Consider the following 144,179-nt stretch of genomic DNA (forward strand, 5'->3'; position numbering starts at 1 on the left):
CTCATTCTAAAAAAAAACTAACTCAGTTCTGATCTGAATAACTTCTGTCATATTTCCAACATCCCCACGCTGGCGAAACTTTTAGAAAAGTGTGTGCAATCTCAACTCTGTGCTCACATTGAGAAATTCCAACTGCTGGAACACCATCAATCAGGCTTTCGGAGAGGCCACAGCACAGAATCGGCACTCACTCACATCTTGGATGACATTTTAAAGTTGCTAGCCCAAATTGAATCCTGCCTCCACATTCTCCTTGACCTATCTTCTGCCTTCGACACTGTTAACCACAGCAAATTACTTTCCACGCTAGAACAACGGATGGGTCTATTGCAATGGTTCTCTTCCTTTCTCCACAACAGATCTCAAAGAGTCAAAGTGAATCAATCCCTAACCCAGCCGTCTACAGTCTTGATGGGGATTCCACAAGGGTACACCCGTTCTCCCAAACTCTTCAATCTATTCATGGAACCTTAAGCTAATGCCCTGAACTCAGCGAACATTCTCTTTCACATGTACGCAGATGACACTGAATTTTATTTGAATTTCATCTCACTCAACTCCATCTTGATGAACACCGAAAACTGGCTCACTAAAAACTACCTCATGCTCAACACCTCCAAAACAGAATTCCTACTCATTGCTCCCCCTAACCATGCCCCCAAGATTGACCTCTGGATGCATCAGCTTTAACTGCTCCCCCCACATTATCGAGTCTGCTAAATCTCTAGGGATCACCCTAGACAGACACCTGAACATGCAGAAACATATTAGCAATGCAACCAAGGGTGCTAAACACCAGAGGAGGCTACTAAGGAATCTGAAACCATTCCTCCCGCAGGAAGACTTCAAATGGGTGGTTCAAGCTTTAGTATTGCCAAGGCTTGACTACTGCAGTTCCACTCTTTGCGGTCTCCGCAAACAAAGCTTGGTTCCACTTATGGCTTCCATTAATGCTGCAGCCAGATTGATTACTGGTACAAAAAGAAATGATCCCATATCCCCAGCCTTAATATCTCTAAACTGGTTACCTTATGAAGCTAGAATACAACTAAAGATCGCTAACTTGACTCACAAAGCACTGCACTTCAAGACCCCCATCTATCTGGCTCACAAACTTGAATTATCAAGGGGGGGCCGTCCGTCTCGAAGTGCAAATTCACTGCTCCTGAAACCTCAAATCCTCTACAAAAAGAGAACGAGTAGCAGAGCATTCTCGGGCATGGCCCGAAGATTTGGAATTCCCTTCCACCGGAAGTTTGTTGAATCCCATCCCCCGCTTCCTTCAAAAAAGAAGTGAAAAAAATCCTAAAGCTGAAATTCCTGCCATAAATTCCTGGTTCAGCTCCCTCAATACTGGTCTCTTCTCCGATGCTATGACTGTCCAGTACACAGTTACACTTCTGGCTTTAACAGTGTGAACAGGCCACTCCAGAACTTTGTATGTTATTTATGGAATGTCTCTCTCCCATTACCTGTTCGCTATCTTTTACATTTGTGTAATCCGGTGTTTAATAGGGGTGGCAGGCTATAATCCTACTGGTACTGTATACATTGCCTACTCTTCTCTATTATTGGATCTGTACGGTCTTGGTTTTAAATGCTCTGAATCATGTTGTTGTCATGCTCTCGTCTTGAACCTATTGGTAACGTTTGTCTTGAACCTATTTGTAACGTTTGTGCTTGTCATACTTTATTATCCTACCTACCTCAACTGTGAAGCACTCTGATACCCTCCTGGGTCTTGTTCACCCTATGCAAAACTTTATAAATAAATAAATAAATGTCTGGTCTCTTCCCGTTCCTCCAGGAAACCATGGGTCTCACAAAATGGAGACCAGTGTCTTCTATGTATTGTGTCTTCACAAACGCACACATACTCCTAAGCACACACACATTTAGACATGTGCAGTCTCCTATGTACTGTACCTCTTCCCGGGCACACATCCAGCCTAGCACACACATACAAAATCATGCGCTATCTCCTAGTGCCGTACTTACCGGCAAGTGCACACTCATCCTAGCACACACATGCAGCTGCTCACACTATTTCTCCTGCAATGTACCATCTCCAGGCACATGTACATCCTCGCATGAACGTGCATACGCAACTGCTCTGGCTATTTCTCCTGCACTGTACCATCTCTTAGGCACATGTAATTGTAGTGCTAGAGGGTCTCTTATGGTCTGACACCGCGTGATGACCTTTGACTACCATCATTTTAAATGATTTTGGTGTTTTACTTTACCCTAGCATGAATGTACGACGTCCTGCATTTGCCTTGTTTCTCTTGAAGGTTTCTTTCTTGTAATCTTGCAGTCTTACTGTGGAAGCTGTCACACAATAGGACAGCCTTTCCAAGAATAAAACGTGTGGAATGTCCTTTTTGGTCTTGAAGTGCAGTGTTATGAGCAGTGGTGCACAAATGTGCATCATGTTGTACATTGAGAGATGAAGTATGTGATGCTATAAGCAGTAGTGCACAAATGTGCATCGTGTTGTACATTGAGAGATGAAGTATGTGATGCTATAGGCAGTGGTGCACAAATGTGCATTGTTTGGGAAGTATAATGAAGTTCTTACTATTGGCTTTGACATGGCCTCATGTCATCCTGAGTTCTGACTCTGCCTTGCAGGAGCTTTTCTGCGTGCACAGGCAGGCCCCCAGAGTGTTATCAAGTTGTTTGGGTTAATCATGTTCAAGGTTGTTTTGTGAGAGATTGTTTAATGTACCCTGGAAGGCGTTCGTAAGCTTTGTTAAGATAAAGGCTGGAACATGTAAGAATGTAGAGGGAATATGGAAACTCCTTTTGCCCTGGAATGCTTGCATGGAAACTGGCCAGTTCCAGTAAGTTTCCTTGGAGCAGAGGCAAAGACACCCGAACCTTCTAGTGTTTTGAGACTAGAAAGCTGAGGCTTGTTGACTTAGAAACAGGGATTTTGGAATCTAAATGGGGACGGACGCGTCAACTTCGGTACAGCGTAACCCTGCTTGCTGAGGCTCTTATCCCCGGCTGTAAATCCCCCAGTCTGGAGTGGGCTAAGATGCAGATGCAGTGTTTGCCCCAGGTGAAGTGTTGAGTTTTTATTATTGCCATTGTGATATGTGGCCAGTGGCTATGATCATTTGAGATGTTTTCTTTGTGATGTGTGAGTGAGTCAGAGTGCACATCCAAAGTAATCATTTGATATTTTAGTGTATATATCTTTCTGATTTCTTGCAGGGCGTCCAGTATTATTATTCATGCACCTATCTGTTGCATTTACCAAGTGTGTTATTATTGCTTGCATATATATATATATATTTTTTTTTCATAAAGACACATATGTCATCAGCAGAAGATTGCGGTCGCGTGAGTTATAGTTGCCTGCACTAACTATAACGGGGGAATTTCATTGGTTTTTTATCAGTAAAATTTCCGCTAACTATAACATGTCTGAAACCTATGGTTTTTTCAGTGAATTTGCAAGGTTTTTTAAATGCTAATTCCTAACTATAACGTGTGTGAAACCTATGGTTTTTTCAGTGAATTTGTACGGTTTTTTAAATGCTAAGTTACTTTACGCCATTCGTGGCGTGCGCACCCACTTAACGCAGTTCCTTCGCGCACCGTGCGCACATGGAGGACATATTATGCGCTTCCTTGTGATAGGTAATCTGTTGAAATTTTTGGGGGAAATGCTGTGCTCTTATATGCCATGCACAAATGGTGGACTTCGGCCACCATTTGCACACGGGGTGGAGAGAGTGTGGATTTTTTTTTTTTTAATTTTTTTACCGTACGCGTACGGTAAGCGTACGGTAAGCGTAATCAGCGAAATTTTCGAAAAATAAAAAATTAACGTTTTTTGCCTTGGGGGATCTTTGAAGACTCAACTAACATGGTTATGTGCATGGGCGCTGTCTAAACAGCCCCTTTATATGTTTTTGGCATTTGTTTATCAGCTCCCCCCTCAGAGTGCGAGAGAGAAAATGGCAGCCGCCGCTTCCTGGTTTCGACTGATTCGAATGTTTACTAAGATCTAAGGGCCAATCAGAATCGCGCTCGCGCACGCCACCGTATGCGTACGGTAAGCGCACCGTAAGTGCACCGTAAGCTGGCTCAGATATATATATTGATTTAAAGGCTATTTTCTCAGAATCTACTGAACAGATTTACACCAAACCTACAAAAGGCACTTCCTTGACCTGAGGACTACCTCTCTGCCAAATTTCAAGTAATTCTGTTCAGCCGTTCGGGCTGTAGCTGTGTCTAAAGGTCCTATGGAAAAATGCATGGGAAAAACGCGTTTTGGGACCCCCCTTTTATCTCAGCCCCCGCTTGACGAATCCCCCCGAGACTTTCAGGGTAGGAGCGGAGCGTAGCGCCCCACCTATTTTGAAAAATTCGCAAGGATTCGTCGACCGGCGCAAAAGTTATTCAAAATAGAATGTTGCGGATTTCCTATGGAAACGTGGTCCTAACTATAACTACCTACTGGCGACCGCCAGTAGGTAATGTATGTATATATATATGTATGTATGTATGTAAACCAACAAAAAGCTCTTGCGCTTCGGAAGGTCACTCACGTCATCCCCGCAATTCAGCTTGTTGGCCTCTCACAGCTTGCACTCCCCTTCTCCAGTCATTGTCATGATTCCCGACGCGTTTCGAGGCCACTCCGCCTCTTCATCAAAGGGACAACTGAAGAAGCACACAGGAAACTCTCCTCCGTTTTCATCATTTTTTATTGATTGAAAACACCGCCCTCAATGGGCGTGGCCCGTCATTTTCACCATCAAGCAAGATGGTACATGTAGTCCATGAGGTTAGTTGAAACACTCCCTTAAGTAGGTTGCATGCTTCTGAGTTTTCATTTAAAGTCCTTTTATTAACCTTTAGTAGGAAGGGAGAATCGGTGCAGTTAAGTTGTACAATTATATCGTAACGTCGTACCACAAAACGAAGATCAGTTCTCCATTAAGGCATCTCTGCTTCACAGTATTGTACCTGTGAGCAGAGCGGTGCTCCTCCCCACGGCCAAGGGCAGCCGTGTAATATGTTCACGAACAAAAAGCTCTTGCGCTTCAGAAGGTCACTCACGTCATCCCCGCAATCCAACTTGTTGGCCTCTCACAGCTTGCACTCTCCTTCTCCAGTCATTGTCATGATTCCCGACGCGTTTCGAGTCTATACTTGCTTCTTTATTCAGACCCCATGAAGAGGAGGCGGAGTGGCCTCGAAACGCGTTGGGACATGGTAACAATTGCCGGAGCATGGATAATGGGGCTGTGAAAAGGCCAAAAGCCGGATGGCAGGAATATCGAGTGTGCCCTTCGAAAGCGCAGGAGCTTTTTGTTGATTCAGATACCCTACACGGCTGCCCTTGGCCCTACGGAGGAGCACCATTTCCGGTTGTGTAGGAAGATGCTGCAACGCGGAGAGGCTGTGGCAAAGCACTTGTCTTTGCTGCTCGGTTCAATGTTTCATCATAATGAAGACAGCTCTGTATCCCAGACTCCCTCCTACTAAAGGATTATAATATGCGGACAATAATTTAAGGAAGCATGTAACCTACTTAAGGAATATTGTGATACTTACCCCACGAACTACGATTACCATCATGCTTGATGGAAAAGTTGATAAGCGATGCCCACTGAGGGCGGTGTTACTCAAATAAAATAATTGAGTGCAGGGGTGAGTCTATACTTGCTTCCTTATTCAGACCCCATGAAGAGGAGGCGGAGTGGCCTCGAAACGCATCGGGACATGGTAACAATTGCCGGAGCATGGATAACGGGGCTGTGAAGAGGCCAAAAGCTGGATGGCAGGAATATCGAGTGTGCCCTTCGAAAGCGCAAGAGCTTTTTGTTGATTCAGATACCCTACACGGCTGCCCTTGGCCGTACGGAGGAGCACCATTTACGGTTGTGGAGGAAGATGCTGCAACGCGGAGAGGCTGTGGCAAAGCACATGTCTTCGCTGCTCGGTTCGATGTTCCATCATAATGAAGACAGCTCTGTATCCCAGACTCCCTCCTACTAAAGCATTATAATATGCAGACAATAATTTAAGGAAGCATGTAACCTACTTAAGGAATATTGTGATACTTACCCCACGGACTACGATTACCATCATGCTTGATGGAACAGTTGATAAGCCACGCCCACTGAGGGCGGTGTTACTCAAATAAAATAATTGAGTGCAGGGGTGAGTCTATACTTGCTTCCTTATTCAGACCCCATGAAGAGGAGGCGGAGTGGCCTCGAAACGCGTCGGGGCATGGTAACAATTGCCGGAGCATGGATAACGGGGCTGTGAAGAGGCCAAAAGGATGGCAGGAATATTGAGTGTGCCCTTCGAAAGCGCAAGAGCTTTTGTTGATTCGTATGTATGTATGTATATATATATATATATGTATATATACATATGTATATATTCCGCAGGACACACGTATCTTACAAAGAACGTGAGACAGGCCACACCAACTGTGCTTAATTCATTCCTTTATTCCAGGCAAGAACAGGCATGACGCGTTTCAACTCTAGACGAGTCTTAATCATATGCAGGCTTCAAAATGGTGGGATCGCCAGCTTTTAAAAGTACGTGACTTTAAACATTGAAAAAGGACTTGTACTCCCAAGTTTGATTTAAAGCAGCAGTTAGTATTTAAATTCGGCAGGTTTACTTTGCTCGGAGATGAAAAGTACACATTTTCCGTTTTGTAGTTCAAAGATAAATACCTCACAAAAATAAAGTATTGTCACAAACACTGTCATTCATCTCTGAAAGATTCGTTGATTTTCTCTCTCTTTTCGTTTCTTGATGTAGACACTCCTACTATAACCAAAATGCACTTCTCCTGCTGCTTTTCACCCACTCGGAATTCAATGCAGTTTATAGCAGAAATTCAACTTGCCTTCTATGCGCACTCCTGTATATATAGCGCCTTCAGAGGAGTAGTTCCATATTGTGGTCATATCAGGAGGGCACATTGTAAAAACCAGTCTATTCCGCTACCACCAATTTTTCAGTTTGTTAATTGCCTTCCCAACAAAAAGCTTGAAAGCACACAGTGCGCATGGATCTCCCTCTCGCAAACCCTGGCTGTCGTACTGGCCATCTCCCAAGTAGCGGTGGGCCTTTCACAGGGCCCTACCATCCATCCTTCGTGAATGTTCAATATTTCCAGCCGGTGGGCTCTCCAATGTGGATCCGATCCAATGCAAGTAAGTTTCTGACAATAGGAGAGCCTCATCCTCTCGGGTCGGGGCCTGTTACAGGTGTGTCAGACACCTCACATATTCCGCAGGACACACGTATCTTACAAAGAACGTGAGACAGGCCACACCAACTGTGCTTAATTCATTCCTTTATTCCAGGCAAGAACAGGCATGATGCGTTTCAACTCTAGACGAGTCTTAATCATATGCAGGCTTCAAAATGGTGGGATCGCCAGCTTTTAAAAGTACGTGACTTTAAACATTGAAAAAGGACTTGTACTCCCAAGTTTGATTTAAAGCAGCAGTTAGTAGTTAAATTCGGCAGGTTTACTTTGCATATATGTATGTATGTATATATATATATATATATTTTTTTTTTCAATGAAAAAACCATAGGTTTCAGGGACGTTATAGTTAGAAATTAACATTTAAAAAACCTTAGAAATTCACTGACAATGTCATGAGTGATGTAATATGTGACGTCATCAGCAGTGCATTGTGGGAGCGGAGTTATAGTTAGCTCTTCTAACTATAACGTTCGAATTTCTCTGGTTTTGTACGAGTGAAATGTCCAACTAAATATAACGTCCCTGAAACCTATGGTTTTTTCAGTGAATTTCTAAGGTTTTTTTAAATGCTAATTTCTAACTATAACGTCCCTGAAACATATGGTTTTTTCAGTGAATTTCAAAGTTTTTTTAAATGCTAATTTCCAATTATAATGTTCATTAAAGCTATAGTTTTTTCAGTGATTTTAGATTATCATTCCATTCTCAACCTGGTGAAAACAGCCGATATCGCCAGTTTTCCAGCAATAGCTTCCACCCCAAAAATCGCCACAAATGAGAGCAACAACTAACGCTAATTTGCAGAGTAGGCGTTCCTGTGCAAAAATAACACGAAAACACCACTTCCCGATATTTTCAACGAGCAGCCAAATCTGCGGTGTGATCCAAAAACAGGCGATAAGTTGCGTTAGCAGTAGGAATGTAACATCTGCCTTTTACTGGTGTAAAGTAGGACGACTACCTACAGTGTGAAAGGGAGCCCAGCCCAGAATCACATCTGAAGACCAACACATGTCATAGAGCTACTGATCATGCACCTCCAACACCCAAGAAGGCCACAAAACCCACTGCCACCACCCTCAGGACCTCCCCCCAGACCACCCCCCCTACTACCACCGAGGCAGCGCACAACAGGACAGCGGACCGTCCAAAAACGGCATGGCCCCTCAGCCACACAATAGCTGCATGTTGCGAGATTTGCCAACCAAACATGTGTGAAGGACGTAAGTCACCCACCAATAATAATGCACACAATACCAAGTGTAGCGGGGATGTGCTGGACAGACCTCACTATGCAGAGCACAAACCTCTCCATGTGTACATATACTGCTGGTGCTTGTAGTGTTGTGGACAGTGGACGCAACCATGTTACCTCAGGCAGTGGGGAAGATCTCGGTCATGTACCTGTGTCGCCGTCCTCTGTAAGCGGAAGCGCAGTAGGCTGGTCCAACGTATGCCACTCCAGCGTAGAAGTGTGAATAAATAGGCCGGGGCTCTGGGCGTGGTTCACTTGTGTGAAGGCCAGCGCATCTGCCAGAGCGGCATCCCTCACCCTGCCACGTGGCTGCCGCCATGACCGTGGGCCTCCTCGACACAGGTCCCCTGCGAACACAGAAGCACAGCACCGCAGAGTTATGTCTGTACAGACTACTGCCTTCGATCTACACTGCGGACAGCAGGGCTCACAATTCAGATGGAGTCGTGATTGCAGATGACGCAGTCCAGTAGGCAAGACACATTGCTCCCAGTGCAGCCCGCCCAGACCACGCATCATCGCAGGCTGCGTACACGCTAAGCACCAGAGGTACTACTAACTCAGTGCACCACAAGTCACCACCACGTGGCCTTACTGAGGCAGAATTCATTAGACAAAAGACATTGCTACCTGTGCGACCAGCCCGGACCACCATCATCGCAATGTGCACACACGCTGAGTGCTTCAGGTGCCATTAACTCACTGCACCATAAGTCATCACCACGTACCCTTATTAAGGCAGAATTCATTAGACAAAAGACATTGCTACCAGTGCAGCCCGCCTGGACCACGCATCATCGCAGGCTCCGTACACGCTGAATGCTTCTGATGCCACTAACTGTGCAGCTCAAGTCAACACCACGTGGCTGTCTGTCCTTGCTGGCCGCTGCCTCCGGCCTACACTGCGGTTAGAAGGGCTCACAATTCAAATTCATCTTGATTCATTCATTTCAGAGTCCAGTAGGCAACTAACTATAACGTCCCTGAAACCTACATATTTCGACAATGTAGTCCATACATATTTAATCTTTTGTTCCATATGCCCACACTGTGGTCAGCAGAGCTCACAATGTACATTGAGACATGATTTATTAATTGCAGACAGAATCGTACTCTATGTCCTCGGATTTTGTCAAGAGGAAGTGACAAAAAGCATTCCTCGATGTCTGTGCTGACTACTGCCTTCGATCTACATTGCGGACAGCAGGGCTCACAATTCAGATTGAGTTGTGATTGCAGATGACGCAGTCCAGTAGGCAACAGACTATGCTACCAGTGCGGCCCTCCCGGACCATGCGTCTTCGCTAGCTGTGCACATGCGGAATGCTTCTGATGCCCCTACCTCAGTGCACCACAACTCCTCATGGACCCTTTATGATAGAATCTTTTGTGTATGATTTCAGATCTGCTGCCCATACCTCAGTGTACCACAAGTCATGAACCCTTTATGATAGAATCTTTTGTGTATTATTTCACATCTGGTGCCCCTACCTTAGTGCAGCACAAGTCATGGACCCTTTATGATTGAATCTCTGTGTGTGATCAGATGATTACTGTTGTAGTTGTTGCCAGCACCAACCATTCCCTGAGGGCTGGCTTACACTCACCTCACACACATCCAGCACAGACATCACTGGACATGCGACCCTGGTAATAAAAAGGGTCCGAGCGCACATGCCCGTACCCAGTTCCTCTATCTATCTATCTATCTATCTATCTATCTATCTATCTATCTATCTATCTATCTATCTATCTATCTATCTATCTATCTATCTATCTATCTATCTATCTATCTATCTATCTATCTATCTATCTATCTATCTATCTATCTATCTATCTATCTATCTATCTATCTATCTATCTATCTATCTATCTAACTGTGTCTGTGTGTTCATTATGTATGCATGATGCTGCCCCTGGGCCCTACCACATTACATTCTGCTGTGGACAGCACTCGCAACCATGTTACCTCTGGCAGTGGGGAACACTTTGGTTATGTAACTTTGTCTCGGTCATTTTATAAGTACATAGGTAGAGACTGTATCATTAGAGTACTGCAAGGAGAGTGTATAGTGAATTTATAAGTGCTTCAGAATTGGCGGAGTGATTGGATAAGTACATATGTTGGTGGAGCCTATCCCCCGAGCACGAGCTTGACTCTAATTGGCTGCCCTCCATGTGCCAAAATTGGAAATTTGGGCTTTGCATGGCCCTGTATTGCTACAGCTGCAACACTCCACTGAATGTGCAATAAACATTCATATCCACACAGATATGTCATGTGCACGATCTTTCATGTGTGGAAGTATGGATGAATGTAGGGTCAGTGATTTCCCCTACCTTCCATGTTGGCCATGTTTTGGGTCACAGGGTGACAGATTGGCGCTTGCGGCCCAGGTGGCGGCAGCACTACAACAGGGACACCTGCATCAATTGATTCCTCATACCGCCCAGGACGGAACCACGCCCAGAGCTCTGGAGTCATCGTTCACAGCGTCACGCAGGAATGGCATATGCCAGGCCAGCCCACTCCGCTTACGCATACCGGGAGGGACAACAACGCTACATGGCCCAGATTTTCATTGTAGTGATCTGCTGCTCACAGTTGTCAGTACGCCACAGCCACTCCGTGACGGCTGGTTTACACCCACACCACACTCATCAAGCACAGGGGTCACAGGACACGTGACCCTGCCAATAAAAAGGACCGGGCGCACCTGCTGCATGCCATTTCCATTTCAGACTTGGTGGCACCGGATGCACTGCGACCAGCACACCGCCACGGGATGGTGACTTTCGGTGTACTGAGGTAGGGGCACTGTAAGTGGTGAGCAGGTGTACAGCCTGCGATGATGCCCCGTCCCGGGTGTTCAGACAGGTCAGGTTTTGTGTGCCCTGCTGGACCACAGTTTAGGCATGTGCCTTCGAACAGCGGGGCCTACCGCCACGTGGCGTGGCCTCACTGGTCACAGAATTAGTGACACCGCAAGGGCTGAGCGGGTGTGCAACCTGCGATGATGGTGGGTGCACTGGTATGTCCTCTACCATGGTAAAATCAAGACGCAGCACCAAATGTGAGACCTGGTGGCCTGCAGAGCGAGGCTGCATGATATGCAGGGTGCCCTGTCTGCGGGCCGCGGGCTTGGGGCTTGCAGGGCATGTGGTAGGCCCTCTTTTCTACACGCAGGTTGCGAAAGGTGAGCAGAGAGGCTTGTTTGCGCAGCGGCGGGCAGTCACCTCCGGGCAGTGGGAGTGGATGGGGTGCAGCAGCCTGGGTGCGCAGCAGCGGGCAGACACCTCTGGGCAGTGGAAGTGGATGGGGTGCAGCAGCCTGGGTGCGCAGTGGTGGGCAGACACCTCTGGGCAGCAGAAATGGGTGGGGTGCAGCAGCCTGGATGCACAAAGGCGGGACAGCGAATAGGCGTGCGCAGTCGTATGTACTCTGCCATTACTGATTCTGTACTATGTTTCAGATGAGTGAGCTTGAGGGCTCCACTATGTCCCAGCACATGGTTGGAGACACACCGGTGGCGGAAAGGTGAGCTGTGAGGGTTTTGTCCACAGTGTGGGCACTCACTGTCCCTCTCCATCTCTTCCTTTCTCTCCCTCACACTCTTTCTCTCTCTCTTCCTTTCTCTCACACTGTTTCTCTCTTTCTCTCTCGCTTCCTCTCTCTCACTCTTTCTCTCTTTCTATCTGTCTTCCTTTCACCCTTTCTTTCTTTCTCTCTCGCTCTTCCTCTCTCTCACTCTTTCTCTCTCTCTCTCCTTTGATGGACGCATGACGCACAATCTTATCTTGCTTTTTGTCTAGCAGGCTGTGATTCACAGATTGACGACCCCCCCCACACGGACCTCCCACCATGAGGCGATGACTTCAGTTCCACTGAGTTAGTGCCACCGGAGGTGAACGCGTGTGTAGCCTGCGATGATGCATGGCCATCCTGGCAATCAACACCCACTCTGAATTGTGAGCTCGGCTTGACTGCATGTACGCAACGGCTGAAGAGGTTGCTTCGGCACATGGTGGACCCTCTTACACACACGCCGGTGGCGGAAGGTGAGCAGAGAGGCTTGTTTCTGCAGCAGCGGGCAGTCACCTCTGGGCGGTGGGAGTGGATAGTGTGCAGCAGCCTGGGTGCACAAGAGCGGGCAGACACCTCCAAGCAGTGGGAATGGATGGGGTGCAGCAGCCTGGGTGCACAGAAGTGGGGAGACACCTCTCAGCAGTAGGAGTGGATGGGGTGCAGCAGTCTGGGTGCGCAGGAATGGGCAGTCACCTCCGGGCACTGGGAGTGGATGGGGTGCAGCAGTCTGGGTACACAGCAGCGGGCAGACACCTCTGGGAGTGGATGGGGTACTGCAGCCTGGGTGTGCAGAGGCGAGCAGACAGCTCTGGGTGGCAGGAGTCGATGGGGTGCAGCAGCCTGAGTGCACAGGGCGGACAGACACCTCTGGGCGGCGGGAGTCGATGGGGTGCAGCAGCCTGGGTGCGCAGGGGTGAAAGAGAGAATTACGCATGTGCAGTTGTATGTATTCTGCCATTACTGATTCTATACTAGGTTTCAGATGACTAAACTTGAGGGCTGCACTATGTCCCGGCACGTGGTTGGAGACACACCGGTGGCAGAAAGGTGAGCTGTGAGGATTTTCTCACAGTGTCAACACTCACTCTCACTCTCCATCTCTTCCTTTCTATCACTCACACTCTTTCTCTCTCTCTCTCTCTCTCTCTCTCTCTCTCTTCCTCACTCTCTATCTCTTCCTTTCTCTCTCTCACACTCTTTCTCTCTTTCTCTGTCTCGTCCTCTCTCTCTCTCATTCTTTCTTTCTCTCTCTCTCTCTTCCTCTCTGTCTCACTCTTTCTCTCTCCCTCTTCCTCTCACACTGTTTCTCTCTTTCTCTCTCTCTTCCTTTGATGGATGCATGACGCACAATCTTATCTTACTTTTTGTCTTGCAGGCTGTGATTCTCAACTTGTCGAGGGATGACACCCCATGCCTTTACCTACTTTTATTTTGTTGTTTTGTTTAAATAAAATGTTTTATATGTAAATCCATAGATGACTGAGATTCTTTTTTGTCCAACCTCACATGCATCTTCTTTATTCTAATTGTGCAACATCAGCCAATTTGTTACGTTTCAGATTTCCTAAGGTTGCTGTCACAGAGTGGGGGTGAGGGTGGGATGGCGGACAAGGGGCTGGTGGCAGGGCATGTCGGAGCAGTGTTGGGTGTCTGAGCTGCATGATCGTTGGCTCCATTGCATCTGTTGTCATTCAGGTGTGGCTCTGGGCTGGGCTCCCTTTCATGTTGCAGGTTGTAGTCCAACTGTACACCAGCTCAGAGCAGGTGTAAACATCCTGCTACTAAGCCACCTTATTGCCTGTTTTGTGATCTCTTCGACGATCTTTCTGGTGGTTGAGAAACTTGCAAAGTGATGTGTTCGCTGCTTTTTGCACGGAAACGCCTACTCTACATCTTATTAGCAATATTTGCCGGGGTCAACCGTGACAATGCTTTTTGAGGCTGTTATTGCTGCTAAACTGGTGATATGGGCTATTTGCTCCAGCTTGTGAATGTTGCGTTAAATTTATCACAATTTTGGTTGCGATAAAGTGCCGTTAACTCGGCAATGTGTCCTTCAGAATATACCCCTCGGTGTTTGAAAGACTTAAGAAGTACTCGAGTGCTGCGATGAGAGCCGCGCACCCATCGCTTTCACACAGGAGCCCGCGCTGAGAGCAGCGCTAGGCTCGTGACTCCATTTAAAAACGCACAAAAAAAAAACCACTTTCACTAATTTACATTCGCCTTGGGGACCCCATCCCCCGAAGCATGTTCATTATTAAAAAAAAAAAAAAAAATTAAAAGAGGGCCGCGTCGGCCCCCCTCCCATGGCCAATTCCGGCCAGAGGACCCCATCCTCCGGGGCCTGGCCTCACTGCTGGGGACCGTGGGGGGAGCCCCAATGCCCCCACAGCACCGCCAGCTCCCCGCGTCCTGCGGGAGCCGGCATTGCTTTTCCACATGGGGAGCTGCTGACATGCAGCTCCCCGTGTGGAAACGCAATCAGCTTTGGATTTTGGAAGGGAGAGCAGGTTTCCCTGCTCTCGCTTACAAAATCCAAAGCAAGTTTGCTATGACAGGACGGGAGCCGCCCTGTCATAGCAAACAGCAATGTCCCGGGGGTGGGCATTCTGGGACACTGCAGGAGCCGGCCCTGGGGAATGGCGGTCTCCATGGCCATCACGGGCTCCAGGAGGAGGGCCGTGTGCCCCCCTTCCAACATGAGTGAAGCCCGGGGAGGTGGTGGTTCCCGGGTCTGCGGGGGCCCCAGCGGGCCCCCACTATTATTTTTTAAGAAATGCCCCCGGGACCTAGCCCACCCGGGGGCCTCATTAAAATAAAACGCGGGAACCCGCGCTTCATTGTTTTTAATCAATTTCGGCGGAATTCGCGACCCCAGCGCGTATTGCGCCAAAATGTAAAAGAAAAATGCTTTTTGGGGCTCTGGAGGTCCTTCTGGGACCCCCTGAGCAGGCCTAGGGGTCAGGGTTTTTCTACCCTGCCCCTTCTCTTGTTTTATATCTTTGTTTCTCTGTTTTCTGGTGACTCGCTTCTACCGAGTCACAAGATGGCTGCCAAAACTTCCTGGTTTGGTGTGTTGACAGCCAATTAGAATGAAGCTCGTGGTCATGGCAGCCAATTAGAATGAAGCTCGTGGTTGGGAGGGGTCGAGACTCCACCGCTGCCACAGATATAGAAGCTTTTATTTTTTTAATTTCTCAGCAACTACTGAACAGATTTACACCATTTAAAAAAAGGTCACTTCCTGAACCAAGCACTGCCTTTTTGCCAAATTTGGGGTAATTCTGTTCAGCAGTTTCGGCTGTAGCCTTGCCCAAAGATTCCTAAGGGAAATTGAATTTTTGACTCTTATTTTTTGAATTTCTCAAAAACTACTGAACGGATTTAAACCATTAAAAAAAAAAGGTCGCTTTCTTAACCAAGCGCTACCTTTTTGCCAAACTTGGGGTAATTCCGTTCAGCAGTTCGGGCTGTAGCCCGTCTCAAAATTTCCTATGGAAATTAACATGAAGAAAACGATTTTTGAGACCCCCCCCTTTTTTCTCACTTGACGAATCACCCTCAAACTTTCAGGATAGGAGCTGACCTGGATAGACTTTTTGTTTGGAGAATTTCACGAAGATTCATCAAACAACGCCAAAGTTATTAGCAAATCAAAAAATGCTTTTCCTATGGAAACTAGGTTCTAACTATAACTACCTACTGGCAACTGGTAATCTGGGAAAGCCTTTCTGTCTAAATTAAACCCTAAGCTTTATTCTAAAAAGATAGTCTTTGCATTTTGTGAAGTGAAACTCCTTTCTAGGTGTTGTTGTGTTTTATGTCTTCTGCCTCGTCATGTTTAGGCCATCGTGTGGGGGTGGTATTTTGAGCAGGCAAGGCAAGACAGTCATTCTCACACTGCACACAACCCAATGCTGGTCAAAGGTCGAGTTAAGTACATAGCAGCAGAATTTTATCAGGGTAAGTCAGGAGGCACCACTCTAATGAAACAGGTAAAATGAACCTGTTCACGTTACTGATCACTAAAAAGACAGTATGCTATCACCACTGCGCTCATGCTACTTAGCTTCAGGTGAACGCACTAACCTTACACCTCCTAAGGGCAACTCTTTGGGCTTCCCTCCCAGTTTAAGTAAACCACAGTCCATGAGACAGGCCTAGGTCATAACTCACATGCATGATCCGTGTTCACTAATGACCAAAAATAATTTCCAAGGATTCAGATATCACCGCAGGTGGGGCACTCAAGGCCGAGGTACTCGCCTGTCGACATGCAAGGGACTTTTCCGTCCCAACACTTATGATGTGGAGGTAGGTACCCCATCTAGAGGGGAGTTTACAGTCACAGAAAAAACAATGTTAGGCGTTGAAGACAGTAATAAGGTAAATAAACTTAGTTCCTGTAAATAGAAAGGCTTCCCACCTGTGTCTGGGATTGTGCACTACCTGAGGCTGGGACTGCATTTTGCTGGGTCATTTATGAAGAATGTCTTGCACAAAAAAGATGTTATCACCACTTGCTAGTTCGAATGCAGGGATACAGTAGATCTGCAAAAGAACCAATAACTCCCACAGGAGTACTTACTCACAGATCAGTTACCATACAGAATGAAATGGCACACTGCAGCCATGATGTGGCCGATGGCTTTGTTCAGTACAGAAAAGTAAAAAGTCTCCAAGCTTGTGGAACTTGCGTCTGACTAAAATACAAAAGTCAAAGCAGGCAGAGACATTGTGGAGAAGCAGGAGTAAAGGGTTCAGAATTTACCACTAGAGGCCCATTGTTACTAACCAGACGAAGAGACGTTGAGGGCACAGGATACAAGGAAATAAGTATATACAATTATAACCTCCTGAAGTTTAATGCTGGTGCTTCATATTATGATTATGTTCACTTTTTTGAGAAATCCTGTGAATAAGCAAAGATTAAAGATTTTTTACCATGTTAGATAGTAGGCATGTGTCATTATTATTTTATCATATTGGTCAAGCACTTAACATAGACGTGGGTTATTGTTATGTCGGGCTGACATCCCTTTCCTTCAGAAGCCCTTACTGCAACCTGAACTAGGGTGTGTGGTGGGATATCATCAGCTTTGGAGATGTCATCATTGGGAAGCCTTCTTCATGTTGCAAGGTTGGGTAGCATTGCACACATGGCAGCGTTTCTGGGAAATACTGCACAGCACCTGTCAGGACTACTGGTTCCAATCCCAGCAAACTACTAAAATGGTCGCCACTCGCTTGGACGAATGCGCGGATAGAGGTCAGGCGAGTTAAAGCCTAGCCTCCCTAGAGGAGTGTTGCTTCACGTTCACATGCGCTGGAAACGTGTGGGAAATCGACATACCTGAATCCCCCAGGACGCTGCATCTCCTGTATTGCTTCGGCGCCTGGAGCGGCGTTTATCCCGCGGTCCTTCCTCCTGGCGGCGTCTCTCCTTTAGTTCCTCTCGACGTTGTCTCTCCTGTGGCTCTTCTCAGCGGCATCTCTCCTTTGGTTCCTCCCGGCGGCGTCTCTCCTGTGGCTCCTCCCGGTGACGTCTTTCCTGTGGCTCCTTCTGGCGGCGTCTTTTGGAATCATTTCATGAATCTGCAAAAGAAGAAAAAGAAAGGACATTCAAGTCTGCATTACTAAAATTAATGGTAACAGCACTCTCGCGCTGCTCTTTTTATTTATTTACTCTGATACCACTTACCTAATCCTGCTCCTGGCACTGTGGGGATCCGTCCCTTTTCTTTGGTGAAACTATTTACAAGGAAAAAGGAATACCTGAATATAAGGTTATTTTTTTGTTATCTTTATGCTGTGAATTCAGAAAGAAACACCTTGATGCATTATTTTCACAAAAAAGACACGGTATAGAGGTAGGCTTTAGTCTTTGCACAGAAGATAATATTTAGTTCCTTTCATAAGTTACCTGCATATCAATAAGTGTTTTATTATTTATTTCAGTATCAGATACATGCCTCACACATTATTGGAGGAAGGGATTATACAAGACTTTGGCTTTATTATTTTAAGGTAGGGACCACTACCACTAGGAGTATTAAAAAGGATATAGGGTGAATATTCCTGCATGTTAATTTGTTCTCTGTCAATTACTACTTTCCCATAGCCTCGTGCCTTATCCTGACGTGTCCTGTGCCACTTGGAGTAGCCACGTGGGATTTCTTCCCCTGTTCCTTGTTTTGTTGCCCTTCTTCCCCAGGTTACCATTGTCACTTTGACTTGGTTGGGTGCAATAGGTGGCTTAGGTAAGTTGTGGATCTTGCTTCATGTTCCTGACGTTGTTGCGAAAATATTTTGAACACTGACAGCACCACCACTCTTATGTAGCTATCTGAATATGGCCCTTTAAAAACCCAAATGTGTGCTTGAAAACTTTAATTGATTATATAGTGGGAGTCAGTTCCAGAAGCTTATGGAGATTCTGGCAGAGACCTGTCAAAGTTTTTTCTTTAGGTTCATATGTTTGTGTGTGACAAACACTGAATATTAATGATTTGTATGTTGAATCCTATATGCAAACAATGAAATGGTATGTATACAGTTGAAACGAGTTTTATACGTATTTTAAAACTGTTTATTAGCATGTTTGGCCATACCACATTTTAGAGAAACACAAATGGATGTGGTTTCTGTCTTTGTGTCTTCACTCTTGCATTCACACCCTCCCATCAGGTTCTTCTTTCTCCACAGGATCAGTGAAAGCAAAGGCAACTAATGTGATGTGTTTTCTTCATCAACAATAATCCAAAGTGTTATTAAATGATGGTTCTATTGTAGTAGGAAAGTTGTAACTTTCAAGGTTTCTTCTGCTGTATTTCCATGGCAGCGTTCATTCCACATGTTTATGAATAGCTTACGTTAGATGTTACAAGTTATGTTCAAACTGTTTACGGAAGACTGTATCAATGGTCAGCATCCTGCTTATTTAGAAAATGGCATAGTGCTAACATATAATGCCATTGATGTGGTGTATTCTGATTTGCCAAAAGACATGTTGCATGGATCATGCCATGCTGAATCTATACTTTTAGCTAATTTTCTATGCAAGATTGTGTATAAGAACCCCTTTGTTTTGAGGGTGAGCCACAAGACCTTTCCATTTTACTAGAGAACATTTGATTGGGGATACGTTTCTCTTGATTTTACTATTTGTTCGAGGCTTAAAAAGATTTATTGATTTGTGACTACTCTGATTTCTTAATTAACCATAAATTTTGAGCCTCTGCATCATTTATTCTGTACCGTTTAATTTTGAGAATTTTGTAATAAAACCCTTTAACTTTTCCCTGATCTAGAACTGAGTTATTGAGTGGTCTTCATGACTTATTATGTTACTCTGGTAGACTAGTGTTCAGTGGGGTGTTCTTTTACGCAAATCAAAATGGATTGGAACATCCTGAGGTAAATGTTGGTGTTTTGAAGATTTGTGGGGTGTCATGATTCTTTGGGTACAGTCCTAAATAAATATTGCTGCTCCCACACCATTGTAACCTTAGCTAGGCTGTCTATGTTTAGTAGGAGCACTCTCTTTTTCAGAGGAAAGATTTTGTTTCTTGAAATGAGTTCTGAACGAAAGATTCCACCTACCACTGAAGTCTGAGTTCCATGGTTCGGGCTGCTCTTTGTGGGAGCTGTATTGGTCAGGTTGTCTCTTATGAGGGGCGTGGCTTCTGCACGGAAGCAACATGGCAGTGGACTGCTGAGCACTGCTGCAATCACGAAGCTAATGCAGTTTACTTGCCTTTCTTTGCCATGCTTGGTACCTCCCGAAAAGGATTTTGGTTTCTTGATTTCCCTGCACCTCTGCAAACCAAGGGAAACCGTTGAAGTGCATGGGCAGGATTCAGTCTTTTCAATAGCTTACCCAGCATTCAGTCCACTACGTCAAGATGGCCTGTGACTTGCACACTTCTTCTAAGCCGACTTCTTCAGGTACAAAGCCAAAAAGAGCAAAAAATGACCCGCCATCACCAATTCTGTCTTCTCATAAACCTGTTTTAGATGCTATTTTGGATGAGGTGCGTGGCCTCAAACCTTTAACTTGCAACAAATTGAGGATTGTTGGATCATTATAGAGGGTAGGATGCTTGAAATGGAACAACTTGTTGGTGATCTTCAAGAAATGGCTACCAAAATTCCTATGCTGGAGCAAGAAATCCAAAAACGTAAACTACATACTGAAGACCTTGAAAGCTGAAATAGAAGGAATAATCTTCACCCTTATGTTCTACCTGAGAACCTTGAGGGCCCTGATATTTTGGCCTTCTTGGAAAAGGTCTTACCAGATCTTCTTGGCCTTGGATCTACATCACCTCTTAATATTCACATTATTTGGGCTGTTTCCAGCCCCACTATACTAAATCATGAGGTATCATAATTAAGGCTACTTGTTTCCTATTTTTATGGATATTTACAGATAAATACAGACAGAAAACAATGTGTTTTGTGACCATATTTATTTTTAAATGTGAATAAATACAGAAAATTGTGTTTCTTTTATGTGACTCTCCGTGCTGTCTTTCATGAATTGTAGCCCAACAGCTGAGCAGATAGACAGCACGGGAAATTAAAAAACAGGATGACATTTCTATAATAATGGCATATGTCCACATACATGTGTGGTATAATGCCAATAATTAGTGGATGTATTGTTACGTGATATTTGGCAATTTAAATAGCTTAATCACGACATACATCAAAGAATGAGTACGTCTCTATCAGTTAAATAAATATGGAAATGTACAATTTTACAACTTCATTTAGAAACAAAACATAAAATAAATATGGATAAATACACATTAAATGGCCCAAAAATAAATATGGAATAATATAGATGGAATGTTAAAAAAATAAATACCATAAAACTGGGATCTCTAATCATAACGCTATTTTGGAGTTCACTGACTTAATGCGTGTCTTGAAGGCTGCTAAGGAAAAGCGTCACCTTATATGGTCTGACCACAACATATTTATTTGTCAGGATATTTCCAATGCAACAAATGCTAGACGAAAATAATTCCTAGCCCTTTGACCTCGAATGAGGCAACTGAACATTCATTTTGGCATTCTACATCCTTGCCTCTGTAAAATCACCTATGAGTGCGTCTCATGATCTTTTGATGATCTGGCTAAACTGAAAATATTTTTTCAAAATGTTAAAAGTCAGACTATGGAAACTAATGCTCAATGTTCTTATAATATTTAATTTTGCGCATGGCTTCTCTTATTCTTTAATTCTATATTTCTCTAAATATATGGCTATATTTTGTATATTCTCTTGTTTCTCTCTCCGTTGTCGTTCCTACTCTGGGCGCTAATATGCCCTATGCTCCCTCTCCATTCTTTTCACTTCCAATCTGGCTATTTGTCCTTGATCTGTCTCGTCATCCTTTTTCTCTTATTCTATTTCTTCTGTCCACCTTTTTTTTCCTTTTTTTCTTCTTTTTATTTCTCATAGAATTGTATGAGTGTTTATTTATTCCTTCTTCTTCTTCTAATGGCAGTTTCTTTATGTTATTTTATTGTTGATATATATGTATTTTTGTTTCCTTACTGGTTTTGCAGCTTGTTGTAATTGTTCCTGTATTATTACCTTTACCCCACAACATGTTTAATGTTGTCTTGTGGAATGTTTGTGGTCTGGGTCATCCCATCAAGCTCAAAAGGTACTTTCACATTTATCGAAACTTAACTCACATGTTGCATTTCTGCAGGAAACTCATTGTAATGATGTTGAATCCCTTAAGCTTAAACGTCAATGGGTTGTTCAGGTTATCTTTTCTCCTGCTTTTAACCGTAAGGGTTATGTAGCCACTTTATGCCATAAATCGTTAAATATCCATATTTTATCAACTGATTGTTATACGATGGACGATGGGTATTGCTTAATGCTATTATTTTTTTTTTAATTTCCTTTTGTTTCAATATTTAAGACCCTGTCAAATCTGACCCTGAATTTTGGCACATTGTTAAATTAAAGCTGCCCTCCATTGCTAATCCTAAGATTATTGTTGCTTGTGATTTCAATGACTGGTTAGACCTGTTTACCGATAGGAAATCTAACTGTAAATGTAAACCTGATAAATCACATAAAGCATTCAAATCTGCCATTACCTCTCGTCCATTCTTCGTTGTATGGAAAACTTGTAACCCGGATATATATGAGTTTACAATTTTCTCTAATGTTCATCATACTATGTCTAGAATTGATTACATTTTAGTCTCTAAATCCTTACTCCCCTCTATTCAATCGTCAGAAATTGGTTCTATATTAATTTCTGATCATGCGCCTGTTTTGTTCTCTTTTGATTTGTCTCTCAGTAATTCCAAGCAACGTCGTTGGAGATTTAACAATTCCTTACTATTGGACCAAACTTTCATTTTGGAAGCGACTTCATTTATTAACAATTTTTTTCAATGTAATCAATTTACAGACACTTCTGTTCACAATAATTGGGATGCTTTTAAAGCTTCTTTTAGGGCCTTTACTATTGCCTACTCTGCTAAAAAGAAAAAGATGTTGAATTCCAAATGCCCCTTCACCCTCCAACATATTAAAGTTCTTGAACATACTTATTTCACTTTCAAATCCCCCTCCAATTTGCAGAAATTGATTAAAGCTAAATCTGCCCTTAAAAACTTACTACTGTGGATGCATGCAATGTCCTTTTTAAAATTAAGTCTAAATACCATGGAGGTCAAAATAAAGCTGGCAAAATGTTGGCCAATTATTTAAAAATCAAATCTGAATGGAAAAATATTGGTCCTATTCGTAAATAACTTACCAATACTATATTGTCCTCTGACCCTGATTTTATTAGTGCCATTCAATCTTACTATGAATCATTATACACAGAGGATAGCTGTCCCTCTGAATGCAACATTCAAACTTTTTTTCATGGACTTTCTAATCCTCCTTCCATTCCTCATACTTTTAATGCTATTGAAAAGGACATAACTCTTCAGGAGGTTATTGATGCTAATAAATATTTTTTTTAAAAGCCAAAGCTCCTGCTGCAGATGGTTTGTCTATTGAGCTTATATATTCTTTTTAGACACCTTTATTGTTATTATTCCTAAACCAGATAAGGATCCCGCCCTCTGTAAAAATTATGTCCAATTTCATTAATTAACTATGATTGTAAAATGTTTGCTAAAATTGTGGACTCTCGTTGGAAGATGTTATCCCCCTTCTTGTTAAGCCTGACCAATCTGGTTTTATTAAGGGCAGATTTGCTTCCCAAAATGTTTCGATGTTCTCTAACATGCTTTCTTTTGGGAAAAAATACCCCTATCCTCTTGCTGCCTTACCCCTTGATGCTGAAAAAGCATTTGATCGCATACATTGTCAATTTGTGTTTAATACTCTCCACTGGTTTTATTTTGTCCCAAATTCTATTTAATTTATCAAATTGCTATATTCTGAACCACATGCTTGTGTTTTTTGTTAATGGAGTTTTCTCCCCTTATTTTAATTTACATAGAGGCACTAGACAAGGATGTTCTCTTTCACCTTTGCTTTTACTTCTCTGTTTGGAATCCTTTCTTGAAACCATTCGTTGTAATCGTTTTATATCTGGTTTTAAACATAACTCTCTTGAAATCAAACTTTCAGGTTATGCAGATGACATTCTGGTATATGTGTCTAATCCCCTTGCCTCCCTAGATCCCTTTTTGCAAGAGATTGATTTATATTCAAATTTTCTGGTTACAGGTTAAACTTCTCTAAAACTGAGATTTTACAATTAAATTCCTTATGCTATCATTGCATGTTTGATAATACTAATTGTGCATGGTGCCCTTCCAAGATTAAGTACTTGGGTGTCTGGATTTATTCCACTATTTCTAATACACTTACTCATAATTTTAATGCTCTAAAACTTAAAATTCAAATGTACTCTCTACCTGGTCTCCTCTTCTTATAGCCTGGTGGGGTATATTAGATACCATTAAAATGATGATTTTTTATTTCCCTCATATCACCAAAAAGCATCTGCAATACTTTGTATAGCTGTCCTTCTGACCTGTGCGCCCTACGGCCTCTGCATTCGCTTCAGTATGTAAACCTTACTAGACCCACACCTTTGTTGGTGACATAGTGTAATCATCAGATCAAAAAAGCGAGAAGGGAAATACGAACCCAAAGGCTCTACTCCTTGTCAAAAAGTCCAGCCAGATATTGAGGTTATTCTCCTTCCCTGCTGCCTGATCCAAATGTGCAATTCTGCTGTCTGCCTTAACCCAATATTCCACCTTTGGAGGCAGGGGATCCCTCCATTTTATGCAGATTTCTCTCCGGGCTAACAGGATCAGATATATCAACAGTCCTCTGTGTGTATTCTTTAGCCTCTTACTAATTATACCATCTTCTCCAAATAAAACAAGTGCCAAGTTCAGAGTTATTTCTCTACCAAATACCAAATCTCCCCCTAAGAGCATTCTCGATTCCACCTCAATAGTATCTCAGCTTCGGACTGTCGAAGAATATATGCAAATCATTGGCTCCTATAGAATTACATCTAAGGCACTTAGAGGTAGGGGTAGGGGCAAACTTTTCGGTCTTGGCCGGTGTCCAATATAGGCGATTTATTATATAGAAGTGATTTTTTTTTCAGGTTTGCCAGTTTTTCAAATGTATATAGGAGCCTCAGGGAGTATTCCCACACTGCCTCTATATCACAGTCTAGGGAGACCCCATTCCAAACTGAGTGTTACGGTGGGTACTCCTTCTCATCTGCCTCCAGGAGTTTCTCATACCACTTGGATATCTCCTTCTTTTTATGACTAACAGCTCCAGCTCCCAGTCACCGCCAGTTTCTTTCTTTTTGGACTTGAACCAAGAGGTTCATTGTATATATTTAAACCTAGAGAAATCATTCTCTATCTTTGCACTTATAACCTCCCATGGATGAACGCCCTCCGATGATATCAAGTCTGACCATTTCAATATACCTGCCCTTCTAATTGGTATACTAAGGCTGTCTTTCAGACATAACGGGGTCCACAGAGCTTCACAAATTGGGGCAAAATCTGAATAATACCCGAGTCCCCACCTGCTCCTAACCTTATACCATAGATGAAGGGCAGACTTCAGTATTTTTAAACGCACCTTTTTGAAATACCTAGGGGCCCCGTATTTTTACAAAAAACCCATCTTCGTCCTCCTGCCTCGTCATTTCTCCCAGGAGTCTCCCCCGGGTTGAATCGTCTGTCTTACCGAGCAACATCCAAATGTTTTTAAACTCAAAAGCTGCACAGTACCAGTTGATATCAGGGAGAGCCGGACCTCCTTTAACAAGCCTTTGTCTCAGCTTCTTCCATGCCAGCCTCGCACCCTTATAGGCCCATATAAAACTTACAATCTTCCCCTGGACTTTGCTGATGCCTGACTTAGGAAAACCGAGGGGGATGGCAATAAACAAATAGGTTAGCTGGGGAAGTATAACCATTTTAATTAGGTTGACCCTTCCATAGATGGTTAGGGGTAGGTTTTTCCACCTTGCTAACAGTCGAGCTATTTCTTTTAGAACCCTTTTTAGGTTGACCTGTGGTATCTTATCTGTTTCTTTAACAATAACGATACCCAGGTATTTAAAATCCTGGCTGACATCCCCCTCCCAGTCCTGTATATTCCAGCACATCACCTCAGTTTTGGATGTATTAACTGAATAACCTGATAGACATCCAAACTCCACTAGTATCCGTTCAACCCTTGGTATTGTCACAACAGGGTCTGCAGTGTATAACAGCAGGTCGTCTGCATACAGAGCGACCTTACTGCTATAATACTGAGATTTGAAAGGGGTTATTGAGGTATGTAATCTTATCGCCTGAGACAATGGCTCTATGTATAGATCAAACAATAAGGGAGACAGGGGACAACCCTGTCTTGTTCCTCTCAATATATCAAAACTAGATGTCAAAATCATGTTTAACAATATCCTGGCTGAGGCACCCTCGTAACATTTTTCTAACGTGCACAAAAAAGCAGACCCAAAACCCATGGTTCTCAACACTTTCCCACAGATATGCCCAACACACTCTGACAAACACCTTGGCCGCGTCCAGGGCTACCACGGCCAGGGGCTCGACTCATTAGGATGCAAGATCTATAGTGCCTATGAGTTGTTGGGTCTGTTCTTGAATATATCTTTTGGGGATAAATCCCTTCTGATCTGGATGGATCAATTGTGGTATAATCTTAGACAATCTCCCTGCCAAAATATTCATAAAGATCTTATAGTCTGCATTCAGCAGGGAGATCGGTCTGTAAGAGTCTTCTCTGGAGGGGTCTTTAGCGGGTTTCAGGATAAGCACAATGGTTGCCTCTTTCCAGGATTTAGGGACTTGACCCCCTGATTGGTAGATCGAGTTGAACAGGGTTTCCATTATCGGGACTAGCTCCTCTATAAGGAGTGTATACACTTCATTCGGAAGCGCATCCGTGCCCGCTGCCTTATTCCTCTTGCTTTTCCCGAGGCTTAAACAAATCTCATCTCTAGTTATTGGGGCATCGAACAGATCGCGGCTGTATGGTGTTAAAATAGGTGATAATTTGTCGCTTAGACAGATTTTAAGGGCCTCGGGGTTTGGGAAAATATCTTCCTTATATAGCTCAGAGAATAAGGTGAGTAAACAGGCTTGCATATCCTCCAGTTTATTAGATGTAACTCCATTTTCATTTATTATTAGTTCATTTATATGGTTTCTAGACCAGTCCACTCTAGCCTTCCACGCTAAAAGCGCCCCTGATTTTTCTCCATACTCGAAATTCTGCATTGCTTTTGCAAACCATTGTGCTTTGCACTTCTGGTCTAGCCTCATCCTATATTCCTGACAAGCCTCATCCAGCTGCCTCTGCACTCGTACCTTTGCCTCAGCCATCCCCGGGTTCAGCCGGGAGAGCCTTGTCTCTAATTAGCCAACTTTGTCTTCCATTGTTTTAAGTACTCGGGATTCCTCTCTATTCTTAGTACATATGAGACTATATAAGGTGCCCCGGAAGAAGGCCATAAATGCATCCCATACAAAGTCAAGAGAAGTAGATCCTATATTTGATGCAAAGTACTCGAGAGATGCATTCTTAAGCTCTCCAGCAATCACCGGGTTCATCAACATCGCTCTCTTAAGTGTTCACCTAGCTCTTGGCACTTGGCTTCTTCCTACTAGAGAGAAGGCAACAGCTGAGTGGTCTGATATGTGGCTTGGATGCACAGTAATAGATGTTATGGCCTCCATGATAGATTTACCTGCCAATACATAATGAATTCTTGAAAAATGACCATATGTTCTGCTATGGAAAGTAAAACCATTAATTTTTCCCTTCTTAGCTCTCCATACATCGGAAAGTTCCAGATCATGCATCATGTTATTTAAAGCCTGACGGACCCGAGGCGCCCCTACATATCTGCTCCGATTCGATCTATCAAGCAGGGGGTCAAACAAAACATTAAAATCTCCCCCTATTATTATGGAAGCTGTGATTTCCACCAAATTCCCTTGTAGCTTGCATAAATATGTAGGGTCATCTATATTTGGGCCATAAAAAGATGTACAGGCTAACTCCACCCCTCCAACATCTAATATAGCAATGATCCACCTTCCAGTATTGTCTGTTTAAAATATTTAATTACACACCCAGCTCCTCGTTTGATAAGGATAGCAACCCCCTTGCAGTGGACAGTCTGCTCTGATATACAAAATAGTTCTCTCCAGGGGTATCCCCCGAAAATGGATCGGCTCTCTAAACTATCCAGATGTGTCTCCTGGATTAGGCATATTTGGGCTGAACTCTGCTCTAAATATTTCATGACTAATCTCTGTCTGCCCATACATCTTAAACCGTTAACATTCCATGGAAGAAAATTTTAAATCTTAGCTCCCATTTTGAACAAGTCGTCCCTTCAAATATCGTACTGATCATGGCTATAGTTATTGTGATGGTCCAAGGGCTAGCTTTTCAGACGTGATAGAGGAATATTTTTTGGGATTTTTCCCCACTGCTCCCTACCCATGCTCCCCCACTTTCCCTCCCCCTCCCAGCCCCAGTGCCCCAATCAACCCCCCTATCTCACTGGGGAACCTTCCCTACTATGCCAGGCTGAAAGCCTACTGGGTCTCGGCCCCCCCCCCCCGGGCAGGTTAACTCGTTTTCATTTTGCACATTTTCCCTCCTACAGGGCTCACCCACTTCCCCGGCCACTCCTTACTCCCTCACTCTCCCCTCTAGCTCCCTGTCCCCTTTTTAATTTCGGTTATCAGGTCATCGACCTCTTCCATTGAGCGGTGCACATACATATGATTGTTCCACATAGTACGGTGTGTGACCGGAAACTTCAATTGCGCCGTCACACCTAGCTTGTTCAACTCCTCTATTCACTTGCCCATCTCCCACTGCTTCTGGGCCGTAGTGTGGCACACATCGGATTTAATGGAGAATGAGAATGATCCAGACGACAATAGGCCTTCCTTAGGTGCTAAGATAGTTTCTTTTACGGTGCATGTGTCAGGCCCAGTACCTGAATCTAGATTCTTCCACAGGAGCCGAACAGCTGAAGTTCCTCGATGATTTTTTCCCAACTCCCCAATGCCCCTAAACCAAAATCTCTCTAATATCAGAAGCAGGGGGGGAAAGGGGAATGGGACAGAAAGAGAGACTGCCACACTGATGTCTTCGTAAGATGCTACCCAGGTAGGGACTTCCTGCACCTGCAAAATTTAGCACAAAATTATTACAGCCCTAAACGCCTAACGTACCCTCTAATGCTTGCAATCCTACACTTCTAGCACCCAATGGTTACCTTGTCTTGTGTGGAACCTTGCCTCTCTCTGGTAATATGTGCTTTCCAAGTAATACTCTTTAATATCAAAAATGTCTTAAACACATTCATTCAGCAGGAGACTAGTTCCGGAGATAGCTCTGCAGAGTTGGTGATGTCGGTAAGTAACAATATATATATATATATATATATTCCTGCCTACTAGTTGAGTTGAGTGCTGGTAAAACCCCTACTGCAAGAGATGAGGAGTACTCCGGAGATTTTCAGAATCACAGTCACTGCTATGAATAGCATCTTCTCAATAGCAAATGTCTCTAGAGAGTTTCCAAAAGAATTGTCTTTAATTTCAAGTGAAAAAATATACAAGCTCCAAAAAGAATTAGGAACACTGGAACGATAATTCTGAGGCAACTGAAGGTTTTTTCTGACCAATTGTACAGCACTGACGAGTGCTGCCTCACATAAAAGGATACGTTCTCTGGAAGCTGGTGCGATGAGGGGAACGGAAACTCTCTCTCAGAAATTACAGAAAAAATACCTCACCAAGGCGTCACTGTATGATGCGAGCGTTAGAACCTCGCAGAAAACTCAGTTCGGAGATTCAAATGAGTCTGGAATCGAACAGGAAAAAACGGCGCGTTCTGAGGAGAAAAGAACGCGTCAGCCGGCGAAGGAATTCAGTTGAGGTGCGCCGGTAATCAGGTGAGCGCGCTTGATACAGCTTAGCTGTCAAAACATGAGTGCAACACTAGAGCGCTAATCCAATACCTAAGGCCGCCATGTTGGAACAGTGTGAGGTGCTTGATGTTCTCTAACTATAGTTTTGCAATTTGCCTCGCCACTAACTGAGACCAATTAATGGGGGAGTGCAACTGGGAATAACCTTGCTTGAGTTTGAATGTAGGACCCAATCGCTTAGGTTCTAAACTACCTTGACCAATCCTGACAGTACCCCCCACCAAAACCCCCTCTCTAGGTTTCTGTGGATTAGTCTGGTGGAGTTCTCTTATTAGTCTCAAAGCATGAACATTTGAACTGGGCTCCCATGATCTTTCTTCCGGGCCAAAACCCTTCCAGTCAACCAAGTAAAATAATTTACCGTTCTTGCATTTGGAATCTAGTATTCTCTTAACTTCAAATTCCTCTTCTGATTGTACTTGAATGGGAACTGGTGGTGACGAATGTCTCAAATTAGGGGGACTTCTTTTTACTAAAGAGACATGGAAGGTCGGGTGAATCTTAAACTGACTAGGAAGTCTGACCTTAACACTCACAGGATTCACCATCTTGTCTACAGGATAAGGACCCACAAATCTAGGTTGAAATTTTCTATTACCTCTCAACCTCATATGTCGAGTAGAAATCCAAACCTGATCTCCTGGCTTAAAAACTGGGCTAACATTTCGTCGTTTGTCTGCCTGCTTCTTATGTGCATTTTTGGATTTAACTAGGTTCTCTGAAGCCTTTTGATAAGCTTCTTGCAACTTCTGTATAACTTCTCCAGCTACAGGAACCTCCACCTCCACCTCAACCTTACCTAGCAGCATATTTGGATGTCTCCCTGAGTTCAAATAAAAGGGGGAGTAACCAGTAGATGAATGGATTGAGTTATTGTATGCAAATTCAGCTGTTCCCAGAAAATCCGGCCACTCTCCCTCCTGATCCATTAAATAGAGACGTAAATATTGCTCTAGATCCTGATTAACCCTCTCAGTTTGCCCATCAGTCTCTGGATGAAAACTGGTGGACAAACGAGAGTCAACACCTAGCCCCTTCAGAAAAGATCTCCAAAATCGGGACGCAAATTGGGGGCCCCGATCAGAAATCACAACTTTGGGAATCCCATGGAGTTTCACTATGTTCTGAATGAACAGGTTCACCAATTGGGAAGCATTGGGAAGGGCCTTTAGAGGAATGAAATGGCTCATTTTAGAAAAATGGTCCACAATGACCCAGATAACTGAGTACCCTTGACTGGAAGGCAGATCTACAATGAAATCCATAGAAACTGTATGCCATGGGTAGGGAGCTACAGGCAAAGGCATGAGAAGACCCTGTGGAGTTTGACGATCTACCTTTCCTTTAACACATTGTTCACATGTAGCCACATGCTGCCTCACTTGAGCTTCCATGCCGGGCCAGCGAAATGATCTTTTCAAGAGTTCCAAAGTCTTTTTTACACCCTTATGTCCTGCCAATGGGTGGTCATGAAACAGTCGAATAATCTCTTTCCGGAGGTCCTCATTTGGCACAAAAGGTTTTCCTTGGAAAAAAGGTTTTCCACCCTTTATTTCTCGCTCTGGTCCTTTCAACTTCCAAGATTCTAGCTCACTAGAGGGGAGTTTCTCCTTGATCCTTTCTTCAAGTTCCTCGTAGACTGTGGTGCTCACAATCCTTTCTTCTGGGATTATATGCCCCTGTTTTACTTCTTCTTTCCCATCACCAACATTCAAACGAGATAACACATCGGCTTTTCCATTTACTGAACCCGGCTTATAGGTCAGGACAAAGTTGTAATCAGCAAAAAAGAGTGACCACCTGAGTTGCCTTGGAGTGAGAGTTCTGGCTGATTTCAAAAACTGTAAGTTTCGATGGTCAGTGAACACTGTTATTTCATGTTTTGCCCCAAATAGGTAGTGTCTCCACTCTTGAAAAGCATCCTTTACTGCCAGCAATTCCTTGTCTGCAATGGAGTAGTTAATCTCTGCTGCTGATAACTTACGAGAATGATAAGCCACTGGATGGAGTTGGCCGGTATCCTTATGCCGTTGAGAGAGAACGCCTCCAATAGCCAAGTTGGAGGCATCTGCTTCCACAAAAAATGGTTCCGTCAAATTTGGATGTTGCAAAACTGGTGCCGTAATAAAGGTTTCTTTCAGTAATTAGAAGGCCTTTTCGGTTTCTGCGCTCCACACAAACTTTTCATTCTTCTTAAGCAATCGTGTAATGGGACTAACTTTCTCAGAAAAGTTTTGAATGAATCTTCGGTAGAAATTGGCAAATCCCAGGAAACTCTGTATCTCCTTTACTGATCGTGGAGCAGGCCAATCCTTAATGGCCTTCACTTTTGTGTCATCCATGGATACTCCTTCAGGCGAGAGAATGTAACCAAGAAATTCTATCCGTGTAGAATTGAAAACACATTTCTCCAACTTTACAAACAGCTGATGTTCCAGTAGTCGCTCCAAAATAGCTCGGACATGCTGCACATGCTCTTTTAAATTTTTGGAAAAAATGAGAATGTCATCAATATATACTACTGCAAAGCGGTCCAAAAATTCTCGTAGTATATCATTTACAAAATGCTGAAAAGCAGACGGGGCATTGCATAGGCCGAAAGGCATAACTTGATATTCGAATAGCCCAAATCGAGTTCTGAACGCTGTCTTCCACTGATGTCCTTCAGCCATACGAACCAAATGATATGCCCCTCGTAAATCCAATTTGGTGTAAACTTGAGCCTCTTTAACTTGATCCAAAAGTTCAGAGATCAAAGGTAAAGGATATCTATTCTTTCTTGTGACCAAACTTAATGCACGATAGTCAATACAAGTTCTTAAACTCCCGTCTTTCTTTGGAATAAAAAAAAGAGGGGAGGAGACCGGTGACTGGGATGGACGGATGAATCCATTGGCAAGATATTGATCTAAATAGTCCTTTAAATGCTTGTTCTCAGCTTCTGATAACGCATAAATGCGACTACAGGGTAAGGAAGCTCCTGGTTCCAATTCTATCTTGCAATCATACTCCCGATGTGGGGGTAATTTCATGGCTTCTCTTTCATTGAAAACTGCTTCCAGATCTTGATACTCTTCAGGAATACTTTGTATTTCTACGGCACAAATCATACGAGTCTGTTCCGCTAAACAAACAGATGAAGAAAGTCGAGATTCAATTTTGTCGGAATCAAAACAATGTTTGGCACAATATTCTGAATTCAGTTCTATAGTTCTTTTTGCCCAATCAATTTTCGGATTGTGCTCAGTAAGCCAGGGAAGTCCTAGAATCAACTGGAATTGCAGGGCATCAATCAGGTTGAAACTTATTATACTTTGATGTTTCTCTGGACCCAACATCGTGATCTCTTCCGTGTCATAGGTAATTGGTCCAGAAGAGAGGCTGGTGCCATCCACAGCTCTCACTGGCTCCGGTCTTTCTTTTCTGACAAAAGATATTCCCAAAGACTTGGCGAATTGAATATCACAGAAATTTCCAGTAGCTCCGGAATCAATCATTACTGAAACTTCCTCCACCTTGTTCTCTCGAAACAAAATTTGACTGGAAATTATTAAATGAGGAGCAGACGACTGAAGGGTGTTCACCAACTGCTGAATGTTTGGAGTTGTCTCTTGTACAGCTCCCACCAGAGCAACTCCGCCTACTGATGAGGCCTGTCTTTTACCCATGATGAATTCTTAGGCTTCTTTGGACACTCCTTAACAAAATGGCCTGCACCGCCACAATACATGCACAACTTCACTTGACGTCTTTTTTCTCGTTCCTCTGTACTCAAGGGCCCACGTACCGTAACTATTTGCATAGGTTCTTCTGTGGTGCCGTGTTCACTGGTCTTTGGTGCTTCAGATTTCATCCTGTCAAATCTAGGTGGGAATTGACGGTTTTCTTTCCGCCGCTCACTCCTTCTTTCAAATTGACACTGATCTATCTGCAGAACCAGATCAATTAATTCCGATACATTGGTGGGCCTCTTCGGAATCTGAGCTAGGCCATCCTTCAACTCATCTCTTAGACCTCTGTAAAAAATTGCAGCTCGTTTTGACTCGGGCCAATTTGTTTCTACAATTAGTTTATTAAACTGAGCCAAATAGGCCACCAACTCACGATTTCCTTGCTTCAGGTCGAACAGCTCATTGTCTGTAGTCTGAGAAATGGTTCTGCGATCAAAAATCCGTAAGAACTCAGCCTTGAAACCTTCAAAGTTGTAAAGGACTGGATCATTCGTATTCACCAACGGCATGGACCAGGCAGCAGCATCTCCGCTCAAGTAAGACAGCATGAAAGCAACCTTAGATTGATCCTCTTTAAAGATGATGGGCTTACACAGAAAGTGTAATGAGCACTGTGTGAGGAAAATTTTAGCCCTATGAGGATCTCCCTGAAATCTCTCTGGAGGAGTTAGCGGGATCGTGGGAGACATGGCATGGATCACTTGAGTAGTTAACTCAGAAGTCGAGGAAGAAGGGGTAAATGTTGCGGGTTTCTGCTCACTGAAATTCGGACTTGGGCTAATAGCTAGTTCATCAATTCTTTGTCTTAAATAACTAGCCTCTTGATTTGATTTTCTAACCTCCTCCCTAGTTCCACTCAATTGCTTTTGTAAGCCTTCTAATATTGATGCCAATGTCTTGACATCAAAACCTTCAGCCATTCTGCTCGGGTGGAGTGAATAGGTAGGGCACTTCAATCTGTCAGGCCCAGTACCTGAATCTAGATTCTTCCACAGGAGCCGAACAGCTGAAGTTCCTCGATGATTTTTTCCCAACTCCCCAATGCCCCTAAACCAGAATCTCTCTGATATCAGAAGCAGGGGGGAAAGGGGAATGGGACAGAAAGAGAGACTGCCACACTGATGTCTTCGTAAAATGCTACCCAGGTAGGGACTTCCTGCACCTGCAAAATTTAGCACAAAATTATTACAGCCCTAAACGCCTAACGTACCCTCTAATGCTTGCAATCCTACACTTCTAGCACTAAATGGTTACCTTGTCTTGTGTGGAACCTTGCCTCTCTCTGGTAATATGTGCTTTCCAAGTAATACTCTTTAATATCAAAAATGTCTTAAACACATTCATTCAGCAGGAGACTAGTTCCGGAGATAGCTCTGCAGAGTTGGTGATGTCGGTAAGTAACAATATATATATATATATATATTCCTGCCTACTAGTTGAGTTGAGTGCTGGTAAAACCCCTACTGCAAGAGATGAGGAGTACTCCGGAGATTTTCAGAATCACAGTCACTGCTATGAATAGCATCTTCTCAATAGCAAATGTCTCTAGAGAGTTTCCAAAAGAATTGTCTTTAATTTCAAGTGAAAAAAGATACAAGCTCCAAAAAGAATTAGGAACACTGGAACGATAATTCTGAGGCAACTGGAGGTTTTTTCTGACCAATTGTACAGCACTGACGAGTGCTGCCTCACATAAAAGGATACGTTCTCTGGAAGCTGGTGCGATGAGGGAAACGGAAACTCTCTCTCAGAAATTACAGAAAAAATACCTCACCAAGGCGTCACTGTATGATGCGAGCGTTAGAACCTCGCAGAAAATTCAGTTCGGAGATTCAAATGAGTCTGGAATCGAACAGGAAAAAACGGCACGTTCTGAGGAGAAAAGAACGCGTCAGCCGGTGAAGGAATTCAGTTGAAGTGCGCCGGTAATCAGGTGAGCGCGCTCGATACAGCTGAGCTGTCAAAACATGAGTGCAACACTAGAGCGCTAACCCAATACCTACGGCCGCCATGTTGGAACAGTGTGAGGTGCTTGATGTTCTCTAACTATAGTTTTGCAATTTGCCTCGCCACTAACTGAGACCAATTAATGGGGGAGTGCAACTGGGAATAACCTTGCTTGAGTTTGAATGTAGGACTCAGTCGCTTAGGTTCTAAACTACCTTGACCAATCCTGACAGTATGAGAGAAAATTTATCAGAATCTTTCTCGGCTTCTGCCTTGCGGGGTTCCTTTTATATGGGTCCAGATGAACCTGCTTTTTAAGGCCTGTGTCTCTTAACAGTGAGATCAGAAAGGCCCTTATGTCAGATCCTTCTAGGGCCTCTGGAACGTTGATCAACCTCAAGTTATTCTTTCTCGAGTGATTCTCAAGGCGTTCTAAGTCATCCCTCATTTCTTTATTTTGCCTCGTTAATATACTCACTTCTAACAATGTTGTGTTGAGCGCCTTTTTTATCTTTGGAATTTCCTGCTCCAGAGCATCTGTTCATAACGACACGTCTTCTAGCTTCTGTGCTAGTGCTACACAGGAAATTATGATTGTACCTCATGTTCTTTTTATACTTTCTATGGAGTCTACCTCAAGAGGATAGCAGGCAGCAGGGAAGCACAGGAGGAAAGCAGTTCTTCCAGAGCAACAGTCCAGCAGAGTGGCAGTCCATGTAGCACCACAGCAGTACTCCCACTTGGCAAAGGTCTTCACATGTCCAGTAGTGTCTGATTTGGCAGGTTCAGACACCGGGTGCTTACACCCAGTTTTGCCTTTGAAGTGGGGGTGAATTCAAAGAGGGGCACTGAAGTGTACAGAAATCTGACCTCCCAGCTCTGGCTCCAGACTCATTCCAGGGGGCTATGCAGCCCTTGGTGTAGGAATAGGACATAGCCTATTAAGGTGTAAGTGTCAGCTTCTCCCTCCCGTCGTGTCCAGGATGGCCCATCAGGATGTGGGATGGCCACTCAGTCACACTTAAGCTCCCTTTGTGTGTGGCTGTATACAGGGAATGCACATAGTCCAGCTGTCATCCACCCAAGACATGTGTTGGAGACAGGCTGCAGGCACATAGGACTAAGAGCAGAAACATTTCATCTTTCTAAAAGTCAAAAAAGGAAGGAGCATCCTTTAGTCCCTAGATCAAGGATAATACAGTCAATCACCCAAGCCCCTTGATTATTTGGTTGAGCAACTGAAACCCAGAAGAAGCTTCCTGCTTTTTTCTTCACTTCTTACACTAATGAGACACCCGCTGCTACGGATTAGTACGATATGGCCTTATTGTGGTTTGGAATAGAAAGAAATGTGAGTGGGATTCCTTTCATGGAAACTTGCCTCTGAATATTTCTGGTTTGGTGTTTACGTTTTACTTTGTCTTGATGAAGACCCCAGAGGATTTATCCAATTAAGGGGTCAAAACGTCAACTTGATATACGCCCATCCCTGACATTCATTGGAGGATATAAACTCCAATGCTTTATAACTTTGGGTTTCAATTGCTCAACCACATAATCCAAGGGGCTTGTACGATTTGTGTATATTTTGTACAGTTGTAAATATTGCTTCTTCTGTGTCACTTTTTGTTATCATGGCTTACTGATTATTATTATTTTTTTAAATATCTTTATTAGTTTTAGAACACCATCTTCTGTCACATTCAGGATACACATTTTCCTCAGGTGTCCATCTGTCTACAAAATACTCTGATCTCTCCCATATACAAGTGGGATATCCTTGGGCAACATTGATGTATTTCCAGTTCACTGAATCAAAGCACCATATCGACCCCCGGAATGTTGCGATGCATTCACAGTCCCCACCCTTGCACTTCCCCCCTTCCCTTCCCCGGCGTGGCACACAGAGCAGGATACTATGATAACAGTAGGGCATAGTGCATCAGTCTGCTATACAGATATCATACATTACACTGCATGCCAGGAAAATTCTACAGCAATAAAGATAGAAGCAGTTGGGGAGTCATTAGATTCAGTTATGCATGTATTGACCATGCGGCCATCAGGGCAAGCCAGTCAAATCGCTAGTCGAAGACTCCACATTCGAGTCCGCCTCCGAAGCCTTCAATAACACCGTTAACGCTTCCCAAGCCATTCCAGCCTCTAACGCTTTCTCGCTGTGGGCGCGGCTAGCTGTCTGGAGCCTAATAGAGCCCTCACATTCCGCCCATCTAAGGAAAACAGCTCTCCACCTCTGAACACTTGGGCCTCTCTTAGATTCTCAGTGTGCTGTAATATCTCTTTTGGCCAACAGAAGACCCAGATCTATGAACTTGCTAGTAATCTTGGTCTTGGAGGTGTGGGGGAACCAGTGCAGCAAGCAGGGGCCTATAGCAGGTTCAATCTCTCTCTCAGTAACATCACATAGTAGCGGCACCACCTCCTCCCAATATGTCTCAAGCTTGGGGCAGTTCTACATCATGTGGCGGAAGTCCGACCCCTCCATGCTGCATCGCGGGCAGAGTGCTGTGGTTGTGTTAAAATTTTTGTTAATCTTCGCTGGAGTAAGATATGCCCTATGCAAAATAAAAAATTGTACCAGTTGAAAGCAAGCATTTCTAGTGCTTTTCCACGGCCGTTCGACCAACTCGGCCCACACTGTTGGAGGGAGGCCCACCGGGTAGTCGGGGAGACTATTCCGGGCACCTTCCTACCGCAAGGTTATAGCCGAGCGCCGCTGAGAAGCCCCCTCGGGGAGGTCCTTCTCCTATGATCGTACTAGGCCCAGTAACACCACCACACAGGACTCAATAGCAGTTGCAAGATTAGATTCTTTATCGGCAGTAGTACGGGCAATATTTACAGAGGGATCGAGGGATCCTATCAGAGTCTCAATGTTCGTTAAGAGGATAGGGTAGCGGGACACTCTTAGTACCCACCAGGTACGGGAGGGCTCGGTGCCAGACCTTGGATGCTGGTCTCAGAGCGGCTCGGACGTGGAGAGCCGCGACGGCGTCTGCAGGGCTCGGATGGTAGTTCCGCTTAGGTCGAGCCGCGACACGGTCAGCAGGGCTCTGGGGGTAGGTCCGCTTCGGTCGAGCCGCGACAAGGTCAGCTGGGCTCAGGTGGTAAGGTTCAACAAGGTCGGGCCGCGACAGCGTCAGCAGGGCCCCAAAGGTTCGTGAAGGTCTTTAAGCACGGTGGAGCCGCGACGTCGTCAGCAGGGCTCAAGTGGTGGTTCAGGGTGAGTCTTCTTCCGTAGGGTCAGCCGCGATCCGATCAGCAGGGCTCTTGACTGCAGGATACAACTCCTGCCCTGTTGTCGGGTCGCCCCAGATATAGGACGGGAGCCCTTTGATGTCCGGACCCTTGTGCCCGGAGGGGGGCCGAGAGGCCGGGTAGGGAGTGGCCAGGCGCCCAGCAGGAGAGGCGCCAGGCCCCAGAGAGCTGTGGGGCGGTCACACCCAGGTGTGGAGAGACGGTTGGGGGTCCCATCGATACTGCCCTCCGCCGGGAGTGGGAAGGGCTCACGTGGTATCCCCCGGGCCAGGGGTTGGCGTCTCGATGTCGGGCCTCGCTGGGACCGAGGCCGGGTAGAGCAGGGTCATACAGATGGTCACGTGGAGTGACGTGCAATCCAAGATGGAGGAGTCCCGATGTGCATGGGACCTCGTGCGGCTTAGCGCGGGGAAACAGGACCACGCCACGAGGCCGGCTCCCACACGCGTCCCCCCCAGCTGAAGGCAGGGAGAGTCACCCATCTTCTTGGGGGTTCTCCTCGCCGAGGCGGAAGAATCGGGACAGGCCGTCAGCATTGGCGTTGTAGTTGCCGGGCCGGTGTTCTACAGTGAAGTCCATCCCTTGCAGTGAGATGGACCAGCGCAACAGCTTGGGGTTCTCGCCCTGCATTTGCATGAGCCACCGCAAGGGCCGGTGGTCGGTCTGGACCCTGAAGTGGGTACCGAAAAGGTAGGGCCGGAGCTTCTTGAGAGCCCATACCACAGCGAAGGCCTCCCGCTCGATGGTGCTCCACCTCTGTTCTCGCGGCAGCAGCCGGCGGCTGATAAAGGCCACCGGTCGGTCGAGGCCCTTGGCGTCCAGCTGGGAGAGGACTGCCCCGACCCCGTACTCCGATGCATCGGTCTGGACTACAAATTCCTTGCTGTAGTCGGGGGCCTGTAGCACAGGGGCAGCACACATGGCCGCCTTGAGAGCATCAAACGCGGTCTGGCAGCGGGGCGTCCAGTGCACCGTCTTGGGCTGCTTCTTTCAAGTGAGTTCCGTAAGGGGGCCCACAATGCTGCCATAATCCTTTATGAAGCGTCGGTAGTAACCTGTGAGGCCTAAGAAGGCCCGGACAGCGGTTTGGGTGGCGGGAGGCTCCCACGCCTGGATGGCGTCGACTTTTAACTGGAGGGGGGCCACCTGGCCACTCCCCACCTGGTGGCCCGGATAGGTCACAGAGCCTTGACCGATCTGGCATTTACTGGCTTTAATGGTGAGCCCGGCTCTTTGGAGAGCGGCCAGGACTTCCCCAAGGTGTCCTAGGTGCGCGGCCCAGTGGTCGCTGAAGATAGCAATGTCATCGAGGTAGGCCGCGCTGAAGGCTTCGAGACCGGCCAGGACCTTGTTTACCAGCCTCTGAAAGGTCGCTGGGGCGTTCTTCATGCCGAAGGGCATCACCCGGAAGTGGTAGTGGCCATCGGGGGTAGAGAAAGCTGATCGTTCTAGTGCGCTGGGAGTGAGCTTGATCTGCCAGTACCCAGCGGTGAGATCAAAGGTGCTTAGGTAGCGGGCGGCCCCTAAGCGATCAATCAGCTCATCGGCTCGTGGCAAAGGGTGGGCATCGGTCTTGGTAACTGCGTTCAGGCCCCGGTAGTCGACACAAAATCTGAGTTTGGGGGCCGTGCCGGGGGCGGCAGCCTTTGGTACCAAGACTACCGGGCTGGCCCACGGGCTGTCGGAAGGCTCGATGACTCCGAGGGCGAGCATCTTGGCGACCTCGGTCTTTATGCAGGCTCGAACTCGGTCAGGCACTCTATAAGCGCGGTGTCGTACAGGGGGGCTATCCCCCGTGTCCACGACGTGGACGCACCAGGGGGTCACCCCGGGCGTGAGAGAGAAGAGGGCAGCGAAGGGTTGCAGCAGCTTCTGGCAGTCATGGCGCTGTTCTGGTGTCAGGGTGGCGGAGAGGCGGACGCCCTCCAAGGAGCCGTCTTGGCTCGAGGACCCCAGGAGGTCTGGTAGGGGCTCGGAGTCACTTTCACCCCCATCGTCAGTAGCCAGCAGTAAGCTTAGTTCAGTTCGGGCAAAGTGGGGCTTGAGCCGGTTGGCGTGCAGGACCCGGAGGGGGTTCCTCGGAGACTCCACGTCGACCAGGTACGTGACGGGGCTCTTCCTCTCAACTACCTTGAAGGGCCCGGTCCACTTGTCCTGCAGGGCGCAGGGGTCCACGGGTGACATGATCCAGACTTGCTGGCCCGGCTCAAACTCGACGGCTGAGGCATTCTCGTCATACCAGCGTTTCATGTCTTCTTGGCTGGCTTCAAGGTTGGCTTCTGCCAGGGCCCGGAACTTCCGAGTCTGGTTCCGCAGGGTCAGGAGGTACCGGTAGACGTCGGGCGGGGCACTTTGGACGTTCGCCTCCCAACCCTCCTTGACCAGGCTGAGGGGCCCTCGGACGGTGTGCCCATACAACAGTTCGAAGGGGCTGAAGCCCAGGGACTTCTGTGGTACCTCCCGGTAGGCGAACAGGAGGCAGGGCAACAGGACATCCCATCTCCTCCTGAGGGGCTCTTCCAGGCCCTTGATCATCCCCTTCAGGGTTCGGTTGAACCGCTCGACTAGTCCGTTCCCCTGGGGGTGGTAAGGGGTAGTGAATTTATAGGTGACCCCACATTGTTGCCAGAGGGATCTCATGTACTTCGAGATAAAGTTCGTCCCCCTGTCGCTCACTACTTCTCGGGGGAACCCCACCCTGGAGAAGATGCCCATCAGGGCCCGGCCCACCACTGGAGCTGTCACAGTTCGGAGGGGGACAGCTTCTGGGTATCGGGTGGCGTGGTCGACCAGTACCAGGATGAAGCGGTGGCCCAGGGCGGTTCGGGGGTCGAGGGGCCCCACGATGTCGATCCCCACTCGTTCGAACGGGGTGTGGACGGCTGGAAATGGTTGTAGGGGGGCTTTCACTCGTCCCCCAGTCTTCCCGCTAGCTTGGCAGGTCGGGCAGGACCGGCAGTGCTGGTCCACGTCTCGTCTCATTCGGGGCCAATAGAAATGGGTCACGAGGCGGCTGTAAGTCTTGTCCCGCCCTAGATGTCCGGCGAGGGGCACGTCATGTGCCAGGTTCAAGAGGAACTCTCGAAATCGGAGGGGGACCACCAGCACCCGGCCGGCCCCTAGTTCGGCGACTTTCTGCTCGCTATACAATAAGTCATTGTCCCAATAGACCCAGTGGGTTCCTGTGGGGTCCCCCGCAGCCTGCGCGGCCGCCTGCTGTCAAGCCCCCTCGAGGGACGGGCAGCCCTTCTGCTCTTGCTGGAATTGTTAGCGGGTGGGGCCCCCGTCGTGGCGCCACTGGGCCAGCTCGGGGATCTCGCTGAGGGGAGCGGCCTCGTTGGGAAAAAGTTCGGATGGCCCGGCCTCCTCGTCAGGTTCCTCCGGGCCGGAGGAGGTGGATTGTTCGGGGCCCGCCGGCTTGTCGGGGGCCGGGGCCGCGGCTGGCTGGGTGGTCATGGACCGAGTGGTGGCGCAGGCCCACTCGGGTAGTCCTAGCATCCCCAGATGCTCTCGGCGCTCCACCTGGGCCCAGGGGGAGCTCTCTAGGTCGTTCCCCAGGAGGCAGTCCACTGGGGCGTCGTCTCGGACAGTTACTTTTAGGGTGCCGGACACTCCTCCCCACTCGAAGGGGATTCGGGCCATCCGGCACATGCTCTCGGTGTTGTCTGCGGTCCGGACAGGGCAGAGGACATGTGGCAGGATCTGTTCGGGGGTCACCAGATGGCAGCGGACAGCGGTCACACTGGCCCCAGTGTCCCGGAGGGCCTCGGCCCGTCGCCCGTTGATGGTGACCCACTGTTGGTACTTCTGGGTGTTGCTTGGGATGGTGGCTCGGGGCACCATTTCTTGGGAGCCTAGGCATACAAGCGACATGGCGGCTGGTTCCCACTCGGGGGACCCGTCGTCGTGGTTTTCCTCCTCATCCTCTCTCTCCCCCCAGGGCTGTGGCGGCTATTTGTCGGGAAGGTGGCCCCGTGGTCCCGTTCCGTCGGTTCACGGGGCAAGCCGGGTCGCTTGCATAATGGCCGGTCTGCTGACATCCGAAGCAAGTCACGGTCGGTCGTGGTCCAGACCGGGCGATAGGGGTCCCTCTTCGGCCCTGGGTCGGGGAAGCGGGGTTGGTTGCTTGCCCTCGTGGCGGACTTTTGGGCGGCCCGGCTGGGAATTCTCGACTGCGGTGGGACCCCCCTCCTCCGCCTCGCTGGCGGGGAGGTCCCGTGGTACTCCGGGTGTAGTCCCCCACAGGGTTCCGGGGGACCCGGGTGTTGACCCATCGGTCCGCTTCGGCGGCGAGCTTCCGGGGCTCGGTCAGTTTACTGTCCAGGAGGTGTTGCCTTAGTTCCACAAAGCAGTTGTTGGCGAGGTGCTCCCAGACAATGAGGTCGAACAGTTCATTATATGAGGTGACCTTGCTCCCTTTTATCCATCCTTCCAACGCTCGGCTGAAGAAGTCCACGTATTCGACCCATGTGGTACCGGGGATCTTCTTGCAGTCCCGGAAGCGTTGCCGGTACATCTCGGCCGATAGTCCGTAGCGTGTGAGTAGGGCTTCCTTCATGTGGTCGTACGAGGTCATCATGGCGTCGGGGAGTTGCAGCAGGGTATCCCGCCCCTCGCTGAGGAACCTCCCCCATAGGCCGGCGCCCCAATCCTTCCGGGGTACCCGATGGGAGGTCATGGCTACCTCGTACGCTCGGAACCATTGCTGGATGTCGTCATTTTTATAGTACTCCTTGACGACATCCTTGGGGATGTGAACCTTTGGCTCGGTCAGGGGCAGAGCGTCCCGGGCTCCGGGGTTGCTGGTCTCCCCAGTTTTAGCTTTTAGTTCAAGTTCTTTAAGGCTCCTCTCGTGCTCGAGGGTTAGCCGTCTCTCCTCTAGCTCCCGATGCCTTTTCTTCTCCTCGATTTCCTCTTGCAGCCGTAGTTGCTCCAGGGCTATCTTTTTCTCCGCCAGTAGGAGCTCACCGTCCAGCCGGAGTCGGGCTAGGTCCATTTCGTGTGTCCGTGCCCTTTCCCGTTCTCGTATCTCTTCGTGGGAAAGGCTGGTGTCCGGGACGGTTCGCTCCCCGTTTGTCGGGGTCGTGGTCGGCAGGTTTCCGTCCCGGGCCGAGGTCCCTTCGGCTCGGGGTGGAGGGGTCTCGAGTTCTGCCCAGGATTTCAGGGCTCTCTGCATATCTTCCTTGGTGCCCAATCCTGTGGTTGGGATCCCTTTGTCCTTGCAGAACTGTTTGAGTTCTTTGTGGGTGTATTCCTCCAGTTTCTCCACCTGGAAGGTTGCGGCCACGGTTGTTTCTTGGCCATCCATGTTTTTCTTTTCCCGTCTGGTCCGGCAGTGGTTGCGATACTTGCTTGTACGATTGCGTCTGGCTCGGATCCCGTCGCTGGCCACCAAATGTTGGAGGGAGGCCCACCGGGTAGTCGGGGAGACTATTCCGGGCACCTTCCTACCGCAAGGTTATAGCCGAGCGCCGCTGAGAAGCCCCCTCGGGGAGGTCCTTCTCCTATGATCGTACTAGGCCCAGTAACACCACCACACAGGACTCAATAGCAGTTGCAAGATTAGATTCTTTATCGGCAGTAGTACGGGCAATATTTACAGAGGGATCGAGGGATCCTATCAGAGTCTCAATGTTCGTTAAGAGGATAGGGTAGCGGGACAGTCTTAGTACCCACCAGGTACGGGAGGGCTCGGTGCCAGACCTTGGATGCTGGTCTCAGAGCGGCTCGGACGTGGAGAGCCGCGCCGGCGTCTGCAGGGCTCGGATGGTAGTTCCGCTTAGGTCGAGCCGCGACACGGTCAGCAGGGCTCTGGGGGTAGGTCCGCTTCGGTCGAGCCGCGACGAGGTCAGCTGGGCTCAGGTGGTAAGGTTCAACAAGGTCGGGCCGCGACAGCGTCAGCAGGGCCCCAAAGGTTCGTGAAGGTCTTTAAGCATGGTGGAGCCGCGACGTCGTCAGCAGGGCTCAAGTGGTGGTTCAGGGTGAGTCTTCTTCCGTAGGGTCAGCCGCGATCCGATCAGCAGGGCTCTTGACTGCAGGATACAACTCCTGCCCTGTTGTCGGGTCGCCCCAGATATAGGACGGGAGCCCTTTGATGTCCGGACCCTTGCGCCCGGAGGGGGGCGGAGAGGCCGGGTAGGGAGCGGCCAGGCGCCCAGCAGGAGAGGCGCCAGGCCCCAGAGAGCTGTGGGGCGGTCACACCCAGGTGTGGAGAGACGGTTGGGGGTCCCATCGATACTGCCCTCCGCCGGGAGTGGGAAGGGCTCATGTGGTATCCCCCGGGCCAGGGGTTGGCGTCTCGATGTCGGGCCTCGCTGGGACCGAGGCCGGGTAGAGCAGGGTCATACAGATGGTCACGTGGAGTGACGTGCAATCCAAGATGGAGGAGTCCCGATGTGCATGGGACCTCGTGCGGCTTAGCGCAGGGAAACAGGACCACGCCACGAGGCCGGCTCCCACACACACCTTCTCAGGGATCTCATCGCCTAAGTCCTCCTCCCACTTCTGTTTCAGCCCCAACAGTGGAGTCAGCGTCATGTGCGTCATTCGCCGGTATAAACAAGTAACTCCCTTAATAGTTCCCGCCGCTAATACCACATATTGACATGCCATGGAGGTATGCGGCTCTGAAAGCCCTCCTCTCCAGTGCTTTTGGATGGCCGAGACAAGGGCAGAATGAAGCAGATAATCCCCACGAGGCAGATCGTATCGATCCCGCTAAGCTTCAAATGGGGTCAGATCACTTACTTTGATGTTAACGACGCCATTGGAGATCATTGTCTTCGATTTCATCGTTTACGAAATGCCGCCCATTGCCACTATAAGTCATATCTGTAATGTTATTCATATAAAAGTAAAAGACTGTCACTGTTGACTGACTGATACATTTCAAATTTGCTACAGTCATCAATAAAGTTTGTTATAAAAAAAAAAGCTTCAAATGGCAAAAGGGCATTACCTTCATACTCCCCTATTGCAGTCAAGCCCCGCAACCCCCAATCATTTAACGCTGCCCAGTTGCCCCCGTGTGGTAAAGTCATGCACACGGCCAAAGGGATCTCTGGCGCATAGGGACGTGCGATCTGCGCTCTCCGCTGGCTCCTATTCTAACAAAGCCAAAACGTTCTTAATTACGTAGGAAGTGTCTTGAGTCACAACGGCAGCTGTAGGATATTGCAAGACAATATCCGCCCAGACACCCGCCCACCTTCCCGTTCACCCACTCCCCAAAATTCCAGCGCCACTGCTTGGGTAAGCCATTGCAGCTGAGCGGCCAAATAATAGGTCTCAAAGTCTGGAACCGCCAGACCCCCCTCCACTCTCGGGCGCATGAGAGTCTTCAGGGCCACCTGTCGCCTGCCCGCAGACCAGAGAAAACCCGTGATCATCGTTTGAAGCTGCTTAAAAATCGACGCAGGGAGCCAAATGGGGAGGGTCCTGAAATTGTACAGGAGCCTAGGGAGTGCTACCATCTTAAGAAGGGCCACCCGACCTGCTACTGAAAGCGGCAATGTTCTCCAAAACTCCATGCTGCCCTGATGGCCCGGATAGCTCTACCCACATTGCCCTCTAACAAATCCGTCTGCATGTGATAAATACGGGTCCCCAGATACGTCTAACAACTATATTCCCAGTGCAGGCCATCAGTAATTAAAGGGCCCTCATCTAATGGGACAGTTGGGAACAGGCACGACTTTGCCGAATTCACCTTGAGGGCTGCCACCATTTCAAGATCGTGGAGTAAGTGCTTCGCTCCGAGGCGGGCAGCCTCCGTGTCTGCTAAAAACATAAGAAGGTCATCAACGTAGAGCTCGATGTAATGAATGAGGCCATGCACACAAAGACCCAAATATCGCCGCCCTGTCCGGGCCTGGGCTGCTAGAGGTTCGATGGCCAGAGCACATAACAGAGGGGATAGTGGGCATCCCTGCCGTGTCCCTCGACTCACCTCACACACGTCCGAAATCAGGCCACCCATTTTAACTCGAGCCATAAAAATACCTCTATAACAATGCCGTCCAGGCCACGAAAGCATCGGCCAAACCAAAAGTGCGCATGACCCGAAACAAGTAAGGCCATTCTAAGCTGTCAAAAGCTTTTCCGATGTCGACCGAAAAAGTGGCAGCTGACGCCGTACCCGTGTTTTCAAGGAAATACTGGGTTATCCCAGTCCCCACCGCCTCCCGAAAGGCTGGATCCTCTATGAGCTCTGGGTTTAAACGCCAAGTTGAGATTGCGGGGCGCGTCTGGGACCATTCCAACCGTAACAGCAGTAGGTTATGATCTGAAAGTGTCCTGGTGAGGTACTCGATGTGTTTAACTGCGGCGTGTAAGTCTGGGGAACATAATATAGCATCTAGTCTAACATGGAGCTCATGCAGCACTGAAAAGAAGGAATAATCACGCTCATTCGGGTGATATGCCCGTCACGTAGCAACCAGACCCCAGCGGGTCTGAGAAACCCTCCTGGCTTTAGAGATCTTATGAATAGGTGCAGCAAGGAGAGGCGGTGTGACCTATCTAGAAGGACATCAGTGAAAGAGTTAAAGTCCCCACCCATAATCACAGCGCCAGTCAGATAGGGTGCCAATTTCCCAGACAGTTGAGTGAAGAAAGCCGGTTGGTCTATATTTGGAGCATACACAATGCCCAGCGCAACATCCCTGCCATTGAGCCTGCCCACCACCATCACATATCTCCCCTCTGGGTCTGTGATCTGTTGTACCAGCTGGAAAGGGATCCCCGTCCTAATCCATATCAATACTCCCCACGTAAAGGCAGAATAAGCTGTGTGGTAGACCTGGCCCCTCCATCTATGCTGCAGGGCGAGGCCCTCATGACCCGTGACGTGCGTCTCTTGAAGGAAGGCAATTTTGATTCCCCTGCACACTAAATAAGCGTGTACCTTGTGGCGGCGCTCCATGTTATGGATGCCCCTGACATTCCACGATATGCATTTTAATTCAAGCAAAGATCCCATGATGAAACCTGTGCCTAGTGCCCAATTGAACTTCTAAAAGTGCCACGCCGAGGCCCCCTCACAACCCCAAAATCCCAACACCCCCTCCCAAGGACAGTTACTATCATACGAGCTCCCATCCAAACTATGTTAAACTACAGTGAAACCTCCGACTAGCTCAGAGGTACAAGTGGGCGCAGTTGTTTAGGGACGTATGCCCAGCTCGCAGGGCACCAGCTGCACTTAATCAAAGCTAACTTAGGGACCTCATAAACAATGTGAGACCAATTATTCTCAGATCAACACAGCCGCCTTGGCCTACCATTACAATCATACAATGTCATCCACACTCTGAGGTGTTACCACAGGCAGCTTCACACTGCCACTGTGAGACGTGTCTGAATCATAAGCTGCCAATTCCTTAGGAGACCCAGCCTCGTCGTCCATTGGAGGTGGACTCCGATTCTGCAACAGTGACGCCACTGCTCGTAGCGCCGCAGCTCGTTCCTTCCTAGCTTGTGTCGAGGTTTCCTCGGGCCCTCCTCCGTGACCTACGAGGCATACGTGCCCTGGGGACCTTGATCTTCGGCCTTATACCCTCATGGTTCACCTCGCCCGTTAATCCGCCCTTGTAGCCTTCCAACCAGTCCCATGCCTCCGCAGGGGAGTAGAAATAGTGAGTGGTGTCCTCAAGGGCAATGCGCAGGCGGGCCGGAAACATTAGGGAGTACTGTAGCCCCTCCTCGCTCAACGCTTTCTTAACCTCCAGATAGGAGGCCAGCCTTCTCTGAACCTCCGGCGTATAGTCCAGGAACAGGGTGACTCTGCTATTGTCCACAATGAAGGGTCCATCAGCTCTCGCTCTCTGCAGCAGCAAGTCTCTGTCCCGGAAGTGGAGCAGGCGGGCCACCACTGGTCGCGGTGGCCTACCCAGAGCCAGCGGCTTAGCAGGTACTCTATGGGCCCGTTCCAATGTGTAGAAGGTGGACAGCCCCTCCGGGGCCACTATGGGTTTAAACCAATGCTCTAGATAGGACACCATGTCACTCCCTTCTGTTCCCTCCGGTAGTCCAACCACTCAAACGTTGTTCCTCTGATTTCGTCCTTCCGCAGCCTCGGCTCTACGTTCTAAGACACTCACTCTGTCCGTGAGGGCACTCAGTTGCAGGTCTGCCGCTTTTTGCGCCGGCATCATTCCTGCCAGACTGGTCTCAGTGTCCATAACCCTCTCCGAGAGTTTCTTGTGCTCCTCGCGTAACAGACCCAGGCCAACCACCACTGTGCTGATGTCCTGATAAAGGGTGGCTTTAGTGTCAGCAATGGCGTCAAGGATTTGTTTTAGTTGCTGCTGAATGTGATCCTCTGGGCCCGGCTCGACTGCTCAGTCGCACTGTCCTCAGGATGCGGCATGGTTCCGGTGGTCTTGGCTCTGGGTTTTCCCATGTTGGCGCACCAGTTCGCGGTGGGGATAACTCTGACCTCTTCGTGGATATGCCCAGTCGCAAGTCAAAGTATCTTGGGCTACCTTTCTCTGCGTACAGGTAGCAGGTCACTCACCAGCACATGAGTCCCTCTGGGTGCTCGTCCCTACTCACAGTGGACCCGCCTCTAAGAACCTACAGAAGTAACATCATCCACGCATCAGCAAAAAGGAGTCCAATCAGACACTGTTCCGTGCAATAAATATGGATACTGTGCAGGGTAATTACCGCTCTCCTCTTGGGCAACCCCCAAGACATGAATCAAAGCCAGGCACTCGACCACCACTCAATGCCAGCCGCCCCAGGCAATAATCAGTTAATCGCCTCCCTCCATAGTGCCGCCGGCTGTGGACTCACGACTCCGGTCTGAGCCTTGCAAAAAGCCACCTCCTCTGATGTTCCAGCCAGGCCCAGCTTAGTCCGCACAGGCCCGATTCCAATATGATGGCAGCACCACGCCCTTTCCCCCAAGCCCTTCAATAGTTCGAAAGAGCGCGCCTCGCTCCAGAGCTCCAGGGGTCACTCCCCCACCTCGGCAGTCCCCTCGATCCTCGGCGCCTATTTCTCAGTTACAGGCATCTCGCAGTAACCTCCGGAGCAGCTCCGCCACCCTCTGGGTGATCCCCGCTTGGGAATGGCACCCGCTCGCTTCGCTCTCCCCAGCCAGCGCTCACCGTGGAAAGGTTTATGCCCCAGTAGTGTCAGTCACATCCGAGCAAGGCACGTCCTCTCCTTGCGCCCCAAAGACCCCGGGGACCAGCGCCAGCAAAGACGTGGGACTCCTCTGAGCCTTTCAGCCGGGTTTCAGAGTGTCGCCGGAGCCATCCTAGCCGTCCAGGCGAGCGGCCTCCACCCCTCAGATTGCGCCAGAAAGTACTGCTCCCAGAGTCCGGCAACCTTCAAAGTCGGCCCATTTCCTCTCCACCGTTCCACGTGCTGTTAGGTGGCAGCAGAGCGTCTCAATTCGGCCCCAGCCAGCACAGTTTACAGGAGAATTGTTCGGCTGGTGCAGAGCTCCTCGCTCACACGTCCGCCATCGTCCCAAGGCAAGCCACGCCCCTTGCCATGGCTTACTGATAATCACTTATTCACTGCGCCATCACTTGGATCACCTCTGGATTTGTTTATGCACTACGAGATGCTCAGTCTTTAACATGTATGATTCGCAATACAAAATGAAGGTACCTGCAATGTGGTTCTATGTAATCTTTTTCCTATAAATAAGCAATTGATGTATATTACAGGCCAATACACTACATTTTTTCCCCTCCCGGTGTACCACTTGTTTGCATGATCTTTTTAAAAGTGGCATTTTTAAAAAGGTAGTGATACATCTTTACTAGTAAAGATAATTTTTCAGTACCATTCCAGTGATATGAAGCATGACAGATTTACTCCTTCTCAATCAGGAATTACAGCGTATAAGTGTGATAAGAAACTCCCAATGTTAACCTACAAGGGGGTAGGGCTCACAATAGTGAAAAATGAATGTGGGTATTTGTTACTACCAAGACATGCAAAACATAAAAGTGCAAGGCCTACCTTTAGATTAAGCAGCATCCTGCCCTATGTGCTACCTAGGGCCTACCTTAGGCGTGACTTAGATGTAATAAAAGGGGAGTTTACGGTTTGGCAAGGGGTCTTAAATGCCATGTCGACATGGCAGTGTAAACTGCACACACAGGCTCTGCAGTGGCAGGCCTGAGACATGTGTAAAAGGATACTTGTGTAGGTGGCACAATCAATGCTGCAGGCCCATTAGTAGCATTTAATTTAAAGACCTGGGCACAGGTAGCGCACTCTACTAGGGATTTATAGATAAATTAAATATGCCAATTGTGGATAAGTTAATCAAACCATGTTTTAGGGGAGAAACACATGCACTTTAGCATTAGTTAGCAGTGGTAAAGTGCTCAGAGTCTTAAAGCCAACAATAAGAACTCAGCAAAGTTGGAGGAAAGCATAGAAAATATTTGGGGAAGACCATCCTAAAGCTGCAAGGTCTAATAAGGGGCCTTGACTCCAAAAACCTGGTTTTAATGGCAACTCTCAAGCTTGACCAAACTGTTTCACTAATAAAGTTGTCAGCAGGGCAGAAGGTAAAATAATGAACTATCTATCCATTAACAAAATTCAACAATGTGTATCCAGGAAAACAGGTGTATCCCTGGCTTCCTAATTTGAACAAACTCTATGACCCAAGGCAATTGCTTTTCTTCAGTGTGCCTCCTTTTCCATGACTATCACATTTGAGAGCACCTTGAACTAATTCAATTTTGGATGCACATTGTATTAAACACTCTCTTTTATATGGTTTACTTTGCTAGACAATAACATCTGTAACAGAAAATGCTTACATAGGAGAAACAATATACTGAATTGCCTCTTCAGTCATTAATATATTTGTCAGAGCACAAAGGGTGTGGTTCTCTAATTCTAATACATGCCACTCAGTGCAGGGATATAATCCAATGTGGTAAAGTAAAACTACTCAAAATAAACTTTTTTAAATGTAAAAGTTTGTTTCTTAGCTGTAAATAAAGTGGTAGTCAGTGACACTTCTAGCAAAGTGGAAGATCTATGCTGCTGTAAGAGCTGTTCTACTCAATCTCAACAGACATGCTCTTCCAGATAGGATGCAACGAATGATGGGGCATATCATCAAGGCGATGTGATACTATTATCGCCGCTTTAGCGTCCGTTTTCATACGAAAAGTGGCGATAATTTTATCGCCCTATCAGCATGGACACGCTAACGCGTGAATCCATGCCTTAGCGCCTGTTTCCTGAACGCCCAGCTTTGCATCTCTAATGAGATGCAAAGTGGGCGTTCCTTCCCAAAATAACTGGAGAAATGTCGCTAACCGACATTTCTCCAATTATCAATGGGCACGCTAACAAGCATAGCAATAAGAAAAGTAGCGCTAACCTCGGTTATCGCTACTTTCCTTATGCCTGCTTTCCATCTAATGCAAATGTAAAATCACCAGAGCAATACCAAACACCTTTCTGAGACCAGCAACATGTGTAACCTGGGTGACTGACTACACTCCAGCAAGGGCAACCAGCCTTACTGATGCTCAATGTATTTGCATTACTGACTGCAACCTCAAACCCTAAAAGTATTCCTCATTTATACCACTACACCTTAATTTATGGTGAAAACATAGTCCATATTATTTTACATGTTTGTATTTGCATTACTAAGTGCAACCTCAAACCCCACTCGGTTGTGAATACTGTGTATAATTCCACAGGATAAGCAGCTGGGTGTGTGCTAAGAGTCTGCTTCTGCAGAAAAAAATAGCTCCCCCTTTCCTACTAATGCAACTGTAAAATTACCAGAGTAGTACGCAATAAATCTCTGCCTGTAATTCCTCTTTGCACACAGAGTCATGTTTTCATATTAGTCTGAAAACTTAATTTCTTTGCCAATTTGAAACCACACTTACTACTCTTTTTTTTGGCAAGTGATAAATACTTTTACAGTCTGACACATTTTAAAACCACTTTTCAGATTCTTAAAAAAGCACATGTCCAAACAAATTTTTCAGACCAGCAACATGTGTAACCTGGGTGACTGAGTACACTCCAGCAAGGGTAACCAGCCTTAGTGATGCTGAATGTATTTGCATTACTGACTGCAACCTCAAACCCCACTCGGTTGTGAATACTGTGCATGATTCCACAGGATAAGCAGCTGGCTGTGTGCTAAGAGTCTGCTTCTGCACAAAAAAATACCTCCCCGAGGGGAGGAGCCTAGCACGCATCCAAGATGGTCGCGTGAGCACAGGGCTCCCCGGACCCTCGCTGCTCCTCGGAACTTATCCTGACTTTATCCTGACTTGGTTGACGGATTCTGGAAGATGAACGTTGGCTGAACCCTAAACTCTTTTCAGAAACCAAATCGGACCTGGGAGACCTGATCTATGGTGGTTTGAACTTTTGAGGCCCAACTGATGGCTGTGCCGGTGCGAAGGTGAACTGTGGAGCCGGGGCATAGTTGAACAACAACGGCATCGGGGCTGTGCCAGCGGCCGTCCCATCACTTTCGGTTTCACTTTTGGATCTCCGAGTGGCTGGACAGTGGAGTTGCTTAGTGCGGCTGGGTTTTCACTCGGCCTTCGCTTGGTGCCTTTGCCTCCGCCTGATACCAGTGTGCCCATTGACTTTGATCCTCTCGCACCGCCGCATTGCGGTCTCTGGCACGGCTCGTGTCTGCTTCGCCTGTGCTCCTTCGCCGCTTGCTCGGTGGTCCCCTTCGGCGAGTGTGGTTCAACATGGGTGGCAGGGGGGATCCCGAGAGGCGTAAGACCAAGATGTCCCTACGTGGGGGACCGGTCCAGACTAACAACATGGACCGCTACACCCAAGGTAGAGGGTCCCCTGGGGCGGCCAGTGTTCTCCCGGATGACGCTGCTGGTGTTCCGTCCGTCCCTCCGGATTTGTCATTGCAGGACATCATGGGCGCCATTAATGGCATCAAGGAGACCATCGCTAAGCAGTACGAGGCCTTGGCCCGTAAAATCGACACGGTGGCCATTGATGTTACGCTAATTCGGGCGGATCTCTCTAAGACCAATGAGAGGGTTCAATCGCTGGATTTGCGGACGTCCACCCTTGGTACGGATGTGTCGGACCTGCAGACTGCTCTTGGCGACCTCAAGTCGGCCAACGACCTGATGGCCCGGCGGCTGGAGGACTTCGAGGGACGGGCTCGACGCAATAACATCCGCGTCATAGGTGTTCCAGAGACCTCCGACAATCGCCCGGTTGATCTTATGGTTGAGGATCTCATCCTCAACCAGCTTGCCCCCACTGGCCTGAGTAAGTTCTTTGCCGATGAGCGGGCCCATCGAGTCCCAGGCGGTCGGCCGCGACCGGGGGCTCCCCCGAGGCCTATTGTTGCAAAACTTTTTCACTACAGAGACCGAGATGCGATTCTGCAGGCCTCACAAGTACATGGCCCGGTCCGATATGAGAACTCATCCGTTAAATTTTTCCCGGACTTCACCCAACTTGTCCAGAAGCAGCGGATGGGCTTCCAGGGGGTGAAGCGTCGTCTCCGGGACCTGGGTCTTAAGTACTCTATGCTTTTTCCTGCTAGGCTCCGAGTGGAATACGAAGACCGGACTACCTTTTTTGACTGTCCTGCGACTGTGAGTGACTGGCTGGATTCTCTGCCGGACCGGGGTGACCGGCCTGGGCCTTCTGGTGGTGCCGAGGGTGGCGGGCCTCTTTCCGAGTGACTTTTGGTCCTTGACTTTGACATTTTGTTTTGTTCGGCTGGGTTCTACTTCTTTTGTACATTTTGCTTAATTATGATCTGTGTTGGGGGCGGGCAGGGACGGGTCCCTTTCCTCCTCCGGGGTCTTTTCGTAGAATGGGGTTTCTAGGGCGACAGGCACACTGCAAGTTGGGGTGGTTTTTTGGACCGCAGGGGTGCAGGGTGGGGGGAGTTGAATTCGGGGGGGGGGGTGGGTGGGAGGGGTTGTTTGGATTTGTGTTTTTTGTTTTCAAGGCGAGGTATTGGCTCTGTTTCAGTTTCAGGTGTCGCGCTATTTGTTGGGGGACCCTTGACCTACTGGAGGGGATGGGGGGGATGGGTTGAGATTGATGTCTTGGAACGTCAATGGATTGGGGGATCGTATCAAACGGGGTGTTGTGCTGCAATATTTGCGTTGTTTGACTCCCGATGTGGTATTCTTACAGGAGACGCATTTGGTTGGTAATGTTTGTCATGCCATGAACAGGGGGGGCTACCGACTCGTGGCCCATTCCGGTTTCACCACAGGCTCTAGAGGGGTGGGCATTCTCCTACAATCTTCACTTCCACTAGAGATCACCAGGGTTGTCCTAGACGATAGAGGGCGCTATGCGGCCCTGACTGGGAGGTGGGAGGGACAGTCCCTTTCCTTGGTTTCGGTTTATGTTCCCCCGGGCCTCCAGAACTCCACTTTCTCAGACTTGGGTCGTATGCTGCTTGAGCTTCCTGACAGTCTTTTGCTTATGGGTGGGGATTTTAATTCGGTTGTTTTGGGAGATCTGGATCGCCACCCGCCCAGGGCCCTCCCTGCTGCCCAGGCGTGGCTCGGCGGGCTCTTGGATACCCTCGGTCTGGTGGATTGTTGGAGGTTAATGCATCCGACACAGTGTCAGTACACATTTCTCTCTGGGGCCCATGGGAGTCTCTCCAGATTGGATTATTTTCTTATGCCCGCGGCCCAGACTGGCCGGATTCGAGAGGTTAAGCACCTGGCCCGGGGTATCTCTGATCATTCCCCACTGTGGTTGCTTTTTGACACCGGGACGCGGTCCGCTGGGCGGATCGCCCCTATTAACCCTTGGTACTTGCGTGACCCCAAGATTCGTGATAGCCTTGTTAAGTCGATTGATCAATATTTTCTCGAGAATGAGGGGTCGGTGCTGTCCTCAGTGTCCCTGTGGGAAGCCTTCAAAGCAGTGCTCCGAGGGCACGCCCTATCCCAGATAGTGGAGGCTAAGAGGGTTAAGAATGAGGCGGTGGTGAAGCTGGAGACTGAAATATCGGGGCTGGAGGCAGCTCTGGAGACGGGTGTCACTCAGGATGGGCTTCACGCCCTCAGCCTGAAGCAGTTTGAATATAAGTCTCTTGTCACTGACGCTGCCAAGACCATGTATAGGGAGCAGCAGGGTAGGTTGTATGATGCCGGGGACAAGGCGGGTAAACTGATTGCTTGGTTGGATAAGAAGGAGAGAGTGAATCGTGTGGTCCCGGAGCTTCGGGTTTCGGATGGAGTGTGTGTGACTGACCCTGGTGAGATTGTGGAGTGTTTTGCGGACCACCTGCGGGCGGTGTACTCCCCGGTGTCTGATAGAGATGAGGCTGACTCTCGTCTCTTGCTGCGGGATATTGCCTTGCCCGGCTTATCCGTCGAGGACCGTGAGCAGATGGAGGCCTCCTGTCTGTCGATGAGATTGCTACCGCGATTCGTTCCCTTCGCTCGGGCAAGGCTATGGGCCCCAACGGACTGCCGATTGAACTGTATAAACTACGCCCGGATAAAATCGCGCCCTTCCTCCGTCGTATGTTTCTGGAGTCGCTCGAGCGGGGTTCCCTTCCCGATGACCAGCGTCTGGCGACCATAGTTGTGATTCCCAAGGACGGTAAGCCACGAGACCGCTGTGCCTCATATAGGCCTATTTCCCTCCTAAATGCCGAACTGAAAATCCTTGCCAAGGTCCTCGCTAATCGCTTGCTGAGAGTTATATGTGATTTGATACATCCGGATCAATGCGGCTTTATCCCGCATCGTAACACCGCGCTCAACCTGCGGCGTCTCCATGGCGTCCTCGCTAGGGCGGAGTACTTCTCTGAATCGGCCATATTGGTTTCCTTAGACGCCACGATGGCCTTTGATACCATCGAGTGGCCATTCCTTTGGGCCGTCTTGGCGAAGTTTGGCTTTGGGGAGGGATTTATTAGTTGGGTTAAGCTCCTCTATGCTGAACCAATGGCTCAGGTTGTTGTCAATGGGCGGGTTTCTCGGCCCTTCGCTCTCGGGAGGGGTACTAGGCAGGGGTGCCCGTTGTCCCCTCTGCTCTTTGCTCTCGCCTTGGAACCGCTCGCTGCCTGGCTCCGCTGGGAGCCCTCGATCGGAGGGATCCGGTGGGCCCCGGGCTTCGAGGATCGGGTCTCGTTGTACGCGGATGACATTCTCTTGTACCTCACCTCGCCGCGGAAGTTGCTCAATGTGCTTTTTGATGTTCTTACTTCCTTCGGGAGAAATTCGGGTTTGATAATTAACTGGTCCAAATCTTGCGTGTATCCTATCTCCGGTGGCCTTCCTCTCTTGCCGCCTCGGCTTCCGATCCAAACATCTCAATCCGGCTTTAAATACTTGGGGGTGTACGTTTCGTTGGATCCGGCGGTCCGCTACGAGCAGAATCTCCTGTCTCCCCTCCGGTGTTTGAGGGTGGATACGGCTCGGTGGTGTAAGCTGCCCTTGTCTCCACTTGGTCGCGCAGCACTGTTTAAAATGATGTCCCTTCCCAGATTTCTTTACGCACTCCAGAACTCCTTCGATATCATTCCGGCGGCCTACTTTAGGGAAGTGGAGAGTTTGCAGAGGAGACTGGTTTGGGACGGTCGTGCGCGTATCGCTTTGGCAAAGCTGACTCTTCCCTGGTATGACGGGGGCATCGCGCTTCCTGACATTAGAAGGTACTATTGGGCCTCCCAGCTGGCTGCCATTAACCATGCTACGTACGCTCCTGGTTCGAACCCGGCATATGAGATGGATAAATTCCTGCTTCCCGGCGGTAACTATAACAGAGCGCTTTACTCTCGGTCTGCCGGTAGGACCCTCACGGGCCCTACTAGGATTGCGGTACGTGTGTGGAAGGCGGCGAATGTAGCTGTGGGCTGGAGTGAGCGTTTAACGTGAGCTACTCCTTTATTCGCCTCAGAGCGCTTGGGAAGCTTCTGGACAATGAAAGGCTTTGAGCACTGGGATACGATCGGCATTAGCAGAGTGGGGGACCTATGGGTTAAAGGCACGGTTAAATCCTTCGCGGCGCTTCAGAGCGAGTACGAGCTTAGTGAAAGGGAGTTCTTCCGCTATGCCCAGGTTCGGCACGCCCTGCTCTCGGTCTTTGGGGAGGGGACCACGGTCCCTGTTTCTTCGCCTCTCGAGGACCGTATACTCGATGGACACGTCCCCGACAGTACTATCTCCCTGATTTATAAAAAACAAATAAATCATCGGGCAGATCTCTTGGTGCGTCTTCGGGAGGCGTGGACGGGTGATGGGGTTGAGTTGGACGACGAGGACTGGCAGTCTGCGCTGTCATCCCCTAAGGAGGTTGCTATCCCGGCCCGTCTCCGTCTGGTCCAGCTTAAGATTCTCCATCGTGTCTATGTGACGGGTCCCCGTTTGGTCTCGATGGGGTTTTCTGATGACGGGCTCTGTAAGCGTGGCTGCGGGCTCAGTGCCACCTTTCTCCACATCCTCTGGGAGTGCCGCGAGGTGGCGGAATATTGGCGCCAGGTACATGATGTTATGAAACGAGTCACTGGGGTCGCTCTGCTGCCGGAGGTGCGCCGATGTGTTCTGAATGTGTGGGAGCCCAATGACTATAATGCGGCCCAGGCTCGGTGGGCGGCCCTTGGGAACATGATCGCAAAGAGAGATATTGCGCAGCTTTGGGGTTCCCAACGGCCTCCCACCGTGTCCGTATGGAAGGAGAACATGGACTGGTGCATGTTCAGGGAGAAGTCGGTGTATGTGGCTCATGGTAAACCGGGGGCGTGGGGTAGAATCTGGGGTCAGTGGAATGTGTATCGAGGGACTATCTGTTCTCCCCCCCCTGGTGGATACGTCTGAGGTTGCCTTGTCCCCCTGATCCTTGAGGGTTCCTTGCTTAATTTGTTCATCTATGTATCGATTTGGTTTTCCCGTGGCCCCCCCCTCCCTCTCAGACCCCCCCTTTTTTCATTGACCACCCTAGGGTGGTCGGGTGTGGAGTTCCTCTACTGTGGTTAGACGCCCTTTCAATGTTTTTCGCCTTGCTTTTTGTTTTTCTTTACTTTTGTTGATATTTATGTAAAAAGGGTATATCCTGACGTCCCTTATGTGCAGTCTGATCTCCTGTAATTTAGCGGAGCCCCTGTGGGCCAGTCAGTGTTTTTTTTAACTGCTTGATCATTTCTGAATCCTAGCGGCCGGCCCCGGAGGTTGTAGGCCCGTGCTTGTACCCTTTTTATCTGCACAATAACATTTTTATAAAAAATAAAAAAAAAAATAAAAAAAATACCTCCCCCTTTCCATCTAATGCAAATGTAAAATCACCAGAGCAATACGCAATAAATCTCTGCCTGTAATTCCTATTTGCACACAGAGTCATGTTTTCATATTAGTCAGAAAACGAAATTTCTTTGCCAATTTGAAAGCACACTTACTACTCTTTTTTTTGGCAAGTGATAAGTACTTTTACAGACTGACACATTATGAATCCACTTTTCAGATTCTGATAAAAGCACATGTCCAAACTGCTTTTTGAGACCAGCACCATGTGTAACCTGGGTGACTGACTACACTCCAGCAAGGGCAACCAGCCTTATTGATGCTGAATGTATTTGCATTACTGACTGAAACCTCAAACCCCACTTGGTTGTGAATACTATGCATGATTCCACAGGATAAGCAGCTGGCTGTGTGCTAAGAGTCTGCTTCTGCATAAAAAAATACCTCCCCCTTTCCATCTAATGCAAATGTAAAATCACCAGAGCAATAACAAACAGCTTTCTGAGACCAGCAACATGTGTAACCTGGGTGACTGACTACACTCCAGCAAGGGCAACCAGCCTTACTGATGCTGAATGTATTTGCATTACTGAGTGCAACCTCAAACCCTTAAAGTATTCCTTATTTTTACCAGTAGACCTTAATTTATCGTGAAAACATAATCCATATTATTTTACATGTTCCTCACATTTAAATTTCTCCCAAAACAGAAAATGATAAACACAACTTCAACAAAAGGAATTCCAATTCTATTATTCATTTCTTAATTTACCATATACATCCCCTCTCAAACTCTAAACTCACCTTTAAAATTAGTTAGTTGTGAAAGAAATGTGGCACTCAAACAGCAGATTATCAGAACCAGGATCTCTGTTCTGTACACCTCTCTCCTCTCAGCAGAACCAGATAATGGCAATGTTTCCCTCTTTCTTTCCACACATATACATGTTAATTTCAAATCTCAGTGCTTCCCCCTTTTTTTCAAATGTAATCACACATTTCTATTGGTTGAAAACCAACCCTTTTCCAAAAGTACCCTTCCCCCAACTTGACTTCAGCCTAGTACCCTTCCCCCAACTTGACTTCTGCCTGCTACCATAGCAACAGCTCTTGAAACACTGCTGTGTAGAGTTAGGTCAGAGGTTCACCATACAATGTTTCATTTCCAAAGAGCAGGAGTGCTTGACTTTTCAAACCTAACAGCAAATCCATAGTACTGTTCTTTGGTAACACATTTTTCTGTACCAATAAAAAACATGCTTCTATAAATTTACACATACAGCCTAGTTTTTATTGTAGAATGGTATGAAACAGCCAATCAGTTTTTTTTTTATAAAAAAAATATGTATGCCTCCATTTCCAAACTGTCTTTCATTTCTTTTTACCATTATACTGAATTACACCTCCTGAGTGCATCCAGTTCTCCTTTGAAGATGTTCACAGTGTGGATTGTAGGGCACAGCTATGTCTTCTGGAGTGAAAACTATGCAGAGAAAACAGGTATGGTGAGAGACCTTGCTTTGCCAAATGTAGACATTAAATGGATTGGTCAGAGAGGGTTAAAGTGGCACCAATTGATGCCATTGGTGAAATCCTTCATGCAAATCCAACACCCTGACCTCATAATAGTGCACTGTGGTGGCAATGACCTAGGCACTTTGACTGGGGTAGGTCTGGAAATGCTTATGAAGGAGACCTTTGCACAACTGTTTTCACTTTTCCCTAAAACTGCCTTTGTTTTTTCTAACATATGCCAAAGGCAAAAATGGAACTGGTCCAATCTTTTTTGTCCACAGATTGACAAAGCAAGAAAGCACGTCAACAAATCTGTTTCTGCTTTCCTCCGTGACTATGGTATGGGTTCCATTTACCACAACAACTTGCGTTACGACATGCAAGACATTTATAGAGGAGATGGTGTACACTTCACTGATGAAGGGAACAGAGTCTTCCTCTTGAACCTTAGACTCTGCATCGGTACTTACTTGTAGGTACCACTAAAAAATCACAATAAACACAACAGCTCTTTTTAGAGCCCCCTAATATCTAAACACTTAAATCTGCATTTAATGTAATTTTTTTTTTATTTTTTTACCGTACGCGTACGGTGAGCTTACCGTACGCGTACCCCGTGATTTTTTTTAAAATTAATTTTTTTTGTACTTTTCTGTCCTTCTTTGACCCCCTTTCAAATGTTAGGGGGTCTGTAACTCTCTTCCTTGCCCCCTTTTCAAGTTATCACCCTTTTTTTTTCTGAGTGAAACACACAAAATGGCGGCCGCCGCTTCCTGGTTTCGACCGATTCGAATGTTTACTAAGATCTAACAGCCAATCAGAATCGCGCACGTCACCGTACGCGTACGGTAAGCGCACCGTAAGCGCACCGTAAGCTGGCTCAGATATATATATAGATTTAAAGGCTATTTTCTCAGAATCTACTGAACAGATTTACACCAAACCTACAAAAGGCACTTCCTTGACCTGAGGACTACCTCTCTGCCAAATGTCAAGTAATTCTGTTCAGCCGTTCGGGCTGTAGCTGTGTCTAAAGGTCCTATGGAAAAATGCATGGGAAAAACGCGTTTTGGGACCCCCCTTTTATCTCAGCCCCCGCTTGACGAATCCCCCCGAGACTTTCAGGGTAGGAGCGGAGCGTAGCGCCCCACCTATTTTGAAATATTTGCGAGGATTCGTCGACCGGCGCCAAAGTTATTCAAAATAGAATGTTGCGGTTTTCCTATGGTAAGAGGGTTCTAACTATAACTACCTACTGGCGACCGCCAGTAGGTAATATATATACATATATATATATATATACATGTTATGACTATCAGGGTAAATGTATATTGACGGCACCTGAACTCATAAAATATTTTGTGGGTGACTACGTTATATCAATATCGTCCTTGTTTGTTGTGTGTTGGAAATCTTACCTAATGTGAAAATTTCAATCGGGTGATCATATGCCGATACGCCAAAAACCCATGTAATACAGCTCCTAGTTCACTATTGTCCAAAAGATAATTCGTACTGGGACCAGTATGCGTCCTATCTGTTGAAATAAAGCAAGAAAAAACATCCTATTGGGGGTTGCCTAATATGTAATGCGATATTATATGCTAAAACAATGGTTCTGTCGGAATTTGAACGAACTAAATTAATAGGTACTGAATACACTTTTTTAATTATCAAGGACGCACACATACCCAAAGAAACAGGACAGAATCCAAGTCACTTGATAGAATGATATTAATTGATGTATCGAGAGCACCAAAAATATTTACAGGGTAAACCAACCAAAAAACACATTCATAGTGAAACAATTGGTGAAACAGTGATACTTTGCACAAACCACATCACATGTAACGAATATGTACAATGGACTATACATAAAAATAATCAACAAACAAGGTCCTATTTACAATACATAAGCCACTTAAGGGTTCAGTTTCCTTGCTGTCTAAGTGGATTTGCATGTGACGCATAGGACATGTAACGTCGACGTTTCGACCCGAGGTAATTGTGCTAATTAATATGCATCAAAGTGGGTCTTCATCAGGACAAACGAGGTTGGGGACCTGGGGAACCGACTTAGTTATGAAGAAAATGATTCCTGTTGTCTTTAATGCAGATGGCCAACATCAAATGTGAAGATAATATTTAATTCCTCTGAGACGGGGATATTTGATTTGGAAGGGAGAGTCAAATATCCCCGTCTCAGAGGAATTAAATATTATCTTCACATTTGATGTTGGCCATCTGCATTAAAGACAACAGGAATCATTTTCCTCATAACTAAGTCGGTTCCCCAGGTCCCCAACCTCGTTTGTCCTGATGAAGACCCACTTTGATGCATATTAATTGGCACAATTACCTCGGGTCGAAACGTCGACGTTACATGTCCTATGCGTCACATGCAAATCCACTTAGACAGCAAGGAAACTGAACCCTTAAGTGGCTTATGTATTGTAAATAGGACCTTGTTTGTTGATTATTTTTATGTATAGTCCATTGTACATATTCGTTACATGTGATGTGGTTTGTGCAAAGTATCACTGTTTCACCAATTGTTTCACTATGAATGTGTTTTTTGGTTGGTTTACCCTGTAAATATTTTTGGTGCTCTCGATACATCAATTAATATCATTCTATCAAGTGACTTGGATTCTGTCCTGTTTCTTTGGGTATGTGTGCGTCCTTGATAATTAAAAAAGTGTATTCAGTACCTATTAATTTAGTTCGTTCAAATTCCGACAGAACCATTGTTTTAGCATATACTATCACGCCCAGGTTCTGAGGGTTACTGGGTTGCCCCATTATCGTTAATAATATGTAATGCGAACATGTTTGTACATAGGTATGTAAAGACGCAGCATTAAACGTCTAAACACAAACCTCAACTCTATTAGCAGTATTCCCGGAACTAAATGCTCACCTCGTAACCAAGTGTGTGATCACCTCATCCTGTCGTTTGGCGTCTTCACGCTAGAAGGTTCCTGCCAGTGTGTGTGAAACGCGAGATAAGTAGAGTGGTGACAATAGAAAGTGGACTATGAGACCCAGAATCAGTACTAGTATTCATAGAATGGCGGCCATCTTATAGCAGTGAATGTGTACCCTGATTACGTCGAATGGTGCCACTCAATTCAAAATAGGACCATTATGTACCATGGTGTGCGTATTTTCGTCAAACAAACGCGCTGTTGCCAGAATGTTGCAGTTAAATAGTAAAAAATATGTAGGTCCTTGTCCACATAATGGAGAGTCTATTGGATTATTTGTTAACGTATATAGCTACTATTAAGATGGTGGAAAAGATGGTATAAAGAGTATATACGCATCTAAATACGTGTACGTGTGTCACTGAGTTCGTGGCAATCAATTGAAAGCTATATAATTCAATATATAGTATCTCAACTGTCAAGAAAATAATCCCGAATTTTTAGTGTAAGTGTCCCTAGTTAATTATTATGTCCACAGCGTGGTAATCCATTGGCGGGCTACCCTCTTCTGTGATAGATATTAAATATATATGGGTAGAGAAGGACAGGTTCCAGTAAGTAGTGCACGAGAAAGGAGATCATGGTGCCCCTGTAATTGTGGAATATAGTCAGATAGTGAAGATTAGTAAGAGCAAGTGCTTGGCAGTTATGGCATTTAACATAGTTTTAAAAGAACTATACGTATAAAGGTTGCATTTCATTAAGTCTAAGGCAGATGTTCATGGCAATATATACATTGTTACATTACAAGAATTCAAACAGCTCTTTGTCAATGTTAATTCCATGTTCCACTGCTCTAAGAGAAACGATCCATTTACATTCATTCTGTCGTAATTTGGTAACTCTGTTACCGCCTCTCAAATTTGGAAGTACTACTTCCAGGCCATGAAAAGCTATTTTGATCAGCTCTGTATGGTTGTGCATGGTGTTAAAGTGGGAGGCTAGAGGATATTGGGCATTATTGTTTCTTATTGCCCCTGTATCCGCTCCTTAAGAGGTCTAATGGTGCTTCCTATGTAGATTTTCCCACATATACAAATGATACAATAAATTACAAACTTCATATTGCAGTTTATAAAGTCATTAACTGTATGGATTCTTTCCGAGTTGTATTTGAAAGTTCTGGTTTTATTTAATGTGAAAGGACAGACATTACAAGTCCCGCATTTGAAAAAACCTTTAGGTTTTTCCGGTAACCAAGTCCTGTTAGGAGTTGTTGGAATAAAGCTAGGACACAATGATTGTCTAAGCGTATTACTCCTTGCAAATGTGATGTTTGGTTTGTGTCCCACTACCTCCAATATTTTGTTATCATCCGTTAGTAGATGCCAGTGTTTATTAAGTATTTTGAATAAGTCAGTACTGGCAGTTGAGTATGGTGTGATAAATCTAATTAATCTTTTCTTACGTGCCTATTTTCTTTGTTTTAGCATGGCCTGTGAGTAAGTGTGTTCTGTTGATTTTGTTAACAGTATTACGTGCCTTTTTGATCACTGCATTGTTATAGCCTCTGGCCATAAATCTCCTTTCAACTGTGTTAAGTTCCTCATCTAGTATTTTCATGTCACTGCAATTTCTTTTTATTCTTATCATCTCCCCCAAAGGAATAGATTTGATTTGTGAGGGAGGATGTGCACTTTTGGAATGAAGCACTGCATTGCATGCCGTTTCTTTTCTAAAAGGTCTGGATTGTAGTTTGTCCTTTTCGACTACAATAGTGATGTCTAGAAAATTAATATGAGAAGTGCTTTCTGTTTTGGTAAAGGTTAGATTAAAAGGATTATTATTTAGGTAGAGAAAAAATTCCTCTAACTTCTCTTTGGTTCCAGCCCAGAACATTAGAATGTCATCAATGTACCTTCCTAAAAATAGTACATTTTCCATTAGTGTACTAGGACCCTTCTTCCAAAGGTGAGTAAGCTCAAAGTATCCCATATAAAGATTGGCAAAGGAGGGCGAAAATTTCTCCCCCATCGCCACGCCTCTAATTTGACGATACCAGTTGTCATTATGTATGAAGATATTATTGTTGAGAACCAATTCAATTAATTCCAGTAGCATCACTGAATGTTCAAAAAACTGTATTGATCTCGACTCCAGAAAGTATTGTGCTGCCTGAATTCCCAAATCACCAGGTATACTCGTATAGAGGGAACAAACATCAAGTGTAACCAGATAGTGTCCCTCCACCCAGTCGACATCCGCGATCTTACTTAGTACATCTGTTGTGTCTTTGATGAATGAAGGTAAGTTCACCACTAATGGCTGTAAGTAAGAGTCAATGTATTCCGAGATTCTCTCCGTCGGGGATCCAATCCCCGAAATAATGGGCCTACCCGGGGGGAAATGCCCTTTATTATGAATTTTGGGTAGACAGTATATACATGGTATAGTTGGTGTGTCATTATATAGATATCTGAATTCAATATCTGCAATCAGGCATCTATCTTTCCAGTACAATAGTTTGTTATGTATTGTTTCTTTGGTGGTAGAAAGTGGGTTATGGTCTAAATGTCTATATGTCGTGACATCGCTCAGTTGTCTATCTATTTCTGCCATGTAGTCAGATTTGTTCATGAGTACTACATTGCCTCCCTTGTCAGCCTCTCGAATGACAAGGGAGTGGTCATTCTTGAGATTTAGTAATGCCTGTTTTTCTTCCATCGAGAGATTTTGTGACCGATGTGTTCTTTTAATAAGAGTCTTGTCTTCCAATTTGTACAGGTCATCAAAAACATTGTGTTGGAATTTGTCAATCAGGTTGTAGCCTGACATTTGTGGACTAAATCTAGATTTGTGTCTTAGGCCACTATCAATGCTAGCAAATGTATTCAAATCTAGATCTAATGCTACATCTTGTAATGTAGGAATATCATCACACTCACCTATTGATAACAGTAATTGTACGTCTTTGATGTCCCTAATTGAAGGCATATCCTCTCTGTTGATGTCAACATTTGCTGTACTGGGCAATTTTTGTTTATCTTGGAAAAACTTAAATAGTTTGATTTTCCTTACAAATTTAAAGCAGCTGATATGTGAAGATGTGAAGTTAGGCAAAGCACTTGGACAGAAGCTCAATCCCTTGCTCAATACATTTATTTCATGAGTGTTCAAAACATGGTTTGATAGATTGACAACATTCACGTTATCCGAATATGTAGTATCTTTTATACCGCTTAGTTCTTTTGATTGCGTGTACCTGACCTCGTTGTCACACCCAATTTTTGTTGTACGCCTGGACCTGGATTTTCCCCTTCTTGTCTTTTTTGGCCCATATCTCTTTTGTATGCCTGTTTGTTCCCTTTTCTGAAGCGTTGTAATTCTAAAAAAAAGGGATCAGATGTTATACCCTCCATTCGTGTTTGCATGTTAAGCGATTCACTACTGGTTGCACTGCTGATACTAGATGTATCCAGAGTACTGACTGTATCAGTTAACTGAGGAAGATGTTCCAAGGTAACTATATTTTTGTCAATGCCAATATTTCAAATTTTTTGGCAAAGGTATAGACTCTGCCATTTTTGTAGTCCCTTTCATCCCTCCTGATTTTCTGTAGTTTTTTGTCCTTTTGGTATAATTGGTGTTTGCGTAATTCCTCTTTAAGGATCACTAGGTTTTTTTCCATTATTTCCGGTAAATTAAGTTCATGGATTTCCTCTTCCAATTTAGTGATTTCTATCAAAATTTTACTCCGCTTAAGTTCGGCATCCTTGATAAGAATTTCCATCATTCCTACTGATGAGTTGAATAGTAATTTCTCCCATTCTTTGAGATGACCTAAGTCTAGATCCTCAAATGAGGGGAAAATTAGGATTCGAAAACCCTTGGGTACCTGTCCTTTTTCTATGTATTTGCGCAAAACTGTTGCGTCCCACCATCTGGAGAGTTCCTGACGTTTTAATCTCTCCAGTCTAATGAATTTCTGTCTCATCCCTTCTTTGTTCGGTGGTCTGACACTAGTCTGTCCTAAAGTTGTTTCATTCTTAAACAGATCTTCTAGTAGAGCATCTCTGTTATCATCAAAATTTGCCATTATATGATTCAGAAAAAACAATTTTTTTTATAACAAATTCTACTGTCAATATGGATAATGAAATACAGTTTAAATGATACAAAGTCAAAAAGTTCTTTGTAAAACGAGTGCTAGATCAGCAAAGACTAATATGCATACAGAAAAACTTAGTGGATATGCTGAAGACATCTGCACATCATTTAGTGTACATAAGTAATGTCAACAAACAGTAAGAATTCAAACAGTAGTATTGGGTGCTGACAAGAAGCCAAATACTCATCCACTAAGAGTATTAAATATCTTTGCGACTATGGAGAATCCAAAGATTTTAAATCCACTAGAAAGGCAACGTAGTACACCACCATAGTCTAATAATACCCTGAGTTAACCATTTCCTTGGGTATTATCCATGGATTGTAAAGTTCATAGAAAGATGTACATCATTGTCCAATCTTGATAGGGTTGTTGTGTTGAATTTTTTTATTATTAGCCAAGTAAATATCCAATGTTCAGATCACAGCCGACGCGCGTTTCGCCCACAGGGCTTTCTCAAAGCTGCATACATACAAAGAAGAAAGTAAAACATAAAGTCTTACCTAATGTGAAAATTTCCATCGGGTGATCATATGCCGATACGCCAAAAACCCATGTAATACAGCTCCTAGTTCATTATTGTCCAAAAGATAATTCGTATTGGGACCAGTATGCGTCCTATCTGTTGAAATAAAGCAAAAAAAAACATCCTATTGGGGGTTGCCTAATATGTAATGCGAACATGTTTGTACATAGGTATGTAAAGACGCAGCATTAAACGTCTAAACACAAACCACAACTCTATTAGCAGTATTCCCGGAACTAAATGCTCACCTCGTAACCAAGTGTGTGATCACCTCATCCTGTCGTTTGGCGTCTTCACGCTAGAAGGTTCCCGCCAGTGTGTGTGAAACGCGAGATAAGTAGAGTGGTGACAATAGAAAGTGGACTATGAGACCCATAATCAGTACTAGTATTCAAAGAATGGCGGCCATCTTATAGCGGTAAATGTGTACCCTGATTACGTCGAATGGTGCCAATCAATTCAAAATAGGACCATTATGTACCATGGTGTGCATATTTTCGTCAAACAAATGCGCTGTTGCCAGAATGTTGCAGTTAAATAGTAAAAAATATGTAGGTCCTTGTCCACATAATGGAGAGTCTATTGGATTATTTGTTAACGTATATAGCTACTATTAAGATGGTGGAAAAGATGGTATAAAGAGTATATATGCATCTAAATACGTGTACGTGTGTCACTGAGTTCGTGGCAATCAATTGAAAGCTATATAATTCAATATATAGTATCTCAACTGTCAAGAAAATCCCGAATTTTTAGTGGAAGTGTCCCTAGTTAATTGTTATGTCCACAGCGTGGTAATCCATTGGCGGGCTGCCCTCTTCTGTGATAGATATTAAATATATATGGGTAGAGAAGGACAGGTTCCAGTAAGTAGTGCATGAGAAAGGAGATCATGGAGCCCCTGTAATTGTGGAATATAGTCAGATAATGAAGATTAGTAAGAGCAAGTGCTTGGCAGTTATGACATTTAACATAGTTTTAAAGGAACTATACGTATAAAGGTTGCATTTCTTTAAGTCTAAGGCAGATGTCCATGGCAATATATACATTGTTACATTACAAGTATTCAAACAGCTCTTTGTCAATGTTAATTCCATGTTCCACTGCTCTAAGAGAAACGATCCATTTACATTGATTCTGTCGTAATTTGGTAACTCTGTTACCGCCTCTCAAATTTGGAAGTCCTACTTCGAGGCCATGAAAATCTTTTTTGATCAGCTCTGTATGGTTGTGCATGGTGTTAAAGTGGGAGGCTAGAGGATATTGGGCAATATTGTTTCTTATTGCCCTAATATGCTCCTGTATCTGCTCCTTAAGAGGTCTAATGGTGCTTCCTATGTAGATTTTCCCACATATACAAATGGTGGATATCATGGTTAAGTCTGCCCTGCCCTATCAACAATGTAGTTCCAAACATTGTGAGATTATCGCTGGAATCCCAGCGATAATTACACATTTGACAGCTAACTTGGTTATTTTTATCGCTCTGGAGTTAAGCGTCGCTGATAGTACACTATCTCCGCGATAAAAACAAGCGATAGCCGGCGATAATTATCCTATCGCTAAGTGTGCTTAGCGATTATTATCGCCGGTTGTTGATGATATGCCCCTGCAAGATGCGAAGCTGGTAACAAGGGGGGATATCCTTGGGTGTTGGGTCTTAAGGCTTATATGCCCCCACAGCTGTGAAACATGTCACTACTTCGAGATCGAAAGGAATTAATAGCCCGGCGCTACAACCTCAAAAAACCAACCCCCCCCCCCCCGGGTGCAGTCTTGGGTATAAATGTTCCACAGGAGGTAAAGCAACAAGTCATCAATAGTTCATATAATCAGACGTAGTCCTTATTTTGTTTAAAATATTCAATCTTTATTTATTAGGTTTTCATAAAAAATCTAATTGATTTCATAGATTTCCTACACCAAACAAATATAATTGCTCCACATTTATAGTCATACTTAATTATTTCCCATTTTTGTATAATGATCCAGGACCCTGTTATTTTAATCAGTTTCATAATTCATCAATCTTCATTCAATCATTAAACCTTCGCCTACAAAATGATGTCTTTCTTCACAATTCCGCTGGCAATTGAAAATGACTGGCTCATTTTTTTCACACCTTCTTTGTTTTGAAGACTGCAAAAGAGAACAGGAGAAGCAAAACATCTTTAATAGGTTTATTCCCTAGTCTTTACTCTGAGGCACAGTTAGTTAATTTTCTGAATATGTCGAACTTGTGTTTTGGTGTGGCTATGAGGTACACTAATAGACAAGAAGCAAAGTTTATCAACCAGGAGCTGAGCTTTATTATTTCGCATACTTGCAGACATTCGACTTCCTAATGGTCCTAGTGACCTTCTCCTGGCATGCGGGGGTCACGGGCATGGGTGACAGCCGGAAAGCTGTTGGTTAAATAGTGCGACTGCCTCAACGGTCCTAGTGGGCCCCTCCTAGAATATGGGATCTAGTGCAACAGGCTCAATGAGGTTGTACTAGAGGACGGCCCGCAACCTGACAATGGCCCTGACTTGGTTGCCGACTTCAGCAAGAGGACGAATGACTCGTTTTTGCAACAGTCATCCTAACTGGACTCGGTACCTCACATTTTGTTCAGAAACATCCACTCGTTAGGATTCCCACTGTCCTTCTCTTCCTCCAGGCTCTCTCCCCTTCCTCACTGGACACTTTGGTCTTGGCAGGCAGGCTTGCATTTAGCTTGTGCTCCATGCACAAGGCAAGTGTTCAAAGCTTCCTGGATAAAGGCCCCTCACCCAGCAGGGAAACTAGCAGACCTTGGTCCCTGGTTGCAACAGCTCAAAGTTGTGGTGTTCTTGACTATACTGATGACCAGATTGTGGGACTCGTGCTCCTTTCTTTATTCTCCAAATTCAAACATGAATGTAACTTAGTGTCTGGTCCTTTGGTATTTCTTTTGTGGGTTTCGACTTCTTTGTTTGACCTCTCCTCTGTCATGTTCTTTGTCAAAGGGACAGCCTGCCTCAGCAGGACTGACTTCAATTTTGATTGACCCACAACAGAGGCCAAGAGAGTAACATGTGATCACAGGTGGCTGCCAGCCTCCAATGATATATGCCTCACAGAGAATCAAACGCCTAAGCCTTCCCATCCATCCTGATTCCCTGGTCGTTCAGTGCCATTTTTATCAGTCCCACCATCTCGCCTGACAATGAGCCCAGGCCCCACTGACCAGTAACTCTTCGTGAAATCAAAGAGACCTTTGATGTGCAAAAAGGATTCTCTGCTTACCTTCCTGCACTGTGTGTGTTCCCATCCCAGCCTTCATGATTGCCAGCAATCCACATCTCCTTTCCTCAGGTTGCAGTCCTCACCCCCACTAGTCTTTCCAGGCCCCATACTTCTAAGATGGAACTCATAGGCCTCCATGGTAAGTACCATGCACAGGCACACCTACATTCCAGCATATACACACAAGGATCACGCCCAGTGCTACATTCAGTCACCATGTAGACGAAGGGTGAGTTAAGTTCACAGCAGTGGGACTTTCCATAATTGGGCCGGTAGGCACCACTGCAGTGACACAGGTAAAGAGGCCTGTTGACACTACTGATCCTTATTAAACACAAAATGGATATGCTACTACTACTGCTGCACTCATGTCACCTAACTCTTGGTAAGAGCAGTAGCCCCCTACCACTACAAGGATAGCATTACCAAGAGACAGGAGTGGGACACAGCACACAAGCAGGATCCGTGTTTTCCCATGACCACACATCTTTACCAGGGATACAGATATCCATGAAGCTGGGGGACTCAGGGCAGGGGTCCACGTCTGTCACTGTGTAGGGGGCTTTTCAGTCCAAGAGCAGTAAATAGTGTATTCATTATACGGATGTCAGCCTTCAGTTTCCTGCCCGAGAGCCTGAGGCTGAAGGGAACAATGTACCTTCTTGAGGAACTAAAGTGGGCTGGTGCAGGCAGCCATACCCAGTAAAGTATCAACCGCCTACTAAATGTTGTGTCCATGTGAAAGAGTGTGTTCATGTTTTTTTTAAAAACATATTTTTATTATATCAAAGGTCAAGTACAGTGCAGAGCTCCTTAACCCAGAAAACATCTGCCATATTAGACATTGCAACTTATTGTCATTCACATGTAGTTTATACATTATCATTATCATGGGTATGCAAAACAATATAACATAAACGTATTGAACCCCCACTGTTGCACAATTCCACTACTGCGTTTCATTTGCCACCACATCACCCACCTCAACAAATAAATTCCATCACCATATAATTAGTCCCTGAACCAAGAGGCCCGCATGACAACATAGACACAGATGCATCCACTGGGGTACTGGGTCCAGATAGAGACCCCAGTAGTCTACCCATCTTTTCCAGAACTTGGGGTGCTTTTGCGGGATCCCCTGGCCTTGAATATTGAGATCTCCAATCCCATACAAAAGTCCAGCCCATTTTTCCATGCCGAGAGAGACGGTGGGGCCGATGCCTTCCACAGCCTTGCTATATCCCTTTTAGCCAATGTCAGCCCAAACAGTAACAGGTGTATTTTGTATATATTACCTCCTACCCTCTCCATGATATGTAAAATGACTAATCTTTTTTTAATTGTTTTTACAGAGTTTTATAGAGCATAAACTTGACCCGGTATCGTGTATCAGAGCGCTTTACATAGCACCAGTTGCGTTACATGAGGACACATTCATTTTTGTTAGGCACAGGGAGATTAAGTGATTTGCCCAGAATCACAGGATGTTCAGTGTCATTGGCGAGACTCGAACCCAGTTCCACAGATTCGAGGTAAACCACCCTAGCCATTAGGCCAACTCCTCTTCACCCCAACACTTCTGCAAGACATGCCAGAACCCCTCGCCAAAATCTTGTGAGTGCTGTACAATGCCAGATTGTATGTATTAGGGCTCCCTCTTCGCGACCACACCGCAGGCAGGCATATCGGGGATGACACTAGCCCCGCCCTCCACAACCTGAGGCTGGTATAATAAACCCGGTGAAGGTATTTAAATTGGATAAGATGTAGCCGCGTTGCTATCGCTGCTCCCCGAGGGGAAGCCAGTGCATCCATCCAATCATCTCCGTCTATTTGGCCAAGATCGCCCACCCATGCTTCTCTAAGCTTATCTAAAGTAGCAGAGCTGTTGGTCACCAGTGACGGATACATTTTCGAGATTTTATGATCCTGCAGATCGCCCATGAACACCTTGGCTTCAATAGGACTGAATTCGGGAGAGCCTCTAATCCCGAGATACTAGGATAAATGGCGTACCGAAGGTGGAGGTATTTATAGAATTGAGTTTTTGGCATTTAATACTCTTGTTGAAGATCTTGGAATGATTTCAGAACAGAGCCAAGCATTATGTTTCCTAATGTAAAGATTCCTATCTTATCCTACCCATGAAATCCGGGTAACACAGCAAGCTGTGGCAATCGGCCATTGTGTCACAGTGGGGTTTCCCCAGTCAGCTTGTTCCACCACCCGATCCTGCGGAGGGACTGTTTCCACACCTGGAATACCACCCGAGTGGCTGGCGGTAAAGAGTTGCGTAGGGGTGCCAAATACAATATGGTATGATGGGTAGACTCTCCCATACACCTGCATTCCACTGCATAAGCGGGGTCCTTCCTATCCCCATACCAGCACTCGCTCAGTACTAATAGGTGTGATACAATATAATACGATTGGACATCCGACGTAGCCAACCCCCTGCAATATGTCGACTGAGAGCAAGTCCGCAGCGCGACTCTGGACGCCCCCCCTGCCCACAGAAATTGGCCTAACGCCACGTTAACATGGCGGAACCACATAGGGAGCACCGGGTATGGATGGTTCTGCAGTTGGTAGAGCAGGCGTGGCAACGACACCATTTTAAAAATAGCCGATCTACCATAAATGAGAGGGGGATGTGCGACTAAGTTTTCAGCTCCTCCCGAACCCATGCCCATATCGGGAGAGTGTGTTCATGTTTGAGAAAGAGAAAGCATGTGTATGTGTGAGCATGTGAGCATATGTGTGTGCGTCAGTGAAATTCTGGCACTGGCATATTGTTTGTAGTTCATGTCAATATTCTGGCACTGGCATACTTAATTTAATTCTTGGCGGGAGACACACCCATTTCATACTGGGTGTACCTGTTAAAATACAAGGGCCAGCCACTTCTCATTTTGAAAATAATTTGGGTCAACTCTTGAAGAGCATCAGGCTACATTGACTTGGCACACCAATAGCCTTTCAGCTAATTTGTGTGAAATTTGACCTCATTTTTTTCAAAATGACCTCAATGGAGAATCCCCATGATCCTTAGTAGAAGTCTATGAAAATTACTGAAGTCTGTGCTGCTATAGCCGACACTGTTCTTGATCTCTGCGCCTTTCAGTCATTGTTGTGCCTTTTCATGTGATGCTGGCTGGCATTGAGGGCTGTAATTGGACACTGGGGGCTGTAATCAGGCAGCATAGCACGGCCATCTGACAAATGATGGCTGCCTCTAGGCAGTGATGACTGCACCCCTCAAATGATTGCAGCCCTGTTTATATATGAGTATGTGTAAAAATGAAAATAGGCTTGTACCCCCTCTGGCAAATATTTTTGTTACACTGTTTTCCCTGGCTTGACTCTTGTTCTTATTGTACTTTTGTTTTTAAGATTTGTGATTTTGCTACCTATGATATCATCAGGATCAATGGTCACATGACATCACTTCCTGTAATGCAATTATGGGTGATATTATGTGATATCACTTCCTATTATGTCATCATAGGTTAAAGAGCATGTGATGTCACTTCTGCTACCCCAGGCATTTTACTGGATTGACATCCATGGGTCACCCCAGCATATTTGGTAGGTTTTATAGGGGATTGTCCCAAACATGCTCGGTGGTCACCATCTAGCAACATGGTAGGGTCTTTCTCCTCTAGGCATATAAGTGGGGTTGTAGCCTTTTAAGGCGTCCTGTCTACAATTGCTAAACACTTTACACCATTCAAGAGATAGAGGAGATGGAGAGCAGCAGGGCAATGAACTTTCTGGAGGGTAACCAATGACAAAGTATTTGCTTGTTCAGCGTTTTTTGGTATTTTAGGCCCTAGTCAGGCGACTGATGTGGGTCTGGACATCTGAGACTGTGGGATTGCATTGCCATTTTTTGTACTTTTCTTCAACAGGGCGGACGTGGATCCAGCAGATCTTGGTGGAGAGTAAAATTGCATCACACCAACAGAATACTTCAGACACAACAGCTGGCACCATCATGCTCACAGCACAGCTCAATCATCAGGTTGGTTAAATGTTTTCTAGTTCAACAATACATACAGATCAATCACTTACAAATTGCTATACTCCAATAAAAAAAACAGTAGACCCAACTCCTCTGGTCATCATGTTCACACCATACAAAACCACTTAGCTAGTTGTTTGCCAACCCAACAGTGCACCTACAACTATAGGACACTCCTTCAAGCAGGAGTCTAGTTTTATACTGCTGACACACTTGCTTATCTTTAGCTTATCATCATATTCACAATACTCGAATGCTGCTGCATCTTTGGCGATTGTCTGAAAATTTTCTAAAATTAAAACTAAGCAAAGTGGAATTTCTTATCACTTAGTGTGGTTTCTCCCATTGGAATCTGTCATACTAACCTGATATAATGAGTGTTCCTCCCATTCTCACCACTAAAGCGTGAAATCCTGGCCTCATTTTTGATTCAGGATTTTGCTTGAAGCCCTTAAAAAGAATGTTGCATTTCTCACAGTTCCAACACTACTTCCTGGATGTCAATGCCCTTCTTTAGTCCAGGTTAGATTATGGTAATGCCATGTACCTCGCAGGTCGGGTAAAAACATTGAAAATGTACAACCAGCAAAGGGCGTGACAGCATGGCTAGTGGCTGAACTTGAGAGATTATGATAGTTCTTTTCTCCAATTTTTACACTGGCTATGTCTCCGTAAAAGGATAATTTTCGAATCCACTCCAGAATTTGTGACCAAGCTTATGTGGCATAGACCACTGCATACTTCATAGTTAAGCCATCTCAGCCCTTATTTATATCCCTATAACGAGAACCATCATATTTGGAGAAAGGGCTTTCTCCATGGCAGCTGCAATAACATGGGATTCTCTCCTACTGACACTCCACTTAGAAAGTAATCTGAAGAGATTTTATAAAGCCCTGAAAACTTGGCTGTTTAACCAATAGCCGCTCAATCTATAACTAGCCAAGTCCAGTTAGCATTTTTCCTATTTTTAGTTTTAGGTTGTGGTTTTCCTTCAAGGTATATAGCTCAGTTAGCACCAACAATTATCTGAGTATATGCACTTTTAAATAAATAAATCTAACATACAAACATAACATAAACATTGCACCCAGCCCCTGGCAGCATCATGTGTGCAACATGGCTTCAAGTCACATAATTGGTTAAGCGTTTGCCAACTCAATGATAAATCTTTTCAAACTATACTCAGGCACCTATATACTTTTGCTAATCTACATATCAACCTTTTTGAAAAAGTTATCTAAAGCCTATCACACCCATTTAAACATAGAAGGGTATCAAGGCCACAATGGGAATGCGATTGACAACAACTGTACAACCCAGGGGCTGCATTATAAAACTGCCCTGGGGGCACAATGGAGGTTGCGCCCGCATTTCCCGCCCCAGGGGCACTTTGTTTTTACAGAAGGGACCGCAGCCTCTTGTGCGTCCCCTTCTATAATACCGACAGTGCTGGTGCATATTAGGCACCAGCGCTATCTTCAGAGTGCGTTCCCTCATTTGCATGGGGCGTGACCCCATGCAAATGAGGGAATTCCTTTGCCTCTGTGCCCCTACCGTATTAAAGATGCGGAGGCAAAGAAGCACTCAGTAGGCATACTGACATTGTGCCATCTAAAAGGTGGCGCACTGTCAATGTTCCCCCTGATGGCAGCCTTCTGGAGGGGGTGAAGGAGGTCCCATGGACCCACCCCGACATCCCCGTGCAGGCGGATGCCGTCGCTTACTGCACCCGCCTACAAAGGGATCTCTATTCCCCCTTAAAACTGCAGGTAGGTTGCCATCTGCCTAGTAAAACATGGAGTGGCTTCAAAGCAGCCGCTCCGTTTTTCACATGAATGCGCTGCCCCAGGGCATCGCAAGTTAACAGTTGCCCTGGGGGCAGCACATTCCGTAAAATAGGGCGCACTTTCCCTGTTTTGCATCCGGCGCACCTGTTTTAAGGTGTTCTTGGTGCAAACAGAGAACGTGTAAATCTACATAATAGGGCCCCAGAACAATTAAGCAAACTGCTATTTTCATGGAAATACCAGGTAGCCACGGATTACCCTTGGAAGTTTACATAGCTTATCAATGTGTACTAACACTCCGATTGCATTAGATGTTCCTTGCCGCTCATGAGAAGAGCGCTCTCGCCCACCCACACCCACAAAGTGGCAATTATGTTTTTTTTGTTAAAAACAGGTAAAAAAAAAAAAAGCTGGATTGTTCCTCCTACAAGTACTACCCCATCTTGAATTTGGACAACACAATCTTGGGTATGATCCTATCTAAGAAACTGCAAGCATCTTGTTCATGTTGATCAAAAAAATGTTTTCCCAAAATGGAACACTGCTACTAATTTGCTTAGATTGTTCTATGTGTAGACCAGAGGACAATATTAATGCAGCTATAATTTCCATTAATATAGAAAAAGCATTCATGCTCTCAATTGGAATTATTTATTTATGGTCCTGAAAAGAGTGCGGTTTGGAGACACAATGCTTTTGTGGAAAAAGCTCCTCTGCATTACTCCCAAAGTGCGTATTAAAACTGTCAGAATTATATCACACTGGATTCAGATTGAATGAGGGACCAAGCAGCCTTGACTCTTGTCCTACATTAACCTATGCAACAAATGGGGGACCAAATTGGTTTGACACTGCAGGGACATATTGACATAATCTCATTATATACAGATGATTTTCTGCTATATCTTCGAAATGTACCTACAAGCCTCCCAATAGCCGTGCAAACACTTGAGGATTTTGGCAGATGCTCAGGGCTTAAATTAAACTCGGCTAAATATTGTATATTTTCTTTAATGGGCTTTGGAGCGCAGGCGATTGTTTGAATAGATGTGGGGGGTCTTGAACTAACCTATGCTCAATGAAATATTTAGGGGTTAATATTTATAAGAAGAAACCTTATATTATTTCAGGTATCTTAGCGATATTGGGATTTGTTCGACATCCAGATTTCCAGAATTTCCAAATTCATAAATAGCTATAGGGCATATAGGGCCTCATTAGGATGTTAGTCGGAAAGAGGCTTTCCTGTCACAAGACATTTGTCAACAGAAGAAGGATGTGTTTTATTAAGGGAGTGTTCTCTCTGAGACAATATCCAAATATGCTATATGATGTACAACATGATTTGTTCAATCATGCAAGTGCTTTACTCCGTAGGTTGGGTGTGGTGATACCTGTGATGTGTATTGTTCACATGCTATAATAGTAACAATTTTGGTTGTGACTTGAGCACTATGCTTGTATTAATATTTATATGAAGATTGTTAGGGATATCGACATCTGTTGCAAAGATACGTACTGGGCATGCGCAGCGCGCGGTCGATCATTTTTAATGCAATATTTTGATAGTCCCAAACATAACATAATGATGCTTTAGATTTTTCACATATATTTATACAAATTAAGTAGTACAGCACATCCATGATCAAGAAGGTATAGGGAAAAGAAAGGATATGTATACTTATTGCCAATTATAGATTGTATTGTTTAACATGCAACGAGGGCACGATAATATTCACCTATGAGACATTTGATGCCAACAGTGTCAGTAATATTGCTGCAGGATGGTACTGCAATTCTATTTTATTTACTGATTAGGTTTGACAGACTCGATACTGTCGTCCTCTTTCTATGTTTACTGTACATGCGGAGTGTAGTGTGTAATTTTATCAATTACAATAGGGACACGATAATACGTGTTTAATGATGATAATGTCAATAACGTTATCTATAATAAAAATGTATTGAATATAACATTTTATTTCATTTATTTAAGATTTTCGGCCGTTTTTACAAATGGTGTCTGTAGTGGCATGAATGAGGGAGGCGAGACAGGTTTGCTGGCAAGAATTGTTGCTTTTATTCAGGTATGTAAATGATACGGCCCACGAGGAGCAGCGGAGATCCCAACCGCCAGCCAGCGTCCTCGCGCTCTTTCTGTCCTCCTCTCGCCACCCCCTGACGTCACAGCCATCCTCGATATCGGATTGGCCACGACGTCAGGAGGCGACACAACAAAGAAAGAGGACTACGTTCTGCTTCCCACAACTGGTACGTAAACTCACGTGCGACATCTCCCTTCTTTAACAAATTAAGAAACATACAGAACTTCATCTCATAACAAAATCTTCGAACCTCTTGGGAGCTCTGATATGCCTTGTTGGCCTGCTGGGAGTAACATACGGGTTTGATCCCCCTCCGCCAGCGCCAGTACCATCTTGGCCTGAACTCGTTACACTGTAACTGTCACTCTTCACCGTTTTGGGGCTGCTACCACTCCGGCCTTCGGCATCCCCGAGGCCGTGCCACGTACTCTCACACCGGTCTGCACTTCCATGTCCGGTCCGCCCTCGTATGGGGGGCGTATCCCCACTCACTTCATCACCAGTGATTCCATCATTGGCCTCATGATCCTGCCACTCATACATACTGTCCCCGCTCTCGGCCTCACGCACATGGCTGCCTCTCATGATGATTTCCTCTTGGCCAGCCTTGAGCCTGACAATGTCGTCCTTGCTACGCCATCCCCCGCCTTCCAAACAGACAGCTCCCCTTGTCACTCCTTGCACACGTACAGGGGTTTGAAATATAGATTCTCCTTTCATCACCTTGTTCGGTTTCTTCACCAATACCCAATCCTCCTGCACTATATCCTTAGCTTTGGCTCTGTTTACCATATCAGCATACCGTTTGTTGCTTTCCTGTTTAGCTACAATCCTTTCTTTGACTCTCAACCTCTCATCAGGTATCTCCTCAGTTTCCTCCCTCATGTCATACCACTTATTAAATTTGGGGGTAAGCTCACTCATACACCTTCTCCCTCTCATCAAGTAGAACGGAGTGTGCCCCGTAACTTCATTAGGCGTGTTATGGAAAGTGTGCACCTTGTCCGCCAGAAACACTTTCACATCCAAGTTGGAGGCGACGGCCTGCTGTACACCTTCTTTGAGGAATCTATTCATCCGCTTGACCTGCCCATTGCTCTTAGGGCTGTATAGCGGGGTCTTCTCCTGCTTGATTCCCAATCTGGCCAGGAAGTCCTTCATCTGTCTGGAAACCAGCTGGGTGCCGTTGTCGGACACCAAAATCTTCGGCTGTCCCTCACTAGCGAAAACTTTCTTCAGCGCCTTGATCACACGTTCAGTGGTAACTTCCCTGACGAACTTGTAGTGGATCCACTTGGAGAAGTAATCCGTGAGAACAATGAGATGCCTGCAGTCGTCTGGCAGCAGGGTAAATGGGCCTGCGAAGTCAATGGCAACCTTGATCCATGGGCCGGCAGGAATGTCCACCAGTTGCAGCTCCCCTTTTGCCGTCTTCCAGTGCTTGTCGGCCCTCAAACACGGTCCGCATCGATCAATGAAACTGCCGACGTCGCTGCACATCCCTGGCCACCAGTAGTATTGCTTGAGGAGATTCTTTGTGGCAGTACCGCCCGGGTGGCCCCTGTGAGCTATCCTGATTAGCTTTTCTCTCAAACCTTCCGGCGGCACAAACAGCTCATGTCTCTTCACAAAGCCGCCCTCGATGGTAAGTTCAGGGCTAACCTGTTGGAAACTCCTGAGTGCGCCGTGCAAGTTCCGGACCGGGGGCCAACGAGCCGTCAGGTGGTCCATCACCCTACGAATAGTCATGTCCTTCTCCTGGGCCGTCAACCATTCCTCCTCAGAAATGGATCCCTCGCAAATGGCCGTAGCGTCTACCATCGCCACCACGCATTCCGTGTCGTCCAGGGAACCGTCCTCCTCACCAATGACCGGCATGCGCGATAGGCAATCCGCCCTGCAATTGAGGCCACCCTTGATGTGTCTGATGACGAAGTGATACTCCTGCAGCTTGGACAGCAGACGTAGGAGTCTTGAGCTGGCTTTCCCATTGCCGCGACCTTCGCCGTCCATCATGTAGATCAAGGGTTTGTGGTCAGTGACCAGTTCGAACTCCATACCCCACAGATAGTTCTTCAGTTTCTCCACAGCCCAGACGCACGCGAGCGTCTCCCGCTCGATGGTGCTGTAGTGCTTCTCAGCTTCACTCAGTGACCGGGATATGAAAGCGACCGTGTTCTCCTTCTTCTCTTGAAACTGGCAAAACACTGCGCCGATACCCTTGGCGCTAGCGTCAACTGTGATCACGTTCCGGAGGTCCTTGTTGTACGGTTGTAGCACTGGAGCCGCCACGACGGCCTGCTTGACGGATTCGAAAGCAGCATATTGTTCCTGCGCCCACATGAATTTTTCGTTCTTCCGCAGCAGTTTCCTTAGAGGCCCCACCTTGGTCGCGTACCCCTGCATGAATTTGGAATAGTATTCACTGAGCCCCAGGAACGATCGCAAGGCGTCTTTGTCTCCTGGACACGGAGCATCCCGTATGGCCCTCACCAAGTCATCTTTAGGCGCAATGCCCTCTGGGGTCAGCACGTGCCCTAAGTATTCGATCTTCCCCTCCATGAACTTGCATTTGTCCTTGGAGACCGTCATTCCTTTGTCTCGCAGCACCTCCAGCACCTTGCTCAGCAGCTCCAGGTGCCCCTCCTCATCTTCCGTGTGTACTAGAATGTCGTCCTGGAAGGCTTCGACACACTTCATGTCGCAAAAGAGCAGATCCATCAGCTTTTGGAAGACACCGGAGGCCGATGCAAGGCCGAACGGAAGACGGACGTACCTGTACGCTCCGAATGGAGTAATAAAGGTGGTCAGTTTCTTGGAATCCTCCGTGAGGCACACCTGGTGGTACGCAGACTTCAGGTCTATCAGAGTGAAAAACCTCGATCCTGACGTGGAAGACAAGATCTCTTGAATGTTGGGCAGTGGATGGCAGTTCACCAGGATATTCCTGTTCAAGGATCGCAGGTCCACACACAGCCGAATGTCCCCTGTCCTCTTCTTCTTGCACACCACGATTGCGGACACCCACTCTGATGCGCCTGCTTCCTCTATCACTCCCTCCGTTTTCAGCCTATCTAGAACAGCCTTCAGCTCCCCTCTGACAGATAGGGGAACCGACCTGACCTTGTGCTTTATTGGCACAGCACCCTCTTTCAACCGTATGGCGTGCACGAATCCTCTCACACATCCTATTTTGTTTTCAAAAACAGATTCAAATTTGCCGATGACCTCAGCTAAGCCCTCATGTAGATCATCAGGCTGCACGTAGTTGACCCAATCATCCCTCAGAACTATGGGATCTTCCGCCCCCGGGACTAGCATCACACCCAGCTTCACCAGGTCCTTCCACCCCACCAGGCTCCTTCCTTTTTCAGCCACATATATCTTTGTTCGCACTGTTCTCCCCCTAAAGGTGAGGGAGTCCCAGAAGTACCCCATCATCACTATGTCTTGTTCCCCAAAGGCCTTCGGATTCACATCCGTCACATGCAATCGCACACCCTGCCATTTCAAATCAAATGTCGTATCAGATATCAGGGTAATAGGGGAACCAGAATCGGCCGTAAATGGCAATTCAACTGCACCAATCAGGACGGAGCCAATAGGCCCCTTCACTCTACCATCCTCAGCATCAATGGACAGCACGATGTCCGCATCCGCATCCACATCACTATCACTCACCGAGCTCACTTTCATGCCCACACCAGGTTTCCTGGCTTTACACACTGCCGCAAAGTGGCCCACCCTCTTGCACTTAGAGCAGCTTTTGGACAGGGCTGGGCAGGTCCTGCTATCCGCCAAGTGGTCCCTCGACCCACATCTAAAACAAGCGAGCGGCCTCCTGCCCCCCCCTCTATCACTCGCCGCCCTGTTTGGAGTTTTGGGTGCACTTTTCTGTTTGTCCTGCACATAGAACACATTTGAAGCCTGACTCGTGCTCGCAAGTTCCTTAGTGGACACCATGGAGCGTTCAACGGCCTTTGCAATGGCCACCACATCTTTCAGCGAAGGATTCCTGCAAGAAAGCAACCGTTCCTGCACCTTCTTAGAATGGCAGTAGAACACCACCTGGTCCCTGATGTAGGTATCAGTCATCTCCGCAAATTCACAGTCTTGGGCCAAAACGCGCAGACATGCAATATATTCTTCGATAGTCTCTCCATCCTACTGTTTCCGCAACGCAAATTTATGGCGCCCCACCATGATGTTACCCTCCTCAGAATACTGCAGTTCCAGCCGCTTAACCGCCTCCTGGTACTCATTCAGGGGAACGAGGGCCCCCGGGGGTCCACATAAACTGGTAAGCTGTCGAAAACCTCTTGGCCAGCCTTCCCCAACAGTCCGAATAATAGTGACTTCTTCCGCTCGGGGCTATACCCCTTACCATCAATGGAGACGATATAGTTCTCAAATGTGCGCAGCCACCCCTTCCATTTCATGCACGGCTTACCCGGGGAGTCCAGGAAGAGGGGAGGCACGCAGATATTGATGGGCTGCGCCATGGCCGGAGAGCAGGCACACACCCGGAGCAGGAACACGTGGAACAGGAGCAACAGCAACTCAGGAGGCTCCCGGGCAGCGCAGAAGAACACCCCAGGACACGGGAGAGCAGGAGACCAGGAACACACCGGCTGCACCCCCGGCGGGACACACAAGGGCTGACAAGGAGTCCGGCGCCACGGCACACTGCCTGAGCCACAGGTGGCAGGGACTGCTAAAGGCAGCAGAAGTGGCGCTCCCTACGCAGCAGCTCACCGGATGCAGCTCACGTGGACATCAGGGGCGCAGGGCGCAATCGCGCACCATCTGCATCAGGCGTCAAGGCAGGGCTCAGCAGCAGAGAGGAAAGCATCCAGCAGGCAGGGGCAGGGGCGAGGAGTCAGCAACGATCGAGTTCTCCGCGTAGGAGCAAGCGAGGAGACATCGGCGCGCCACCGCAGCAGCAAAGGAACACCAGGCGCGCCGGAACTCACTCGTGGGCCGCAACAAAAGCTTTAACCCTCGTCGCCATTTGTAGTGGCATGAATGAGGGAGGCGAGACAGGTTTGCTGGCAAGAATTGTTGCTTTTATTCAGGTATGTAAATGATACGGCCCACGAGGAGCAGCGGAGATCCCAACCGCCAGCCAGCGTCCTCGCGCTCTTTCTGTCCTCCTCTCGCCGCCCCCTGACATCACAGCCATCCTCGATATCGGATTGGCCACGACGTCAGGAGGCGACACAACAAAGAAAGAGGACTACGTTCTGCTTCCCACAGCTGGTACGTAAACTCACGTACGACAGTGTCCTCTTTATATGTTCATTGCTCTCTACCTTATATACGTTGTCTGCCACAGTGACTTTGTTTACACGTGATCAAGACTTTTGGTGAAATGCGTTGCGTGAATAAACAGCAGTCCACTTAAATTATTGTTGGGTCTATGATTCCTGAGAGCGCGCGGATTGGAACAGTGATTATTGCATATATATATATATATCAAAAGAAAGATTTGCCGAGCACGGTTAGGTAACATTTCCAGCCATTTGATGCATTTTTGTGCAGCTCCAACCTTACGCGTTTCAGCTTTGTTCAGCCTTGTTCACAGGTAGGTGACATTACAACATGATTGCAAGTGCTCCAATTTATTAGGTCATGTGACTTTCGAAGATAGCACTACAGGTTCCAAAATGCATTAGTTTTCATTTGTACACACGTGGGAAGTAACAATTCTTAGCTTAATCGCATTCTTTACCAACGTTGCACTGTATTTAAAATAGCATCTCGAAATGAAGTGTCTGTGTGCCAAAAATGTCACGGAGCAGCAACAACATAGTTTGAAATGGCAGAATGTTCCAAACTTTCCAAGTGAGGTGTACCCTCTCTTTTCTCCCTTTCTGACCTCTACTGACCCCAATAACCACGGCAGTCCAATGGTTTGGCGTAGGGTGAGCGGGTCATGTCCCCAAGAGTGTCAGCAACACCAACAAAAAAAAGCTCCATGTTGGGGGCCCCCAACCCTGCAGGGCGGCTCCGGTGGCAACGGGAATGGAGAATCCCATCATTTAACATCAAAAGAAAGATTTGCCGAGCCTGGTTAGGTAACATTTCCAGCCATTGAATGCATTTTTGTGCAGCTCCAACCTTACGCGTTTCAGCTTTGTTCAGCCTTGTTCACAGGTATCATCTCGAAATGAAGTGTCTGTGTGCCAAAAATGTCACGGAGCAGCAACAACGTAGTTTGAAATGGCAGAATGTTCCAAACTTTCCAAGTGAGGTGCACCCTCTCTTTTCTCCCTTTCTCACCTCTACTGCCCATATTTATATATATATGTATATATATATATATATATATATATTATCCACTGGCGGTCGCCAGTAGATAGTTATAGTTAGGACCCAGTTTCCATAGGAAATCTGAAAATTCTATTTTGAATAACTTTGGCGCCGGTTGACGAATCCTCGCGAAATTTTCAAAACTAATGGGGCGCTCCGTTCAGCTCCTACCCTGAAAGTCTCGGGGTGATTCGTCAAGCGGGGGCCGAGAAAAAAGGGGGGTCCCAAAACACGTTTTCCCCATGCATTTTTCCATAGGACCTTTAGTCGAAGGTACAGCCCGAACGGCTGAACAGAATTACTTGAAATTTGGCAGAGAGGTAGTCCTCAGGTCAGGGAAGTGCCTTCTGCAGGTCTGGTGTCAATCTGTTCAGTAGTTCCTGAGAAAATCAAAAGTAAAATCATATATATATGTGGGCGGAGCCTAACCACACATCTCATCCTGAGATCTGATTGGCTGTCAGCACTTCATCCAAGAAATGTTGGCAGCCATCTTGGGACCAATATACATGATAGCACCTCATTAAAAAGCATTGCAGTTAATAGAAGGTTTTAAGACTTTAGTTACGTTATAAATCATTTGTTGATGGTACCATACTAATTTTAGGAATTGTGGTATGTTCTAAGGTGATTTCACCATGTGAAAAAGCCTTCTGCTGGGATATCATGATTGAGAGAAAAATATTTTCTCATGCTTTTCCCACAGAGGTTTGGAAGGTGATCTATAAGCTAAACTGAGAGCTTATTTTCTGTAAATTCACATTATCTTTCTCAGTCATGTGAGAATGAAGTCTGACATTCTCAGTAAAACATGTACATCCAACAAGGGCAGAGACTGTCAGTTGATTCCTTTGTGTTCTACTGCAGCTTCCCAGAGTGTTCCAAAGAACAACTAGAGCGCTAACAGTCCTACTTATGATAAACGTATGGCACACCTGAAGCCATCTTGCTTGGATTAAAGTGGTAACTCTTAAAACATTTAATTTAAAAAGGAACACAATGAGGGGGTTCATTTTGCCATAGAAATTACGATTAATGCTGAAAAATGAAAATGAGGGCACATTTTGAGTGACTTCTCAAATCCTCTTCTATTTCATAAAAAAATTCTGACATGCAGACTGAAACATGCACTTTTAATACCAGGAGCAGACTTCCATGGTGAACAGTAGTTTTACTACAGTGATCTAATGAGCAACTAGAGTGCTAACATTCAGAATTTATGGCAAATGTGTGACATATCTGAATACCTTCATGATGGAATCAAAGTAAAAAACTGAAAGCATTTCCTACTGAGGAGACTGCAGTACATGAGGAAATTAGGAAACTTCATAACAAATAAATCTCCCAAGATGGCCACCGGAGACAAAAGAGCCCAAATGTAGCCCAAAATCACCCAGATGTAGCCCAAATATAGCCCAATGACAGAAGTGTGCAAAACACTTATTATTTTGTGTTTTTGCAGTGTTATATAGTGCAGACTTGTCAGGTATTGGAGTGCTTTACATGAGCATTGGTTACATCACACAAGAACAAATTCATTTTGGTTGTAGACATGGGGAGACTAAGTGAATTGACCAGAATCACAGAATGTCGAGCTGAAGCAGAAACTCCAACCTGGTTCCCCAGTTGCAAAGTCTGCAGTTCTGGAAGTAACACCACATCCTCTCCCCTAAGTGCAACATTTAATCAAGTGGTCAACTGGATAAAAAAACATAAAAATAACAAATAATTTAAAAGTGCTTTGTCGCGATTTGAAAACTCAGAAAATATGTCCTTATTTTAGTCTTTTAGAGCACTAACCATAATTTTGATGCCAATAAGACCCTCTCATATATGTAATTTCTAAAGGAAATGCTCTAGGTATTACAGTTTTGATTACATCAAGATGACGTCAGGCGTTCCACACTTTTGTAATAAATATAGAATGTTAGCAATCTAGTTGTTCATTAGGATACTGTTGAGAGGCAGAGGCCAGGGGCACGGACTCTGAAAATTGAAGGCAGGTAGGAGGGTGCAAAGGCAACAATTTAACCACACTGAGCAGGCAGGAAGGGCCGTGGCAGCACAACAGACTATGGAGGGCAGTGGAAAGGGGGGCAGGGGCAACAAACCAACAATACAGGACTTGCAAGAGAGGCTGTGGCAATGTAATAGACCATTGTGGGCAGAAGGAAGAGGCAATGGTAGTACAACCATGCATTCCAACAGACCCGATTCAGCCAGGAAGCGTCCAATGTTTTTAAGCTCAAATGGGCTTTATTTGATCTGTCTCCTGTCTACAATCTCCTCTTTTTCAATGTAACTCAAAGGGGACAATCAATACCCCAGTTTTTTTTCAAAATCTCCCTCTTACCAAGTTCAAAATGTTCGCAAGTATGGTACATTGGATCATGGAAGGAAATGGGGTAGGTACATGGACTTGGATAACAGAGGACAGGAGGGACATGGAGAGGTGCACCAAACTGACCCTGCAGGGCAGGCATCAGGGTTTGCAGCAGCACAATACACCACACAGGGCATGCGGGACGGGAGTGCAGCACAACAATCAATAGAAAGCAAGAGGGAGGGGACAGGACCATGCACATGGACAACAGAGAACAGAGGGGCAAGAGGCAATGGTAGCTAGCTGACCATAATGGACAGACAGGAGAGAAAGCTGCAGCATAACAGACCATAAAGGGCAGGAGGCACGGATCAGGGGCATGACAATGGAACAGACAAGCCAGGAGGGAGGGAGTAGGGGTCTGCAAATGTAAAAAGAGGGCTGGGGGCAAGGGGGCAGGGCAGGAGCAGCAAGATAGCCATGGAGGTCAGGCAGGATGGGCACTAGAAGCAAGACACACCATGAAGAGCAACAGTGAGACTGTGATGGCATACACACAGACCATGGAGGGAAGGTGGGAGGGGGTCAGGGGCAGCTAACTGACCACACAGGGAAGGTGGGAGGGGCCATGGCAGCACAGAAGACCATGCATGGCAAGTGGGAGGGTTAGTGGCAGCACAATGGCTATGATGGGCAAGAAGGAGGGTGCAGGGGCATGCACAAAGGACGATGGAGGATAGAAGGGAGGGTCAGGACCTGTGCACAGACAAGAAAGTTCAGGGGAAGGGGCCTCACAACAGACCGCACGGGGCAGGCAGGAGGAGCAGTTGCAGCACAACAGACCAGGGAGGGCAAAAGGGTGTGGCAGTACAATGGACCATGTAGGACAGGAGGAAGAGGATAGGGGCATGGCATGTGGACAGGCAGGGTGGAGGTGGCAGGGACAGGTTACAGTCATCTGGCAATGCTAGGCAGGTGGGAGGGGAGTGGCAGCTCAACAGAACACTCAGAGTAGATAGGAGTGGCAGGTCCATGGAACATGGTGGGCAAAAAGGATGGAGCAGGGGCATGCACAAAGACATCGGAGGGCAGGGGGAAGGAGAATAGGGGCAGCAAGCTAAGCACAGAGTTTAAGCAGGAGGTCAATGATGGGGCATAGAATTGGGCAATGGAGGGCAGGAGGAGTGGACTGGTACATCATACTAAATTGAGGGCAGTGGCAGCACATCAGACCATGCATGGCAGGAGGGAGGAGGCTAGTCCATGGATTCACACAACAGAGGATAGGGAGGAGGGGGATGGGGCAGCAAGCTAACTGTTCAGAGAAGGCGGGTATTAGGAACTTTATTGTTTTTAAAACGTGTGTCTGTGCGAACTACTTAAAATATGAACAAGTATGCAGCATAATCTCACTTTTATTCAGGAAGAAGAGGACGTTTGTGACTGTGACTCCGGACTCACTTGGCAGAAACACCCCCTGACCCTCCACCCCCTATCGCAAAATGTAATGCCCGTGAAAAGGGTAGGTGAACACAGTGTTATATAGAACATAGTCCTGAGAGCACGATTGAAAATGAAAACTAGATATAATGTATGGTATAAACTATGCACCAAAAAGTGTGATATAAGATGAACCGGGCGTGAAATATAATATGCAATACATTGTGCGCAATGACAGATTCATTGGAGAGCGCGAGATAGCACAGGCACTAGCGTGTGCTATGCGATATGCGCCTTGGAGTGTAATATGCACAGGGCAGTGTTGTGTAACCTAACTAGTCTCTAAAGTTGTAATATAAAATATGTGCTGGGGAGTGTAACGTTGCATATGCACTGTGACAAAGATATGGATCCCAGATTGTAATATGTATGGCATAGCACTGTGCGTTATAACATAGGCATCGAGGAAGGCACGTTAGATGGGGCAATATAACCCGTGCGAAGACAAGTGTGGCATGACATATTCACGGGGTGGTGTTACAGTGCACTTGGGCTAGAGAGTGTCATAGCATATGCACTAGCTAGTGGAATACAACACAGAGGTGTGTGGCACTCAGCAGGCAATGGTGGGTGTAACACAGCATTGGGCTCTGCCAGGAGCGCGCTGTGACTCTCAATTGATGTTCGTCCCCTTTCCAGAGAGTAAAATAAAAAGTATTACACATCCGGCAGTACACCTTAATTTATCGTGAAAACATAGTCCATATTATTTTACATGTTCCTCACATTTAAATTTCTCCCAAAACAGAAAATGATAAACACAACTTCAACAAAAGAAATTCCAATTCTATTATTCATTTCTTAATTTACCATATACATCCCCTCTCAAACTCTAAACTCACCTTTAAAATTAGTTAGTTGTGAAAGAAATGTGGCACTCAAACAGCAGATTATCAGAGCCAGGATCTCTGTTCTGTACACCTCTCTCCTCTCAGCAGAACCAGATAATGGCAATGTTTCCCTCTTTTTTTCCACACATATACATGTTAATTTCAAATCTCAGTGCTTCCCCCTTTTTTTCAAATGTAATCACACATTTCTATTGGTTGAAAACCAACCCTTTTCCAAAAGTACCCTTCCCCCAACTTGACTTCTGCCTAGTACCCTTCCCCCAACTTGACTTCTGCCTGCTACCATAGCAACAGCTCATGGAACACTGCTGTGTGGAGTTAGGTCAGAAGTTCAGCAGACAATGTTTCATTTTCAAAGTGCAAGAGTGCTTGACTTTTCAAACCTAACAGCAAATCCATAGTACTGTTCTTTGGTAACACATTTTTCTGTACCAATACAAAACATGCTTCTATAAATTTACACATACAGCCTAGTTTTTATTCTAGAATGGTATGAAACAGCCAATCAGTTCTTTTTTTAATAAAAAAAATATGTATGCCTCCATTTCCAAACTGTCTTTCATTTCTTTTTACCATTCTACTGAATTACACCTCCTGAGTGCATCCAGTTCTCCTTTGAAGATGTTCACAGTGTGGATTGTAGGGCACAGCTATGTCTTCTGGAGTGAAAAGTATGCAGAGAAAACAGATATGGTGAGAGACCTTGCTTTGCCAAATGTAGACATTAAATGGATTGGTCAGAGAGGGTTAAAGTGGCACCAATTGATGCCATTGGTGAAATCCTTCATGCAAATCCAACACCCTGACCTCATAATAGTGCACTGTGGTGGCAATGACCTAGGCACTTGACTGGGGTAGGTCTGGAAATGCTTATGAAGGAGACCTTTGCACAACTGTTTTCACTTTTCCCTAAAACTGCCTTTGTGTTTTCTAACATATGCCAAAGGCAAAAATGGAACTGGTCCAATCATTTTTGTCCACAGATTGACAAAGCAAGAAAGCACGTCAACAAATCTGTTTCTGCTTTCCTCCGTGACTATGGTATGGGTTCCATTTACCACAACAACTTGCGTTACGACATGCAAGACATTTATAGAGGAGATGGTGTACACTTCACTGAGGAAGGGAACAGAGTCTTCCTCTTGAACCTTAGACTCTGCATCGGTACTTACTTGTAGGTACCAATAAAAAATCACTTCATAAACACAACGGCTCTTTTTAGAGCCCCCTAATATCTAAACACTTAAATCTGCATTTCATTTCATTTTTTTTTTCTTTTTACCGTACGCTTACGGTGAGCTTACCGTACGCGTACCCCGCGATTTTTTTAAAAATCAATAAATGTTTTCTTTGTACTTTTCTGTCCTTCTTTGACCCCCTTACAAATGTTAGGGGGTCTGTAACTCTCTTCCTTGCCCCCTTTTCAAGTTATTACCCTTTTTTTTCTGAGTGAAATACACAAAATGGCGGCCGCCGCTTCCTGGTTTCGACCGATTCGAATGTTTACTAAGATCTAAGAGCCAAGCAGAATCGCGCTCGCGCATGTCACCGTACGCGTACGGTAAGCGCACTGTAAGCGCACCGTAAGCTGGCTCAGATATATATATTGATTTAAAGGCTATTTTCTCAGAATCTACTGAACAGATTTACACCAAACCTACAAAAGGCACTTCCTTGACCTGAGAACTACCTCTCTGCCAAATTTCACGTAATTCTGTTCAGCCGTTCGGGCTGTAGCTGTGTCTAAAGGTCCTATGGAAAAATGCATGGGAAAAACGCGTTTTGGGACCACCCTTTTATCTCAGCCCCCGCTTGACAAATCCCCCCGAGACTTTCAGGGTAGGAGCGGAGCGTAGCGCCCCACCTATTTTGAAAATTTCGCGAGGATTCGTCGACTGGCGCCAAAGTTATTCAAAATAGAATGTTGCGGATTTCCTATGGAAATAGGGTCCTAACTATAACTACCTACTGGCGACCGCCAGTAGGTAATATATATATATATATATATATATATATATATATATATATATATATATATAAATATATGTGATTAAATGAACTTTGGACTGTGCAAGTTTGGTGGCATTTCATTTATGGTGTTTACCATCCCGCTGACGGCGAGGTCTCCCAGCAGGGCAACTGCTGAATGCCGACTATAAAATCTTTGTGGGCATTTTAGCAGAGAGATTGGCAAAACTGGCACCAAATCTAATAAATATAGATCAGAAGGGTTTTATGGTCGGGAGATTTATCCAGGAGCAAACCCAAATTCTGATTGGGAATATAGATTTGGCAGAGATCAGAGGTGACCCCTTGGCGGTAGTGGCCTTAGATGCCGCTAAGGCCTTTGATCGAGTATGTTGGAACTTCCTATGGGGAGCGTTAGAGACAGCAGGTATAGGCCCGATATTTATCCAGACTTTAAAAAATTGTTACGCTGGGACATCGGCGAAAATTTTACTAAATGGTTCCCTGATCCCCAGCTTTGAAATAAGGAGAGGAACAAGGCAGGGATGTCCTTTGTTCCCTCTCTTGTTCAATATATATATTGAACCTTTGGCGCACATAATTAGGAACGACAAAGATATAAGTCCATTTGTATCACAGGATTATGAAAGTAAAATTGCACTCTACGCCGATGATATTATTATTTACACCAGTGACCCCAATATAGCGATTCCCCGGATTGAGATATTGCTGCAAGAGTTCGGTGCATTGTCAGGATACTCAGCAAATCCGGATAAAACAGAAATTATGTGTTGGAATACTACATATAGCTTAGGCTCTGAGAGTGGGGAGTTTAAATATCTCGGAATTAAAATAGTGAAAGACCTGAAGAAAATACCTCTCCTAAATATAGCCAAAATTGAAAAAGACATAGATTATCTCTTTGCTAGGTGGAAGAACCTTCCTATGACGATATATGGAAGAGTAAACCTAGTAAAGATGTCAGTTCTTCCAAAATTGACCTACCTCTTCAATACGATCCCCCTCACTTTTCCACCAAAAAGTATCAGTAAAATTCAGGGCAAAATAGGAAGCTTCATATGGGCGCAGAAGAGTGCAAGACTTTCGTGGAAAAAACTAAGAAGAAAGCTTCTGAAGGGTGGCCTGGCCCTACCAGATATTAATTGGTATCTAATTGCATTCCAGTTCAAGGGCACTAGGATGCTATTAACAACCCCGGTAGAATCTAGATGGGGCAGGCTATTGGTGGAAATGATTTCAGCTGAGGGGGACTTTGGACAAAGTGGGTTTCTGTATAAATTCGGGGCCCCCAGATTCTTTAAACGTGTACGCCTTAAAGTCTTAAAAACTGCTTTATTAAACTGGTATAAAATAAGGCGAACTCTGGGTATAGGCTATTACTCCCACTTTGCACCAATTTGGGATTCACCAGGGACCCCAGAGTGTCTGAAGGACGGCCTTGCTATCCCTATAAGAAAGGCGGGTTTGGGGAGATGGTCCGACCTGGTGGACTCAGAGGGGGTACTCTCATGGGAGCTGCTAGAGGCCAAGATTGGCTCCACCCTTTCGAGGTTCAAATACCTTCAGTTAAGATCATGGTATGAGGCAGAAGTGAGTGAAATCAAAGGGAATTGGGACATGAAACATCTATTTCAGGACCCTCACGTAAGGAAAAAAGAAATATCCCAATGGTATATAAATCTGCTTGAGGCGGAGGATAGAGAGATCCCGTCCCAAGCATCGGTGTGGAGCCCTCTCCTTCAAGTCCACCCCTTTGAAGCACATTATGAATCATTTTTTTGTGCTGAACAGGCTTTATTATACCCCCGCCAGAATTGCTAGGTTTTCCCCGGTCCCGACTCCACATTGCCCCAGATGTAAATATGACAAAGCGGATGATACACATATGTTTTTTGAATGTAAAGAATTGTGTTCATTTTGGAGGAATGTGGGGGATATTTTGACTCTCATTTTTGATATAGAAATGGAAGTTGATGTCAACCTTGTACTCTTTGGTTCAAACGACTCTATAAAGGAAGCACTGTCCCAATTAGAAAAGGGATTACTATTATATCTAATTATTTTGGCTAGGAGAGAGATTTGCCTAAGGTGGAAGGATCCGATTCCTCCCAATAGAGAAGACTGGGTAAAAGCCGCGCTGAATATGGCTTGTTTGAATCAGGAAGACAAGACAGAAGTAGACGGAAACATCTGGTCCCCCCTATTAACGTGGGGAGGTCGCTTGCAACTGATTAATCGCTAGTGCCATGAAGGCTGAATCCTGGTCCAATGATTACACCTATCCTCAACAGCGTGGGGAAGCCCAAGGGGGCAGCGACTAAGGCAGTGAGTCGAAGGGTGCCCAGGTTCTTAATTTTCGGCTTGTAAAATCTGCCTAGGTTTAAAGGTGAGATGAGGACAAAAAAAAAAAAAAAGAATCGCGCTCGCGCACGTCACCGTACGCGTACGGTAAGCGCACTGTAAGCGCACCGTAAGCTGGCTCAGATATATATATTGATTTAAAGGCTATTTTCTCAGAATCTACTGAACAGATTTACACCAAACCTACAAAAGGCACTTCCTTGACCTGAGGACTACCTCTCTGCCAAATTTCACGTAATTCTGTTCAGCCGTTCGGGCTGTAGCTGTGTCTAAAGGTCCTATGGAAAGATGCATGGGAAAAACGCGTTTTGGGACCCCCCTTTTATCTCAGCCCCCGCTTGACGAATCCCCCCCGAGACTTTCAGGGTAGGAGCGGAGCGTAGCGCCCCACCTATTTTGAAAATTTCGCGAGGATTCGTCGACTGGCGCCAAAGTTATTCAAAATAGAATGTTGCGGATTTCCTATGGAAATAGGGTCCTAACTATAACTACCTACTGGCGACCGCCAGTAGGTAATATATATATATATATATATATATATATATATATATATATATATATATATATATATATATAAAACCAAAGATTTGCCTTGCAAGGAGTCGCCAACACAGGTTGAAATTTAGCCTTCTTTAATGCAGGTAACAGGCATAGCACGTTCAGTCCCCAACAGCAAAGCGCCAAACATGTTTCGGGCTCGATAGCCCTTGTTCACTGGCTGCGCATAAAGTCTCAGCAGCTGTGTGGATATGTATCTCTAACCCCGCCCCAATGGGTCTTCATCAAGCAAAGTTGCATTCTGGGTTGAGAAGTCCGTAACTGAACCATGGTGGTAGCTGGCAAAAACAATGTGCACAAAAATAAATCCCAAATGGGGGGCTGGGGGGGAAAGCTGCTACTGTGCTTGTTAAGGTCAAACCTGGCAAAATTCGGCATTTCACAGTCCACATGGTACTCATAAATTCGAGCGCCGCAGGGCCGCTGGCTACGCGGCGGGGCGTCTCCGCGGCGAGGCACGCCGCATGTCATATCCATAACCAAAGATTTGCCTTGCAAGGAGTCGCCAACACAGGTTGAAATTTAGCCTTCTTTAATGCAGGTAACAGGCATAGCACGTTCAGTCCCCAACAGCAAAGCGCCAAACATGTTTCGGGCTCGATAGCCCTTGTTCACTGGCTGCGCATAAAGTCTCAGCAGCTGCGTGGATATGTATCTCTAACCCCGCCCCAATGGGTCTTCATCAAGCAAAGTTGCATTCTGGGTTGAGAAGTCCGTAACTGAACCATGGTGGTAGCTGGCAAAAACAATGTGCACAAAAATAAATCCCAAATGGGGGGCTGGGGGGGAAAGCTGCTACTGTGCTTGTTAAGGTCAAACCTGGCAAAATTCGGCATTTCACACTCCACATGGTACTCATAAATTCGAGCTCCGCAGGGCCGCTGGCTACGCGGCGGGGCGTCTCCGCGGCGAGGCACGCCGCATGTCATATCCATAACCAAAGATTTGCCTTGCAAGGAGTCGCCAACACAGGTTGAAATTTAGCCTTCTTTAATGCAGGTAACAGGCATAGCACGTTCAGTCCCCAACAGCAAAGCGCCAAACATGTTTCGGGCTCGATAGCCCTTGTTCACTGGCTGCGCATAAAGTCTCAGCAGCTGCGTGGATATGTATCTCTAACCCCGCCCCAATGGGTCTTCATCAAGCAAAGTTGCATTCTGGGTTGAGAAGTCCGTAACTGAACCATGGTGGTAGCTGGCAAAAACAATGTGCACAAAAATAAATCCCAAATGGGGGGCTGGGGGGGAAAGCTGCTACTGTGCTTGTTAAGGTCAAACCTGGCAAAATTCGGCATTTCACACTCCACATGGTACTCATAAATTCGAGCGCCGCAGGGCCGCTGGCTACGCGGCGGGGCGTCTCCGCGGCGAGGCACGCCGCATGTCATATCCATAACCAAAGATTTGCCTTGCAAGGAGTCGCCAAAACAGGTTGAAATTTAGCCTTCTTTAATGCAGGTAACAGGCATAGCACGTTCAGTCCCCAACAGCAAAGCGCCAAACATGTTTCGGGCTCGATAGCCCTTGTTCACTGGCTGCGCATAAAGTATCAGCAGCTGCGTGGATATGTATCTCTAACCCCGCCCCAATGGGTCTTCATCAAGCAAAGTTGCATTCTGGGTTGAGAAGTCCGTAACTGAACCATGGTGGTAGCTGGCAAAAACAATGTGCACAAAAATAAATCCCAAATGGGGGGCTGGGGGGGAAAGCTGCTACTGTGCTTGTTAAGGTCAAACCTGGCAAAATTCGGCATTTCACACTCCACATGGTACTCATAAATTCGAGCGCCGCAGGGCCGCTGGCTACGCGGCAGGGCGTCTCCGCGGCGACGCACGCCGCATGTCATATCCATAACCAAAGATTTGCCTTGCAAGGAGTCGCCAACACAGCTTGAAATGTAGCCTTCTTTAATGCAGGTAACAGGCATAGCACGTTCAGTCCCCAACAGCAAAGCGCCAAACATGTTTCGGGCTCGATAGCCCTTGTTCACTGGCTGCGCATAAAGTCTCAGCAGCTGCGTGGATATGTATCTCTAACCCCGCCCCAATGGGTCTTCATCAAGCAAAGTTGCATTCTGGGTTGAGAAGTCTGTAACTGAACCATGGTGGTAGCTGGCAAAAACAATGTGCACAAAAATAAATCCCAAATGGGGGGCTGGGGGGGAAAGCTGCTACTGTGCTTGTTAAGGTCAAACCTGGCAAAATTCGGCATTTCACACTCCACATGGTACTCATAAATTCGAGCGCCGCAGGGCCGCTGGCTACGCGGCGGGGCGTCTCCGCGGCGAGGCACGCCGCATATCATATCCATAACCAAAGATTTGCCTTGCAAGGAGTCGCCAACACAGGTTGAAATTTAGCCTTCTTTAATGCAGGTAACAGGCATAGCACGTTCAGTCCCCAACAGCAAAGCGCCAAACATGTTTCGGGCTCGATAGCCCTTGTTCACTGGCTGCGCATAAAGTCTCAGCAGCTGCGTGGATATGTATCTCTAACCCCGCCCCAATGGGTCTTCATCAAGCAAAGTTGCATTCTGGGTTGAGAAGTCCGTAACTGAACCATGGTGGTAGCTGGCAAAAACAATGTGCACAAAAATAAATCCCAAATGGGGGGCTGGGGGGGAAAGCTGCTACTGTGCTTGTTAAGGTCAAACCTGGCAAAATTCAGCATTTCACACTCCACATGGTACTCATAAATTCGAGCGCCGCAGGGCCGCTGGCTACGCGGCGCGGCGTCTCCGCGGCGAGGCACGCCGCATGTCATATCCATAACCAAAGATTTGCCTTGCAAGGAGTCGCCAACACAGGTTGAAATTTAGCCTTCTTTAATGCAGGTAACAGGCATAGCACGTTCAGTCCCCAACAGCAAAGCGCCAAACATGTTTCGGGCTCGATAGCCCTTGTTCACTGGCTGCGCATAAAGTCTCAGCAGCTGCGTGGATATGTATCTCTAACCCCGCCCCAATGGGTCTTCATCAAGCAAAGTTGCATTCTGGGTTGAGAAGTCCGTAACTGAACCATGGTGGTAGCTGGCAAAAACAATGTGCACAAAAATAAATCCCAAATGGGGGTCTGGGGGGGAAAGCTGCTACTGTGCTTGTTAAGGTCAAACCTGGCAAAATTCGGCATTTCACACTCCACATGGTACTCATAAATTCGAGCGCCGCAGGGCCGCTGGCTACGCGGCGGGGCGTCTCCGCGGCGAGGCACGCCGCATGTCATATCCATAACCAAAGATTTGCCTTGCAAGGAGTCGCCAACACAGGTTGAAATTTAGCCTTCTTTAATGCAGGTAACAGGCATAGCACGTTCAGTCCCCAACAGCAAAGCGCCAAACATGTTTCGGGCTCGATAGCCCTTGTTCACTGGCTGCGCATAAAGTCTCAGCAGCTGCGTGGATATGTATCTCTAACCCCGCCCCAATGGGTCTTCATCAAGCAAAGTTGCATTCTGGGTTGAGAAGTCCGTAACTGAACCATGGTGGTAGCTGGCAAAAACAATGTGCACAAAAATAAATCCCAAATGGGGGGCTGGGGGGGAAAGCTGCTACTGTGCTTGTTAAGGTCAAACCTGGCAAAATTCGGCATTTCACACTCCACATGGTACTCATAAATTCGAGCGCCGCAGGGCCGCTGGCTACGCGGCGGGGCGTCTCCGCGGCGAGGCACGCCGCATGTCATATCCATAACCAAAGATTTGCCTTGCAAGGAGTCGCCAACACAGGTTGAAATTTAGCCTTCTTTAATGCAGGTAACAGGCATAGCACGTTCAGTCCCCAACAGCAAAGCGCCAAACATGTTTCGGGCTCGATAGCCCTTGTTCACTGGCTGCGCATAAAGTCTCAGCAGCTGCGTGGATATGTATCTCTAACTCCGCCCCAATGGGTCTTCATCAAGCAAAGTTGCATTCTGGGTTGAGAAGTCCGTAACTGAACCATGGTGGTAGCTGGCAAAAACAATGTGCACAAAAATAAATCCCAAATGGGGGGCTGGGGGGGAAAGCTGCTACTGTGCTTGTTAAGGTCAAACCTGGCAAAATTCGGCATTTCACACTCCACATGGTACTCATAAATTCGAGCGCCGCAGGGCCGCTGGCTACGCGGCGGGGCGTCTCCGCGGCGAGGCACGCCGCATGTCATATCCATAACCAAAGATTTGCCTTGCAAGGAGTCGCCAACACAGGTTGAAATTTAGCCTTCTTTAATGCAGGTAACAGGCATAGCACGTTCAGTCCCCAACAGCAAAGCGCCAAACATGTTTCGGGCTCGATAGCCCTTGTTCACTGGCTGCGCATAAAGTCTCAGCAGCTGCGTGGATATGTATCTCTAACCCCGCCCCAATGGGTCTTCATCAAGCAAAGTTGCATTCTGGGTTGAGAAGTCCGTAACTGAACCATGGTGGTAGCTGGCAAAAACAATATGCACAAAAATAAATCCCAAATGGGGGGCTGGTGGGGAAAGCTGCTAATGTGCTTGTTAAGGTCAAACCTGGCAAAATTCGGCATTTCACACTCCACATGGTACTCATAAATTCGAGTGCCGCAGGGCCGCTGGCTACGCGGCGGGGCGTCTCCGCGGCGAGGCACGCCGCATGTCATATCCATAACCAAAGATTTGCCTTGCAAGGAGTCGCCAACACAGGTTGAAATTTAGCCTTCTTTAATGCAGGTAACAGGCATAGCACGTTCAGTCCCCAACAGCAAAGCGCCAAACATGTTTCGGGCTCGATAGCCCTTGTTCACTGGCTGCGCATAAAGTCTCAGCAGCTGCGTGGATATGTATCTCTAACCCCGCCCCAATGGGTCTTCATCAAGCAAAGTTGCATTCTGGGTTGAGAAGTCCGTAACTGAACCATGGTGGTAGCTGGCAAAAACAATGTGCACAAAAATAAATCCCAAATGGGGGGCTGGGGGGGAAAGCTGCTACTGTGCTTGTTAAGGTCAAACCTGGCAAAATTCGGCATTTCACACTCCACATGGTACTCATAAATTCGAGCGCCGCAGGGCCGCTGGCTACGCGGCGGGGCGTCTCCGCGGCGAGGCACGCCGCATGTCATATCCATAACCAAAGATTTGCCTTGCAAGGAGTCGCCAACACAGGTTGAAATTTAGCCTTCTTTAATGCAGGTAACAGGCATAGCACGTTCAGTCCCCAACAGCAAAGCGCCAAACATGTTTCGGGCTCGATAGCCCTTGTTCACTGGCTGCGCATAAAGTCTCAGCAGCTGCGTGGATATGTATCTCTAACCCCGCCCCAATGGGTCTTCATCAAGCAAAGTTGCATTCTGGGTTGAGAAGTCCATAACTGAACCATGGTGGTAGCTGGCAAAAACAATGTGCACAAAAATAAATCCCAAATGGGGGGCTGGGGGGGAAAGCTGCTACTGTGCTTGTTAAGGTCAAACCTGGCAAAATTCGGCATTTCACACTCCACATGGTACTCATAAATTCGAGCGCCGCAGGGCCGCTGGCTACGCGGCGGGGCGTCTCCGCGGCGAGGCACGCCGCATGTCATATCCATAACCAAAGATTTGCCTTGCAAGGAGTCGCCAACACAGGTTGAAATTTAGCCTTCTTTAATGCAGGTAACAGGCATAGCACGTTCAGTCCCCAACAGGAAAGCGCCAAACATGTTTCGGGCTCGATAGCCCTTGTTCACTGGCTGCGCATAAAGTCTCAGCAGCTGCGACTCCTTGCAAGGCAAATCTTTGGTTATATATATATATATATATATATATATATATATATATATATATATATATATATATATATATATATATATATATATATATATATATATATATATATATGTGATTAAATGATTTTTGGACTGTGCAAGTTTGGTGGCATTTCATTTATGGTGTTTACCATCCCGCTGACGGCGAGGTCTCCCAGCAGGGCAACTTTTGATTAATTAATTTGCGGCAGCCTGGCCGCAGAGAGCTTGCCACTGTAAATTGTGTTTTTCAGGGCCTGACGACGAAGGATGCTTTTCACGTCGGATTAGCAGGCACAGCGGGACTTTCATGCAAATAACCTGCTTTCCCTGTCCAGAGGCCCACTGGGGTGTTTTGTTGACTTTTAATGAGTGGCAGATCGATAGAACCCACTTGGGAAATACAGCGCTGGTTATTAGGACTACAGGTACCAGCATGCCAGGAGAATTAAGCACACCTGTGAAGAAGCAGCGCATGCATTTAAAAGTACCTTTTCAGCAATGGTCTGTTTTCTGCCGCTTTTCCTCTGATGAAGAGGCCGTGAGGCCTTGAAACGCGTTAGGAAGGTGATTAAATGAACTTTGGACTGTGCAAGTTTGGTGGCATTTAATTTATGGTGTTTTACCATCCCGCTGACGGCGAGCTCTCCCAGCAGGGCAACTTTTGATGAATATAGTCACTTGCAAGTACCAAACAAGATCCCAAGAACATGGCTGAGTACAAAAGGGTTTTTTAAGTGCAGGACGTGTAAAGTATGTGCAATAGCCCAGGACATGAAAGAAATCGAAATGGCAAACCGAAAAAAATGGAAAATAAACCAATTGATAAACTGCAAGAACCAATTTGTCATATATATCATTGAGTGCCCCTGCAAACTCAAATACGTTGGCAGCACCGTATGTGAACTCAAGAAACGAATTCTAGAACACACACGAGCAACAACAAATAAGGATCGGAGTTATGCAGTAGCAGAACACATGGAAAGATACCATGAAAGCAATTGGAGAAAAATGAAATTCTATGCAGTAGAAATGGTTCCACGCCATGTGAGAGGTGGCAACCGTGAAAAAACATTAAGGCAAAAGGAATCACGACATATTTTGGCTTTTAGGGCTCTGGCCCCCTATGGGCTTAACAAGGACGAAGAATTGTATTCACATTTGTGAACAAGTGCAACTGGTTCCCTACTGAGCTTTAGGGTACAAGCTAGTGACTTCGAGACTGGTTCTCCTGTCAATTTTGTTTCCCTTCCTTCCTTCTCTTTGTTCTCCTCTTTTTTCGCTCTTCTAATCTTGGGTTTGCTTCTTCAATTCTGGTTTCTTCCTTACAAAAAAACTATTTAAATATCTGTTTTAATCACTTTTTTTCTTCTTATTCCTTTTTTCTTCCTTTTTCTTTTGTCTTTTTACTTTTCCTTTTCCTTTGGATAACATGATGGCATAGTATATAATAATTTTGTTGGATAATGCAATAATGTCACTCAATGGACTATAGGAAGCTAATATGGTATTATTATTGTAGTTACAATAGACATTAGTGGCTATAAAATAGAATGTGACCTATTATTGGAAAATTATTGAAGCATAGAGGATGTAAAATTAAGGCCCACTGGAGGGCATGATACAATAGAGCACAAAAACGGGGGCAAACAAAAAGCATAACAAATAAGTGTATTAACCTGTAAACAGAAAGCACAGGTGTAATTAATGGCCCACTAGAGGGCGGGACCCGTGTGTGCAAAACATCCAAAAAATGAAAATGGAAATTAGAACATTCCTTTCTGAATAGGAATAATGAATTTGGATACAATATACACATAAAAAATAATGGAGTGAGTCACTATTGAAAATGAGTTAATTGCAATTTATGGATTGAATTTGAATTTTACTGTATTTCACCTTTGAAATCACATTAAGTCTGTTTAAATTATAATTTTCAATGTTTGAAAAAATACACCAAAAAAAAGTGCACTACAATAACCAGAATGCTAGGCGCCAAGATAACAGGAAGTGACGTAATGTTAATTTGTCTTTAAAAAATGGCACCGACATCGGCTCTGGTTACCCGTGAGAAAGGTCTGAGGAGAGACTGAAATGCGTAGAGTTTGCTGTCGGTCATATTGCTGCAAAATAAACTAGAGCAATTTAATGTAAACCCGTGAGTGCGTGTGAAATATTTCCAAAAGGAATACTGCAGCAATTTAATGACGGCTGGGCGCGGCCGTGTTCACAGCGCACCATCTCAGAGCGCCGTTGTTTTGGAAAGTGAGCCGATTGGAGGATATATATATATATATATATAGAGAGAGAGAGATACATATATTTTTATATACAAGCAATAATCTAAATGCATGAATAATTCTGATTATTGAACAAGCAGCAAATAATATGAGATAAGACTCAAACAAATATACTGGGACGTCCTGCAAAAGATCAGAAAGATATATATACATCAAATAATTACTTTGGATGTGCACCGCAACTCACTCACACATCACAAAGAAAACACCTCAAATTACCACAGCCACTGGAACCACGCATCACAATGGCACTAGTCAAAACTCAATACTTCATCTGGTGCAAACACTGCATCTTAGCCCACTCCTGACTGGGGGAATTAAACAGCCTGGGTTCAGAGCCTCAGCAACCAGGGTTCCACGCTCCGAAGTAGACGCGTCCATCCCCGTTCGGATTCCAAACTCCCGGTTTCTAAGTCAACAACCCTCAGCTTTATAATCTCAAAACACACTAGAAGGTTCAAGAGAGACCTCCCCTCGTGCTAGAGGAATCTTCACAGAACTGGCCAGGTTCCAAGCAAGCATTCCCATGGCAGGAAGAAGTTCCCAGTCCCCTTCTCCAAATCTCGTATGTTCCAACCTTTATCTTGACGAAGCTCACAAAGCCTTCCAGGTACATTAAACAATCTCTCACAGAAACAAACCTTGAATGTGATTAACCCAAACAACTTGCAAGCACTGCTGTGCATGCAGAAAAAGCTGAAGCAAGCACAGTCAGAATTCAGGATGACATGAGGCCATGTCAAAGCCAATAGTAAGAACTTCATAATTCTCATCAATGTACAACACAATGCACAATTGTGCACAACTGCTTATAGATTCACATACTTCATCGCTCTATGTCCTATAGCATCACATACTTCATCTCTCAATGTACAACACCGAGCACATATGTGCATCACTGCCCACAACACTGCATTTCGAGACCAAAAAGTACATTCCACACCTCTCTCTCCCTCTCACACTTTCAAATGCACCTCCCACACGTTCTGTTCTTGGCATGGCTGTCCTAGTCCGTGACAGCTCCCACCGAAAGACAGCAAGATTACAAGAAATAAACCTGTAAGAGAAGCAAGGCATATGCAGGACATCGTACATTCAGACTAGGATCAAATAACACACTAAAGTCAATTAAAATAATGGTAGTCAAAGGACATCACAGGGTGTCAGACCACAAGACTGACTCTAGCACTACAGACGGTCAGAATTGAAACCGGCCGATCATTCTGACTGGGTTCTGATGGGCTCAAGGAGCACGTTGGCCAGTCGTAAACCTTACATAATCCCCTATCGGACAGCGTTTCCACCGTCGGGATTACGATGTCAGTTTCTGACAGGCTTTTCATGTTGGGCTTTCCGACATGAAAAGCCTGTCGGAAAGCAACTTTGGGTGCCCCTAGCAGGGCCCCCATGCCTTCGTGGCCTCCGGTTGGGTGTCTGGGGGCAACTATGGTGTCCCCCTGAAGATCCCTGCCCCGCAGGCAGGCACCATGAGGTGCCTGCCACATGGTGCATTGTTTTCCACAAACACCCATTTCTCATTGCGAGTTTGTGCTGCAGGCAGAAACCGCCCGCAGCACAAGCTCTTATAGAGAAATGGGAGTTTGCTCCAGCACCATGTGCCATCACATCATTATACGGTGTCCGGAACCACCGACCTATTGTTGGTCGGTTCCCACATCAAAACGGTGCCGACATCGTAATTAGGGCCATAGTGTTGTTGTTTCCCTATTTTGTGTGGTGATTAGGATTTGATAGCAACCATCCCTTAAATGAATTACAGACAATTACATGCTCCCAGATAAACATCTCAATAGTTCCTCATCTTAGGTCCTGGTGTGGTGTATTTCTGCAATTTAGGAGGCCATAGTTAACCCGTTCCATGCACGCGTCGGCCGTGGGCCGACGCGAGCACTACCTTCCAGGTGCTGCGCACGACCGTTGGCTGGCGCAGCCCCGCCTACCCTTTAGAACGCCCACACCGCGGCGGAAACGGGTTAATAACAATTCTAATATTACTGCTCTTTATCCTGCTGCTGCAATGACAGAGACAATAAGCCGATAGATGTTTTTTCCGTTCCTGAATTCTACATATGTTCAACATCCATGGTTGCTGACCCACTGCTTCTTTCTTAGAAAGCAGTGGTATCAAATAGCCCATTGTTCTTGGCAACGCCGCTCACTCTTATTTCTTCTTAACTCTGAGAAAGAGCTCTGGCTCACTAATCCATTTTACTTTACAATCTATGCCTATATTCATTGGGCACAGATGAGTTTATAAATCTCTGTTTAAAAACGAATATCTACTGAATATTCATTAATTAAAAAACAATAGGCACACAGATCAAAACATATAGCAGACACCCGGCAATAGATTAGGAGTGATGTGAAGGCATTGACAAACTGTTAATATATGTTTCGTTTTGTCTTCTACCTCTGTTAATCATAAATATTTTTCATACTCACCAAGAGTTTAGATTTTTAATATTCTTTTTCCTCAGTACTAGCTACATGCCCACTTTCTTCAATTAGAAGTAATCTCAACGGTCAGTTTCCGGGGTCATATTATATCCCATTAACTGATCATTTATGGAACCCTCTTCACTTTTCTCAACATCTATACAACCTCCAATACTTATCATAGATTAAAACATTATCTTTCTTTCCATCCTTTCATGCAGTAAGTGCCACCTGTACAGCAGATCATTCATAGAAGTGTTGATACATCTGCGATAACTTCTGCAGCAGCAACATAACATTCTGCGTTTCAATCAATACTGGTCCCATGGCTACCATTTCACTGACGCTTTAGTTTTTTTAAGGGATGGTGTCTATGCCAACTAGTCCATTTTACAAATGAAGTTAAGACACTGCAGTCCAGTATTTCAGTAAAGTGACACTATGGATTTTTAACCGCTATCTGGGGCTGTCTGCACCACCGCCTCCTACAAAGATGTGCAATCAAAAAAATGGCAGTTCTTTGGAAAGAGCAAAATAGGATAACCCTAACCTTGATCTGGTTACTCGACATAAGTATTTGATGAAGACTTTTCATTTTCTATTCATAGTCAGATAGCTCAAGGCAGTTCCCTAGTCTTGGAGAAAGTACAGTACCAGCCCTCCCAAATTGTTTCAAACAGTAAAGGGAATATTTTTTTTATGCTATCAGGGTCCCTGATTAAGACCTCCAGTCCCTTAGGCAAGCACAGGCACACCAACTTACAAGTTGGGAAAATGTACATGTCATGACCCACATGAATCTATCAAACTAGACAAAATACGTGTTAGGCATGTACCAGAACCTGCCAGAGACTGCCAGGCATTTGATTTATTATTACTGATGTCTTTCCACCACTAAATATATATGAATACAAAAAATCCATACTGTACTTATACAGCATTATTTAAGGCCAATTTTAGTGCATGTAAAAATCTGATTGCAGAACTATATTGGCAGGCAACGGATTGCATTGTGAATCATGTCTAGTGCCTAGTTCTAGCTAATAAACACATTAGCACCGAAGATGTGCAATTCTGTGAGTGTTTAGTATTTAAATGTCCGTCATCGCATACCTGAATTTCATAGACATTTTCCAGTTCACATCCAGTCTGCAAGACAAGGCTAGATTGTGTAGATGTGATGGTGTTAGATGTTAATTAACAACCTTAGTGAAGTACCTGGATGTTAGAAAGTGGGTCTCTAGTTGCCAGAGGTGTGCACCCTGCCCAAGTAGGGACCTCAATCCTAGTCAGGGTGAGTTAGATATACAACCTAAATTAACCTGTTCTCACCCTCTGGTAGCTTGGCACAAAGCAGTCAGGCTTAACTTAGGAGGCAATGTGTAACGTATTTGTGCAACATGTAAATTACAGTAACACAGTAAAAAACACAAACAAAACTCCACACAACAAGACCAAAACAACAAACATACAATAAGTAGAAGTCAAGATATACATTTTTAAAGATTTTTTCCCAAAATATTGCTTAGAACTCATCGAGCTGCATTGAACTGTGGGCACTGCGTTATCGTCGAGCGGCATCAGCGATAGGATCGCTGTCATCATTGAACTATGCAGACCGTCATCTTCGAACAGCGTCGACAGTAAGATCGCTGTAGTCGTTGAGTGCGTCTGCAGTACAAACTCTGTCATCGAGCAGCCGCTGCATCGGTGTCGAAGGGTGATGCATCAGTGCCGAGCGATGCAAAGTCGCAGATGCATCAACATCAATGTAGAAAGCTGCAAAAACGCACTTTTGAGGCCATAGGACTGGATTTGGCACCTTAGGCAAGGGAGAACTCACAGTTGGCAGAGTTCACAAGGTTGTGCAGGGATGAAGAAAGTCTTTGTCAGCCCTGATACTCAGTGGCGGCTGCTTGAAAAATGTAGCGGTGGGGTAGAAAAAAATAAAACCTCCCTTACATGAGTTTGGCTGCTGCCTCTCCTCCTTCCTCCCTCTGTTCCTGGCTCCCAGCAGGCTCTAAGACTTAAACCAATCATGACGCAGCTGTCACCTGCATGAAAGCAGTGTCGAGAATTGTCTAAGTGGCCTGTTTGGCCGCTCAGACAGTGCCTGGAAGCCTGGGACTGATCTCCACCTGGCTGTGCAGGTTTCCAGGTGGAGAAATGCTAAATGCGCATGATGATTTAGCCCGCCCAAGATGGCCGGCCAAAACATAATGCGCACTTATGGTGCCCAACACTACTCCTCCTCCCTGCTCCGTCACATAGCCTCACCCCGCCCTAACATGGCTCCATACTAAAAATGAAATGATAATGTAACGTTATTATCATTTTATTTTTCCTTTTACACTGCTCAACGGAGCTTAGCAGAGGAGCCACCACTGGTGATACTTCAAGAACAGGAGGTAAGTCAGCAAGCCTTTGGAGAACCTGGGCGCAAGGATGTAGAAAGCAGGTCCAGTCCTTCTCACTCCCAGGCAAGAAGCAGCAGGCAGCATGCCAACACAGCAAAGCAGGTAGCAAAGTGGCAGTCCCTCCTGTAGCACAGCAATCAGCAGACAGAAGGCCAATACTACAATGCAGTTAGCAAATTGGCAGTTCTTCCTACAGCACAGCAGTTCTTCTTCCTGGCAGAATGTCCTTGGTTCCAGCAAAGTTCTCCTCTGCTGGAGCCATTGGTCCGGTACTTATACCCAAATGTGCTTTTGAAGTGGGAGAGACTTAAAAGAGGCATTTGAAGACCACAAAGTCCTGGCCTTTCATGCCATGGCTCAATACTCACTACAGGGGGGTATGCAGCTATTTGTATAGGGACAGGCACAGCCCTCTTCAGATGCAAGTGTCAGTTCCTCCCTCCCAATCTACATCAGGAAGACCCATCAGCTTGGGGATGTGCCATCAGGATGCAAATGTCACACTCAGCTCCCTTTGTGGGACTGTCTAGAGGGAAAGCACAAAACCCAGCTGTCATCCAACCCATATGTGTATTCAGAAAAAAGGAAAAGAATGGTTAAACTAAGAAAATGCCAACTTTCTAAAAGTGGCATTTAAAAACATATAAATTAAAATCAGAATTTATCGTAAGTTGTGATTTTAAATTGTGAATCCAGAGACATCAAACTCCAAAACTCTATCTTTTCGCAATTGTAAATTACACTTAAACAATGTTTTAAGGCAATCCCAATGTTAGCCTATGGGAGAGATGGGCCTTGCAGTAGTGGAAAATGGATTTAGCAGTATTTCACTACCAGGACAGGTAACACTCAATTTGGAATCTGTAGATTGATTGGCTAGACAAGCCAACAATATCGCTAAAAGTGGATCTATGTTAAACTCTTAAAGTGTCGATAGTATTCCCTTAATGGCTGGTGAACTGGAGATGCAAGAAACTCATGCAGACAGTAGAACATCTTTTGGTGCTTTGGGCAATAGAAATATACAACCTGAATATACCCCTGACTCAAACTCCGAGGCATCCCCTCTAAATGTCATGATGATATCTTGGAACATACCTGGGCTATAGCAAAAACTTTTAGACCCAGATTGGCAGGAATATATAGGGAAATTTGCCTGTTACAAGAATCTTGGCTGATAGAACCCCCACACAGACTAGGGTATAGGACATATAGGGGCCTACTAGGATGGCGGCCGGAAAACCTCCCTACCACCATGGAAGCGGAAAACAACCTCCTGCCGGCACCGTGGGAAAACCGGCAGCCAAATTAGGATCATCCACCAAAAAACACTGACCGTGGCGGAACGGGGCCAAGAAAAAACACCCATAGCGGGTAGAGATGGCCAAAATCCGTCCGCGGCGGTCGGAGTCGCGGCGGAAAAACAATTTAGGATATCCCCGACGGTCCCGCGGTACGTACCGCTGTCTCCGACCGCCGCAGTCGCACAATGGGATGATTGGGAGAGCCAGCGGAAGAGCTGAAGCACAGCCACCACTGCGGACGATCCATAAAAAATATGGCGGACGAAGCAAAAAACCCACAAGAAGGCCAAAAAGTGCACACAGAAAACTAGCCCCAAATACACAAAACACACCCGAATGACTCAACCACATAGTAAAAAGAAACATACAAATCCCAGCACAACACACCTGACAGCAATACCCCAATTGAACACACCCACATAGCTGAGTATAAAACCAGCCCCTTCCCTGAGCACAATCCTTTGCAATACTCCATGAGAGAAGGGACACACACCCCAGCTGACAGGAGAGGCAAAGGACACAACAGCACTAGCCACACCACACACAGCACCACCACCACTTCCACACCTGCACAACTAACCCCCTGCACAACACACACCATACATATCACAACCACAACCACCACTCACACTCCTGCACCCACAACCACTTTGCACACCACACATCATGGCCACACAGAAAATTCCCAAATTCACAGAGAGTGAGTTAACAGTCTTGGTAGATGAGATAGTCAGAGTGGAACCACAGCTTTTTGGTAGCCTGGCCCAACAGACACCATTAGCCACAAGGACACAAATGTGGGCAAGGATAGTCCAAAGGGTCAATGCAGTAGGGACCACCCCAAGATCAAAAAAGGAGATCATGAAGCGGTGCCATGATCTGAAGAGGGTGGTTAAGGAGAGGAGGAGCAAGAACTGTGAGCTGGCTCAGAGGACTGGTGGTTGCCCTCCCATTCCACAAAAACCATTCACACCATGGGAGGAGAAAGTGCTTGCCATACTGCATCCAGAGAGTCTCACAGGAGTAGCCGGGGAGTGGTGGCTGGTAAGTACAAACAAATGAATACCACCACTATGTACTGTCTTCCACAACTACAAAGCTACACCACCTATGACAAATTTCATCCATCTGCACCACACACTCACAAAAACATGGCTCACAGATCCAACATTCACCCACTCCAATTCACCCCAAACGTAGCTACCAACATTACCATGGGGGCACGTGTACAGGCAGACAGCACTACAACTCCCACCAGGCCCACTTGTCCCACAGCATCAGCAAGATGGAGCCCTCCACCCACCCCACCCAGAAGCATGTGTCAGCCATTACATTACCCTCATCAAACTTACAGGTAGATAGCCATCTTCACAGTGAGGGTGTTTGGGGGTGGGATGCCTATACCACTACTCCCACCATGCCCCCTGCCCCCCACCTCAGCAGGACGGAGCCTTCCCCCCACCCCACCCCACCCAGAAGCAGTTGGAAGCCATTACATCACCCTCATCAAACTAACAGGTAGGTAGCCTTATTCACAGTAAGGGTGTCTGGGTGTGGGAGGCCTGCACTACTACTCCCACCAATCCCTCTGTCCCACACCTGAGCAGGATGGAACACTCCCCCACCCAGAAGCAGTTGAAAGCCATCACAGTACACCAAACAAACTTACAGGTAGGTAGCCATCTTCCCTGGGAGGGTGTCTGGGAGTGGGAGGACTGCACCACTATTCCCACCATGTCCACTGTCCCACGGCCTAGCAAGATGGATCCCTCCCCCACCCCACCCAGAAGCATGTGTCAGCCATTACACAACACACACCAAGCTTACAGGTAGATAGCCATCTTCACAGTGAGGATGTTTGGGGTTGGGAGGCCTGTACCACTACTCCCACCATGCCTTCTGCCCCCCCACCTCAGCAGGACGGAGCCCTCCCCCCACCCCACCCAGAAGCAGTTGGAAGCCATTACATCACCCTCATCAAACTAACAGGTAGGTAGCCATCTTCACAGTGAGGGTGTCTGGGTGTTGGAGGCCTGCACTACTACTCCCACCATTTCTTCTGTCCCACACCTGAGCAGGATGGAGCAATCCCCCACCCAGAAGCAGTTGGAAGCCATTGCAGTACACCAAACAAACGTACAGGTAGGTAGCCATCTTCTCAGTGAGGGTGTTTGTGGGTGGGAGGCCTGTACCACTACTCCCACCATGCCGCCTGCCCCCCACCTCAGCAGGACAGAGCCCTCCCCCCACCCCACCCAGAAGCAGTTGGAAGCCATTACATCACCCTCATCAAACTAGGTAGCCATCTTCACAGTGAGGGTGTCTGGGTGTTGGAGGCCTGCACTACTACTCCCACCATTCCCTCTGTCCCACACCTGAGCAGGATGGAGCACTCCCCAACCCAGAAGCAGTTGGAAGCCATTGCAGTACACCAAACAAACTTACAGGTAGGTAGCCATCTTCACAGTTTGTGGGTGGGAGGCATGTACCACTATTCCCACCATGCCCCCGTCCCACAGCCGAGCAAGATGGATCCCTCCCCCACCCCACCCAGAAGCATGTGTCAGCCATTACACAACCCACATCAAACATAGGAGGTAGGTAGCCATCTTCACAGTGAGGGTGGGAGGCCTGTACCACTACTCCCACCATACACCCTGTCCCACATCCTAGCAAGATGGAGCACTCACTCCCACCCAGAAGCATGTGGCATCCATCACATTACCGCCATCTTCACAGTGAGGGTGTTTGGGGGTGGGAGGCCTGTACTACCACTCCCACCATGCCCTCTGCCCCACACCTCATCAGGATGGAGACCTCCACCCACCCCCCCAGAAGCAGTTGGAAGCCATTGCAGTACACCAAACAAAGTTACAGGTAGGTAGACATATGATTGTGCACTGTGACCCCACTGAGCAGGATGTAAGCCTCCACCACGCACACACACATGTGTGACATAACAAACACAAATGTGGGCACATTACAGGTAAGTAGCCAGTACGTGCAACCCACCCATTCGTCACAAATTAAATGGTGCCATATGACAACACCAGCCCTCTCATTGCACAAAGAGGCACACCTACCCCATTGCTAGGCTTTCCTGTTTTCAGTTTCTATTTTTGGTGAATTCTGGTGGTGTTTTTTCAGTGTTTTCCAGTGATTTCAAAACCTCAAAAAACAGTGCTTTTCAGTGGTTACTCATTTTCGCCCCATAAAAAACAACTAAAACGGTGTTTTATCGGTGTTTATGGAACGCTTTGCTTTTATTATTGCTTGCCTTCTTCATTGATGCATGGTATATAGACAGTGTACATACAGTGTATATGAGGTCCAAATACATTTTTACAAGTCGAAGGTTTCAAGATTGTTGGTAGAGTTGACTCGCCCTGATTTAGATTTATTTAAATGCCCGCTCTACTTGCCACTCCTTAGAAATTTCTGAACTTTGGTTGATCTGTATTTGGAAAATGGGAAATACTGAGAGCTGAGTTTGGGCCATATCTGGTCCGTGATTAGGGATGAAATTTCACCTAGCTACAAAAATAATTCATGTTGAATTTATCATGGACACAATATGTGGAGGCATAGAGTTAGGACAGAATTGTCCGCAAGCATGGCTCAGTAGTGCGTAACGCCTGCCCTGATTTACAGCATATTTTGGTATATTTTTAAGTTTTTATACCACATGTGCTCTCTGAGGAGAAGTGAAATGGTATGAGAGCCAGGGTAAGCTCAGTGGTTTTGATGTACACACTAAATATAGCCAGTGGAGTAGCTAGACCTACTGCCACCCAGGGCAGCCCCTAAGTTTAGGTGCAGGTAAGAGCGGGCAACACACAGATTGTTCTCGGGGTGCGGGAGGGGTGGCAGCCAACTGACGACTTGTTCACAGGGGTGGGGTGGTGGTGTTAGTTGACAGACACGACTTGCTCACATCCGCTGCTCCCAAAAAGAGTGCCGCCCCATTTCTGAGAAGAACACCAAGCTAGATTGTTGGCCATCCCTTAACATAAAAAGACAAAAAATATGAAGCTGAACTTGAAAGAGCTGAAGGGAATTCAGGAAAATGTAGTGAGGAGCTGCTGGAATAAGAAACCAAATATTAGTCTAGGAAAGAGCAGAGGGACAGGGTCCTAAAGGGAGATGGGAGAGGCTGACTGTTAGATATGCATGAAGTGGAAGGAAAATGTACTTACAAGGCTGAAAGCAAACCGCGAGACAGGAAGAAGAATCTGCAGGAGGCAGGAAGGAAAAGGACAAAAAAACATCGGAAGAAAGGGTGAGGAGGAATGAAATAAGAACAGAGAAGCTAAGAGCACTGGGGCGTTGAGGCAGAATGTGAACATGTCGATAGAAAGCCCTGCTCTTTGAAGTTCGTTTTTGCCCTTTCATTCTGAACACCCTTGTCAGTTTTTGAGTCAGGCACTAAAAAACACACAGGCTTTTCATGCGAACAAACCATACGTTGCATGTGGGAGGGAAAATGTATGGTGTATTTTTTTTTTATTTGTAATCACGTGGGTTCTTACGTTATTGCTTTCTAACTCACTGACCGACCCAAGTATGTTGTATTTTGGGGTTTCCACATCATTTCACAATGCATTATCTTGTAGACTGCCCATGTGAGAGGTTCAGACATGGTCGGGTTATTTTCGGCTTTTAGTCCCAATAATAATTCAAGTGTTTTTAAATGCGAAAAAATAACTAAATTGGAGGCTTCCTTTTAGCTTAAAACACAGTTCGAATGCATCTCACCCCCAGTAGCATTTAAATGTTTTTTTCTTCACCAGTCCATAGTGTCGCTCTAGGATATGGGCCCATTGATTGTGAAACGCTGCCATAGATAGTGCTTATCTCACTCTGTTTAGTTAGTAAGATAGCCTGCCGAGTTAATGCGCTTGCTGCAGAGCACTCTCTGAAACTGGAAGGTCACCAGTAGTAACCATGCTAAGAGGACCTACTTAACCTTTCATTCTGCTGAGGTCAATGAGAAACCGGAAAGATAATTTTGGTCAAAGTGGAAGGTATTTTCGACCTGTCAAATCAGGCAACAGGAAAAAAAATGATTTCACCGAAGCTTTCATTTTAATGTGAACGAATGAGCTATCACCTGCGTGTTCAGAGTGTGGACGATGGGGTGTAACGTTCGCTGGCACCTGTCTGAGGTAGCGCCGAGACAGCATCATAGGGCCGCTGTGACGGAGCAGGGGCCGCGGAAACCAGAAATGTTAGGGAATGGGGGGTACACGTACCATTTTTACCCCCTCTTGTCCCCCCCCAGCAGGGAGAATGGCTTCCATCACCTGCCCTGGAGAGACGAATCAACTCGGACGATGAGGAGCCCTTTAACTGGACTCCTGACGACACCAATGACACGCCCCGGAGTGACATCACGACGCGAGCGACGTCAAAAGGAAACGAGATCCAGCAAAGAACGGACGGCGATCCCCGGAGGAGTACTGGTGACGAACGGAGAGGAGGCGAGGAGGCGAGCGGCGGACGGGAGGAGAGAAGCGAACAGGAGGAAGACGGACGGGAAAGCAGAGAACCCGACAGCAGAAGGCCAGGAGGCTCGGGATACCGTGAAGCGCCCCGCCACACTCCCAGGGGAGGAGTGTGGCTAGGACAGGTACGGGATCGTGTGGTGGGTTGGATGGGTCGAGGGGAGAAACAAAATACCCCCCCTGGTTGATCCTTGTTCCCATATATACCTTAAGAATTGCACCCTTCACCCCCTTGTTGTTTTCACGAGTGATGTGCACGTCTTCACCAGTTTAGGGGATTTCCACACACCCGGTCCTGGTCTTAGGGTACGCTAGTACAGAACAACCACCTGACACATCCCTTTGTTTATCTCCTTTCTTCTGGGGCCCCAACCTTCCCGAGTGGAGATACACGCCGGCGACGATCCGCAAAAAGCCGAAGGGAGTGAGAAGCCTTGCGAGAGGGAGAGGGAGCGAACCTGGGAAGCAAACAGGAGAAGCATCGTCCTGGGACACAAAGATACTGGAAACCACTAAGAGAAAAAGATATCTCTCAATAAAACCCCACTTATCACTAACTCGAGTCTCGTCTATCCCTGACCAGTCGCCACAGCCGCCCGGAGCGCACACAGGGAGGCGCTGGCGTCACTTCCTCTTTCGAAGGGCTACATAGCCAGGCATTGTCAGCGAAGGATAAACACACCACTGCTGTGGTAAGAGCAGACACTGCCGTCCACTCACCGAGGAGGAACTGAGCGGCACAGCCTCCAACTACAGGGCAGCCGGACCCAAAACACCGTGGCACCTACAGCAGCGAGCAGCGTCGGTGGGAAAGGGAAGCCGGCACCATGGCAGACCCCTACATCAGGCACATCGAGCTGCTGGGCTTCGAGAAGCGGTATTTTCCCAGCCAGCATTATGTAAGTTGCAGAAGCGGTCCTAGCAGCACGACAGCCTTTGGCGGTCAGGTCCGGCAGGCCGCTCCAGTGCCGCGATGATCTGCATAAACCTGGCAATGAAGACCGTTTCTGCGCTCATTCCCGCCCACAGGGGCTCTGAGAAGGGGCGTAAGAATAACAAAGCCTCGTTATCTAAATGGTCTTTTTAAAGACCTGTGAAGTACTCGGGTGCGGTCGCAGTCAGAGAGACGGCAGTCCACAAAAGCTCCTCTCTCCCGTCAACTATGAAAATCAGTGACACTCGATTTTCATCCGGTAGGGTACTGTCGGTCAGAATCGGTTTAAACCGAATTCCGGACAGCCTACCCATTGCCAAGCACAGTGTGCACACAGGTAAGCTAAGGAAACTGTCACAGCTACCAAAGTGTGACACACCAATGCACAAGTAGAAGAAAGTCAGGGCACAATCATGCGCAGCACCTATTTACATGTGCATCGCCATGGGGCAAGTGCAACAAGGACCATTCAATAAATATGAAAGCATGTGTGGTGGTACAAATCAAGATATGCACATGTCAGGACAAAGGTATGCAGGAGATGACAATGGCCAGTCCATGCCCAGATGTGACGTCTGCCAGGTCAGACAAATCAAAAATGAATTCTCAATTAAACACATGTTGTGTCAGGCCCTAGATGACAACAATCCCTGTAATCCTTAATTGTGCATGGGTCGCATGGTATGCCTTGACACCTCACACCATGTACAAGTAATGCATGTACCACTGCATCATGTCAGGAAGCACAGTAGTGCACATAGTAAACAATGTGATGATCTGTCAATTGTGCAGTGTACAAAAAGTGAATGACACACAGCTGACACAAAGCTTGCCGGGTGCACTACAATGACCATTTCCCATCTGACCCACAGGTGACCAAGAACTCACTGCAGAGGACAACACCAGCAACCTGCAGAGCCAGTTCCCCCCCCCCCCGGTACATGGACTCTCGGATGTTGACTCCCAGGATTCCATGGACGATGAACTCGAAGCCAGCCCATCTGGTGTGCCAGGGAGCAACAGGTCCCAGGACCCCATCGTCCCCCCACCACATCTGCGGCAACAACAACTTCACAGCAGACCCATGCTGTCATGGCCTGTGCGGTCACCCCCACCACCACCAGTGCTGCCTGCAACACCCTCCCTGTCTCAGAGGATGACCAGCACACACCACCGACGGAGGAGGGCAGGGAGAGGATGTGGGTGCCCACAGTGGTGAGGAAACAGGTCCATGGCAGCAGGGCAGGTGGAAGGGGCAGGGTTACCCACAGACACCAGGAGGCGGTACTGAGGGACAGGCATGCGCCACAGACAACACCTCCACCTCCCTCTGGTGGGCCGCAGGATGACAGTTCACCATCCTCCCCTGCACCCACAGAGAGAGGTGAGTCCTCAGACCCCACTGGCCCTGCAGCAGGCCCCCCCCAGCCAAAAGACGAAGGGGCCGTCCCAAGAAGACCCTGGGAGTATCTGGGCAGCAAAGCACCTGCCAGATGCCAGTCACAGAGCCAGCCATGATGGCAACCTTCTCCACCACTGCATTGACTTTTTGGACTGTCCTTCACCACACTGCCTTGTGAATGGCGTCTGTCTGTTGGACTGGGTCACCACATCAATGTGGTGACTACTCGATTATCTCATCTACCACAACTGTCAACTCACTGCTCCACCCCACCCCCAATGGAAATGTACACCCCCCTCGCATCTCACCATTGCAAATTTAAATATCCTTACACACATGTTGTTGTGTCTGCTCCGTCTTTATTGCAGGATGTACCTGGAGCATGGGCAGCATGTAGGCAAGGAGAAGTTGAAGGCAGCTAGGGAAACACAACAGAACTACTTTCACTGGCCTGGGTGTGGCATCACAGACATCACACAACCCCTACCATCAGGATAACCCAACATGCACACGTCACAATGTGCAACAAGTGTCAACATACACGTTCTGTAGATGTTCCCAAATGACCTGTCCCAGAAACATTGCCAAACACCGCTGGGTCTACAACTGGCTGCTGTTACAATTCTCACATGCCCCTTCACGACAACAGCAATATCAGCAGACAATGGGTATGTTGCACATTGACACTCACCTTCAAGTGAAGTAGCGGGTGATTTGCTGTTCATGCAGGTCAACACCTTCCTCCTCTCCACTGTCCTCATCACTGGACACGGGTTGGTTTGCAGGCTGGGGCCTTGGGTCCTCACCATCATCCAGGAGCAGGAGAATCTCCTTGCGAATGGCTAGGTTGTGGAGCATGCAGCATACCACTACAATCTGACACAACTTCCCGGGCGAGTATGCCAGTGCACCTCCGGTCTTGTCCAGGCAGCGGAAACGTGACTTGAGCAGACCAAAAGTACGCTCCACCACACGACGTGTCCGCCCATGTGCCTCATTGTAGCAGACGTCAGCTGGGGTCCTGGGATTCCTCAGTGGGCTCAGCAACCAGGGACGGTTGGGATATGCAGAGTCACCTAGGTATGACAAACACAAATAGACATTGCACTGTCGCTGAGGGCAGCAGCCCACACACCCAGCACGCAATACGACTAGGCATACTCACCCACAATCCATGCACGCTCGGGAAGCAGATTAGCCATCAGCTGGGGCACAATGCTGTTCCGCAGGATGTAGGAGTCATGGCTAGAGCCTGGGAATTTGGCACACACGTGGGAGATGATCATATCTGCCAGGCACACCACCTGCACATTTATGGAGTGGTAATGCTTGCGACTCCTGAAAATGTGCTCACTGGCTTGGGGTGGCACAAGCCCGACATGGGTGCAATCAATGGCACCAACAACATTGGGGATGTGTCCAAGGGGATAGAAGTCTCCCTTCACAGCTGACAATTCAGCACCCCTGGGGAAATGGATGTATCTGTCCTTGTATATCATCATGGCGGAAAGTACATCATGCAGCACCATGCTGAACATCGGTTGTGACATCCCACCTGCACTGGCCACTGTCTCTTGGAATGATCCAGTGGCAAAAAAATGCAGGGCCGCCATCACCTTATAAGTAGGGGTGAAAGCTGTTGGATATGTCTGGCGAGGCTGCAGGTGGGGCTCCAACAGATCACAAAGGGTTTTCAGGGTGGCTGTATCCAGACGGCATTTCCGTATGATCGCAACATCCTCCATGTCCTCCAGCACCGTCAAGTGACAAATCAAATTTGGCCTCCTCCTATTTGAGATGACAGTGGACACATGTCAATGCAATACATCATGAGATGTGCACAGCATATCACGTTCTGGATGACACAAGGACAACAATGACTGCCATCAATATTGAGTTACAGACCAGCTTACATGTAGGGACACCTTCAGCTACACAAAGGGCACACATGTCAACTTACACAAGACAAGTACCTCACACACCACCTTGGTCAATGTAAATGCACATAGGGAGATGACCACATTTCACATGGGCACGCCTGGGAGTATGGCATCCAGCATATGTGCAACAAATCAAACGCACTGTCTCATACCTAGCTGCTGTACCTGTCACACCTTAATGCATCATTACAACCTGGCAAACATCCACCACACAATGACCACCGTCGGCGCAGGAATGACAAATGTGTTCATGAGCAGACATGAGAGGTAATGCAAAATGGATCATCAGACATTAAGACGAGCATTGCTGTGATTGTCAAGGCACCTCAACACATTGACATGTGTACACATTGTAGAGTCCAGAACAACACTGTCCTGCCCACCCAACCATCAAATCCATAAGTGACATGTGAGTGAGTACAGGCCAATCTATGAAATCACACACACAAACATGGCATGTGTAGCCATCAGTGGAGTAAATGGAACATTGGCATCGTGTGCACAATGATGTGCCATTGACCATGTGGGCACTGTACACTGTTGATGTTTGCCAGATGGCCATTGCGATTGTATGGCATGATGCAATTTTGAAGATCGCGGTAGGCGTGCTCTACCACCGCGGAGGCGGTCATTGGATGCATTTGAAAGATGCACCATCGTGCTAGCGCACACCAGGCCCCAGCGGTGTGTCCCCGCCATGGAGCTTGCCCTAGAGCCAATGGGAAGCTCGATAGCGGTGGCATGATGCAATTTTGAAAATCGCAGTAGGCGTGCTCCGCCACCGCGGGGGCGGTCATTGGATGCATTTGAAAGAAGCAGACCTGGACCACCAATTGCTGCAGCTTGGCACCTTTGAAACAACCCCAGGGTGCTATATATGTGTGGAATTAAGCCTCACATTTCCACTGCTCCCGGAGCCTGCTGCCGGAGACCCCATACCTGCTGCTGCCTCCAGGGACTGCTGCCTGAGACCCCTCACCTGCTGCTGCCTCCAGAGCCTGATGCCAGAGACCCCTCACCTGCTGCTGCCTCCAGGGACTGCTGCCTGAGACCCCTCACCACCCAATTCCGCCACTGTTGTCTCTTGTCCACAGTGATGGCAAGGACAGAGAAGATCCGTGCCAATCCCTTCACGAGCGAGGAGCTGGAGGTCCTGGTGGACGAGGTGCTCACACAGTACCCAAGGCTATATGGTGCCCCAAATGTCGTGGTAAGTCGTCAACAGTGGGGGGGAGGGCAGGGGGGCCACACATGTAGTTGGACTGATGCAGTATGTGCCTGAGAGTGTGGGGTAGTGTCATGCACTACCTGACATGCTGTGTCCAGGGGGAGGGTGTGTGTACCCAATGCCACAGGTTTCCCTGCCTGCACATGTATGTATGAGTGACCTGTATTGTGTTGTCAGCCATACAGTGACACAGAAGGTTGTTCATGCTGTAGTCAGGACAGTGATTGCTTGGCTGGATGGCTGTGTGTGCCCCTGTAGTCTATCTCAGTGTGAGCCCAGCTGGGCAGCACAGTCCCCGTCTACAAAGACAAGGACACATCAATTCACTTACAGAGTATGACATCAGTCTTTTCACATTGCACTCCAGCTATGGGCCATCCCAGCACTGCAGATTGCACACAACCGCCCTTGTGAACGGCATTTTGTAGTTGTGAGATCACGTCCCTCAATTTGACATCCATGATACAGTTATCTATTCACAGGGCAGGGACATTGGGTCTGGGCAGTCCTGGAGACAGTGGGTCACCCCCCCCAGGTTGATATGTGATGTATGTGTTGCTCAACCCAACAATGGACTGGAGATGTGGGCAGGCTACATAGGGGTTTCAGTGCTGGCATCCTGCATGTGTGTGCGATGTGCAGGGACTGTGTTCCCCCTCACACCTGCATGCATTCACATCAGCTTTTCTCATGCAGATGTACCATGTGAGATGTACTCTAGTCTCTGATAGACATATCGTTGGATATGTGATGAGTTTGTATCTTGCTGCTATACTGTTTGCCGTTGGCACATAACAATATGTCCCTGATCATTTCCCCCTCTTGTCTCCCATGCCTGCAACTCAAGGTACACCAGCGTAAGGCCGTGTGGAGGGCCACTGCTGTGAAGGTTCGAGCTCTGGGTGTCTCAAACCGACGGCACACCCAATGCTACAAGATCACCCGCAGGGACCGCACCAACGGAGTAGGAGGAGGAATCGCCATCGTCCACAGGAACATCCTTAGAGTCTCGACCAAAACCGACAACACCCTCAGCACCGCCGAACACCTGCACTTCCAGATCCACACCGACCCCAACACCACCCTCAGAGGAACCCAGTCTACAGACCCCCCGGACCCTGACCACAGTTGAGCGACTCCATTGCCGACTTCGTCAGCACACATGCCCTCGTCTCCACAGACTACATCCTTCTCAAGGACCTGAACTTGCACCTCGAGAACAACAGCGACACCAACTCGACCACCTTGATCGACAACCTAGCCAACCTCAGACTCAGACAACTCGTCACAACACCGACCCACTCCGCACGCCACAAGCTTGACCCCCATCTTCTCCGCAAGCCCCCACGTCACCTTCAAGCACACCACTGAGCTCCACTGGACCGACAATCACTGCATCCACTTCACCTTCCGGAAACCCACCACGCACCCAACAGATGCCTCGCCGCTGCTGGAGCAAAATCACCGAAGACCAGCTAACCACCACCCTTGCCCAGAGTCTACCCGCCAATCCCACCGACCCCGACACCGCCGCCCCCCACCTCAGACAGTGGATCGACGACTGCGCCAACACCCTCGCCCTGTTCAAGAAACCCTCCAACAGCCACACCAGCAAGAAAGACAGCTGGTTCACTGAAGACCTCCAGGCCTCCAAACAAACCTGCCGAAAGCTAGAGAAGAACTGGCTCCATGAATGAACACCGGACAGCTACGCAGCCCACAAGAACGCCTCCCGCAGACACCGTCACCTCATCAGATCCGCCAAAAGGACCTCCTTCAAAGACTGCCTAGACAACAACGCACACAACAGTAAAGAGCTCTTCAACATAATGAAGGAACTTTCCAACCCAAGCTCCAAAACCAACGACATCCCACCTTCACAAGACCTGTGCGACTCACTGGCCACCCTCTTCCATCGCAAGATCGCAGACATCCACAATAGCTTCAACGCCACAACCGCCCCGACAACCACTGAGACCTCCATCCCCACAACCACCATCCGCACCAACCGTCTGCTCTCTTGGACCAACATAAACGACGACGACACCATCAAGACCATGAACACCATCCACTCCGGATCGCCGTCAGACCCATGCCCACACCACATCTTCAACAAAGCCAGCACCGCCATCGCACCCCATCTCCAGAAAGCCATTAACATTTCTTTCAAGACAGCTACCTTCCCGGAGAGCTGGAAGCACGCCAAGATCAACGCCTTACTCAAGACACCTAAGGCGGACCCTAAGGACCTCAAGAACTTCCGGCCCATCTCCCTGCTCCCGTTCCCGGTGAAGGTCATCGAGAAGACCGTCAACAAACAACTGACCCGCTACCTCAAGGAGAACAGCATCCTGGACCCCTCCCAGTCTGGGTTCCGCAGCAACCACAGCACCGAAACTGCCCTCATCGCCACCACCAATGACATCAGGAACCTGCTAGACAATGGAGAAACCGCACTGGGAACAGCTCCAACACCCACCAACCACGCACGCAACCTAGGGATCATCCTCGACTCCACCCTCTCTATGACTAAGCAGGTTAACACCGTCTCTTCCTCCTGCTTCAACACCCTCCGCATGCTCCACAAGATCTACAAGTGGATCCCCACCGAAACGAGAAGAACGGTCACCCAGGCCCTCGTCAGCAGCAGGTTGAACTACAGAAACTCCCTCTACACAGGAGCCTCGGCCAAACTCCTGAAACGGCTTCAACCCATCCAGAACGCCTCTGCACACCTGATCCTAGACATCCCTCACCGCAGCCACATCACACCCCACCTGAGAGACCTGCACTGGCTCCCCGTCAACAAGAGGATAACCTTTATGCTCCTCACCCACGCACACAAGGCACTCCACAACACCGGACCAGCGTACCTCAACAGACGACTCAGCTTCTACACCTCCACCCGCCAGCTCTGCTCTGCCGACCTCGCCCTTGCCACAGATCCCTGCATCCAAAGAGCGACCTCCGGTGGCAGATCGTTCTTCCACCTCACCGCCAAGACCTGGAACTCCCTCCCCATCCACCTACGGCAGACCCAAGACCTGCTGACCTTCAGAAGACTCCTCAAGACCTGGCTTTTCGAGCAGTAGCAGCATTCTCCACCCCCCAGCTCCTTGAGACCCTCACGGGTAAGTAGTGCCCTTTACTAATGCTTGATTGATTGATTGATTGACAAGAGGTGGGACGACATCAGCCATCTGGCAAAGAACGTGGCGGAGATGACCTTGGGGCTGCTTCCTCACACTGGGCGTTTGGCATGGCGCAGCATGACACCACTATTGCGGTGCATCTTGGCGGTGACACAGCCTGCGCTGGATGTATGTTTGAAGGAGCATCAGCAGCAAGCCAGGGGTGAGCATTTGGGGAGGGTGACTTTGGCTGGGAGTGGCTGCATGTGTACAGAGCCTGTGCCAGCGCTGACCTATGTGATGTTGGTAGTGTGATGCTATGGCAGGTAAGTGGCTGCTGGGCTGGGTGCCGGTGGCATGCATTTGCCCTACCTTTACTGACAACGGTGATTTGGATGCTGTGCATTCACATTACATTCTGAGTTGTGATCTTCAGGTTTCTTCTGCACTGGGGTAGTCTTGGGAATCCTATGGGAGGGAACGGCAGGGTGCCCAATCTGACTGTGCCTTCATCAATGCGTCCATTGCATGCACCCAGATTGGGGAGGCCTACGCATCTGACAGCAATGTGCACCATTCTATTGTCCACACAGTACAACATGGTGGGTGGCATGGGCTAATGTCCATTGTGGACTGTCATGTTGTAGTCTGGGTCTGTGTTGTCCCCTCCTGTTCCATCCAGATCTGCCATTGGCAACAAGTAGTGTGCCCCCATCATGTCCCTAGGTGTGCTCAGAGCTAGTTGTGTGTCTGGTTGAACAGAGCCACAAGCAGGGTGTTGTGCTGTGTGGTCATCACATGGCTCACTGAGTGTCCAGTTTCCACGCACTGCTTGAGTCTATATAGTGAGTTGGCACGATGTGATTGCACAGGGTGGTGTGCAACATGTAGATGTGGTCATCTTTTGTAATGCGTTGCTTGCATATGTTTGTTCTGTTGCTGTCACTGACCTGACCCTACATCTCTCTCTCTCATGCAGCATCTCCTGTGGTCACGGAGGGACAGGAGACGGACACAAGTGGGGGTGAAACTAGCACAACAGCTGCACAGGAGCCAAGTGACACAGATGTCACCAGCGCCTCAGAGGGGGACAGGAGTCTGCTGGAGGAATCCCAGCCTGAGACGCAAAGCACCACATCATCTAATGCCAGCGGGGATGCATCCATGTTGGAGGGCACAGGGAACAGGGACTCTGCATCGTCTTCCACCACACAGCGGCCAGTGCCCACCCTCCCAGCCACTTCCTCTGCTACTGCCCGTGTCCGCCTCAGTAAGAGGGGAAGAGTGTCCTTTACCCCTGGCACCGCTGCCCCTGTCCCCCCTGCTGCCATCAGTGCTGAGTCTGTGAACCTTTTGCGCCAGCTGTGTGTAGGCCAGACAGCTCTCCTCAATGGCTTCAGTGACCACAACAAAAAATTGCCCCATGTGGTTGCTTTCATGGAGGGCATACATTCTGACATGGGTGGGCTGCACCGGACAGGCTTTGTCATCGACAGTGACGTCTGCCCTTCAACAGGCACATACTCACAGTCCAGCTCCGGTCCCTTTGTCCAACCCCCTGGCAGTGGCCACGTCTGATGATAGTGACCATGGTCCACATACATCACAGTCACGATACAGCACACGGAGCACACAGTAGCAGCAACCCAAGCGGTCCCAGCCGCAGACACCATCCCCACAGAAGACCAAAGCCACCCCAGAGCGCAGGGAGAAAAGCTCGTCAGGCGACACCAGTGGACAAAAAGCAAAGCAGCAGGCCTCAGGCACACATGCCTCAGAGGCATCCCCATCCAAGGACTCTCCTGCCCCTAAAGCATCACGCAAAGAGAAGCATACAGTGTCTGTGCCCACCAAGGAGGTGCTGCATGCCAAGATACACACATAGGAAGGGCTCCTAGGCAGATTCACCCACCACCTCGACTCCCATTCCAAGCCCAGTGAAGCAGGGGCCGGAGTGCACTGTAGGGGTAACACCTAGTAAACAGGGGAAGGGGGGGGGCAGAGGCGAAGCCAGGCAAAGCGTTCCGCTGGGTCCAGCACATCACCAGAGGGGGTGTCAGCGCCTGCACCTGATGCAGCTTTAGTGGTGAGTGTGCCTGTTGTGCCCACACCACTTCCCATTGATCCAAAGTCAGGCAAGCCATTTAGAATCCCCAAGAAGTGGAAAGGCACCCCTCCACAATCTCCAAGCCACACCATGTCTGCCGTCTGCATGACTCAACCTCCACGTGCCACTACACCACCTGGTCCAAGGAGCCCTCCAGCTTGCCAAGCCACTGATAGCTCTACCTCAGCTGTTCCGCTATCTCCCCGTTCAGGTGCCCTGACAGTCCCCAAGGCACAGCCAGCTCCCAGTCTGCCTGACAGCCAAGTCTGAGTGTTAGTTACCCTCACACATCTTTCTCTCACACAGGTGGGCCTGTACTGCACATGGTTACCCCCTGACTGTGTTGCTACCATGGAAAGGTACAGTCGCACACATTCCCTGTGCAGCTTCTCATGGACTCAGTCAGCACCTTGGACTGGCCACTGGCCTTGTGTTTTGCCCCCTGCCTGTGCAGCTTCCCATGGACTCACTCTGCACTTAGTCCTGCCCACTGGCCTTGTCGTTCACTGCTGTGTGCCCCCTGCCTGTGCAGCTTCTCATGGACGCAGTCAGCACCTTGGACTGGCCACTGGCCTTGTGTTTTGCCCCCTGCCTGTGCAGCTTCTCATGGACTCACTCTGCACCTTGGACTGGCCACTGGCCTTGTGTTTTGCCCCCTGCCTGTGCAGCTTCTCATGGACTCACTCTGCACTTTGTCCTGCCCACTGGCCTTGTCGTTCACTTCTGTGTGCCCCCTGCCTGTGCAGCTTCTCATGGACTCACTCTGCACTTTGTCCTGCCCACTGGCCTTGTCGTTCACTGCTGTCCTGCCCACTGGCCTTGTCGTTCACTGCTGTGTGCCCCCTGCCTGTGCAGCTTCTCATGGACTCAGTCAGCACCTTGGACTGGCCACTGGCCTTGTGTTTTGCCCCCTGCCTGTGCAGCTTCTCATGGACTCACTCTGCACTTTGTCCTGCCCACTGGCCTTGTCGTTCACTGCTGTGTGCCCCCTGCCTGTGCAGCTTCTCATGGACATGCTCTGCATTTTGTGCCTTGCTCTTCTCTTGTCATGGTGCCTATCTGTGCAATATGTGAATAAAGACAGTTGCTCCTGTTGTCTATTTTGTCAGTGTCCATACTGAATAAATTTATTTTGCTGTGTGTATATGGTTTACTGTGCCACATGCTCTGCGTGCCGCTTCAACATCGTCAATGTTTGGGCTCACTTGCTAATCAGTTTTCTGGGGTGACGGGGTCTTCAGTTCTGCCTGAACCAGATACTTGTGGGGGCAATGTTGTAATTTTACAATGTTCAGCAGTTATCATTTACTTGATTAGTTCCTGTTGACTATATTGTACACATGTCAGGTGTGTAGTTCACTGTACAGTGTGTTGGTGTGTCCTTGCAGTTCTGTCCGACTCCTACTTGTTGTTTTTGTCACTTGTGAGTATGCAGAGTGTGTGACTGGTGAGTCAGTGTTGTGTTTTGTTGTACATCCATGTGTCTGATGGCTGTTTGTGGGGACTGTGCAGACCTGCTGTTCCACACTGCCATTTTGGTTGTGTTTTCTCATGCCTTGCTGTCAGATGGTGCCTTCTTGCCTCCAGTGTGGCATGTTGTGCGTGTTGTCATGCCATCCCCTATCTGTGCTTCAGATGCCTACCCATTGTGGGTCTGCACTCCCTCTCTTTGTGTATGGTACACTCCTGCCATGTCCCCTACTGGCATGCAGTACACTTCACTTTGGTGTCAGCTGTCCCCTTGGTTTACATGTGTGTGTGCGCTTCCCCATCACTTCATTTGTGCCACTGTGCTTTGTGGTGCAGTTCTTTGTCCAGGGTCAATGTGTCAATCAGGGTATTTCCCCAGTGGGTTGTATGCGATGTGCTGGTGCTGTTTGGCAGTCATGGTTGCTCCTATGCAGTCCAACTGTGTGTGCTGCCCAGTCCTCTGGTCAACTTGTTTCCACCTTTGTGTCCCAGACTTGTGCATCTGTTGGTGTTGTGTTGGATGTATGTGTGTTGTCAGTGTTATTGCTTCACTTCCTGGGTGTGCTGTTGTCTTTGTGCTGTGCTGTATGGTGTTGTGTGGGTGCTGTTCTGTCACTGATGTCTGTGTGTGGCTGGTATGCCTGGTGTGCACACACTGCTTGTTGTACATGCAGTGCTGTGTGTGTCTGTTGGCTTGTCATTGCCTGGTGTACATCCCCTGATGTCCTGCTGCTTTTGTTGTGTGATTTCTGTGCCTGTCCATCTGTTGTTTGTTTGATGTGGCTGTGTTTTTCTGTGATGGTGCTTTTCTTGTGTGTGTTGTGGTATGTTGTCTGTGCATTGTTCCCGACTGATGATGTCGTTCCCTCCTGTTGTGTCTCTCCTCTCATTTCCTTTCCCCAGTTTAGCTGCACATGGCACGTCTGTTCTTGTTGTTGTTCTGTGTGTGTTTCTGTTGGGTCATGTGTTAGTGTGTTGTTTTTGTAAAGACATTTGTTGTGGTATCCCTGTGTGTGTGTGATGTTTGCGGCTACCCCCAGGGTGTGTTATTGTTTGTGAGTGTGTTGACTGGCAGGAATTGCCAGCCTTCAGTGTGTTTGGCACTGGTGTTGTGTGCTGCTGGTGTGAGGGGGGTATGTGTGTGGATTCCTACTGGTGTTTGTCAGTCATGGCGTGTGTTAATGGTCCCTGTGTGTGGTGCTGCTGGTGTACTCCTGTGAAGTAGTTGTATAGATGTGTGGCTGTTCACAGTTTGACTTCAGGACCTTCCTTTCATCCCTGTGCCTCTACATGGTTTGCCTTGCTGTCTCCCTGTGTTGTTGCACTGTGACATTTGTGGTTTGTCCTCACTGCCTGTACCAGCCATGTATGCTTTGATGGTGTGAGGGTGTTGTTCTCTGTTCCTTGTCTTGCATGTGATGTACACATGCTTGTTGTGTGTCTCATTGGCCTTCCATTTGTGTGCATCCCACTTTGGTTTTCCTATTTGTTGTGCTCCATTGCTGTTGGCATGTGGGGTGTGTATGTGTCTGTGTGTCAGTCTGTGGTATGTATGTGTGACTAAGCAGGCTGTGTGTCCATTTGGATGTTTGTTCCTTGTATGTGTTCATTTGTTGCTTGTCCTCATTTTTGTTTCCCTGAGTGTGGTGTTGTGGTGGTATGTGTGTTTCCCTGGCCGTGTGCTACTGTGCTGTGTATTGTGTGTTCCTGTGCAGCCACTCCTGCAGTGTCTGTCTACATGATTGTTTGTTGTGTGGTGCAGGGTGTGTATTGACCTGGCTTGTTGTTGTGCATGGGGTGCACAGGAGGGGCACATGGCATGTGACTTCATGGGGTGTGCTGGTGTGTGGTGGGAGGGGGTGTGGCCCAATGGTCTTTGTGCCCTGCCCATGCCTGGCACTGGCCCTGCCTTCTGCATTGTGCGCATGTATTTCCTGTTCACCGCTGCGGTGATGTGACCGGGATATTGTTGCATGATGGCAGTAGCTGTGTGTCCAGGATGCCGAGGGGTGACTTGAAGGCAGGTGGGTGATGTGTGGGTGCCCTTGTGGATGTGTCCCTGGCCCCACCAGGGTGTCTGATGTGGATGTGGATTTGGACCCTGTGTCAGCCCATGTGTTGTGTGTTGTGTTATTGCGTACCTACGGCGGCGTCCTCGGCGGTCCATGAATTCCTCGTGATGTAGCAGGTACAGCACTGGAAAGACATGTAGAGCCGGGTCCATGGCGGTCTTGACCGATTGATGTGGACCGGGACTTTGGTTTTGCGCTCGGCTGTCATGCTTCCGCCGTCTCTGGTTGGGCGGTTTCTCCGCTGCGGTGCGTCTGCTTGTTTGGGTCATCCCAATTTACGGGGCGGACGTCATTCTGCACGGCGGAGAGTCTCCATTGGGTCCCACCGCCGTGGTGGCGGGCGCACTTTGATGGCGGTGCGCGTTGCACTGCGGCGGTCGGGAAATGGGCTTTGTTTGACCATACTTATATGGCGGGCGTGAGGACCGCTGTTCGCGAGGGGAAAAAAGCATTTTTCCGCACCGCCAGCACCGTGGTGGTGCCACCGCCCAACATCCTAATGGACCCCATAGTGTTGGTGTAATACCCTCAAAAAAAGAGAGACCCTCTGGCAGGTTAGTTATATGGGCAAAAATCAACATAAACATTACCATAGATGTTATGAGCATCCCCTCCTCAGATATGTTAGGGCTGAAGTTGAGAACATCTCATAGCATGGACTTTTATATTCTTAATGTCTATATGAGACCCAGATTACCCTCTACAGAGTCCCCAGTGGTACACCTGCTAGATGGGGTTTTCGAACTTATGGAGCCAGATTAAGTTGTCTTTATTGGAGGAGATTTTAACTGTAGATTTGAACCCATAATGGGGCTAGAAACTATTTTTGAGGAAGAAGATCTGGCCAGAGGAGTCACCTCACTAAGAATAAATTCCTTGGTGCCGTGCTCCACAGCGGACATGCAGTTAGTCCATTTTACCATAGAGCTTGGGCTGAGGGCTTGCAATGGTTGGTTTCCCTCATATAGCCAATGTGCCCATCCTTTCAAAAGAGGAATAACCAAGTCCAGAATAGACTTCATCATGGTGAGCGCAGCACACTGGGGATACCTGAATGATTTGAAGGTGGATAATAGAGAAGAAAGTGATCATTTCCCACTGTGCTTAACTGCAACAGGGAGATTGATTGGCGCTCAAGCTGTTGACATAGGGATCATGCCCTCAAAACTATTGATCAGCAATAACCGCACATCAGTCAAATGGTCCACTATTGTTAATAGAATTGAGCCCTTCAATTGTATTTATAATGCCTTTTAGGATGCTTTTATCCCCTATAGTAATGTGCAACCGGATTCTATACCACTAGTATGAATTCATCATCGCTTGGTTGAGAGCATGAATTTGTTTTTACCAAACCCCAAACAGCAGGATCGAACCCAGAAACCAAGAGTTTATCTAACACTCCTTGATATAGCAAGGAGTGCTCTTTAGCCAAGTGAAAGCTATTAGCGGCACTGAAGACTAAAAATATGGCACAAATAAGGCAACTTAGGATAAATACAAAAGGACACAAAAATTGGTATTAAAGAGCTGGGATGAGACAATCGGGGATGATCTTATCACTGCAGTCAAAGCAAAAGGCCAAATCCTCCTTTCGGAGAATGATATCACACGGACATAAAAAAGGTAGGACTAATACAGATCACTATTTAGACCCAGGCACTTGGTGCAGGCATTTCTCCGAATTGTATTTAAGAGCCCCTGAGCCTTGTACAAATCTTAGTGAACCCCTCAAGGTTCCCATAATTTACCAAAACCAACCCTTCACTTTAGCAAAGAAGAGATGAGAACAGCTATAGATTCTATTAAACTAGGGAAAGCCCAAGGACAGGGAGACCTCCTCAAGCACGACCTAGAAATATGGGTACTGTACGTTAATCTACTAAGGAGCGCAGTGGCGTCAGGGGGACCTATTCTAGAATCATGGAAGGGGGCAGAAATTGTCCCTATCCATAAGAAGGACAGCAAAGATGACCTGGCCAATTATAGGCCTATAAGCCTAATAGAAACTCTCCAAAATGTTTACACTAAACAGGTATTGAATAAACTAAACAATTGGATAATAGAGAAACATATTGCTCTCAACATGCCAGCGGACTTCAGAACCAAGACAAGCATGATTGACCAGGTGTTTTGACTGTCAAGTATAGCTAAAAGTGTGCCATATTAAAGGCTGGCCACTTGTATGTTGCACTCATTGATTTGAAAACTGTGTTTGATTTGATACCAAGGGATCTTTGAGAATCATTATGACACCAGGGAATACCGCAGGAGATCCTGACACAGATAGTTAGGCTCCATCAAGACAATTATGCAAAAGTGCGATGGAGAACTTACAGAGGCTATCCCTGTTAGGAGGGGAGTGAGGCAGGGTTGTGTCCTAGCTCCCACTCTCTTTTTACTATATGTGAACAATGTAGTTTAGTATTTACAACATTCTACCCATGATTCGCCGAAATTAGGAGGGGCCCTATATGTGCACTAATGTTTGCAGATGACACATTTTATTATTTCAGACCTCAAAGGGGTTACAACGACTACTAAACAAATTTAAAAGCTATTGCAGATCAAAGGGTCTTGAAATAAATTCCAGACCAAATATATATGGCCATTAGACCACCTAAATGTTTTAAAACTAATTTTAGTTACCTTGGTATAACAATTCATTTGAAATTGTCATTGAAACCCCATATAAACAAGGCTAAGGTAGCCCTGCTTCAAAACACCATGCCAATTGTCAAAAAGCAACAAGCTTCTGAGACTAAGGCAATTTCCCCAGCGCTGGAGGTTTATAGCTATAGAGCCCAAGCAGCAGCCCTTTATGGGGCTGAATTATGGGACCAGGAACATTTGAATCCAATTATTATGGAGGAAAACAAAGTGGTTTGGATGCTACCCCTAAAATACTCCCTTGATTTCTTTGCTTTATGATATTGGTATTAAGAGATTGGAACATCTAGCCATACTGAGACCCTTACTATAGTAGATTAGAATCTGGGTCACGGAAGAATTAAAATCCTATAGACAAGGACTGAGGGTGTTATTGGAACTTGATGGCTAACATGATTTTCCCTGGTTCAGTAAATTGCACAACTGGTTTCACCAGTTGCGTTTGAATAGATTTTGGACTGATCCTAGTTCATTGACCGCAAATTCTAAGAACGAACTAAAGAGCATTTATTGGATTTCATATTGGACAAGGTCACTTTCGATTGGAGAATGGGAAGACTCACTACACAATTACTATTTTTTAAATCAATGCCAAGTTTTGAACCTTGTCTGGATGAAATCCAACCCCAACTAGCAAAAACTCTCTTTTTGAACTTTCGTTATGAGATTCTCCAGATTAACTTATTCGCAGTCAAATGGTTATCTGGTCAAACAATAGGGAGGAAAACTAAATGCACTTTATGTTTGCTAGGCGCCTAAGAAGATATTGTACATATTTTATTTTTCTGCCCAGAATATACTGCTACTAGAAGGAAATGGATAAAACCAATGTATCTGGGTTTGAGGACTAGGACATTTTCAGAGGCCTTAAGAATATTGAAAACAGATAGTTCACAATTAATTGTATTTGGTGTCAGTAGATTTTTGCTTGCCGTGAGCCATATACGGAAAAAGAGAGGATTAAAATTGTAATGTTTGTAGAGCACATTATGTTTTACTGACTAATAGTTATATTGATATTATATTATACAATGATGAATTTTGACTTTCTGCTAATAGTTGCGGTTGATTTTTACTTGTGCCACATGCTAATGTGTTTTTTAGGGTAATTTCAACTGAAACTAAAACCGTCCTGATTAACATTTTTACATCTTTTATGTATGCTCTATGCACTTTTTATAGGGAATGCCCAAGTACTCCTGAACCAGCACACATTGCTAGACATTATAGTTGGCATAGCGGACCCTCTTAGTGTCTACCTAACTTAAACTAATATGTTCCTTTTGAGGTTTTTGCATAAAAATAGTTTTTTATTGAGCAGAGAGTTACCCTTGTGTTTATTAGTATAAATAGATATAAAATGTTGATAATTTTTTTATCTCTTAAATGAGCGTCTGAAATGAATTGTGCATCAGTTGATATGAAATGATCTTATTACAAAAATGCACTTTGTGCCTTATATTTGTATGTAGATTTTTTATGATATTAACTCACTATAGAGATGCATTTTAGAATTGACATTTTTCTTTTTGTTTCCGTTACCATGTCTTGTATTTTACTGTGACGTTGTTATTATGTACTTTTATGGTTCTTTGAACCAAAATAAAGTTGGAATGAATGAACACTCAAAAATATGTACGGTACCTTTTAAATACTTTAAATACACTGCACCCTGCCCATAGGGCTGCCAAGAGCCTACCTTAGAGGTGACCTATTTATAATAAAAGGGAAGGTTTGGGCCTGGCAAGTAGATAAACTTGCCAGGTCGAAATAGCAGTATAAACTGCACACACTGGCTCTGCAGTGGCAGGTCTAAAGCGTGTTTAAAGGCTACTGAAGTGGGTGGCACAATCAGTGCTGCAAACCCACTAGAAGCATTTAATTTACAGGCCCTAGGCACATATAGTGCACTTTACTAGGGACTTACAAAGTAAATTAAATATGCCAATTGTGGGTAAGTAATTTTACCATGTTTTGAGTAGAGCTCTTTTTCCTTTTGTGCCTACAGTTTGTTACACATCAGCTTAATCCCTGGAAGACTGCCCGGTGAGGGAGCGAGGGAACTAAATCTCCCAACCTGCACAGCGACGTGCCCATCCCCCCGTCACCACATCGTCATCACCCGCGCCCGGAGGCGCTTAAGTGGCGGCAGGGGCTCCCGCAGCGCCAAGAGCGGGCCCATCTGCGCCTGTCTGCGCTCGTCTGCGCCCGTCCAAGACCGGACGAGGCTGGCTGGGCCACCTCTCTTGATGCCGTGATCCGAAGCAACAACATACTGGTAAGACTTCCTAAAACCTTTTGATCTTGCACCTCAGTATAACGGCATAACAGGCAAAATGGGAAAAAAGAAATTGGCAGTAGCAACCAAGGGGAAGCAAGTGGCTAAAACAGCACCGATCACAAATTACTTGATAAATGCTATGGGGATCATCAATATTGAAATTGTCCGGGTCAAGGAGCAACTAGCCGCTACCAAAACGGCACTGATTTCCACCCAAAAAGAGACTAAATCTGTTGTTGTGGAGGATGGTGAAAGTAGCACTGGTTCCGAGTCAGAAGTACAGGATCTTGGTGACAAAAGCGGCAGGATAGATCCCAGGTCGACGAACAAAAGTTCTAGCCCCTCCAACCTACCTAAGACAGTTTTCGCAGTTATGCCCGGACCTTGTGTATCGACAATCTCTCCCGAGATATCTGTAGTATCTAACTCACTGGAACTGATCTCACCACCTGCAAAGAGGTGTAAACAGCAAACGGCGCCAGTGCCGCGAAATAATAGCCCCAAGAAACCCCCAAAAAGGGGGAAGACAGCAATACAGGAGGAGAGATCCTCCCAAATAGGTCCTGATGACGCAGCACCATATACGCAAGCCATTGAGACACTTTTTAAAAAGCTGCATGGGAAGATAGACACCATTGAGAGGCGAGTTATGTCCGAGATAAAAACTGTGCAAAAAGACATTACCACACTTATGGAATTAGCCTCAGCTTTGCGGTCCTCAAATGTTAATACTACATGCCACAGACCTATACTAGAGAGGAAGGATAAGGAACTTCAGCAAAACGAGCAAAGCTCCAGTAGCGATGTAGCAGAGATTAAGAGATATCAACCCCCTGTATTGCATAGTAAGGATTTACCAGGATTATTTAGATCACAACCAGTTACTAATAGTACAAATGGTAATTTACTAAATGGTAACCTAAGGAACGGTAAAAAATACACACAATTGTTTGATAACCATCTTCGACCAAGGATAGACCAGGGGGGATCCTTTAGCTTGCCCCCCCAAGCTACCCCTTATGTTATTGTCCGGAAAAACGTCCCAAGACTTTGTGAAAATGTTATCGAAACATGGGATTCACTAAAGAACCAGGTTGTACACTGGTTTTCCAGTAACACCCATTGTAGTCTTGGGCTTTTATTTCAGGAAATAATCATGTTAAGAAGAGTGGGCTGAGTGGGCTGGGTGGGCAAAGGGGAAAAGCTATGTGATGGGGATTGCATTGTAGTAAATTTTCGCCATCCTAATGTGGTAGGTCGCCTACTGGAAGAGGCTTCAGCAAAATACTCTTGGCAATATGATGATTGTAATGAGGGCATCATTGCTTTACCCCTTGGATACTTTTACAGATCTAGTCCTAAGCCATCCTTTCAAATAGGGAGAAATCACTGCACTCCTGCTAATTTCAGGTTACCGCTTGTGCCAAACAGGTTTGCACTCCTCGGAAGCTGCAGTGAGGTTGACTGACTGGGCTTAAAAACAACTAAATTAGTTGATAGCTCATGTATTTTAAATCAATTAGATACATCTAGGGAAGGAGCAGTATGTAGACAGTGGAGAGGTCGAAGGAAGTTAATCCTTGCATTCCTTTAAAAGGAATAGAAGTAAATCCTATGGAAGTGTCGCAATTAGATACTTGTAGTGATCCTACTTATCCAAATAGTATGATTGGGGTAGTTCCAATGGACTTCTCATTAGTTGGGTCACTACAAGTGATGACATGGAATGTTGCAAGGGTCAAAAATAAACTGCAAAACCCAGTATGGTTTAAGAGCATTCAGCACTGTTCTCTGATCCTTTTATCAGGAAACCTGGGCGACAGAACCCTTTTATATTAATGGTTTTAAAACGTTTTTTCTAATGCAATACCGTCCAGAGCGAGTGGAGGCATGGCAGTATTAATTTCCATATTAGCACCCCTGACTCTAAAGAAGATCTGTACAAACTCACGGTACTTTCAACTCCAAGCCTTCACTGTCAAAGGAAAGCAGAATATTGTACTTATTAATTTCTACAACAATATATTTGACAATACGAGACAGGAGATAATTTTACAATTGGAGGGAGAGCTGGATAGTTTTTTTAAAGAACTGAAGGGCGGAAGTATCATGATCTGGGCTGGGGACTTCAATACTGAATTATGTGGATATACTACAGGGGACAAATGTGGCTACGAAGACGTACTTGGCAACCAAATCTCTCATTACCCTCATAATTTATACGGCGAAGCCATTAATCACATTATGTTTAAATTTAACTTAGAAATCATGGAGCCAAGACTTTATGAAGGAGTACATGTTAAACACACCAATGAAGGGGCCAGGTCGTCTTCATGTACTGACCATTTTTTAATATCCAGAAACTGTAGGTGTCTGGTGGAAAAATGTTTTATACTACCTAGTCTGTTAAGTGATCATCACCCTGTTCTGTTAACATTAAATTCTAAATTATACCACAGAAAGAAGACAACCCCACTTGTAACTAACATTAAAACCCAAGGTGAAAACGGGATCTCGATAAAATGGGCAGGCGTAGATCCCACAGTTTTTGTGGAGACCATAATGCCAAAAAATAACCATCATATAAAAAAATGTTTGGACAACCAATCCAGTATTATAGATATTGTCTCGGCTTTTCAAAATATCTCTGATGCAATTTCCAAGGAATTGATAGCCAAAAATAATAAAAATAGTAATGATTGTCCGCGTTGGTTTAATCACCATTGTTCCAGATTAAATAGGGATATGAAGGAAGCACTAAAAAGTAAAGCAAGCTCTAAAGCTGAGAAAAACTGAAATCAGGGAGAATGCTTGGTATAATCTGGTCCAAGCAGCCGAGACAAAGAACTCTATTCTATTTTGGAAATCTATTGACCAGCCCCTGTTTAAAGATGTTTCCTTTGCTAGGGTCGATACATTAGTCACACCAGCTGAATGGATAATTCATTTTGAAAACATTTTTAATCCCTCACAACAGCTGATGGAAACTGAAGAAACCCGACATTTTATTTTAATAAATACTCCCAAGGCAGAAATAATCACTATAGAAGAGATAAGAACTGCTTTACAAAATAGTGCAAGTGGGAAGGCAGCAGGGTCAGATTGGGTCCCTTTTGATGTTTTTAAACACGATGAAGAACTTTGGTCCCCCATTTTAGTCAACCTGTTTAATGATATTTACACAAGAGGGTAGTAGTGTTCCCTAACAGGGAAAAACCTGCACATCAATATAAACAATTAATATACAAACAGAGTCAGTGGCGTGAAAAAGTGAAATGAAAATATGCTGTAAGTACAGCGGGGTGCTTGGCTAGCTAAAAGCACCCACCACCCAAGAGTGCTTATTCAGCAAGTTGAGGAAACAACCTGCCAATTTAAATATCAAAGAACAAAAGCTAATACAGCACACCCATAGTCTGTGTAAATAGGTACTACACGAAAAACAGTATTGAGGACCGGTATTAATTCAAATTCAATAAGACAATCCCACAAATCATTAAGTCATATATGGCAGTCCAATATCAAACAAGACATGATGAACAGTCCACGTGGCTTCAGTAGAAAACGTTCTTTTTGGCTGTTCTTTACATTGGAAATTGGTCTGAAAATAAATAAAAAGAACGTTTTCTACTGAAGCCACGTGGACTGTTCATCATGTCTTGTTTGATATTGGACTGCCATATATGACTCTATGATTTGTGGGATTGTCTTATTGAATTTGAACAGTCAGGGGAATCCACGCCAAGGATGCCAAGACTAAAACATGTCCCCCCAGCTGAAGGTGGAAAGACTACCCTACCCAGTGGGAGTTCTCTCCACTAAGGTGGAAGATTCTGGAGATACCATCAGCATTGGTCTAGTCTGTGCCAGGATGGCATTACACCCTAAAGTCCATTCCCTGTAGGGAGATAGACCAGCTCAACAGTTTAGAATTCTCACCCCTCATCTACATTAACCATCTGAGGGGCCTGTGGTCTGTTTGAACCCAGAAGTGAGTGCCAAACAGGAATTGCCTTAGCTTATTCAGTGCCCAGACCATAGCAAAGGCTTCCCTTTCAATTGCGCTCCTCCTCTGTTCCATTGCAAGTAGACTCCTGAAGAAGGCTACAGGCTAATCCAGGCCCTCTTCATTTGGCTGTGAGAGCATGGCTCCTATGCCATGCTCTCAGGTGTCCGTCTGCACAGCAAACTCTTGCAAGAAATCGGGGGCCTTGAGCACGGGTGCTATGCACTTGGCTTCCTTCAGGGCATCAAAAGCTTTCTATCGCACCTCATTCCACATAGCCTGACATGGCTGCTTCTTGGAAGTGAGCTCTGTCAAGGGGGCAACAATGGTGCCATATCCCTTGATGAATCTCCTGTAATATCCAGTGAGGCCTAAAAAGGCTCTCACTTCTGTCTGGGTCTTAGGGGGGGTCCCAAGCCAGAATGGTGTCAGTTGTGGGCTTTGCCAATCATGCACTGTACCAGAGCTGGTGCAGTGTCTGCCTGGCACTCCTTTGGGTCCCAAATTGGGTTCAACAGTATGAACTAAGGGGCCTATTACGATGGCTCGGCGGACTTTGTCCGCCCGCCACCGTACTGGTAAATGGGACCGGCTGCCAGGGGTGTGGCGTTCCTGCAATAGCAATTAGGATGCGACCGCCACCCTGACAGTCGCATCCCAGATATTCAGCATTGTGGCGGGCGGTGCTGTAAGCAGCACCCACCACAATGTTGAATATGCACGTTGTGCATTGGCATGCACAACGTGACAGGCACCGCGCGGTGCCCGCCACCTTGAGTATGCCAATGCAGGGGGGTACCATAGGTACCCCCCATGTGCACCCCCAACACCCAGGGGTCCGCAACGGGCCCCCACAGCCAAAGCCCGCATGCCTTTCCATGGTGGCATCGCCGCCATGGAAAGGCCAAAATCCGCACATATCCTAATATGGCGGGCGGTGTGGCACCACCACCATATTAAGGCCCAGGACCGCACGGCAGGCAATCGTAACGATTGCCTGCCTGCGGTAATGCGTTGGACAGTCTTTCCGTCTGCCGCTGTACCCTCCGCCATTGTAATATGGCGGGGGTAATTGAAGTGCGAGCGGGCAAAGATGTCGGGTGGATCGCCACCGCCATTCGGGCGGTGGCGATCCGCCCGACATCATAATGGGCCCCTAAGTTTGGCACCAATACTTTTGAATAAAGAATGTGTATCTTCAAAGTCTGTTTGCTCATTATTTTCAAGTATTCTTTTCATCAATAAAATTAACTGTATTCATTAGTAAGCATAAGAAATCATAATGGAAAAAGTTACATCCAATGAGAAGATAAATATTACATTTAATTGACGGGTACTTCCATGGGCAATTATGCCGCACAGTGCTATGCAAATATGTTCATGTTTGAAGAGGAACATATTTTTTCATGTCATATGTGGAAAAACAAATTGAAGGCATACCGCCAATTCATTGATGATATCTTTCTCCTATGGAAAGGCCCCAAGATTGAATTGGAGACAGCTATTACTCATCTGAATTCTATTGATGGTCGTGTACAATTTACACATGAGATATTTGATACCCAAATAACTTTTTTGGATGTCAAGATTTCTGAGATTGACAGATGATTAGCCACGGATATTTTCGTGAAATCAACTGACCGCAACAACCTATTACATAATTCCAGTTTCCATCAATTTTCTTTGAAGAAGCATTTGCCATACTCTCAACTACTCAAAGTGAGTAGAATATCATTTAACTGTGAAACATATGAGAGGGCTAAATCCATGATATATGACAAGTTTACCAGTAGAGGATATCCGGATAATATCGTTAGGGATGCTGTGACAAGAGCTGAAAGAAATAATTGACAGGTATTATTAAGACAAAAAACAGTTTACCAAGCTCAGCCCAATAAAAGAATGATATTCATATTTACATTTTCTACGGGCAGTGCAACATGAGGAAAGCCATTTTGAAATTTTGGCTTATGATACCAAACCTGATTTTAAAGGTATATTCAATTCCATACCCATGTTTGCTTATAAGCGTTAAAAAAATTTAAAAGAACAAGTACATGCTCTGAGACCTGATTAAAACCAGCATTTGATATACAAAGGTACCACCCCATGTTTCAACTGCATTAATTGCAATAACATTATAAAACGTACTGAGATAAATCATCCAACTAAAGGAAACAAATTTAAACTGCGGACTAACGTCACGTGTGAAACTAAAAATGTTGTATACATGTTGAAATGCTCTTGTGGGCTTGCCTACTTGGGAAAAAACTGAATGTAAAATTAAAATAAGAGTGACTGAACATCAAAGTAACATCAGATTGAGCAATGAAAAATCATTAGTAGCGACATACTTCAACAATTTTGCACACAACATTAGTCAACTAAGATATTTGGTTTTGGGGCAAGTTCGATTCCGACATAACACAGACCATAAAAATAATTTACTACAAAGAGAAATATACTGCATTAAACAATTAAACACATTGATACCATTCGGACTGAATGAAAGTTTAGAATATTCTTGTTTTTTATGAATTATTTTTCACGTTTTGGGCCTGATTACTATTACCGTCACGGTCTTGGAACTAGCTGAACTCAGGTTGGCAGTCCCGACACTGTAACTACAATGCGATCGCACATGGTATGGTCGCATACTCCCATTTCTCTATGAGAGCTTGTGCTGCGGCCATAAACCATGGGATATTCTGTTAATCCCTGCACCATGTGGCAGTCACCTCAAGGTGCCTGCCACACGGTGCAGGGATTAACAGGGGGCATCATAGGTGCCCCTTCGGCCCCCAACCGGAGGCTGCAGGGAGAAGAGGGCCCTGCTAGGGTAAAGTACACTCTAACTCGGCATGATTTTGATTTAACATATTCAGATTCAAAACCTTAATGTACTTTTAAAATATTTGAATCGCCCATGGATATTTGGGGGACATTTTTGGAACTGAGACGTGACTGAACTGCTTGATAGATACGGAGGAGGACATTCATTTTGAATATATATGCGTATGAGTTACCTTTATTTTTTAGGTATTTCTTTTGATTTAACCATTAACGAATCTTAGTATATTTCTTGACAAGCAGCGCATGGCTTGGACATCGATGAGAAACCTATATCCTGAAACCCTGATGAACTTATTATTATATTGTCTATCACAATACCGTCATGACATTGTTAGCTTTGAGAACAATGAGCTTTATGCTATATGGATGTTAATGAATTAAACGCTATTTGACATATACAATATTTTTGATGACTCAAATAATAATTTTGAAGAATGTTTTTTGAGTCTCTTATTGTACGCATGTCAATGAATTGAACGTTACTTGACATAGACAATACTGTTGATGACACTGTCATGACACTTTAAATTTAAAGAATGGTTTTTTACTTGAATCAACATGAGCAAACATTTCCACACAGGATAATCACATAAATGTTGCCTGATAAAAATTGACATCCTACATAGGAAAGTGGGATTATTGTTTAAGTATTGAACAAAACATGCAATCAGAAAATATATTTGTTTGACTATAAGACATCAAGTTTGTAAAATTTAATTTGAATTGTGTATCACAGGCATTAGATTTTATGTACTTATTCATTAAATGTGTTACATTATTATTTTTTAACATGTACATTTGAGCATTCGTTTTCTCTCGTTCCACAGCATACTATGACCTCCTGATGAAGGACCTTTGGTCCCAAATACATTAAGGATCTTTTTGAGGATTTCTTTTTCCATTATGATTTCTTTCACTTACTAATGAATACAGGTGAATTTGATTGATGAAAAGAATAAATGAAAATAATGAGCAAATAGACATTCAAGATATACATTCTTTATTTAAAAGTATTGGTGACAAACTTAGTTCATACTGTTGAACCCAATTTGGGACACAAAGAAGTGCCGAGGGACACTGCACCATTTCTGATACAGTGCATGATTGGCAATTTTGGACAACACTCAGTATCAGTTAGTGATACCCTGTTGACACCTGTTAGAATTCCCAAGATCTCTGGTTGGCTGAGGTAGGTACCGCAGGCCAAGCAGGGACCCGTGAGCCCCAACGTTAGGGAAAAGACAGGTCGCCTCCAGAGATAGCCCCCGCTCAACCCCCTTGGTAGCTTGGCACGAGCAGCCAGGCTTATCTTCAAGGCTTAATGTGTAAAATATTTGCAATTACGCTCAAAGCAAAAAATGATGACACCACAAATAGACTCCACATGAGTTTCATAGAAAACAAGTATATGTTTATAAAACGATATACGATGTGACCACACAATACTAAACCAACATATGTGTCGGGTTAATGTTCCCCCTGGCCTATTATTATTGAGCTAAACTAAACAATCCCATGTAATCCTAATGTCGTAATATGCAGTTCGATATGCAACAGTCAGGTATTTCACAACATAAGAATAATGCAGATGGTAATACGTTTCTCTGGCGATTGGTACTGTCACTGTAATGCAATGCGTAAAGCAACAACGTGGTAAACTGTTATGCCCCCGTAATGCAATGCATACGGTCCCCCTTCAGGTACTCTGTTAGGAAAAAGCAATGCAACGTGTAATACAGTTATCAGGCAATTCGTTATGCAAAACTAATGCAATGCGCAACACATATATCTGGCAGTTCGGTATGCAACACTAATGCAATGTTTAATACGACAATCCAGCAGATCGTGATGCAGGATTAAGACAAGGTGTAACACATCTATCAGGCTGTTCGTTATGCAAACCTAGTGCAATGCGTAACACATCTATCAGGCAGTTCGTTAGGCAAACTAACACAATGGACAATACGACAAAACAGGCAGTCCGTTGTGCAGAAATAAAGTAATGCGTTATTCAATCATCAGATACTCCGCTACGCAGAAGTAATGCAATACGTAAGTTACTCCAGCACCGTTCACGGTGCCTCTGGCTGTCTCTCCGCCACTCGTGCTGGCTTGCGGTTAGTCTCCGGCCACAGTTGCCCCCCCACATTGGTAAGATAGAACAGAGTAAATGCAGCTTCGCACTCAGGGCCCGGTGCTGCCACTCCCTTGGCACATGGGCCTCAATCCGAGCTGAAGCAGAGGCTCGCGATGCGGAACAGAGAGAGAGAGGCCAAGAGCGTCTCCCTCCGAGCTCGTGCCCCGCCCCAGGAGTCGGCACACGTTACCTGGAGGGCGTGAGCCCACCGATGCAATCACTGACTTTCCGGGCAATGGGAAGATCCCAGGCTGCACACTACACCCACGCTCAGAGTCACCAAGACTCACAGGATCTCCAGGTGCACGATAACCAGACAACTCCTCACGAAGGTCTCAGGCTATGCACGACACACGCACACAGCGTCGCTGAGACACACTGGATCTTCTTGTGCCCAAGATCACAAGGCACAACTTGTGCAGGTCTCAGGTAGTAGAAAGCACACGCACTCCGCGTTGCTGAGACACACTTTATCCTTGGGTACCCCCGATCACAGGGCACCTCTTGCGCAGGTCTCAGGCAGTAGAAGGTACACACACACAGCGTCGTTTGAGACACACTTAATCTCCTGGTGCCCCCGATCACAGGGCACCTCCAGCGAGGGTTTCAGGCTGTGAACTGCACATGCACACAGCGTCACTGAGGCACACTTGCTCTTCAGGTGTGCACGATCACGGGCCAATCCACACAAAAGTCTCAGACTGCCCCCAAGCACACGCACACAGCGTCGCTGAGACTTACTTGGCTCCTTGGTACACACGTTCACAGGACGATCCTCTCGAAGGACTCAGGCTAGACAGAGCACACGCACACCGCATCTCTGAGTCTCGTTTGGATCTCCAGGTGCCCAAGATCACAGGGAACAACTTGCGAAGGTCTCAGGCTAGACAGAGCACACGCGCCCACAGCGTATCTGAGAGTCTTCTCTCGAAACGTTTGTGTTCCTGTGTTTCCAAACAGGGAGCCAGCTCACCTCGGGATAGTTACTTCAGGACACAGCACACAGCAAAGTCCTTCAAGCAGGGGGGCACAGCACACAGCAAAGTCCCTACAGCCTTTCCTTAGTTGAAACAGCAAACTACAGGCCAGCCCCAGATCACACAGCAAGAGCAGTCCTCTCCAGCAGTCTCTTCAGTTGTTTCTTCCTTGGCAATGGTTCCTCTTGATCCACGAAGTAGCTCCAGTCTTGTTCACACTTGATCAAGCC

The sequence above is a fragment of the Triturus cristatus genome, chromosome 5_2, assembly GCF_964204655.1.
Source record: "Triturus cristatus chromosome 5_2, aTriCri1.1, whole genome shotgun sequence".
In the NCBI taxonomy this organism is placed as follows: domain Eukaryota; kingdom Metazoa; phylum Chordata; class Amphibia; order Caudata; family Salamandridae; genus Triturus; species Triturus cristatus.